Source organism: Microcaecilia unicolor, chromosome 6 (assembly GCF_901765095.1).
Source record: "Microcaecilia unicolor chromosome 6, aMicUni1.1, whole genome shotgun sequence".
Lineage (NCBI taxonomy): Eukaryota > Metazoa > Chordata > Amphibia > Gymnophiona > Siphonopidae > Microcaecilia > Microcaecilia unicolor.
The window spans coordinates 68,638,616-68,782,794 of record NC_044036.1 but is presented as its reverse complement, the minus strand read 5'-3'; the positions used below and the strand labels follow the sequence as shown (position 1 = coordinate 68,782,794).

Below are 144,179 nucleotides of genomic sequence, written 5' to 3'. Positions count from 1 at the left end.
CAGATGCTGTTTGGGCGGCCTGTGTTGGTGCGCCCCCTTCCAGCAGGATTCAAAAGCTTTACCCACAGGGCAACTATAACAGCAAAAAAGCTAATACTCACTGAATGGATTACAAATAAAGAGCCAGCATTGCAACAATGGCATGGCTTGATGATAGATTATATGAGGCTTGAAAAAAGAATGGCAGATTACAAAGGGGACCGGGGATTCACCGAGAAAGATTTCTATAAGATCTGGACCCCATTCTGTCAGACAATTCCCCCAGGAGGCAGAGGGCGCATCCTGAACATGTAAATTGGACAGATGGACATAGAAAGCGTAAACTCTCAAGGGCCTTTCCCTGGGGGTGGGTGGTTAGGGGTGGGAGGTGGGGTGGGGGGGGAGGTAGGGTGGGGGGCTCTATAGGTTAGTTGGAGTTGCAACAAGTGCCTCATGACGAGATTACCAAGCAGTTTGAAGCAGCAGGGACGAACTAGATAGTAGCAAAATTGCAGTATTCCATTATATTTAGCCAAATTTGTGTTTACTTGCAGTGGTAGAAGATCTTTCAGGTAGGAACACAGATGTCTAGGGGCAAATGTACTCATTGTTATGTTATGTGAAATTCAATAAACAAATTTCAAAAATAAAAGCGAAGTATTATAGTTAACCAATAAGAAGTTGGAGAAGTTTGAGTATTATTAAAATCATTAAAATTTAAAAATATTAAAAATCTCAAAGATATTTGAGTGACCGGTGACGATTTTGGGCAAGCTCTTGGCGGCATTGAAATTGTAAGCCAGCCATGCACCCATGCTGAGGTTCTTTCCCTGGAACTCAGAGGGAGAGAGGGAGGTGGGACCCTGGAACTCAGAGGGCAGTGGAGGGGAATGGGGGGGACAGGGGAGGGGAGAATGCACCACCTGTAAAAAAAAAAAAAATTTCAGCACCCCCAATCATTTTGAAAAGTTGGCTCTTATGACTTACACTAGTATTCTGTAAGAGCAAGAGGCTCACAGTCTTTGTAATTTGGGCACCTAAGTTGTAATGCCCAGTTAGAACTGCCCCTAAATTTAGTCATGTGCACTTACACTCTATTACTAGCAAGTGTAAATGTGTACAATTAATACAGCAGTTATGCATGTACATTACAGCATTCTGGGGTCCTTTTATGAAGCTGCAGCAAAAGGGGGGGGGTCTGTGCTGGTGTTGGCGTGTGTTTTTGACGTGTGCCGAGGACCCCTTTTACCACACTGGGTGAAAGGCTAAATTTTACACACAAGTTCAAAAAGGGGGTGCAGAAATGGGAGGGTCATTGTTGGGATGTTCTTAAAATTAACATGTGTAGATATAGAATAAGGAGAAACATACCTAATTTAGGCGTGTACATTTGTACCACATTTCAGTTGGTGTAAATGTCTGAGCCTAAAGTTAGGTTTGATTCCATAACTTTAAGCATTGCTTATAAAATAACGCTACTTTGCTGCCGATTTTTTTGGCACCATATATAGAATTCCCCCCTCCCCCCATGTGCATAAATGTACAGAATACTGATATCATAGCACAGTAGAGAGGTAACAATCTGCAATAAATTGTAGCAGAAAAGAACCAGAAGTAGACCAGCAATCGTAGAAAAGGGCAAATTTCAAACAAAGCACCCGTCCTGACATGGCCACATTCGCCTCAACAGGCTGTGTCAGGGGTGGGGGCTAGAGGAGATTTTTAACCAAAGCTTTCCCCTAAAGTCAAATTCAATCCTTAACAGATGCAGCACTTATCACACAGTTCCCATTACCAGCTGGACATCCCTGATGCAACCTGTTGAGGTGAAACTCGGCCACATTGGGTGCTTTGTTTTAAATTAATTTGCACTTTTCTATGATTGCTGATCTGCTTCTGGTTGTCTCAGAATACTGATATCTGAACCTTCCAATTTCGGACACCCTAAAAATTCTTGGAGTTACCATCGATCGACACCTAATACTCGAGAGCCACGCGAAAAACACACCAAGCCCCTCTTTGTGTTCTTGCTGAAGTGGGACATATGGTGTTGGGGCTGCAGAACCCCTCTTGTTTATGTGAGGGTGGGAGGTGCTGTGTTGGTGCTGTGGAGCCTCTCTTGTTGCTTGGCACGCTTACTGAATCCCCTGTTGTAAATGTCACCACACGCCACTGGGGAGTATGTTGCAATTCACAAGAAACAAAGTAAAGAAATGTATATCTGTTGTGCTTGCCACATGAAGGGCTGTTGTTTGCTATAATGCACGACCAAGTCTTTCTGTATTGGCATCCATTGTGTGGAACTCGTTGCCAAAAACAGAATTAAGGGTAGGTAAGAAATTACTACTACTACTTATCATTTCTATAGCGCTACAAGGCATACGCAGCGCTGTACACCATACACAAAAAAGACAGTCCCTGCTCAAAGAGCTTACAATCTAGATAAGACAGGCAGACAGACAGACAGAACAATTAAGGGAAAGGGAATAAAGAGGTGAGGATAAAAAGGACAGGGCAAGTGAGCAATGGTTAGGAGTCAAAACCAGTGGTAAAGAGGTGGGCTTTAAGTTTGGACTTGAAAACAGCCAAAGAGGGGGCTAAAGAAATTGCTTTTCTTTCAGTGTGGATTGAAAATATGATTATTCGGGCTCATTAGAAAATGTGATCATTGGTAGCTAGCTTGGCTGTTATTACTGTAGAGAACTCGGTTTTTCAGTACGTAGTGTTAAGATTTGGCCTTAATTGTTTTTGATTCTGTGTATATTGGAAGCAATTCTATAAGTGGGTGTCTCTGTTTAGGTGCCCTGATGCCATGTGGTGAGAATCTATTCTCTAATGGCATCTGGGCACCCAGATTCCTTCCGTTATAGGATACTAGCATAACTTGGTATTGGGGCACCTAAAATCCAGGTGTCATCAGTCCATAGAGCTGGTGTAACTGTGGGTGCCCAAATATGGAAAGAGTATGTGTAATTTACAGTATTCTGTAAGATATGTGTGTGTGTAAGTAGCAGCCCAGTCCCTGCCCATGTTTCACCCCTGTGTACACCCCCTTTTCTTTAGGCGTTACACAATTTAGGTGCCCTTACAGAATAAAGCAGTCATTCCCAACCCAGTCCTCAGGGCACACCTAGTCCCATCAGGTTTTCAGGATATTCACAATGAATATTCATGAGTTAGATTTGCATGCAGTTGAGGCAGAGCATGCAAATCTCACTCATGCCTATTCATTGTGGATATCCTGGAAACCTGATGGGACTAGATGTGCTCTGAGGACTGGGTTGGGAATGACTAGAATAGAGCATAGGGGGAATAGTGACATTTACATGCATATGTGCACATATATTTATTTATTTATTTTATTGCATTTGTATCCCATGTTTTCCCACATCTTTGCAGGCTCAATGTGGCTTACAATACATCATGAGTGGTGGTAATATTTTAGAAAGTAGACATATAGTGTTATAGAAGGATCTTGGGCAACATGATAATGAAAAAAACATGATAGTAGTATAGCAAGCAGATATTGTAAGACAGTTCTGTATGTATGTGGAGGAGCTGTGTATATTCACATTGGTTGATCTTTGTGGTATGCCTTGTTAAAGAGATGGGTCTTCAGTAGTTTGCGGAAGGTCGTTAGTTCGTAGATCATTTTTAAGTTGCGCGGCAGTGCGTTCCAAAATTGTGTGCTCAAGTAGGTAAAGTTTGTCGCGTGCATTAATTTGTATTTTAGACCTTTGCAGTTAGGGAAGTGCAGATCAAGGAATGTGCGGGATGATTTTTTGGCATTCCTGGGTGGCAAGTCTATCAAGTCTGACATGTAGGCTGGTGCATCTCAGTCAATGATTTTGTGAACTAGGGAGCAAATTTTGACCGTGATGCGTTCTTTAAGTGGGAGCCAGTGTAATTTTTCTCATAGGGGCTTAGCACTTTCATATTTTGTTTTGGCAAATATGTTTAGCCGCTGTGTTCTGGGCTGTCTGAAGTTTTTTTGATTATCTGCTCTTTACAGCCGGCGTAGAGTGCGTTGCAGTAATCTAGATGACTGAGCACAATAAAAAAGTGTATACAAATACTCAGTGAAAGCAGGCAAAGTGCATCAGTAAAATACAGCTCATTGCAGTGAGACATGCATAAATATTTCCCAGGCAGTAAAAACACATACCTAAAAGGGTTTTATTTTTGACAACACACTTCCCCTTAGTAGAGGAAAAGAATACAGGCAACTTAGAGATTTAACCACACTTGGAATCAGTCATTACATCTAAAGTTTCCACATTACTATCACACAGCAGCAAAAATTAAAATCAGGACTTACAGCCATATCACTCTTCCCCATAGGATTACTATACTTGCTAGCTAAACTTGCTGTCTGTTAAGTTTATATGCACACCAAAGGGGTCAGAGGGCTGTGATCCCTCAACTCTTTTTCCACAATTAAAAAAAAAAAAGTTTGTGGATCGTTATAAACATTCCAAGTACAATTCCTACCGCAGGTTCCCGAATCCCACAGTAAATGCTGATCTTATACAGTGCCTTGATGAATTCCCCCCTTAATATTTAGGGATCAATGTATCAGATTGTTTGAACAGATTATATAAACTTAATTACACCTCACTTATAAAAACTATCAATAGCAACCCTTAATGGGTGGTACAAATTTCATATCTCTTGGACAGGTAGAATTGCAACCAATAGTCTTGGAGGAATTAAAGTTTATGTATCTGCAGATAGTTTGATTTCTCTTAGAATGATAATGGGCCAGATATCTTCTGCTGCTTTGAGTGATACGTTTGCTAGAGTGATGGAGATATGCTTTTGAGTTCTTTTTTTAGGAATAGGAATCAGTGTTTCTTCAGTCTTCAAGTATGAGTGTTTCCTGTTTCCAGAGCCATGGAGAAGTAAAGGAAACAATTTTTGTTATTACATCCTAGGATCCTTCAGATTGGGGCCTGTTTACTATTTATATTTGTTTGCCATGAACGTGCGACACAAAATTTATTTTAACCCTCACAGCTTATGGGTTTTTTTTCAGTGCTAAGACCACTGTTGCTATCTCTGATAAGGTTGCCTAAGTGATCCTGGATGCCTAGTCTTTCTTTGTAGCCTGCACTTGAATTAGATTGTGTCTGTGTTCAGTAGAAATGGTCTTAGCATGCAGGAAAGACCTGCAAAAGGGCATGCTAAGGCCACTTTCTACCACAGCTTTGTAAAAGGATGCTATAGAATATTACAGAATGCTCAACGAAAGTAGCAACTGCTTCTTCTGTAACAGTACACAACTGACTCACCGCTCCTCTGAGGAAAGACTCTATTCTACATCCTAGATGACCTTCAAAGATATAGTCTGAGGTGGTCACTGCAATAGGATTGGCTTTAGAATCTGATAATGGGAATATGACTACTTTAGGTCTAGCTCTAGAACCTATTGGCACAGGCAGTTCACTAGATCCTTTCACTTCTACTGTACTTCGGGTTGCCTTGCTGTTGGAGAAACAGACTTAAGTCTCAAAAAAGTGGAGACATGCAGTCTACAAAAGGTAGAGAAGCTCTGATAAGGAGAGAGCTGCAGCTTCAAATTAAGAACTACAGATATACCGCAATTTAAGCATTTATCCATAAGCCCAACCACATTGTATTTATTTCCTGTCCTCCTCCCCTATCTTCCACTGCCTCTGCTTTCTTTTGGCACTCTGGTGGCCCACATTTTCCAAGGAGGCTGCAGTTGTTGGTATTCTTGTATTAAAGCAATCTGTTTAGCTTGGCTGATACTATGATCAACTACAGTGCATTATAAAGCATCCTCTAAGTTCCTATCTACTCATCCTTCTGCTGCTGGCCTTAGATCTCAGGAGAGTCCAGTAGTGTTCCTCCTCTGCTTTAACCCTTTTCATGACTTCCTCTTCCAAGCACTATTATTCGATCAGAGATGACTGGTTGGCATGGCCTATCTTCACTTTCCTCTTGCATTTCCCCCACAACCAACAAGACAAAAAAAAAAAAAGTAAATAGGGAAAGTCAAAAGAAGCTCACCAGAACTTTGACAAAAAAAAAAACAAACAAACTTGAAATGCAAAATCTTGAGCTCCAGTTCTCTAAAGAGGCACCTAAGGTACACAACCTGTCCCTTAGGTTACCCTCCTGCAGTCAATAGCTGCAGCACAGCTCTAAACTTGAACTCTTCCAGAGCCGCTCAAGATGACATCAGTGAAGTGCAGCCTGCTCGCACTAATATTTATTTATTTATTTATTTATTACTTATATCCCACATTTTCCCACTCATGCAGGCGCAATGTGGCTCACAGAGAATTAAATAAGAGTACAAACTTAATAGCTTAGTCAAGCATAAAGAAGTAGGTTGGAGGGAAGAAACTAACAACGTGAACTAGGTAGGGTAAGGGACAAGGGATACTTTAATCAACATGGCAAGTTGAGTGGTAAGTCTTAGCAAAGAGGAATGTCTTTAACAACTTCTTAAAAAGGGCATGATCCTCTTGAGTTTTAAGGTGACGAGGTAATGTGTTCCAGTATTTGGGACTCCAATAACAGAAGGACGAGGCGAAGATTTTCTTATACTTAACTCCCTTACAATTCGGAAAATGGAGGTGGAGATAGGACCGAGCAGCAGGGTTGGCATTTCTAGGCGGAAGGTCGATCAAGGGGAGCATGTAATCCGGGGAGGCCCCATAAATGATTTTATGTGTTAGGGAGCAGATCTTAAAAGCGATGCGCTCCTGTACTGGCAGCCAATGAAGTTTAAATCGCAGGGGTTCAGCATGTGCAAAACGCCTTTCTTTAAGGATGAGCCGCGCCGCAGTGTTCTGAGCCGTTTGGAACGTTTTCAATAAGGAGGCCTGGCAACCCACATAAATACCACTACAATAATCCAGGTGGGATAGGACAAGCCAGTGGACAAGGGTACGGAACAGGTCTCTGGGAAGGAGATATCTGATGCGCCGAAGTCTCCACATGGCCTGGAACATTTTTTTGGAGACTAATTGTACGTGGTCAGCCAGCTGGAGATGTGAATCCAGATGCACTCCTAAAAGTCTCAGGCTTTTGGTAATCGGGAGGGTAGAGCCCAGAACTGGAAGCATTGTGTCGGATACATGAGAGTGCATGGACGATAGGATGAGACAATGAGTTTTTTCCCTGTTTAGCCTGAAGCGGAACACCCTGGCCCAATGTTCTAAAGTGGAGAAACAGGCATCTATGAGGTTGGTAACTTCTGATACTGTGGATTGAAAAGGGATGTAGACTGTAATATCGTCCGCATAGATGAAAGGGTTGAGGTCCAGATTTGCAAGTGCTGTGGCTAAAGGCATCATCATAATATTGAATAGTGTCGGTGATAGGGGAGAACCCTGAGGGACCCCACAGGAGGCATTCCACGATTCCGAAGTATAGGAATTCACCATTACCTGATAGGACCTAGAAGTCAAGAAACCCTTGAACCAATGTAAAACTGGCCCTCCTATACCAAAAGAATCCAGTAGATGGAGCAGGAGTTCATGATCCACCATGTCGAAAGCACTAGACATATCAAATTGTAGCAGAAGAATCTTCCGTCCAACAGAAAGTTCTCGTCTAAAGTTGGATAAGAGGGTGACCAGAACGGTCTCTGTGCTGTAATGGACTCGAAAACCTGATTGCGAATGGTGGAGGATATCAAAATTAGTCAAAAATTCGTTGAGCTGAACATTGACCAGACTCTCCATCAACTTGATAACTAGAGGTATAGAGGCCACTGGGCGATAATTAGAGATGACATCTGGTTTGATCTTTGGATTCTTTGGGATTGGGGTGAGAAGGATGTTTCCATGACCTGACGGGAAAAGTCCTGCGCTTAACATATAATTAAGGTAACCAGTCAGTTCTTCAATATAAGATTTTGGTGCGACTTTTAGGAGATGAGTCGGACATACATCTAATTTGCAGTTTTTATTTATGAACTTTTGTAGAGCAGCATTCACCTTGTCAGGCAACAGGCGATTAAATTTTATCCAAATGCGGTCAGCAGGACAAGCGCCCGAAGGCTCGACCAAGGATGCCAGGAAGCCATCCACTTCAGAGAGGCAGCTGACGGTTGAAGACCGTAGGGTAAGAATTTTCTCCTTGAAGTAAGATCCCAGTTGTGTAGCTGACGGGGGATCAACACTGGAGCGTTCTAGCTTGCGAGTATCTAGAAAGGTGTTTAGTAGCTGATATATCTGTCGTATGTCCCGGCCAGCCGCTTTCATCTTAGTTGAAAGGTAGGTGCGTTTTGCATTTCGGGTAGCGTATTTATACTTGCGGTGACTACTTTTCCAGGCCTCCCTTGCCTGATCAGATTTACATTTTCGCCAAGTTCTTTCCATACGTCGTACCTCGCATTTCAATGCTCTCAATTCTGCTGAGAACCAGGGTGATAATCTACGAATGTACGAGGATTTGAGCCTCAGGGGTGCAATTGTATTCAGCACAGTATTGCAAGTGTGGTCCCAGTCAGTGAGATAAGTGGGCGAAGATGGTTGCATATCCAAGTCGTGATTATAAAGAGACCTCCAGAACAAGTTGGGATTAATGATGCCTCTGGTGTAATATTGGTAAAACCGACGAGGCCGAAGGGGATCTGAGGTTTGCCAACACAGGGTAAACTGTAATTTAAAGTGATCCGACCAAGCCGTTTCCATCCAGCCAGTATCATGAATAGAAAAATACCAGGCAGGAACTTGAATTGCCTTTCTCATCTTCCACCACAAGGTAGCTGGCTCACAGGTTTAGATGTCTTGCTCTCACATAAAGGGACTCCAAATTTGAACTGAGTGGAGGAGTGGCCTAGTGGTTAGGGTGGTGGACTTTGGTCCTGGGGAACTGAGGAACTGAGTTTGATTCCCACTTCAGGCACAGGCAGCTCCTTGTGACTCTGGGCAAGTCACTTAACCCTCCATTGCCCCATGTAAGCTGCATTGAGCCTGCCATGAGTGGGAAAGCACGGGGTACAAATGTAACAAAAAAAAAAATAAACTCTTCAGCTGTCACTCTAGATGGCATCAGCAAAGCACAGTCTGCTTCAGCTAACTCCAGGAAGGAACTCAGGCCATCCCTTTCATCCTGTACCATCAGGTACAACACTGCTGTGTCTGGCCCCAAAGCTTGCACATACCAAAAATAAATGGGCATGAAAGGGTATTCAGATCTTTTTGGCCACACAATCATTTGGTTCATTTAAAGGGGCACAAATTGAAAATGCCTTCAATCGTCACATTTTACCAATGGTTTAAAAATGAATGCAGAATCCCTGAGCCTTTTTTTTCCTTAATTGCAATTGACCTCCATGAAAATCCATGGGAACTTAAAACTTTACTTCACCTCTGAAGAGGAAGTTAAAGTATCAATGCTAAAATCTTTAGCACTGTTTGCTGCATTGAAAGCAATTCTGTACGCAGCAAATTAGCTTGTATTTACCTGCTAATTAAGCCAAGATTAGCACAGCGATTTACTTTGTCTGATGTTAATTTTTGGTGTGCTACAAAACAATGAATTGGAACACACAGAAAATCATCACTAAATCATAAGTAATCACTGCACTGAGAGTGCTACAGTTTATTACATTGGGGCCCTTCTCTAGACTGAAAATCAACAGCAACGATTTCATTTAAAATAAAGCAGTCTGAACAGTGCCCACAAAATAAGTGCAAAATTTTCTTCTTCCAAAAATGTTTAAACCCCCTTGTAGTAGTAATAAAGACAGAGACACTTAGGAAAGAACACAAACATGGAAATAATCTTCTTGGGTATTAAAGATACTTTAGCATTTTGTCTTCAAGAACCTACTTTTATTCTAAGATAATTGGAATATCACCCTGTGGAGTAAATTGTCTCCTAGAGCCAGGGTCCCCAACCTTTCTTGGGTGCATGGATGCCTTTTCAACATCCAAATGGACCCCCATCCTGTTCCCATCAGTTTTGCTCCCCTCTCCTCTCTGTCACCAACAGTCCCTCCTTCCCTCACCAACATCTCTCTCCTGGAATACCTATGCCTTGATAGTCACTGCCACAGTACACCCAGCACCTCTCCCACCACACTCTTGCTCAGTCCTACCACAACCCATCCATATCCAATCCCCTCCCCCCCCCCCCACATATCCCATCCTTCATTCTCTTGCTCACCCCAACCCTTTCCACTACAATTCTCCCCAGCCTATCACTCTCTTCCCAGTAGTATCTCACCTGCTCATATAGTCAAATTACCTGTCTTTTACACCCAGCCCTTCCTCCCCAGCATTATCCCTCCAGCACGTCTCCCCCACCCCCAAGCTGCCAAACTCTTTATTTCGTAGTACAAAAAACAGAAGAAACCAGTCTTCGCAAGAAAAACAATAGAGAAAAACAAAACAGCGAAGATGACTAACAGGAACAAAAATTAAAAATTAAAAACAAGAATATATCAAATTTGTATTTAAAAATATGAATACATAAAAAAGTAAAAAACATAAAAAGGACAACACTTGTTTGTAAAAATTAAAACACTTTATTAGCCAAAGGATAGCAGGGAGAAAGGGACTCGACACAGCTGTGTTTCGGCCATACACGCGTGCGTCAGGAGTCTATACAAATCAAAACATATAAATAACATGAAATGAATAAGAGCATATAAATATAAAGAGACATTACAAATATTTAAAACATTCGCCTATTGCAAGAGATGTTATCAGGTTAACATAAAACCAAACATAATGATCAAATATTAACTAAACTGTCCTATTACAAATCAGAAATAGTCCTACTTCTAGAAAAGTGCATAATATAGGAGTAAAATAGGAATAATATATGGATAACAAAAACAAAAAATTTTTTTGAATAATATTCTATTAACCGTACACAAGCTTATATAAATATCTCTGATAATTATCAAGCACAATGGGCAGTAAACAATGCACAATAAATAATTTAAGAACTGATAAAAATTGAATCAATGTTCAATAACAATACCTGATAGGAAATTAAGTATTGTTTTTTTAAAAAACAAATTTTTCATAAATTAATTTTTATATGAGCAGTATTTAATATCACATATTAAAAGAACAGAAATATAAAGAAAAACTGAAAAACTAACAACTTGTGTGATGTTAGCAATATATGAAAACTATATATAAGAAATATATAGAAAAAATAAATACATAACAAATTTTTACCTTCTCACCGTGTGTTGATTTTTAATTCTATCCAATTGTAGAGGAAATATGTGTGTCTATAAAAGATTATACCATAATAAAAATTGTAAAAACCTAATGAATTAGTATGGAAATACAAATACTTAAATGAGATGAAATATTAAAGAGATGGTCATGTGATACTTGAAAGGACTTCCTTTTAAGATTAGAATGATAAAAACATATTGTCAAGTGTGTATAAAAGATTTCCCAGTGTGGTAGTAAGAATCGTTATAGCCAACCTGGCTGACTTCCTTTGAAAATTATAATGAATTTATTATAACTAAGCTGGGTATCCTCCTTTGGAAATCATAATGGATTTACTGAAAATTAAAATTTACCTACTATAGATAGCAAACGGCACTTTTCTTGTGTTAAAAAACCTAATAAAAACATTGCCGTTTATAATCGCTGATCTTCCCTTCTCACTGATATGTTAGCGCTAGATAATGCTCAGTGCACTGTTATGCAGAAAGAGCTCGAGACAGCAAAACATAAGCTAGTATCTGAAAATATCTTTGGAAAAATATCGTTACGTGCAACTGCATATCTATATATTCCAAAAAGAACTATTAATGTCATTATATATAAAGGATAAGTGTCACTGATATTCCCATATGTCGTTTAAAAATTAAAGATATGAATTTTCCACCCCAGTTATATAGAAAGCTATGCCAACTCATAATGAAAAGACAAACAGCCGAAAATTGCCATACACTATCCTTACCTCTTTTTATACTTATTTATTTATTTATTGCATTTGTATCCCACATTTTCCCACCTCTTTGCAGGCTCAATGTGGCTTACAATACATCATGGACAATGGAAATGAGATGAGAATAGACATTTGGTGTTACAGAAGGATTTTGGGTTGCAGGTAATGGAATACATGATAGTAATATAACAGAAGGCATTATTAACATTTCTGGATATATGTGGGCATTTCACATGTTTTGATCTTTGTGGTATATCTTGTCGAAGAGATGAGTCTTTAGTAGTTTACGGAAGTTGGTCAGTTCATAGGTCGCTTTTAGGTTGCGTGGCAATGTGTTCCAGAATTGCGTGCATATAGGAAAAGGTTGATGCGTGCATAAATTTGTATTTTAGACCTTTACAGTTGGGGAAATGAAGATTCAGGAATGTGCGAGATGATGTTTTAGCATTCCTGGGTGATAGGTCTATCAGGTCTGACATGTAGGCTGGGGCATTGCCACGGATGATTTTAAATGTACTAGGGTACATATTTTGAACGTGATGCATTCTTTAAGTGGGAGCCAGTGTAGCTTCTCTTGTAGGGGCTTTGCACTTTCATATTTTGATTTTCCAAATACGAGTCTGGCTGCCGTGTTCTGGGATATTTGGAGCTTTTTTTAGTATTGCTCCATGCAGCCAGCGTAGAGTGAGTTGCAGTAGTCTAGATGACTGAGTACTAATGATTGTACCAGATTACGGAAGACGGTCCTTGGGAAGAATGGTCTTACTCTTTTTAATTTCCACACTGAGTGGAACATCTTTTTGGTTGTGTTTTTCGCGTGATTCTCAAGTGTTAGGTGCCGATCAATGGTAACTCCAAGAATTTTCAGAGTTTCCGAAATTGGTAGATTTAGTTTTGGTGTGTTGATGGTGGTAAATTTGCTCAAGTTGTATTGAGAGGTGAGTATTAGGCATTGGGTTTTTTCTGAGTTGAGTTTTAATTGAAAGGCATCTGCCCAGGAGTGCAAGATATGTAGACTTTGGTTGATGTCATTGGAAATTTCTTTTAGGTCTTGTTTGAATGAGATGTAGATTGTTACATCATCAGCGTAAATGTATGGGTTGAGGTTTTGGTTTGATAGTAGTTTGGCCAAGGGTGTCATCATTAGGTTGAATATAGTCGGCGAGAGGGGAGATCCCTGTGGAACTCCACATTCAGGTGCCCATGTGGCTGATGTAATCGAATTTGATGTCACTTGATATGAGCGTGTGGTTAGGAATCCTTTAAACCAATTAAGAACGTTGCCTCCGATACCGAAGTATTCAAGGATGTGTAGGATTCCATGATCAACCATGTCGAAGATGCTTGACATGTCGAATTATAAAAGTAAAATATTCTTGCCGGTTGCAATTGTTTGTTTGAATTTTGTCATGAGCGTAACTAGTACTGTTTCAGTACTGTGATTAGAACAAAATCCTGACTGGGAGTCGTGTAGTATTGAGAACTTGTTTAGATAGGCTGCGAGTTGTTTGGTTACCATCCCTTCTGTTATTTTGGTTATTAAGGGAATGGATGCTACTGTTCTATAGTTGGTTAATTCACTCGCGTTTTTCTTTGCATCTTTGGGTATGGGGGTGAGCAGAACGTTTCCTTTCTCCTTTGGGAAGAGTCCATTTTGTAGAATAAAATTCACATGTTTCGTTAGATCTGTTATAAAGTGTTGGGGGGGGGGGCGATTTCATAAGGTTATTTGGGCATATATCTAGTTTGCAATGAGATTTGGTGAATCTTTTAAGCGTTTGGGAGATGAGATCTTCCGATAGTATCTCCAATTCAGTCCAGATCCTATCTGCTGGGTATACTCCAGGGTCTGGGTCGAGACAGTCTAGGAGTGTAGCGTATTCAATGGGGCTGACAGGTATTTTAAGTCGCAGTTGTACTATTTTCTCTTTGAAGTACTTCGCGAGGTTTTCAGCTCCTAGTGTGTCTTTGCTGTTGTTCGTGACTGGTGTGGTGTCTAGTAGTTTATTCACAAGTTGGAAGAGTTTGTGTGTGTGTCCTTGTAATTTGGTCCAATTTCAGTTTTGTAGTATAGTCTTTTGGTTTGTTTTATGGTGTATTTATATTTTCTTCAGAGTTGTTTCCAAGCATTAAGTGTGGGATCGTCTTTCTTTTTATTCCATGCATGTTCTAATTTCCTAACTTGTGTTTTGAGTTTTTTCAGTTCTTCGTTGAACCATGGTATCGAGTTCTTTCTGTGCGAGGTTCTAGTTTGAGTTGGGCGATGTTGTCTAATATTGTTCTGCATCTATCGTCCCAATCTAGGAGGAATTTGGTTGTGTCTGCCTTTGTTGTCCATCTGTTATAGTAGATCTGTTGCCAGAATATTACCGGGTCTATTTTTCCTCTTGTGGTGTAGGTTTTTCGTTCTTGTTTTTTGATTGTGGTTTTCGTTCGCCATTGGGGGGAGATGTATGCTCTGTAGTGGTCTGACCACGGTGTGGGTATCCATTTTGTATCTGCTAGTATAAGGTTTAGGTCTGGATCAAATTTATATGCGATAATGTCTAGTGTGTGTTGGTTGTGCATTTGGTACGTGAAGATCCCATAATTGTAGGAACTCATTGCATTCTTGGGTGCTTGTTGAGGTAGGATCGTCCAAGTGCAGGTTAATGTCACCTATTATGATAAGGTTTGAAGTAGAGATACATGTGTTCGAGATGAAGTCCATGAGGTGTGTTTGAGTGTCTTGCCAGTTGCCTGGCAGCCTGTAGAGTAGGATTGCATTAAGGTGTTCCTGCAGGTTTGGGTGATTGATTCTTACCGATGCAATTTCAAGTTGAGGTAGGATGGATTCAGCTGTGGTTGTGATAGTGAACTCCTCTTTTCCTGTTTCTTGTCCAGTGGGTAATTTTGTATCCTGGTGGGCATAAAGGTAAAATTATGTATCATACCTGATAATTTTCTTTCCATTAATCATAGCTGATCAATCCATAGATTGGTGGGTTGTGTCCATCTACCAGCAGGTGGAGATAGAGAGCAATCCTTTTGCCTCCCTATATGTGGTCATGTGCTGCCGGAAACTCCTCAGTATGTCGATATCCAAGCTCCATCCACAGGACTCAGCACTTAGAGAATTACAACCACGAAGGGACACTCTGCCCAGCTCACCACCGCCGAAACGGGGGAGGGGAATTAACCCAGCTCATCCCCACACGAGTGGGGGAGGGGAATCCGTCCAGCTCATCCCCGCGGAGCGGGGGAGGGACACCACACCCACCGATGCGGGGGGATCTGGCTTATCCTGCAACCGCAGGAGGAGCTGACTGACCCTAACACCGCCGAAGCGGGAGGGGTACAAAACTGCCCTACTGCCGCACGAAGCGGGAGGGAGCGCCGGCAGAATTTAAGTCTCAATCCAGCCCCGTAAAACGGAGGGGAGAGGAATGCAGCAGCTCACTGTAACACAAATTCGTCTCAACTCTTGAAGAATTCATTGAAAAACTTGAACACGAAGTCCTCCTGAACAGGAACTGAAGACTAAACTTGAACCTGAAATGCAACCAGAATATAACCAATACAGATATCTGGGAGGGACTATGGATTGATCAGCTATGATTAATGGAAAGAAAATTATCAGGTATGATACATAATTTTACCTTCCATATCATCATGCTGATCAATCCATAGACTGGTGGGATGTACCAAAGCAGTACTCACCCAGGGTGGGACATTGAAATCCCTGACCGCAACACTGAAGCTCCAAACCGGGCCTCCGCCCGAGCAGCCACAGTCAAGCGGTAATGCCTAGAGAAGGTATGGGCCGAGGCCCAAGTTGCCGCCTTGCAAATCTCTTCCAAGGAGACGGACCCGGCCTCTGCCATTGAGGCCGCCTGAGCTCTAGTGGAGTGAGCCTTCAGCTGGATAGGCGGCACCTTCCCCGCGGCCACATAAGCCGCTGCAATGGCTTCCTTGACCCATCTTGCCACTGTAGGCTTAGCAGCCTGCAGACCCTTACGAGGACCTGCAAACAGGACAAACAGATGATCCGATTTCCGGAAATCATTGGTCACTTCCAAGTATCTGATGATGACACGTCTCACATCCAGATATTTGAGAGCAGAGTATTCCTCTGGGTAGTCCTCCCTACGAAAGGAAGGGAGACAGAGCTGCTGATTCACATGGAAGCGAGAAACAATCTTGGGCAGGAAGGAAGGCACTGTGCGAATAGTCACTCCTGCCTCAGTGAACTGCAGAAAAGGCTCTCGACATGAGAGTGCCTGGAGCTCGGAAACTCTTCTGGCTGAAGTGATAGCCACCAAAAAGACTGCTTTCAACGTCAGGTCTTTCAGAGATGCCCTCGACAAGGGTTCAAAAGGCGGCTTCTGCAATGCTCTTAGCACCAGGTTGAGATTCCACGCAGGCACCACTGAGTGCAGAGGAGGGTGCAGGTGATTAACTCCCTTGAGAAAACGCACCACATCTGGCTGCGAAGCCAGGGAAACACCCTTCAGGCGGCCCCTGAAGCAAGCCAGAGCCGCTACCTGGACTTTAACGGAACTGAGCAACAGGCCTTTCTCCAGACCTTCTTGCAGGAACGCCAACACTGAAGAAATTGGAGCAGTGAAGGGAGAAAGTGAGCCTGCTTCACACCACGCTGCAAAGATACGCCAAACCCTGGCGTAAGCAGTAGAAGTAGAGCGCTTCCTCGCTCTCAGCATAGTGGCGATGACCTTGTCTGAGAAGCCCTTCTTTCTCAGACGCTGCCGCTCAATAGCCAGGCCATAAGACCAAAGGGGGAGGGATCCTCCATCACCACGGGACCCTGATGCAACAGGCCCTGCTGCACTGGCAGCCGCAGAGGATCTTTGACTGAGAGCCTGATCAAGTCCGCATACCAGGGACGTCTGGGCCAATCCGGACCCACAAGGATTATCCGGCCCGGATGCTTTGCCACCCGGTCTAGCACCCTGCCCAACATGGGCCAGGGCGGGAACACATAGAGAAGCTCTTGTGTCGGCCACTGTTGGAGAAGAGCATCTACTCCCAGGGATCGAGGGTCCCGTCCTCTGCTGAAAAAGCGCGGCACTTGGCAATTGGCCGATGACGCCATCAGATCTAGGCTCGGCTGGCCCCAGCGCTTCGTGATGTCCAAGAACGCCTGAGCAGACAGCTGCCACTCTCCGGGCTCCAAGGTATGGCGACTGAGAAAGTCCGCCTTGACATTCATGACTCCGGCAATGTGGGCCGCTGACAGCTGTTCCAGGTTCGCTTCCGCCCACTGGCATAGATTCATGGCCTCCTTGGCTAGAGGGGCGCTCTTGGTACCTCCCTGGCGGTTGACATAGGCCACAGCCGTGGCATTGTCCGACAGGACCCGTACTGGCTTCAACGCCAGTACCGGGATGAACTCCAATGCTGCTTGGGGGAGAAGTTCCTTTTGAAGGAAGAGGGGGCAGAGGAGCCTGACTTGCCCGGGCGGTACCGACGGGCTTCCTGAAACCGTCCTCTGGAGATACCGGGGCGAGCACTGGCCAGAGCCCTGACCTCTGGTAACCTCTTGCCCTTAGACGTGCCGAGATCGGTCACGATTTTGTCCAGCTCGACCCCCAAAGAGCAGCTTGCCTTTAAAAGGCAACTTAGCCAGGCGGGACTTAGAGGCGTGGTCCGCAGACCAATGTTTCAGCCAAAGCCAGCGCCGCGCAGAGACTGTCTGAGCCATGCCTTTAGCCGAGGCTCTCAAGACATCATACAGTAAGTCTGCCAAATAAGCCAAGCCCGATTCCAGGGCCGGCCAGTCAGCCCTCAAGGAAGGATCCGAGGGGGAAGCCCGCTGCACCATCGTCAGGCACGCCCTGGCCACATAGGAGCCGCAAACTGAGGCCTGCAAACTTAAGGCAGCCGCCTCGAAGGACGACCTTAAAGCCGCTTCCAATCTTCTGTCTTGGGCGTCCTTTAGGGCCGTGCCACCTTCCACCGGCAACGCCGTTTTCTTAGTCACCGCAGTGATTAAAGAATCCACAGTAGGCCAAATAAAGGCCTCACGCTCACTTTCAGGCAAAGGATAGAGGCGGGACATAGCCCTAGCCACTTTGAGGCTCGCTTCCAGGACATCCCATTGAGCCGAAATTAAGGTGTGCATGGCATCATGCACGTGGAAGGTTCTAGGCGGGCGCTTAGTCCCCAGCATAATGGCGGAGCCAACAGGGACTGAGGGAGAGACGTCCTCCGGAGAGGAAATCTTCAAAATGCTCATGGCCTGCATTAACAGGTTGGGCAAATCCTCTGAGCGAAAGATCCGTGCTGCAGAGGGTTCATCCGCTCCATCCGAGCGGGAATCCGTGTCCTCCAAGGAATCCCCAAAGGACCGTTGGGAGAACTCAGATACGCTGCCCTCATCTACATCAGAGGAGACAAAGTCCTCTAAGCCCTGGGAATCCACCCGAGGGCGTTTACTTCCGGGGGCCTCAACCCCTTTGTCGGACAAGGGAGAAGGGGCAGCGTTTTGCATAAGGAAGGCCTGATGAAGCAGCAAAATAAACTCGGGGGAGAAACCCCCCAGACTGTGTATTTCAGCAGCCTGGGCCACAGCCCTAGACGCACCCTCAACCGGTGCTCGCAAGAGCGGGGGAGAAACATGCTGCGCATCCAAGATGGCGTCCGGCGCGACACTCCGCGAAGGAGCCGCGCGGGAAGAACGGCGCTTAACTTTAGCCGCTTTTTTGCCGTCGCCTAAATCAAGGGCAGCCATGGCATGAATGTCTCCCAGCTCAAGGGCGGCCCAAGAAGAAGCCGTCCGAGCAGAGTGGCCGGCCAAGATGGCGGAGGCGAGCAGCGGGGGATGGGCGTTTATGGCGGGAAAAACCGCCGCGCCGGAGGAAGACCCGGGACACTGACCAGCCTCCAAACTGACACCCAACAAGGGCGAATCAGACTTTAAAACCCCCGCATCCCCGCTAGAAGCGCACACGCGGTCCGGGGAGCGATTCTTCGCGCCCTCTCCCTCCGACGTCATAGGCCACGTGGAGATCAATCGGGGAACCCCCTGCCCGCTATAAAAAGGTAAAAATTACCTGCTTCTTGCTCCGAGCTGTAACGACCTGGTGTCCCAGTGAGTAGCTGCAATAAACGTTTAAATAAACGTCGAAATAAACGCCCTTAAGGACGTTCAAAATTTTTTTTTTTTAACGGAGCCAGCGGGAGGGGGGAGAAAAGGAGGGACCTGGCGCCACCAGGTTTGCACTTGCTCAAGAAGAGCCCTCAACCCCAGGCACTCAACAAAACCTAAAAATTAGGCTTGGAGGCCTAGCCAGAGCTGCTGCTGTGTGTGACCACCACCTGCTGAGATAGAGAACATACTGGGGAGTTTCCGGCAGCACATGACCACATATAGGGAGGCAAAAGGATTGCTCTCTATCTCCACCTGCTGGTAGATGGACACAACCCACCAGTCTATGGATTGATCAGCATGATGATATGGAATCTAGGATTATGGGATCCTTAAGGTCATGGATCCAGGTTTCAGTGATGAATGTGGTGATCCAGTCTGTTATAATCTCTGTTTTGTTTACTACTGGCCTGGCGTTTGCGTATCCCAGTTTGATTGGTTTGGTCTGGGCCGTAGATGTGTTAATTTTTATTAGTTGCCTGTTTTCTTGGTATTTGGTTTTGTTGTTTCCTTTCTTCCCTTTCTGTTGGTTATTTCCATATGTATTTGTTTTTCCTTTTAGTTGGTTGTTATTCTTTTGGTCTGGTGAGTTGTAGATGGGTTGTCTATGGGATTTATGTATTGTGGGTAGGTTGTTGTTTAAGTTGGGAGTGCTCCATGCGTGGTAGATTACTATAGCGTTTAATAATACTTAAAACAGAGTCAAGCAGAAAAGATCGGAGCAGCGTCTCGTCTCTATAAAATCAAACAGAGCTAGTATTTTCAATGGGTTTTAAAGTCTCCCGCCAAAAGTAAACCAAAATTCATGACGTCATTTCTGAATGCTAATTAATTGTTGAGGATGGAATCAATAATTGAATTAGACTTCATTGCCAAATCGGCCATTTACCTAACAATTAGCCACTTAAATTTGATGAATTGAGAGCATTAAGCAGACAGAAAAATACCAGACTCTGATTCCAGATCGTTAAATACATAGAAAGAGGCAAACTGTCTGTCTAAAGCTGAGAAGTGCCGATAGATAAAATGAAACAGCATGGTCTCTAATCTGTTGATAGAAAACTAAAGTACTAGAGAAAGAAGGTAAATGTACAAACGCACTGGACAATAGGAGCAAGGGTTTGTGGGATTAAAAAGATATATATATTAAAATAAATTTTGAGTACGAAAAACAAAGTTATGGAAACTTAATATTTGTGGCCATGTTTTCCATAAATTCTAAGCTGAAGTAACCAAGAAAAGTAATTTTAAATTTCATGAAAAGTGAAGTATATGTATTGCAGAGCTAACAAAAAAATATATAACTGAATATTTGTGGCCAAAATCTTCATAAAATATAATTTGAGTTGACAGGAAAAATAATTTTAAATTCCATAAAAAATAAAATATGGAGAATGTATTTATGATATAATGGAATAATCTTGCCATAATAAATTGATCTTTTTAGGAAATATTTATATTCTAGAACTAGTCAAAAAGACAATATTATAACTACAAATATAAAACAACCAATGGGGATACTGAAATGAAAAAAACTGTGAATGAAAAAATATAGTCCAGATTTATGATATTCAATCAATCTTCTTAAGACATATATAAGCCTTCATTTGAATATGAATATCAAAATTAACCAATATGTATGTATATGAATCCACTGAAGATTGTGGTGAGTCTTAACATATACTGCGCATATAAAGACATAGAAAAAACATATGTGTACATCAAAAATATATAAACAATAATACATATATGCATAAATGAAAAACATTGTTTTAATATATCACTAATAAAATTTAGGAACAATTTGAATAATTCTGTATCTTATTATCACATTGCATATATCATTGGTTATTGTTCAAAAGGTAATTCTTGTGTCAGATTACCGAAGCGACCAACAAATTTCATCCTTATTCATAATCAATTTTAGCATCTATTGCACATATATAAAAAAATGTCTATTTAACAATTATTAAAACCTATTTGTGAAAGACAATCATCTTGAGTACATTTAGTATAGGAGTTCAAACTTTATTTCTCCACAGCCCTTTCACACCAGTCTCTCTTCCCCTTTGAGCCAGCAGTTTACTTTGTGCCCATAGTCCTGCAAGTGAACTTTTAAAGGTAAATTCCCTGCAGTGTTTCCGTTTAATGGTGGACCACAAAAAAGGGTAATTAAATTAAAAATTGAATATATAAAGGTAGATTATAATCACAGTTCTTGACCCAAATCCCTGAGTTTATAGATTGTAATTTGAAGCTTCAGCATACTGGTCACGCTGCTTCCCACATTTACAAATACCTTCTCAGCAAATCCCGCACTAAATGTACAGGATTACGTGGACGTTGGGAGGAAGATATACAGCACCCTATATCCAATAAACTATGGGAACAGTTTTGGAAGTCCCTTCTTCAGATGCTCTCACTCTTCTACTACTACACAGTCTTTGTATTTCTTTATGCATAGATCTCTATGGACGCCACATAAGCTACATGTTATTTCTCCCTCTAATTCTAATGTATGCTGGTCTTGCCACTCTCCAGTGGGTAATATAAAGCATCTTATATTTGACTGTTTGTGTCTTCGTAAATACTGGCTAGAAATATGGTCACAACTGGTAGACATCTTTTACTTTCCTGGCTCAATCACTTATAAATTTGAGATTATTAGGGTTCAGTGCTATAGAAGTTTGCTGACTCATAGTGAAGGGTCTCTTCTTAGCACCATGGTATCTTTAGCATTGAAAGTAATTTTGTCGCATTGGAAATCCTTGCACCAAGCCACCTACCAGGAATGGTGGAATTTAGTGCTCCAAATCTACAAATACCAATCACACCTTGCAAAGACATCTTCTCGCTTTGCTGCATACAGGGAGAAATGGCTACCACTTGTATCATATTTCAGCAATGTACAGCAATAAGCATTCAATTAGATGTATTGTATGGCCTATGCCTGTTTCATACTTTGATCTATACCCTCCAGCCCCCCCCCCCCCCCCCCACTTTCCTCCTTTTTCTCTTTTCTTAACTTAATTTTAACCCTAGATATGGATAGTTACTTCTTACATATGAGCTCTGGTATTGCCTTACTTTGTAAAATGTTACTTGTTGTTATGTTGTGAGCTCTTGATTGTATTTGTCTCGAAAATCAATAAAAGAAATTAAACTCATTAAAAAAAATTCAATATATATTAAAAACACCAATCTCCATAAACCTAAAAATATTTGATAAAAAAAATGTATTCTCATAAGTTTGAAATGACTGGCACTATACAGTGTCACAAGCATTCTCTAATCAGTGCACATCCGTTTTTGTGTTCAAAATTGAGATTCAGTGAAATTAATATAAATCAATAAAAGATTGCATAACATTCCTCAAAAATATAGTACTTATCTGGTATTGATGAGCCCCAGTAAACTACAATATTACAACAGATGACTTCCAACTACAGTTTAACTTCAGTAAGAGTATCCCTAACATAGGCAATGTTTCGCTCCAGCTGCCTCAGGGAGACCATCCATCTGGCTAAATCATACCTTTGAGATTGACTGTCCACAATGAAATGATGGTGATTATAGCACAGTGTGGAGTGGTGTGATAAACACAATCTGAACTTTAAGTGGACTACCTCTTCCAGAAAAGAAAGTTGATGTCAGCAGTCTATTTGCACAATGAGAGTTCATGTTTCATCAAAAAGAGTAACTAATGCAGGGAACAGTTCATCAAACTTTGCACTGCATGGTGCTTGCAGCCCTGAACTGATTACAAACTGACATGATATAGTGTCACCTTAGCAGTAGTAACTGTTACCAGTAGGCTAAGTTAAATTGAGCACATTATGGTGCTTTCCATTAGTAACTAGAATGGGCTGGTGTGCGCTTTTAAATAGTGGCAGTTACAGCATTTCATTTCTTTGTGGCATAGGGGGATAAGTAGTTTGTGATATCATTTTGGAGAGGGGGAGTCAAGACTTTTATGATGAAAAGTGACCCGGGGAGGGGGGGGGGGGGGGGGGAGTCAACTTTAGCACAAAAATCATATGGCATTTGTGGACTAGCTCCTACTCCCCACCCCATTTCTTCATAATACTCATTCAACTGCCTTCAAAGCTCTCCACACCAATATACACACTCGAGGCTACTGCCCTTCAAAGCCCATTCTTGAGTGATTTATGTTCTATATTTTCTTCCTTCTCTCTCATCCTCCAGCCATCACTCAGTGCAGGTTTTCTCCTATTCAGCCACACAGAATGAAACCAGAAATAATCCTCTGTTATATGCTCTGGGGGCAGAGAGCAGAGCCTCTTGGGACAGGTAGTCTAGGAGCCTGGAGGATGGGTAGAGCAATTAGTGCTGTGGAACCAGAGAGGGGGCACTGGTAGGAGAGAATCTTCACTAGTACACATTTGATGTTCTGTTTTCTGTACAGAAAAAGTATTACCTTTGTGTATTATGGAAGTCCTAAGAGGAGGCACCAGGAATAAAGGATTGTATTCTCTATTTGTTATAACCACAATAAGAGACTGGTTTTGGGGAAATGCTGGTAATAAATAAAAATAAAACAAAACATCACCTTTTTTATTGAACTTATTAGCTTTCGAAGGTAACCCTTCTTCAGATCAGAAATAAGCAAACGTTGACTATTTATTCTCACAAGTGGGGTATCCCTAGCATCCAGGCCCACAGAAAACAACATTGGTCAACTGGGCTTCGTAACGAGGATATAACTCAGTTCAACTGGAAACTATATACAAACTGAGAGTGCAGCCTGGAACAGAATAAAATGGGCCGGGGTGGAGCTGGATTCTAGACCCCAAACAGATTCTGTAACACTGTCTGCCCAGAAGGTCGCATCTAGTACCCTGCTCAAGGTAGTAATGAGATGTGAATGTGTGGACTAAAGACCACGTCACAGCCTTGCAAATTTCAAAGGAGGCTGACCGCAAGTGGGCTACCAATGCAGCTATGGCTCTGACATTGTGAGCCTTGACATCATCCTAAAGGGTCAGCCCAGTCTGGGCATAAGTGAAAGAAATGAAATCTGCCAGCCAATTAGAGATTGTGTATTTCTCGATGGCAACCCTCCATCCTGTTGGGATCAAATGAAACAAAAAGTTGGGCAGACTGTCTGTGGGGCCGTGTCCACTCCACGTAGTAGGCCAGTGCTCGCTTGCAGTCCAATGAGTGCAAAGTGCTCTCGTCAGGATGGGCATGAGGTCGGGGAAAGAATGTTGGCAAGACTAGTTCAGATGGAACTCCGATACAACCATTGGTAGAAACTTAGGGTGCATACGGTGGACTACTCTCTTATGATGAAACTTAGTATAAAGAGCATCCACTCCTAAAGCCTGAAGCTCACTAACCCTACAAGCTGAAGTACCAACCACCAAGAAAATGACATTCCAGGTCAAGTACTTCAGATGGCAGGAACTCAGTGGCTCAAAAGGAACTTTCATCAGATGAATGAGAATAACACTGAGGTCCCATAACACAGGTGGAGGTTTGAGAGGGGGCTTTAATAAAAGCAAACCTCACATGAAGCGAACAACTAGAGGATATCCAGAGATGGGCTTACCCTGTACACGCTGATAAACTCTTAACTGCGCTGAGGTGAACTCTTAAAGAGTTGGTCTCGAGACCAGAATCAGAGAACTGTAGAAGGTATTCAAGCAAGGTCTGCGTAGGGCAGGAAAAAGGATCTAGGGCCTTGCCCTCACACCAGACATCAAACCTCCATTTGAAAGAATAACACCTCTTAGAGGAAACTTTCCTAGAAACCAACAAGACCTGGGAGACACCCTTTGGCAAACCCAAAGAAACAAATTCTAAGCTCTCAACATCCAGGCCGTGAAGGCCAGAGATTGAAGTTTGGAATGCAGAAGAGATCCTTTGTTCAGCATGATGAGAGTCTGAAAACGTTCCAATCTCCATGGTTCTTCATAAGATAACTCCAGAAGAAGAGGGAACCAGATATGCCGAGACCAGAAAGGTGCAATCAAGATCATGTTCCCGTGGTCTTGCTCAAGTTTCAGCAAAGAGGAATGGAAGGATATGCATACAGAAGACCTGTCCCCCAACTGAGAAGGAAGGCATCTGACATTAGTCTGTCATGAGCCTGAAGTCTGGAACAGAAACTGAGGGAATTTGTGACTCAGTTGACTGGTGAAGAGATCCACTAAGGGGGTGCCCCACACGCAAAAGATATCACGGGCAACTCCCATGTTGAGTGACCACTTGTGCGGTTACATAACCCTGCTCAGCCTGTTGGCCAGACTAGTTTTGCACACCAGATAAGTGGCCCAAAGAACATGCTGTGCAGGCGAGCCCACCGCCACATCCGCAAGGCCTCCTGATACAGACAGCATGATCCAGTGTCCCAATGCTTGTTGGTGTAATACATTGCAACCTAGTTGTCTGTTTGAATGAGCACAATCTGGTTGGACAACTGATCTCTGAAAGCATCTAGAGCGTTCCAGATCGCCTGGAGCTCCAGAAGATTGATCTGAAAACCTGTTTCCTGAAGGGACCAGGCTCCCTGAGTGTGAAGCCCATCTACATGAGCCCCCCCCCCCCCCCCAACCTAGAAGTGATGCATTCGTCATCAGTACCTTCCGAGGGTCAGGAATTTGGAATGGTAGCCCCAGAGTCAAATTGAATCAAATGGTCCACCAGAGCAGAGAGTGGAAAAGCTCTGGAGACATTTGCATCACATCTGCCAGATTTCAGGTGGCTTGACACCACTGGGAGGCTAAGGTTCATTGTGCAGATGCATATCTCAAGTGAAGGTGTGTCATAGGTGTCACAAACTGTGGAAGCCATGTGGCACAACAACCTCAACATCTGCCGAACCGTGACCTGCTGCGAGGTTCGAACCTGAGAAGCCAGAGTGACTAGAGTGTCTGCTCTCAGTCCTGGGACAAAAGCTCAAACCTGCTGTGTACCGACCAAGGCTCCAATGAATTCCAATTGTTCAGCAGGATGAAGATAGGCCTTGGCGTAGTTCATAATGAAACCTGTAGCTCCAGCACCCGAATAGTCATCCTCAGACTCCTGAGCACCGTACTTCAATATGCTCTTCAACCAATCATCAAGGTGAAGGGAACACATGGACTCCCAGTCTGCGTAGCAATGCTGCAACTACCGCTAGACATTTGGTGAAGACCCTGGAAGCTGATGCGAAGCCAAAGGGCAACTTGTGGTACTGGTAGTGATGCGTTCCCAGTCAAAATTAGAGATACTTACAGTGGGCTGAAAGTATCGGGATGCGAGTGTATGCATCCTTCAAGTCCAGAGAGCATAGCCAATTGTTTTCCTGAATCATGGGTACAAGAGTGCCTAGGGAAACCATCCTGAACTTTTCTTTGACCAGAATTTTGTTCAGGGCCCTCAGGGCTAGGATGAGATGCACCCCCGTCTTCTTTTGCATGAGGGAAGTACCTAGAATAAAATCCCTGCCCTTCCTCCCCTGCTGGAACGGACTTGACCGCTTCAGAAGGGCTGAGAGTTCCTCTGCAAGTACCTGCTCATGCTGAGAGCTGAAGTAATGAGCTCTCGGTGGGCAATTTGGAGGTTTTTGAAGCCAAATGAAGGCATATCCAAGTCGGACTATTTGAAGAACCCACTAGTCAGAGGTTACATAAGTATTGCCATACTGGGACAGACCAAAGGTCATTCAAGTCCAGCATCCAGTTTCCAACAGTGGCCAATCCAGGTCACAAATACCTGGCAAGATCCCAAAAAAGTACAAAATATTTTATGTTGCTTATCCCAGAAATAAGCACTGGATTTTCCCCAAGTCATTTTAATAATGGTCTATGGACTTTTCCTTTAGGAAGCCATCCAAACATTTTTAAAAACCCTGCTAAGCTAACCGCCTTTACCACATTCTCTGGCAACAAATTCCAGAGTTTAATTACACGTTGAGTGAAGAAAAAGTTTCTCTGATTTGTTTTAAATTTACTACTTTGTAGCTTCATTGCATGCCCCCTAGACGTCTACCTGTTCCACTCCACTTATTATTTTATAGACCTCTATCATATCTCCCCTCAGCTGTCTTTTCTCCAAGCTGAAGAGCCCTAGCTGCTTTAGCCTTTCCTCACAGGGAAGTCGTCCCATCTCCTTTTATCATTTTCGTCGCCCTTCTCTGCACCTTTTCTAATTCCACTATATCTTTTTTGAGATGTGGTGATCAGAACTGAACACAATATTCGAGGTTTGGTCGCACCATGGAGCGATACAAAGGCATTATAATGTCCTCATTTTTGTTTTCCATTCCTTTCCTAATATCACCTAACATTCTATTTGCTTTCTTATCCACCGCAGCACACTGAGAAGGTTTCACCGTATTCAATGCTGCGTACGCCTTGTAACGCTATAGAAATGCTAAATAGTAGTAGTAGTATCAATGACGACACCTAGATCCCCTTTCTTGGTCTGTGACTCCCCCAGGATGTATGCTTTTACAGCAGCTATGCTCTGCTGGAGGCAGTCAAAAGCTCATCCCTTCCTTCAACTGGGGAAGCAGCAGGGGCCTTAGGCACATGCTGTTGATGAGAACCAGTGCACTGGGGCTGAACCTGAGCAGGTTGGTGAGAAGAGGTGGCGTACCTATGTCTCTGTGGGTAGTAGGCACCACTTCTAGACTTGCCAAAAGACCTCCTAGATGAGGAGGCGGATGTAGAAGGTGCCCGGTGGGGGAGAGAAGAAATGGTATCTCTGTGTTTTTTTTAATTTGGTCAGCGACATCCTCAACCTTCTCTCCAAAAAGGTTATCCCCCCAGCATGGGGCATCCACCATACTTTGAACAGAAATCTTGGATGTCATCTCAAGAGTGTCGTAGGTGCTCCTCGCCAAGAACTTACGACACACATTCTGATGCATGGCCAACTGTCTAACTGACTCAGCCTGCTCCAGTGGGAGAGAGTTCTCCAAGTCTAACAACTTGCACAAGGAGTCCTGCCAAGTACATGCTTGTAAAGAGCTGGTAAGATTGTATACGGGACACAAGCATGAGGCCTGGAACATCTTCCTCCCAAATGTCCAAGGTCATAGCTTCTCTGCCTGGGAGCGCCGAGGCATAGTTTCTAGAACTCCTGGCTCTCTTGAAAGCAGACTCAAGCACCATGGAATTGTGAGGCAATTGGGGCCTATCAAAACCAGGTGTGCTGTGGATCTGATACATTGTGTCGATCTTCTAGGGCAGGACAAGACTGACAAGAGGGGACTCCCAGTTCCTATCGAGGACTTCCTTGAGCACCTCATGGAGATGCTCAGTCACAGCCTCCCTAGGAGGGGACTCGTAGTCCAGGACCTTGAGCATCTTAGCCCTGGGCTTGTCCTCCACTTCTAAATGAAAATTAATATGTGTTATGATTGTGTTAGAATTCTGCTAGACAGGGGAATGCTTGGAATCACTCCTGATTGGTCCGTCAGGGGCTGAGCTGATGTCAGTCTGATCTACTTAAGCTTACTTTTCCGTACAACCCCTGCTTTGGCATTTTCCCTATCTTGTTGAAGCCTTACCTGCACTCTGAGCTGTTAGCTCTGTGCTCTCGTGTTTGTTACTCCTTTTCTTGCTTGTAGTTTTCTGTTGCTCTGTCTCTGTCTGCCTGCTGCTCTTAATGTGTGTCTAATTACTTCTCTCTACTCTGCACCTGCGATTCCTTGTCTGTTTGACCATGGTGCTGTGTGGTGAGTTCCTACCTCGTCCCGTTCCTGTTTGTTTGTTTAGCTTCTCCTTCCTTCAGAGTTCTCTTTGTGCTGTGGTTGTATTCTGCTCTGCTCTTGTAGCAGAATCGGGACCCTTTGTTTCTCTCAGTGGGGCTGTTTGTTCTTCTTTGTGTTTACGTTAACCCTTGTCTGCAGTGTTCCTGCCTCCGGCAGCTGTATGTTCAGAGCCTGGTTAACCCTTTGACTGCAGTATATTGGCAGCTGAGTGTTTGGAGCAGTCTTTCCCTTGTGACTGTTTTTATTCTTTTTGCTGTACTACCTCCTGTATTACAGAGCACTATCCCTTTCATAGCATAGTAACATAGTAGATGACGGCAGAAAAAGACCTGCATGGTCCATCTAGTCTGCCCAACAAGATAAAGTCATTACTACTACTACTACTACTACTATTTAGCATTTCTATAGCGCTACAAGGCATACGCAGCGCTGTACAAACATAGAAGAAAGACAGTCCCTGCTCAAAGAGCTTACAATCTAATAGACAAAAAATAAATAAAGTAAGCAAATCAAATCAATTAATGTGAACGGGAAGGAAGAGAGGAGGGGGTAGGTGGAGGCGAGTGGTTACAAGTGGTTACGAGTCAAAAGCAATGTCAAAGAGGTGGGTTTTCAGTCTAGATTTAAAGGTGGCCAAGGATGGGGCAAGACGTAGGGGCTCAGGAAGTTTATTCCAGGCGTAGGGTGCAGCGAGACAGAAGGCGCGAAGTCTGGAGTTGGCAGTAGTGGAGAAGGGAACAGATAAGAAGGATTTATCCATGGAGCGGAGTGCACGGGAAGGGGTGTAGGGAAGGACGAGTGTGGAGAGATACTGGGGAGCAGCAGAGTGAGTACATTTATAGGTTAGTAGAAGAAGTTTGAACAGGATGCGAAAACGGATAGGGAGCCAGTGAAGGGTCTTGAGGAGAGGGGTAGTATGAGTAAAGCGACCCTGGCGGAAGATGAGACGGGCAGCAGAGTTTTGAACTGACTGGAGAGGGGAGAGGTGACTAAGTGGGAGGCCAGCAAGAAGCAGATTGCAGTAGTCTAAACGAGAGGTGACAAGGGTGTGGATGAGGGTTTTGGTAGAGTGCTCGGAAAGAAAGGGGCGGATTTTACGGATGTTGTAAAGAAAGAAACGACAGGTCTTGGCGGTCTGCTGGATATGAGCAGAGAAGGAGAGAGAAGAGTCAAAGATGACCCCAAGGTTTCGAGCTGAGGAGACAGGGAGAATGAGAGAGCCATCAACAGAAATAGAAAATGGGGGGAGCGGGGAGGTGGGTTTGGGGGGGAAAATGAGAAGCTCGGTTTTGGTCATATTTAATTTCAGGTGGCGTTGAGACATCCAGGCAGCAATGTCAGACAAGCACGCTGAAACTTTGGTTTGGATGCAAGGTGAGATATCAGGGGTAGAAAGGTAGATTTGGGAGTCATCAGCATAGAGGTGGTAGGAAAAGCCATGGGATGAGATTAATGAACCAAGGGAAGAAGTGTAGATAGAAAAGAGGAGGGGACCAAGAACAGAACCCTGGGGTACGCCGACAGGCAGAGGGATAGAAGTAGAAGAGGATCCACCAGAGTGAACACTAAAGGTGCGGAGGGAGAGGTAGGAAGAGAACCAGGAAAGGACAGAGCCCTGGAATCCAAGTGAGGACAGGGTATCGAGAAGTATGCTGTGATCGACAGTGTCAAAAGCAGCGGAAAGATCAAGAAGAATGAGGATGGAATATTGACCTCTGGATTTAGCCAGTAATAGGTCATTGGAGACTTTAGTAAGCGCAGTTTCGGTTGAGTGGAGAGGGCGAAAACCAGATTGTAATGGGTCAAGAATAGCATGTGAGGAGAGAAAATCAAGGCAGCGGCGGTGAACAGCACGCTCAAGTAATTTGGAGAGAAAAGGAAGGAGGGAGATGGGTCGGTAATTAGAGGGACAAGTAGGGTCAAGTGAAGGCTTCTTAAGGAGAGGTGTGACCACAGCATGTTTAAAGGCAGCAGGGACAGTCGCAGTGGAAAGTGAGAGGTTGAGAATGTGACAGATAAAAGGAATAAGAGTAGGAGAGATGGCATTAAGAAGGTGGGTGGGAATGGGATCAGAGGAACAGGTGGTACATTTTGAGGAAGAAAGGAGAAGTGTAGTTTCCTCAATAGTAACTTCAGGAAAGGAGGAAAGGGAATGAGGGGAAGGAGAGAGAGGGGAACGGACTAGTGGAGGGAGAGCTGGTGAGGTAGAGAAAGCAAGGTTTATCTTTTGAACCTTGTTGTGAAAGAATTCAGCAAGGGTCTGAGGAGATAGTGAAGGGGGAGTTGGGGGAGGGGGCACCTTGAGGAGAGAGTTCAATGTGGTGAAGAGAAGTTGAGGATTAGAGCCAAGAGAGTTGGTCAGTTGGATATAATAATCCTGTTTGGCACGTAAAAGAGCAGATTGGAAGGAGGTCAGCATGAACTTAAAGTGTAAGAAATCAGCAAGGGCCCGAGATTTCCGCCAGAGGCGTTCGGCGGAGCGGGTACAGGAACGTAGGTAGCGGATATTAGAAGTCAGCCAAGGTTGGGGTTTTGTACGCCTTACAGGGCGGGTCATCAAAGGTGCAAGAGTGTCTAAGGCAGAGGATAGAGTATTGTTGTAAGAAGAAACAGCCTCGTTGACAGACGTGGATGGTGCCACAGTAGAGAGGAGGTTTGAAACATGGGAGGATAGAGATGAAGGGTCAATGTCGTGAAGATTCCTAGATAAATTAGATAGGATAGGACGGGACTGGGAGGGAGGAGATTTAAGTGTGAAAGTTATAAGATGGTGATCAGAGAGGGGAAGATCGGAGGCAAGGAAACTAGAGGGTGAACAGTTGGAGGAGAAGATGAGATCAAGACAGTGACCATTTTGATGAGTGGGGGAGGTGGAGCATAGTTGGAGATTAAAGGACGACGTTAAAGCGAGTAACTTGGAAATATAAGAGTTGGAAGGATCATTAGCAGGAATATTAAAGTCACCAAGGATGAGAGAGGGGGAGGAAGGATCATGGAAGAAGGCAAGCCAGGCATCAAAGTCACTGAGAAAGGATGAAAGGGACTTATCAGGGGGACGATAAATGACCGCTATTCGAAGAGGCAGAGGAGAGAAAAGGCGGATAGAGTGGACTTCAAAGGAGGAAAAACAGTGAGATTGAGGTGGAAGAAGGGGTTGAAATCTGGAGGAGGGAGAGAGAAGTAGTCCAACACCGCCCCCACGGCCAGCAGGGCGAGGAGTATGTGAAAATAGATAACCGCCATGGCACAGGGCTGCGACTGAAGCAGAGTCATCAGGGCAGAGCCAGGTTTCTGTTATGGCGAGCAGATGGAGGTGACGCGAGATAAAGAGGTCCTGGATATAGGGGAGTTTGTTACAGATAGAGCGGGCATTCCATAGGGCGCAAGAGAAGGGCAGAGAAGAGGAGGGGAGTAGAGGAATAGAGATGAGGTTAGAGAGGTCACGGTGAGATCTGTAGAGTTTGGATAATAGTTGGTGAGGAGGGCCAGGATTGGGATTGATGTCACCAGCTGAGAGTAAGAGAAGGAGTAAAAGAGAGCGGAGGAGAGTAGGAGAGGTGTGGCCACGAAGGCGTCGAAGGCGAGAGGTATTTAGGTGGAATGAGGAAGGCAAAATGGAGGGAAGAAAGAGACGGAGATTAAAAGCCAAAAAGGAGGAAGAGGGTAGGAGAGAAGGTGAGGTGATGAAGTCAATGGATGGGAAGTGAGTTCCTGTAGCGGAGAGAGGTAGGGTCATATGTGCAATCGTCGAGATAAGGGAACATATGCACTCTCTGTCTGCGTAGCGACGCTGCAACTTCTGCCAGGCATTATGTAAAGACCCTGGGTGCAGACGCCAGACCAAAGGGCAGCACACAATACTGGAAGTGCTGCGCTCCCAGATGAAATCAAAGATACCTCCTGTGAGCTGGAAGTATCAGGATGTGTGTATAAGCATCCTTTAAGCCCAGAGACCATAGCCAATCGTTTTTCTGATTCATAGAAAGAAGGGTGCCCAGGGAAACCATCCTGAACTTTTCTCAAACTAGGAATTTGTTCAGGGCCCTCAGGTCTAGAATGGGACGCATCCCCCATTTTCTTTTCCACAAGAAAGTACCTGGAATAGAACCCCAGCCCTTCTTGCCCTGGTGGAACGGGCTTGACCGCAATGGCACTGAGAAGGGCGGAGAGTTCCCCTGCAAGTACCTGTCTGTGCTGGAAGCTAAAGGACTGAGCTCCCGGTGGGCAATTTGGAGGTCTGGAGATCAAATTGAGGGAGTATCCTAACCGGACTATTTGAAGAACCCACCAGTCGGAGGTTAAGAGAGGCCACCTTTGGTGGAAATATTTTAACCTCCCTCCGACTGGCAAGTCGTCCGGCACGGACACTTTTACAGCGGTTATGCTCAACTGAAGCCAGTCAAAAGCCCGTCCCTTGCTTTTGGTGGAGACCTGCAGGGGCATGCCTTGGCGCACGCTGTTGACGAGAACGAGCGTGCTGGGGATGAGCCTGAGAAGGCTGTCGAGGAGGAGGATTGTACCTACGCTTGTTATAAGCATATGGAGCATTCTTCCTTCCCCGGAAAAACAGTCTACCTGATGAGCTAGTAGCAGAAGGCGTCCGGCGGGAGAGATTGTCCATAGCAGTTTCCCGCTGCGTGATCTAATCAACCACTTGCTCGACTTTCTCACCAAAAATATTATCCCCAAGCAAGGGACATCCGCAATCCGCTGCTGGACTTGACTGTCCAGGTCAGAGGCACGCAGCCATGAGAGTCTGCACATCACTATACCTTGGGCAGCGGTTCTGGATGCAACATCAAAAGAATCGTAAGCACCCCTGGACAGGAATTTACGACACGCCTTCTGCTGCCTGACCACCTCCTGAAAAGGCTTGGCCTGCTCCGGAGGGAGCTTATCAACCAGGTCCGCCAGTTGCTTCACCGTGTTCCTCAAGTGAATGCTCGTGTAGAGCTGGTAGGATTGAATTTTGGCCATGGTGCCGATGTCTGTTAACGCCGAAGAACCAGGGGAAGCTTTCTGTGCTGGGTGTGTGTGTTAGGCTCCGCACTCTGTTTTGCAGACCTTCCCCTTCCCTGTCTGCTGAGGGTCTCTGCCTACAGTATCTTATATTACAGTCCCTCATCTTCTTTGTGTGTGGTGGGCTACAGCTTGACGTGTTTCTGTGTATGCTTCCCTTTCTCATTGATTACCAGCACCGAGGGTGTTGCTGGTGCTCTGGTCCCCCGTGGGGGACCCCTTGTTTAGTCTCTTTCTCCCCTCCTTAAGAATGAGTCTGTTCCAGTTAGGCCGTGAGGCCCGCATGCTTGAATTCTGAGTGAATCGGTTCTCGATAGGCCGTGAGGCCCACCTAATTGCCCTATCTTCCCTTTGCTGGAGGTGCAAGTTGGTTGCTGCGTGTGTGTGCAAGGCTTGGTAGCTGGGGTGGTGTACAGTACCTTTTTGGGTCATCCTAGGTCTTGGCCTAAAAGCTATACTAGGCCTCGGCCTAGGTTCAAGGGCTCACGACCAGCCTGACAATAGACTAAGCCATTTCCTTCACAAAAGAAGGGAACGAAAAGCTCTCCGGAGACTCTCTCCTTTCAAGTGGAGGAAAGCGTTCAAAGGGAATTCCATACGATTTATCAGAGGAAAAGTACCTTGGATCCTCCTCTGACTCCCATGAGCATTCCTTATTGGTATCAGACAAACTCCTCACGGGAATACTGAAACCGAGCCTGCCTCGACTTTGAGGAACCATGTACCGAGAGGGGCGTCGAGGAACTGGCTCCCTCCTCGGCTCCAGCAAAGATTCCTCTACCGACATCGAGGGGATACTGGCATGGGTGGCAGTCAACGCTGCAGCCGCACTGCAGGCTGAGGGCCAAGCGGGGCCACAACGGGTGGTAGGACAGGCGCAAGTACCCCCAGTACCAATGCACACTGTTGCAAAAGGCCATCCAGCAGCTCAGTGAGCAAGGCCCGTAGACGCTCATTGAGGGCTGACACCAGGAAAGACTGGGATGCCAGCTCCAAGACAGGCTGCATAACTGATGGACCGAGATGGGATTCGGGTCTGGCTGCTTGGAAACAGACGCATCGGTACCTCCTGACTAGAGAGGGGAGAGATCCTCGCGGTGCCGAATCCCTTGATGCCCTGAACTCCCGGCACCATGTATCAAGGATTACAGATGCTAATGCTTCCCGGAGCTCAGCGTTGAGACTCTTCATTGCAGACGAGGACGTCATCGAATCCTGTCACCTCAGGGTCGGGTCCGAAACTGGCTGGTCCTGGAGGCCCTGTCCAGCAGCCAACATCGAGACTGGTGGAGAACCACCAGACACACTACTGCTTCCAGTGTCCATGGGTCTCAAAGTGGCCATACGGACTGCTCCCGATGCAGTCTTCGATGCCGCCAACCTCGATGCTGATGTCGAGGACTCTGACCTACCTCCAAAAATCTTCTTGCATCGAGACTCTCTGGACTTCCGTGTCCTCTTCTTCAATCGAAGACAAAGGACAAAGTTGGCAGGGCTATGGTTGGGTCCTAAGCACTGAAGGCACCAAGAATGGTTGTCTTTGCCAGAGATCGTCCAATTGAACCGGGAACAAAAAGAACTAAAGATATACAGGAAGATGGGGACAAAGCTTGAAGAAGGAACAGCGAAAAATCGCCAAAAAAGACGCTGGAAAGGCAATAAAAAAAGCAGCTCTTCCAAATCAGGAGTGAAGAGAAACTACAGATGCAGCTTCTCCTCACCGTGGTAGAGAAATTGCGATAACTGAGCCCTCACGGTGGGCGGGAAGGCACTTGCACATGCGCGGTGCAGTGTGGCTTGTGTTCCACAAAGCTCTGACCGGGCAACGTGGCGCCATATTACTCACTTATGAGAATAAATAGGCCTGCTTGTCCTTGGAGAAAAATATTCTCTCTATGGCTTATTGGAGGAGCAAGCCTGCAATATGTGCAAGTCCAAGAACCCCTGTGGTACTTCTTATAAACTGACTGGATAATTACAACTAACCAAACAGAACAACCACCACACAAAGATTGGTATTTTGAAGTTTATTACTGAAACATCCTGGAAATATTGAGCATGGTACAGTGAACAAGGAAGAGTTTTCTAAAAAAGTTTTATCGATACAAACCAATACATCTGTCACAAATCACTAGCCTTTTATAAAATTTGTACTGCGATATACTGTGTCATTTTCAAAGAGTGTAAAGTTTGAAGTTTTAACTTATGGACCTTACACCACTTTTCAAAGTGAACATACGCACATACCCGCACTTTGAAAATTATCCCAGCAATACTTGCTGCACACATTAACACCTGCTAAAATGTGGGTAGTATTTGGTATTTGAAAATCAAAAGTATGCAAGTACATGAAAACCCGGTCCCCAAGAATGTTTCTGAAGACTGTGGGTTAAAGTATGTACACAAGACTTATGTGTGTACTTTTACTCACACACTGAGCAGGCAACTGAGTGCCCATTTCCATAGTTCCATAGCTTTGCCTGCAAAAACTGCTTAAAATTGTTTCCTTATGTGAAATGCATTAAAAAAAAAAGTCATTCACAACACAGATAAAATCTTACGGACAAAAAAAAAAATGATTGAACAATACAGTAATATATCCATTGTGAACACCAATATACTAGAAAGCATACCTAAAATACAATGAACACATTTTTATTCTCTAATTCAATCTTGCCCAATATAAAAATTTAACTAAAATTTACCAATTTCCAAAACAAATGTAAGACATTTACAAAATTATATAAACAAGTTCTGGCCACAGAACACATGCTGGGTGAAGAGGTACACAATGCATTGAGTTGTTAAAAAGTTTTGAGACTGTGCACAAAGCCACAAGACAAGGTAATTACCAACTTTTCCATGTTGTCTGAAAATATCTTGCATTCATTCTTCAGTAGGTTCCACAGAATAGTCATTTGGATCTGCTGCTTCTTCACCTTCTCCATCATCTCCATCTTCAACACCTTGTCCTTCATATTCAACACCTTCCCCTTCATCATCTCCGTCTTCAACATCTTCCCCTTCCCCACCCTCTTCACCACCTTCCCCTTCCCCACCCTCTTCACCACCCTCATCTTCACCACCCTCGTCTTCACCACCTCCAGTGTGTTCTTCCTGCTGCTCCTGAGGTGCATCTGCAAAAGGATTTTCGCCCTGAAAAAGAGAAATGCCAATATTATAGACATTCTGCAATACTAAAAAGTTTTAGCCTAAAAATTGTTCCAAAATTTAGTCCTGTCACTTATTCTTCTGCCCGTCCCAAAATACCACAAAATACTCAAAACGAAACATCTCATGCCATTGAAAATATGCTTTGAGTAGTACCTCCAAAAAGGCACTGTCAACTTGTCCCATTAGGATCAGAAATGAGGTCACAGAAAAAAGGCCACTCCTCCTCCCTCCACTCTGACCAGGTTCAGCAGTGGCAGTCTGCATGGTATCTATGTCGGTGAATATTTGCAGGCCCTTCCCTTTCCCCCACATGAAATTCCCATTAAACTAGAAACCCATGCAGAGAACTGGAGGTCTGTGAATACACAGTGAAACAGGTCCCTATGTTGACTGTTCCTACTGTGGCCACCTGTTTTGGATACGTGAGGGAAGACTAGGTGGATGAGGGAAGGGGGGCGATTAAAGGTCTGCTGTTTTGTTTTCATCATTATCTGGCAACAAATTAATTTTAAAGTATTAAAATAGGGTGATACTGGATTACAGTTTGGAATGCACCGCCTTAAAGAAAATTCTTTAAATGAACCATTCTGGAGAAAATGGACATTACAGAAGATATCTTCAACATGACACACCAGGGTTGATTGTCCAGATTTCAATAATGTCCCCCTTCCACTAACTCAAGTGTCAAATATATGACCCATGGCTATTTGCAGCCCCTTCATGCAGTAGTCTGGGGCCGTTTTCTTTTACTTCCCTACTTTCACTGGTGGTCAGTGATGGCTAAAAGCCTTCTAAAGATGTAGCAACTATTTTTTTTGTGTGTGTGGCCCTGGTCATGGCAGTAGAAAGGACAACAGAAAGAGAACATCTGATGGCTTTAACCACGATATTCTTGAGATGCTGCTTTGGAAGAAAGGGAACAGGACTGTGGTTGTGCATCGGAAACTGGGGGCAATTCAGTAGCCGAGGCAGAAGCAGCACCTGTCTTTCTTTTCTTCCTCCACCCATCACAGCTTGATAGGATAGTACCAGTGCAATGCTTTGGGCCAGAGATGCATTCTCCTCCTCTCCTGCTTAGGCCCATTCAGGGCCGTGCCGACACGGTAAGCCAGGTAAGCAACGCAGGGGGGCGCCGACCTCTAGAGGGCGCCACTCACTTGCAAAATCTTTTACCTGAAGTTGTGATTCTCCTCTCTCCCCTGCCCTTCCCGCATCAGGAAGTGAAGGTAGCCCAGCAGTGCTGAGACAGACACGCTGCTCTGCTAAAGCTGCTTCAAAGAGTACAACCAGCAGCTATTTATGGCTTTGGTGTGGGAACAACTTTCATTCAGGGTGAGCTTGAACAACATTCAAATTAAAGAGAACAGGTTTGGAGGCAGGTGTGCAAGTGAGACTGGGGAGAAATAAAAAATAAATAGTGTAATTGTTATCTGTAAGTGGTTCAAAGTTTTTGTTTTTTGAGCATGTACACTGAGAGGAGGGCATGACTGCAATGATGTGTACATAATTATCATAGCTATAGCTAAAATCCATTTAATTGGTTGAGGTTCAAAGAGGAAGTTTAGCTGACGTATAGTGTAGAATAGCTGGTAAGTAAAAATCTGATTGCTTTTTTTGTGTGTTTGTTTTTATATAAAACATTCTGCTTGGATAGGGAGAGTTTGTGATATTTGAAAATACATTTTGCTTTAATGAAATTGCTAAACTTTAGAGTCAGAGACTTATCAATGAGGGATACATACAGTGGAAAGGAAGCCCTGGAAACAGAGTTAAGAGGACAGATACCAGCAACAGAATCAGATACTGGGCCAGCATGATCAGAAAAAGAAAGTTACCAGCCAACAAAGGTAGAAAAAAATCGTTTTATTTTCATTTTAGTGTTTGGAATATGTCCACTTTGAGAATTTACATCTGCTATCTTATTTTGCAATGTATAGCAGTCTCCAAGACACTGGGCTCCCAGTGAGCCAGGGAGGTCAGACTGTGTAAATGAGATGAAGAGACCCCCCCCCCCCCCCCCCCCACTGTAACAAAGACAGGAACATGCATAATCAAAGCTTAGGTCTCTGCAGTTACAAGGGCTGGCCATTCCTAATTGTGCTAATAGTTTTTAATAGGCTAAGTCCCACTGAAAAGCCTCTTTATAAAGGCAGTGCTTTCTCTGGAGAGCAGTGTTAAGAAACAGCAGGAATTGTGTTTATTTTTTTAAACTGCTTTCCTGTGTAAGCTAATTTACAGTTTTCTAGTATATGCTTGACATTGAAGGGTGTGGTAGACCCTTTTGTCAGGTCTGGCTGGGCCTGTAGTTTTCAGTCTAAAGGAAAGACAGGTAGCAATGGAGAAACATCTAATGAAGAAGCGAGACGGGGGGGGGGGGGGGGGGGGCACCAACTGATAGTCTGCAGGGGGGCACCAGAGACCCTTGGCACGGCCCTGGGCCCATTGTGCCACACATTGAATTGCTTGAGTGCTGCATGGTTCAAACAGCAATACCCGTTTTGGGCAACACAGGCCAAGACACTGCATCACCTTTGTCTTTTTGGTAAAGAGCAGATAGAAGCAACAGAGATATCCTAAAAGTGGATGTATGGAACGTGCAAGGAAATCAGAGGTGGTGCAACAGGATGGTGGGAGGAAAAAAAAGCAAGAGCGAATGAGAGCAAGACAGGAGGCAATAGTGAAGAAGAGGATCAGAGAAACTGTAGGATGAATGAGGGAAGATGGAGAACGAGAAGATCAGAAGTATCAGGATGGAGGGAGTGACTGCAAGTGAATTGTTCCACCTGATCCCAGACCCTTTTTCTCCTCCCCTCATTTTCTTTACCTCTGCTCACCAATTCCCCATGCTCCCCTTCCTTTGTGTATCTGTTCCCCCTTCACTGCATATCCCTCTGCTCCCCTACCTCAGATCCCTTCTTCCTCAATTCCCCAGAATTTGTATTTTTTTAAACAATCTAACCCGACACTGAAATTAATTTGACACCCCTGCTCTGATGCTCCAAGGTGAGCACTGGAATTTAGTGGAGGGTTTTCCTGGCTACTTACATAACCTATTTTTCTACAGCTTTAAAAAAAAAAATGATATTCAATGTATCCATGCACTAAGTACAGTTGATCAGTCATATCTGTATCTATTTTAATTACTGTAAGAGATATTTACCATATATACTCAAGTATATACTCGTGTATAAATAGAGGACAATTTTAGGACTAAAAATGGCCAAAATCGGTGTGACCCTTGTATAAGTCAAGGCCATACACACCGCCAAAAGGTCTCCTCCAACACACACCTTCTCCCTGCCTCATTCACAACTACCACACAGACCCAGCATACCGTTGCTCCCTCCACACACACAGACCCAGTATGCCCTCTCCATTGCCCCCCACCACCACTTGCCCTCTCTCTCAATGTGCACGGTCAGCACAAACTTTCAATCAGCCAGAACATTTACAGATTTTAAACAATCATTACTACCAGTATTTATTTTTATCACTTCCCAATCTCACTTGCACACCGCCCTCCAAATCTCTTCTCTTTAATTTGAACACTGTACAAGCTCAGCCCAAGTTCTTCCCACACCAGGGACTATAGCACTGGCTCTGTCTGGTAAAACAAGTTCAGTACAGAGTGTGTACCTTACTTCCAATTAAAAAAAAAAAGTGCTACAGCACAGATGAGAATAACTCATAAATAAGATATACAGTAACTAAAAATGCTGCAAATAGCTTATATGTATAACAGCAGATAAAAACAATAAGGTCTAGCCAGTCTACCTAGTAGGGTTGTCAGGGCAGTATATGCTGTGCAGTGTAGGTTACTTTTCCACAAGGTTTCTTATAAGTTAAAAAAAATTCTTTTCTCAGTTCTCTTTAGTTGAAGTGCTCCATCCTTTCTTTCCATCCTCTTGCCTTTTAGGGATCCACTGTGTTTATCCCACTTTTTAAAATTCCAGTGCCATTTTTGCTTCCAGCATATCCTTTAGAAGGGCATTAAAGGCATCCATCCCTCTTTTCCATGAGAAATATTTTGTAAAATTGCTTTTGATACTCTCTCCTTAGTTCTAGTGATTCCCCTTATTTGAAAAGATCTTGCATGTGCTGTAATACTTTTCAAGTATTTAAAGTCTGTATCATATCTCCTAGGTCCCTCCTTTCCTCTAAAGCATACATATTTGGGACCTCCAGTCTCTTCTCATGTCCTCTGATAGAGAGACCTCTTACCATTTTGGTCACTTTCTTCTAGCCACTTTATGTACTTAGTGAGACATGCCCTCCAAAAATAAACACAATACTCCAAGTGAGGCCTTACTGTGTCTTGTAAAGGGGCATCACCATAATCTCCTTGCTGCTGGTTATGCCTCTCTCTATGCAGAACCAGCCTCCTATAAGAGGAGTGAAGTCAGCTCTGTGCTTTTTTCCTGCTGGCAAGGGGACATAACTTACTCATGTGGACTGGCCTGGCATGAACAATAGGAAAGTACAGTGTTTGCTCAGTACATCTTAATTTAGAGAGAATTTTTTAAATATATATACATATACAATTAATGTATATATATTTATATACAAGGTTCTTAAACTCACATGTTGTACTTTTGTTCCTAATTCAATGACAATATTTTAAAAACTCTTCCCAGAGAAGAAATAAGATCAATTCAGCTATATTTGTATTCTGCCATTATTTATGCTGGCCTCAAACAATGAGAGCTTGTCACCATTTTCTCTCCAAAGAACAAAGGTAATTTGGGTAAACTGACTCAGGTTATCATTTACTTGCAGTTCATCTTACCTTACGATACCGCTCATAACGTGCCTTCATAATTGGATTATTCAAAATGCTTGTAGCAGTCGGTATGATCTCCTTTTTTATTTGTTCCTTGTATGCCTAATTTAAAAGCAAACGGCAAACATTATACATGACAAACTGAAAACAGAATTGTTTATGCTTTAAATTGGATGCTCATTGGTCAGATTAAGTTGGATTCTATATATTTTTATGCTGGGGGGGGGATCAAACAAATTAAAACAGCTACACAAAAATATTGCAGCTTATTTATCACAAGCTATGCCAGACAAACTTGATTTGAGTGAGCAGACAAAGCCAAGGAGTCAAACAAAAACAAAATCTAAACTGACTGAAATCACCAACGAAATCAAGTTGAACATCATGGAATCTTTTAAACTAAAACTAAAGAAAAAACACACTGTCTCATCCTCTCATCCCTACACAGCGTGGACAACCCCACTATTATCAACACCCCAAATTACACCCTCCCTATCTCAGACAGCCTGAAAATCCTCAGCGTTACAATGGACCCCAACTTAATACTAGAGAGCCAAGTGACATCCACAACAAAGAAAATGTTCCACTCAATGTGGAAACTCAAACACGTGAAACAATTCTTCCTGAGGGGAACATTTCGCAACCTGATACAATCAATGGTACTAAGCCATGTAGACTACTGCGATGGAATTTATGCGGGATGCAAACAAAAAACCTTAAAGAAACTTCAGGCCGCTCAAAACACGGCAGCTAGGCTTATATTCGGAAAAACGCGATTTGAAAGTGCAAAACCTTCGCGAAAAATACACTGGCTCCCAATCAAAGAACGCATTGCTTTCAAAATCTGCACTCTGGTTCACAAAATTATCTACGGTGAAGCTCCAGGATACAAGACAGACTTGATCGACCTACCAACTAGAAACACATCCGAATCAACAAGAACGTACCTAAATCTGCACAACCCAAGCTGCAAAGGACTCAAAAACAAATCAACTTATGCGTCCAGTTTTTCCTACATAAGCACACAACTGTGGAATGCATTAGCAAAAGCCTTGAAAACTACAAACAACCACCTAAACTTCCAGAAAACACTAAAAACTAACCTGTTTAAAAAGGCATACCCTACCAATCCAACATAAATGCCTGATCTTTGCAACACAACAAAACTAAAGAACGTAATTGACATAACACAACTCTTCCGCTGTACGATTTCTTAGGGTGGCTGTGCCATATGAACTTTATCTTACCACAGCATCATTTTGCATTTGTTTACACCGGAGTCTGTAACGCCTCTCCGGTACTATGTAAGCCACATTGAGCCTGCAAATAGGTGGGAAAATGTGGGATATAAATGTACAAATAGTTTAGCAGAGAGTTTGGCCAAATTAGCTCTACGCTCTTAAAATTTGGTGGTGGGTAATCCTGATTGTCCATTTATATTCCTTGAACCAGTTTGCCTCAGCTGCTTTTGTGGATACCATATCCATACTCAGTTTTAACCACATAATTAAGCCTCTTAGCCATGATTAAGGACATTTATTTAGACTTAAGTTTATTGTCTGGATGTTGCTTCATTAATTGTTGTACTGAGCAATGTGTCCTAGTATTTGGTGGTCCTTGCTGGGTGGGTTTACCCTTGTAGCATAAAGTTTCTCACTTCCACTTTACTTACTGGCCAGATCACCTGCTGATTCCAGACAAATTTTCAAAATTAGTCAACCTTTCCCCAGTATTAAAAGGCCTACAATCTAGGACAGGGGTTCTCAACTCAGTCCTCGGGACACACCAAGACACTGGTTTTCATGATATCCACGATGAATATGCAAGCAGTAGATTGCATACAGTGGAGGCAGTGCATATTCATTGTGGGTATCCTGAAAATCTGACAGGCTTGGAGTGTTCCGAGGAGTGGGTTGAGAATCCCTTGTCTATGTGGAATAGAACTCTTGTGTTATTAGCAAGTTAGCTCTACTGAGATATCCTATGTTGAAACTGATAAAACATTTGCCCACGGTCTACTCCAGAGCTTAGACAACTTATATGATAAAACACACTTCTTGGAGAAGTAGTGATTAAAGTCTCAGAAGGAAGATTGCAACAATTACTGCTGAGCATTCTTACGATACTACAATTAAGTTAAAAAAAAATTGTATCAGCAAAATTATTCTCTAGTGCAGGGGTCCTCAAATCCAGTTCTCAAGGTCCACAACTGAGCCTGGTTTTCAAGATTTCCATAATGAATATGTATGAAATCTATTTGTATTCACTACTTCCACCGCATGCAAATAAAATATACATAATCATTTGGAAATTCTGAAAATCAGGCTGGGTTGTGGACCTCAAGAACTGGATTTGAGGACCCCTGCTCTAGAGAGCTATTTCAGGTTGTGAAGGCCTTAAACATATCAAGGAGATAAGAAGACTGGGCTTTTGCTCTAAATTTTGCTGCTAAGGTGTTAGAACCATACACTTATGTATGAGCTCCCTTCTGTTCAAGTATCTGCCCAATTTAGTAAGTTAGAGCAGGCACTCCCAACTTAGTCCTCAGGACACACCAAGCCAGCCTGGTTTTCAAGATATCCACAATGAATTTGCATGAGATACATATGCACAGATTGGCATACAATGGAGGCAGATGAGTACAGGAGAGTGGCTTTGCTTTCCCAGAGGACAAGCAAGACAGTGTGTTCCCACATATGGGAATCCTTAGCTACAAGCTCACCAAAAACAACAAATAAAGGAGAATAGGGACTTGCAACAGCAAGGCCAACCAGAAACCAATCAACCTAAACTTATATACCAGTCTTGTTGTGTTGGTGCAGCCTGGAACAGAAGGAAAATGGGCCTAGGAGGGTGAAGTTGATTCTGCAGAACTGTCTCATCAAACCAGCTGTCGTGTCTGTTGTGCTGCTCAAGAAAGTAGTGAGATGTGAATGTGTGCACTCAAGTCCACATTGCAGCTCTGCAAATCTCTTCAACGGAGGCTGACCTCAAATGTGGATACCGACATGGCCATAGCTCTCAAGAATCAGTCCAGCCTGGGCATAAGCGAAAGAGATGCAGTCCACCAGCCAAATGAATAAAGGGAATTTTCTGATGGCTGCCTCCATCCTATTTGAGTCCAAAGAAACAAAAAAGCTGGGTGGATATCTATGAGCTTTAGTCTGCGCCAGATAGAAGGCTAAGGCTTATTTGCAGTCCAAGGTGTGCAGTGTGCTTTTTTGCCAGGCTAGACATGAGGCTTTGGGAAAACTGTTAGCAGAACAACTGACTAAGATGGAACTCCGACACCACCTTAGGAAGGAAGTTAGTGTGCATGAGGAGAACTACTCTATTATAATGAAACCTTGTATAAATTGGATCCACTACTAGGGCCTGAAGTGACTGCCCCAAAAACAAGACCTTCTAGGTCAGGTACTTCAGCTAACAGAAGTCAAGTGGCTCAAAGGGAGTTTTCATCAGCTGATTGAGGATGATACTGAAGGTCCCATGACACAGTTGGAGGCTTTCTCAACAGCAAACCTCTCATCAAGCGAAAACTAAAGGCTGTACAGACATGGCCTTACCCTCTACACGATGATGGTAAGCACTAATCAAACTAAGGTGAAGCATTACAGGAGTTGGTTTTTAGACCAGTCTTGGAGGTGTATAAAGTATTCAAGCCAGTTTTGTGTAAGGCCTTCCTCTCACACCAAATGTCAAACCTCCTTCGCTTAAAAGTAACATACTTCTTAGTGAAATCTATCCTGGAAGCCAGCACAACCCTGGAAACACCCTCAAGCAGTTGAAAGAAAGAAAATTCTACGCTCTCAACATCCAAGTCATAAAGGCCAAGGACTGGAGGATGGGATGCAGAACAGATCCCTTATTCTGGGTGATTAGGGTCACAACACAATCCAATCTCCACGGATCTTTGGAGTACAACTTCAGAAGCAGAGGGTACCATATCTGCATTGGCTAGTAAGGCACAATTAAGATCATGGTTCCCCGATCCTGCTTGAGTTTCAGCAAAGTTCCCTATGAGAAGGGTTGGAGGTTACATGTACAGGAGACCCTCTCCAGGAAGACATCTGATGCTGGCCTGTTATGTGACCCAAGACCGGAGCAGTAATGAGGGACCTTGTCGTTTAGGACATTCCTCTTTGCATTTCTTTGACCCTGTGCTGGTCTTGGTTAGTGTGCCAAAGAGGTAGAAAACCAACTAAACAGCTTAGGAATTCTTTAGGACTTGTATTTTACTATGAATTTATCACACTTCATCTAAAATTCATTTACCTTGTTTATGTCTTTGTATACTGAGTGCCTTTTCAAATAAATACGAGGGTAATTTTTATAAGGGGACACCTAGTTTAAAAGGACTCTTATAAAGACATATAGGCACCTAAGTGTCTTTATAAAATACTAATCTAAGCAGCAGGAATCAGGCCTACATTGCACATATGGATACTTACACCTGCTCTCAAACAGCTGTACGTGTCTATGCCTAGATTATTTCAATATGCATATAAATTAACATTTTATAATCTATGCACAATAGTTGCTAACGCCACCTGTACTCTCCCCAAACCTTGTCCCCAAATAGTTTTACCTACTTCGCTTGCTCAGTTGCGATTTGAGACTTTTACAGAGGGGGATTCTAAAATTCTGCTGGGGAGGGAAAAGGCCTAAATTACAAATATATAGAACCAAATTCTATAAATGATGCTGAAAAAGAAATTTGCGCTTACCACTAGTCTATAAACAGCGCTCAAGTTAGGCACTGATTATAGAATAGAACTTAGTACTGGGATCTGCAACTACTTTTAGGCACAAGCATGTACATAATCTGAACCCAGGTATAAACCCTTACCCCTAAATTATTTATTTATGATGATATTTGTATCCCACATTATCCCAAGACAGCTTGAGCTCAATGTAACAAATTAGGCGCGGATCCTCCCTATTCTATATCATCACACATTAAATTGAAGGAACACCCCTGATCCACGTCCACTCCCCCCTTTTTGGAACCGCATGTACATTTAAATTAATGCCAATTAGCATTGTCAATTGATTGTTAGGGCCCAATTATTGGTGCTAATTGGCTCATTATTCAATTCAATTGCACACGCGCAATACAATTTGGGGGAATTATCTGCTTAGCAACTGGAAAAATAGAAGGGGGGCGGCATGTGATGCTAGATATGAAGAAATACAATCAGGCTTCTCTGCTACATCTTCTTCAGAATTGGATACCGGGTACTACTAATTTTACTCCCCTGGTTTTTGAAAAGATCTACTTTTTCCCCTGGCATTTCAATTACTTGTTTCATGCACATGCAGGGACATGCACTCATATTTAAAATGTAGTATCTTGGTGAAGCCCTTACGTGAGCTTTGGAGATTTCTGGTGCCAATGTGGCACCAGGATCCCAACTGTGATGATTTAATTTCAATCTGGGGCAATACTGATTTCCCCATCTAGCTTGGATAGTGCTGTATTTATTAGATGGGCTAAATCAGGCTTTGTATTGGTGAAACATTCTGTAAAGGCATTCACCTAGGAAACATTCGTTCCCTAGATAAAGCGAATGCTACATACCTGTAGAAGGTATTCTCCGAGGACAGCAGGCTGATTGTTCTCACTGATAGGGTGACGTCCACGGCAGCCCCTCCAATCGGAAACTTCACTAGCAAAGTCCTTTGCTAGCCCTCGCGCGCCCGCGCGCATGCGCGGCCGTCTTCCCGCCCGAAACCGGCTCGAGCCGGCCAGTCCAGTATGTAGCAAGACAATACACTTCAAGGGAAGACACAACTCCAAAGGGGAGGCGGGCGGGTTTGTGAGAACAATCAGCCTGCTGTCCTCGGAGAATACCTTCTACAGGTATGTAGCATTCGCTTTCTCCGAGGACAAGCAGGCTGCTTGTTCTCACTGATGGGGTATCCCTAGCCCCCAGGCTCACTCAAAACAACAACATTGGTCAATTGGGCCTCGCAACGGCGAGGACATAACTGAGATTGACCTAAAAAATTTACCAACTAACTGAGAGTGTAGCCTGGAACAGAACAAACAGGGCCCTCGGGGGGTGGAGTTGGATCCTAAAGCCCAAACAGGTTCTGAAGAACTGACTGCCCGAACCGACTGTCACGTCGGGTATCCTGCTGCAGGCAGTAATGAGATGTGAATGTGTGGACAGATGACCACGTCGCAGCTTTGCAAATTTCCTCCATGGTGGCTGACTTCAAGTGGGCTACCGACGCTGCCATGGCTCTAACATTATGAGCCGTGACATGACCCTCAAGAGCCAGCCCAGCCTGGGCGTAAGTGAAGGAAATGCAATCTGCTAGCCAATTGGATATGGTGCGTTTCCCTACAGCCACTCCCCTCTTGTTGGGATCAAAAGAAACAAACAATTGGGCGGACTGTCTGTGGGGCTGTGTCCGCTCCAGATAGAAGGCCAATGCTCTCTTGCAGTCCAATGTGTGCAGCTGACGTTCAGCAGGGCAGGAATGAGGACGGGGAAAGAATGTTGGCAAGACAATTGACTGGTTCAGATGGAACTCCGACACAACCTTTGGCAGAAACTTAGGGTGAGTGCGGAGGACTACTCTGTTGTGATGAAATTTGGTGTAAGGGGCCTGGGCTACCAGGGCCTGAAGCTCACTGACTCTACGAGCCGAGGTAACTGCCACCAAGAAAATGACCTTCCAGGTCAAGTACTTCGGATGGCAGGAATTCAGTGGCTCGAAAGGAGGTTTCATCAGCTGGGTGAGAACGACATTGAGATCCCATGACACTGTAGGAGGCTTGACAGGGGGCTTTGACAAAAGCAAACCTCTCATGAAGCGAACAACTAAAGGCTGTCCTGAGATCGGCTTACCTTCCACTTGGTAATGGTATGCACTGATTGCACTAAGGTGAACCCTTACGGAGTTGGTCTTCAGACCAGACTCAGACAAGTGGAGAAGGTATTCAAGCAGGGTCTGTGTAGGACAAGAGCGAGGATCTAGGGCCTTGCTGTCACACCAGACGGCAAACCTCCTCCAATGAAAGAAGTAACTTCTCTTAGTGGAGTCTTTCCTGGAAGCAAGCAAGATGCGGGAGACACCCTCTGGCAGACCCAAAGAGGCAAAGTCTACGCCCTCAACATCCAGGCCGTGAGAGCCAGGGACTGGAGGTTGGGATGCAGCAGAGCACCTTCGTCCTGCGTGATGAGGGTCGGAAACACTCCAATCTCCACGGTTCTTCGGAGGATAACTCCAGAAGAAGAGGGAACCAGATCTGACGCGGCCAAAAGGGAGCAATCAGAATCATGGTGCCTTGGTCTTGCTTGAGTTTCAACAAAGTCTTCCCCACCAGAGGAATGGGAGGATAAGCATACAGCAGACCTTCCCCCCAATCCAGGAGGAAGGCATCCGACGCCAGTCTGCCGTGGGCCTGAAGCCTGGAACAGAACTGAGGGACCTTGTGGTTCACTTGAGATGCGAAGAGATCCACCAGGGGGGTGCCCCACGCCCGGAAGATCTGTCGCACCACACGGGAATTGAGCGACCACTCGTGAGGTTGCATAATCCTGCTCAACCTGTCGGCCAGACTGTTGTTTACGCCTGCCAGATATGTGGCTTGGAGCACCATGCCTTGACGGCGAGCCCAGAGCCACATGCTGACGGCTTCCTGACACAGGGGGCGAGATCCGGTGCCCCCCTGCTTGTTGACATAGTACATGGCAACCTGATTGTCTGTCTGAATTTGGATAATTTGGTGGGACAGCCGATCTCTGAAAGCCTTCAGAGCGTTCCAGATCGCTCGCAACTCCAGAAGATTGATCTGTAGATCGCTTTCTTGGAGGGACCACCTTCCTTGGGTGTGAAGCCCATCGACATGAGCTCCCCATCCCAGGAGAGACGCATCCGTGGTCAGCACTTTTTGAGGCTGAGGAATTTGGAAGGGACGTCCCAGAGTCAAATTGGAGCAAATCGTCCACCAATACAGGGATTCGAGAAAACTCGTGGACAGGTGGATCACGTCCTCTAGACCCCCGGCGGCCTGATACCACTGGGAGGCTAGGGTCCATTGAGCAGATCTCATGTGAAGGCGGGCCATGGGAGTCACATGAACTGTGGAAGCCATGTGGCCCAGCAATCTCAACATCTGCCGAGCTGTGATCTGCTGGGACGCTCGCACCCGCGAGACGAGGGACAACAAGTTGTTGGCCCTCGCCTCTGGGAGATAGGCGCGAGCCGTCCGAGAATCCAGCAGGGCTCCGATGAATTCGAGTTTCTGCACTGGGAGAAGATGGGACTTTGGGTAATTTATCACAAACCCCAGTAGCTCCAGGAGGCGAATAGTCATCTGCATGGACTGCAGGGCTCCTGCCTCGGATGTGTTCTTCACCAGCCAATCGTCGAGATATGGGAACACGTGCACCCCCAGCCTGCGAAGCGCCGCTGCTACCACAGCTAGGCACTTTGTGAACACCCTGGGCGCAGAGGCGAGCCCAAAGGGTAGCACACAGTACTGGAAGTGGCGTGCGCCCAGCTGAAATCGCAGATACTGTCTGTGAGCTGGCAGTATCGGGATGTGTGTGTAGGCATCCTTCAAGTCCAGAGAGCATAGCCAATCGTTTTGCTGAATCATGGGGAGAAGGGTGCCCAGGGAAAGCATCCTGAACTTTTCTTTTACGAGATATTTGTTCAGGGCCCTTAGGTCTAGGATGGGACGCATCCCCCCTGTTTTCTTTTCCACAAGGAAGTACCTGGAATAGAACCCCAGCCCTTCTTGCCCGGATGGCACGGGCTCGACCGCATTGGCGCTGAGAAGGGCGGAGAGTTCCTCTGCAAGTACCTGCTTGTGCTGGAAGCTGTAGGACTGAGCTCCCGGTGGACAATTTGGAGGTTGAGAGGCCAAATTGAGGGTGTATCCTTGCCGGACTATTTGGAGAACCCACTGATCGGAGGTTATAAGAGGCCACCTTTGGTGAAAAGCTTTCAACCTCCCTCCGACAGGCAGGTCGCCCGGCACTGACACTTGGATGTCGGCTATGCTCTGCTGGAGCCAGTCAAAAGCTCGCCCCTTGCTTTTGCTGGGGAGCCGCGGGGCCTTGCTGATTCGCACGCTGCTGACGAGAGCGAGCGCGCTGGGGCTTAGCCTGGGCCGCAGGCTGTCGGGAAGGAGGATTGTACCTACGCTTGCCAGAAGTATAGGGAACGGTCTTCCTTCCCCCGAAAAATCGTCTACCTGTAGAGGTAGAAGCTGAAGGCTGCCGGCGGGCGAACTTGTCGAATGCGGTGTCCCGCTGGTGGAGAGACTCTACCACCTGCTCGACTTTTTCGCCAAAAATGTTATCCGCACGGCAAGGCAAGTCCGTAATCCGCTGCTGGATTCTATTCTCCAGGTCGGCGGCACGCAGCCATGAGAGCCTGCGCATCACCACACCTTGAGCAGCGGCCCTGGACGCAACATCAAAAGTGTCATAAACTCCTCTGGCCAGGAATTTTCTGCACGCCTTCAGCTGCCTGACCACCTCCTGAAAAGGCTTGGCTTGCTCAGGGGGAAGAGCATCAACCAAGCCCGCCAACTGCCGCACATTATTCCGCATGTGTATGCTCGTGTAGAGCTGGTAAGACTGGATCTTGGACACGAGCATAGAGGAATGGTAGGCCTTCCTCCCAAAGGAGTCTAAGGTTCTAGCGTCCTTGCCCGGGGGCGCCGAAGCATGTTCCCTAGAACTCTTAGCCTTCTTTAGGGCCAAATCCACAACTCCAGAGTCATGAGGCAACTGAGTGCGCATCAGCTCTGGGTCCCCATGGATCCGGTACTGGGACTCGATCTTCTTGGGAATGTGGGGATTAGTTAATGGTTTGGTCCAGTTCGCAAGCAATGTCTTCTTCAGGACATGGTGCAAGGGAACAGTGGACGCTTCCTTAGGTGGAGAAGGATAGTCCAGGAGCTCAAACATTTCAGCCCTGGGCTCGTCCTCCACAACCACCGGGAAGGGGATGGCCGTAGACATCTCCCGGACAAAGGAGGCAAAAGACAGACTCTCGGGAGGAGAAAGCTGTCTCTCAGGAGAGGGAGTGGGATCAGACGGAAGACCCCCAGACTCCTCGTCAGAGAAATATCTGGGATCTTCCTCTTCCTCCCACGAGGCCTCACCCTCGGTGTCAGACACAAGTTCACGGACCTGTGTCTGCAACCTCGCCCTGCTCGACTCCGTGGAACCCCGTCCACGATGGGGGCGTCGAGAGGTAGACTCCCTCGCCCGCATCGGCGAAGCTCCCTCCGCCGACGTAGTCGGGGAGCCTTCCTGGGAGGTGGCCGCGGTCGGTACCGCACGCGGTACCGACGTCGGGGACCTCAACCTGGGCGATGGGCCAGCCGGCGCCACGCTCGACGGTACCGGTGGCGCAAGCACCGCCGGTACCGGAGGGGTAGGGCGCAACAGCTCTCCCAGAATCTCTGGGAGAACGGCCCGGAGGCTCTCGTTTAGAGCGGCTGCAGAGAAAGGCTGAGAGGTCGATGCAGGCGTCGACGTCAGTACCTGTTCCGGGCGTGGAGGCTGTTCCGGGCTGTCCAGAGCGGAGCGCATCGACACCTCCTGAACAGAGGGTGAGCGGTCCTCTCGGTGCCGATGCCTGCTGGGTGCCGAATCCCTCGGCGACCCAGAGCTCTCGGTGCCGACACGGGGAGGAGACCGGTGTCGATGCTTCTTCGATTTCTTCCGAAGCATGTCACCGGAGCTCCCCGGCACCGACGAGGAGGACGTCGAATCCACCCGTCGCTTCCTCGGGGCCGAGACTGAAGAAGGTCGATCTCGGGGGGGCTGTACCGCAGGAGCCCTCAGGGTAGGCGGAGACCCACCCGAGGGCTCACCGCCACCAGCAGGGGAATGGACAGCCCTCACCTGCACTCCACCCGATGCACCACCGTCCGACGACATCAGCAGACGAGGTCCTGGTACCACCGACGTCGATGCAGCTATCCGATGTCTCGGCGCCGATGCAGAGGCCCGATGCCTCGATGCACTCGATGCAGGGGCGGCCGAGGAAGATGGTCTGGACGCTGACGACGTCGATGCACTCGAAGATCCCGGTGCCGATGCCGACGAAGAGCCCGAGAACAACACGTTCCACTGGGCTAGTCTCGCTACCTGAGTCCGCCTTTGAAGCAGGGAACACAGACTGCAGTTCTGAGGGCGGTGCTCGGCCCCCAGACACTGAAGACACGACGAGTGTCGATCAGTGAGCGAGATAACCCGGGCGCACTGGGTGCACTTCTTGAAGCCGCTGGAAGGCTTCGATGTCATGGGCGGAAAAATCACGCCGGCGAAATCAAAAGCCGAAATGGCGAAATTTGAAGCACCAAATTTAGAGGGAGAAAAAATCTCGACCGAGGCCGAAAAGAGGCCTACCCCGACGACGAAAGAAAACTTACCGGGGCAAAAAAGCTGGAAGTACGGGGAGGATTTACACGAAACCCGGCGGGGGGTTTCCGGAGCACTTCCCGACTAGGACAAAGCTTTCCCGAAGGAAAAAAACACGTTCAAACAAATTGGACGCGCGAGGTCGACTTTCCGGGGCTCGACACGGCGAAAACACGACCGTACCGAGTGCGGACAAAAGAAGACTGGCCGGCTCGAGCCGGTTTCGGGCGGGAAGACGGCCGCGCATGCGCGGTGCGCGCGGGCGCGCGAGGGCTAGCAAAGGACTTTGCTAGTGAAGTTTCCGATTGGAGGGGCTGCCGTGGACGTCACCCTATCAGTGAGAACAAGCAGCCTGCTTGTCCTCGGAGAAATGTCTTTACAGAATTACAACAGAAGGTTCACGTTTGGCAAGGGGATCAGTTTGCTTATTTTCAATTAATCCACTACTTCCGTATCCTGGACTGAACAGGTATTTCCACTAGGTTTGGGACTGAACTGGGCAATTTTTTCTTTTTCCTTTTTTTAACCACAAATAGTCCCTATGGACCATCTATATCTCAGCTTCGTCTGGCTCTAAACATGGTTGTTGTTGCTGCTCTTTACTATGCTGAGAAATTGGATAGATAAAGCTCTAGACTTTGCAAACATTGGTAACTTTGTTAAATGTCAAACGTTTGATAGGGAGGATACCCACGATAATACATAGTGCAGAACTGAAGACGTGTTTATTCTGGGTCATTATTAGGTCATATTTTTTTCAAACACAGACTTGTAGGGTTCACCAAGAAAGCTTCCCTTTGTGCCTTAAATGTCATACTGTTCGCAATATTCTGGGTCACGCTTTTTGGACCTGTAACAAAATTAAACACTTGTGGAGATCTATTCTTCAATATTTGGAGTGCTTAAATTGGTTTCAGTCCTCTGGGAATCTTATTTCACCACTCAATTGCTTTTCGAATCTTTGGTAGATTTTATAGGGCACTTTTAAGCAAAAGCTTGTGTAATGGGACAAACTCATTTTGCAATGCTGAGCCCAAGTTACTCCCTCTACTTACTGACACTACTATTTCTATTTAGCACCTACCTAGTTCTCTCTCCCCCCTCTAAAAAAAACCCAATACAATTCCAATCTCATTATGGACAAGCTTGATCAAACTGTTGCTGACTCAAAATTTGAAATCCTTTCCTTGGCCTAATTATCAATAAAACTGTGGTGGCTGAGCCTCGAAGAAGCCAAGAAGATTCCATTCTGGTAGCCTACTACCCAGTGTCTAAGAACGAGAAAGGTGAATTAATAGATGGCACCGTCTGCCCTACTAGTCTGCAGACTTTCCAAAGCACAGCCACCTTGGCCCATGCAAAGGGTAGAATGGTGATTAGGGGGAAGGCTCACTTGAAATGGATTGGCTGGACTTTTACAGTTTAAGAATATTTTGAACACCTTTAACGGCAGGCATATAATCTATATCAGAAAGGAAGGAATTCTACTACCTAAAACAGAAAGCTCTACTCCTAAGTCACTTAATCATTTGTATTTATTTTTGAAGACACTAAGTACTTGAAGCTTTTGAACATTTTTCCTGCTAAGCTATTAATCCAACAATACTCAGAACGCTAACTTCTACCAGAAAACTGTACATGCATAAATACTGGAAAAACTGTACATGCATAAATACTGGAAAAACTGAAGAATGAGTTCAGCAAAAGAGATTACAAAGATCATGGCCACAACAAAAAGAAAAGCATAGTGCATTCCCCTCTCCCAGCCAAAGATATTAAAATACAAAGTAAGGAAGAAAAATACAATGGACTAAAAAAAAAAAAAAAACTAGCTTGATAGTACTAGATCCCCCTATCAATTTAACAAACAGTATATGACATATTTTAGTTCGTTAAAGTCCCTTGAATTTTATAACCAAGCTTTGAAAGATTTACCCATACAGAATTTGTTTTCTAAATTTTGGATTTAGCTCATTCCTTCTAATTGATAGCTCAAGGCAAATTACACCCAAGTGCAGTATTTCTTTTGTCTCCAGAGGTCTTTCAATCTAAGGGCCTGTAGGAGTATTTCCCTGTGTGTTTCACCTTGCGGGCCATGGCCTGTATAATCCTATGACAGCAAAATGGAGGCTGTAAACTCTGACCCGCACATCTCTGTGTCAGCAAGAAACAGCTTTGCAGCTTGTGGAAAATTACAGCAGAAGCTCAACACCAAGGACATGCTGTGGGCAAAGCAGGCCCCCTTATCTCCCTGAGAGGCTGGCTCCAGCAAGGCGGGTGAGAAACAGAAAATGCATACCAAAATGTAACAACTTGAAGGTCAAGAACAACGAACTGTTCTTGCCATGCAGTGAACCGAGGAAGATCCAGATTGGTTCCTGCAGCCACCGGACCAAGAGGTACGGGGAGAGTGGGAACAAAGAAAGGAGTTATTCGGAAGTCTTGGAAGAAGGTGGAGGTGAAAATAAGACCAGTGAGAACTAATAAGGTCCACCAACTGATGAACTGTGTATCTGGAGAAAAGTATCGTGGTTCAGCTGTATCAGCACGGAGTGACCTGTGCCCTCCTTATCTGCTGCAGAGTTCCCTTCCAGCTCTAAGACTCGCTGCTATATCAGCTTGAGTCTGTGAGGTGTCCCGTGCCAGCTCCCAAGAGAGACGACCCTGAGGTCTCAGCCTGGTGAGAAACACGGTGATTCATTTCCTACTAGTCAGGGGCTAGTTAGTGGTATTTACCTGAGCAGAAGGCTGGTGCCATCATACTTGTGATCAGGAGAAGCTGCTAATAACTGTACTACCTCGTAACATAATGTGACTGATCAGTGGTGTAATTTTACCTGGTAACCAATAAGAATTAGTGTTTAGTAGTGTGACGTATGAGTGTAATTTTTATCAGCCAGTAATTTTGTATTCAGCCAAAGCTTTGCAGAGTTCTATTTTGTATACCTTAGCGATATTTTCTTACCTGATACCATAATAAATCTAATATATATATATTCAGCTTGCTTTTCTAGTCGCATTCCTTTCTCACGGAAGAACTGTATAGGCTCTAATCCAAGGTTCCCGCCCCCTAGACCGAGTGCTGAGCAGTCTGTGTGCAGATAGTTTTGTTTGGGAATTTTGGACGCAGATAATTTATTATCTGTGATAACGATCCTACAGGCCCCTTTTACAAAGACGCACTAGTGTTTTTAGCATATGCTAAATTCTAGGGCATCTAAAAACGCTTCTGACCCTTTGTAAAAGACACCCTCAACTTGTATCTGAGACAACAGAGAATGATGTGCTTTTACCAAAGGTGACAAGGGACAACTATAGAATTTGAACCCTAGATACCCCCAGTTACAAATACAAATTATATTCTACAAAATTACCCAAGGGTCCAATGAGGATTGCAAAAGAATGTAACTAAATATCTAGGATATACAATCATAGAAATATATCACAGTAAGCAAATACAAAATTAAGATTCAAGTATTAGTTTACCAAACAGATGAGCTTTCAATTTTTTATTTTTCTTTAAAGAGATATAATCTGATTGTGACCTGATGATATATGGAAGATCATTCCAGACAAAAGCTGCTTGAAAAGTGAAAGACTATTCTAACATTTTGATTTTATTTCTTTAACCTCAGGGAAATGAAGTATAAAATGACAACTCAAGTCATGTTTGTCTGGAATAAAATTATTAAATGAAATAAGGAAGAAGCATGGACCATGCAAAATTAAACAAAAAAAAACAAAAACAAAAAAAAAAGACACAGCTGAGCTTAAATCTAATCCTAGAACGATTAGATTGCAGCCAATCTCATATGGTTTGTAAGATCTGCTTGCTTCTTTGTCTATGTCCAAGGAACTCCCTGTAATCAGGCAAAGCAGAATGCATAGGGGTGGGGTAGTAGCAGGAAGTACCTCCAGCAGCCTGCTGGGCTCAGTGCAGAGCCTCTTGGGACAGATAGTCTGCTGAGACTAGCTCCTGGACTATCTGTCCCAAGAGTCTCAGTTCTGACCCCAGCAGGCTGCTGGAGGTACTTCCTGTTACTACCCCACCACTATGCATTCTGTTTTGCCTGATTACAGGTAGTTCCTTGGACATAGACAAAGCAGATCTTACACACCATATGAGATTGGTTGCAATCTAATCGTTCTAGGAAAATATATTGTCTTACAAATTCCTAGACCCCTGACGCAGGCCGGTAAGCCCGAAACACGACTCGTGTTGGGTCGCTCATTTTATCAATTTGAATAAAGACCTTCTTGTGAACACCATCTGAGAGGTATTTTTTCCTCCACCCTTCTTTGCTTGGCATTTGATCCTCAGTGGAGAGGTTACCTTCTGTTGGAAGTGGCTGTGAGCACCATGCTGTTCTTGGATGCCCAGGTCCACATCCCAACTATTTGCTAATACAGAAGGTACAACCTTGTGCCTCCCTGCTTTGTTATGTAGTACACTGCAACCTGATTGTTTAGATGAGAATAATTTTGTGCATCAGCCAATGTTCCCTCTAAGGTGTACAGGAGTCCTTCATCTACATTTCTGCCAGTGGGAGTGCTAATATCACATTTTCCGTAGCAAGGGAAGGCAAGTTCTGAAGGATTCCAGAGGACCTACCTATCCTTAGCAACTGAAAACCCAATATTGAAGCACCCCCCCTCCCCACTGGCAATAATGCGATTAGAGAATTCTCATACAGCTTAGAAGGAACATTGGCATCAGCTGATCTGACCACATTTAGTGTTTCATACTGCCCCATAGCTCCAGGAGGTTTATGTGCAACTGAGTCTCCTTGGAGGACCGCTGATCCCAATTCTCCCCAGCCCAAGTTGGATACATCCGTTGTCACCATCTTGTGGAGAGGAAGAATTTGGAATGAAGACCCACTGTCAAATTGGGCTGAACTGTCCATCACAACAGGGACGCTTTCAGCGCAGGAGTGATGACAACATCTGCCAGGTTCCCAGTGACTTGTGACCATTCAGAAGCTAGAGTCCACTGGGCCAATCTCAAATGGAAACATGCAATAGGCATCATGTGGATGGTGGAGGCCATGTGGCCTAACAATCTCAACATCTACTCAGCCATGACCTACTCTCTCTGGAGTGCAACGTGGACTAGGGCATCCACACGCTGGTCTGGAAGGAGGGCTCAGGTCTGCACCATGCCTAGCAGGGCTCCTATGAACTCCAATCTTTGAACAGGGAGCACATGGGACTTTGGGTAATTGATAAACCCTAGTAGCTCCAGTGCCCGAACAGTCCTTTCTTTGATGTGCTCTTTACCAGCCAATCGAAGCACATATACCCCCAATCTGTATAGAGACACTGACAACTGCAAGACACTTTGTGAAGACCCTGGAGCAAAGACTAGCCCAAAGGACAGGAAGCAATACTGGTCGTGGTATTTCCCTATTTAAAATATGAGATCTCTCCCGTTACTGGGGTGTATCTGGATGTGGGTATAAGCATCCTTCTTTAAATCCAGAGAGCATTGCAAATCATCTGCTTGAATCACGGGGATTAAGTGCCTAGGAAAACCATCCTGAACTTTTCTTCTGCCAGATATATCTGCTCAGGGCCCTTAAGTCTAGGATGAGACAAAATCCTGTTTTCTTGGTCCAACACACATCATCAGTGTCCCTCAGTGTTGACGAGGACGACATCAAACCCTTGTGTGTCCTTGGAGTCAGATCAACGAAGGCTCGGTGCCAACGGGCACCACTGATGCTCAATCTCAAGGCAGGCAAAGACCAACTGAATGCCAATATGTAACCAGTGTCCGACACAGCTCCGGGGGAGCCATAGAGACAGATGCCTCCAAAGCCAAAGTCAATAGACTGGACTTCTTGGCACCAAAAATATTTTTGACCTGCTCTTTTTGACTCCTAATGTTTTTTTTGACAACTAGAAATAGAGATTACAAAAATAAACATAGTGGTCAGGCCCCAAAAACAACAGGCACCGATGGTGAGTGTGAAGTGACAGTCCTGGCACACCAGAAGCACTTCTTAAAACCAGTGGGAATTTTAAGGGACACGTTGGGGAAAACAGCTGAAGTGAAATCAGAACAACTCAATGGTGACAAAACCAAAAAGCTGAATTAGACATGAGCAGTGAAGAGAACAGGGAGAGCATGTCCTCACTGCTCCGAAGATAAAGCGAGAATGTCTGGTCCAGGGCAGAAGCAGGAAGGTGCACACACATTTGTACTGCAGTATTCCAAAGGCTTCTGGAAGTGCAATCTTCCAAAGGCTGGGAAGTTCTCTGTGCCAGGTACCGTTGGATGACCTTGCCTAAATGTGAGATTGTGTCCTGCTTGTCCTCACAGAATCACTATATAACCAGGGGGACAGATCTAAAAGTGGATCCTCTACAACGTGAAACCATATTTCAGTTAAAAACACTAATCCTGGAGGACTACCGTTAACCAAAACACAATCTGTTGGTGTTTTATTACCAATTGATCTAGCACTTGTGCTACAACAGGGGACAGAGAGAAAGTGGAGTGACTAGTGGATCTTCACTTCATTTGACAGGAATCAATACAGGATTATTAACACAAGATGCAGCATGAAGATGCCTTCTACATTTAATTGGTCTAGTCTATTACAGTTTGTACTGCAACAAACATGACAATAGTACAAAATGTTAATATACAACTTCTAAATGAAGTTAGATTTTGCTTCAAATGTCTAGAAGTTGAGATTATAAATAGGGATTTGCCATGTCAGATTTCATTCTATCAAAGAATTCCCTCCCACCCATCCTAAAATAGAGTAGACTAAAAATGAGTAAACTCAAAATCAACCACACAGATACAAACCACACTGTTCCGTACCTTGCCATATGAATAAGGTTAGACAGGCAAGCTCTACAGATGAAAAAAAAGACAACCACAAATGATTTTATAAAGGTCTCACAAAAAATGTACGACCTGCTCCACTGCATGCTGCCTCGGGATCAGCTGCCTTTGGTATCAACACACAACAGAACAGGTCACCCTAATGCACTGGTCTTCCTCAGAAAAAAATGGAGAGTGATTTTCCCCACCCGAAGGTGACAGCAATATCTCTATGCAGCCATCAGATGGCAGAAAGGACAGATTATTCTTCCATTCAAATCATAACAACATAGCAAATGACGGCAGACAAAGACCTGTGCAGTCCATCCAGTCTGCCCAACAAGATAAACTCATTTTACATTGTATGCGATACTTTATACGTATACCCGAGTTTGATTTGTCCTTGCCATTCCCAGGGCACAGACCGTAGAAGCCTGCCCAGCACTGTTTCTGTACTAGAAGTTCTGAAGTTAACGTCGAAGCCCCTTAAAATTTACACTCCAGCCCATCCATATCTATTCAGTCACAATCAGGGTACAGTCCCACAGAAGTCTGCCCAGCACTGGTTTTGCTTCCCAATTACCGGTGTTGCCACCCCAATCTCTACTAAGATTCCGTGAATCCATTTCTTCTAAACAGGATTCCTTTGTGTTTATCCCACGCATGTTTAAATTCCATTACCGTTTTCATCTCCACAACCTCCCATGGAAGGGCATTCCATGTATCCACCACTATATAACATACATATATTTAAATGCCAACAGTGCACCAGGTAATTTCAACGAACTATAGTGTCGATGGCATTATTAAAGAAAAAGCTTTACATAGTAACATAGTAGATAACAGTCCATCCAGTCTACCCAATAAAATAAACTCATAGCATAAGGTATGATGTGATACTTCATAAAATCTTGATTTGTCCTTGCCATTTTTTGGGCATAGTCCGTACAAGTCTGCCTTGCACTGTTCTTATCCTCCAACTTCTGAAGTTGTCATCAAAGCTCCACTCCAACCCATCCAAATCTGTCCAACCACATGCAGGGCACAAACGGTAGAAGTCTGCCCAGTACTGGCCTTGCTCTCCTGAAGCTGAATCTGTCCAACCACGATCTGAGCATAGACTATAGAAGTCTGCCCAGCACTGGCTTTGCTTCCCAATTACTGGTGTTGCCACCTAATCACCACTAAGCTTCTTTGGATCCATTCCTTCTAACCCGGATTCCCTTGTGTTTATCTCATGCATTTTTGAATTCCGCTACAGATTTCATCTCCATCACCTCCTGCAAGAAAGCACCATCTACCACCCTCTCCAATAAAAGTATTTCCTGCAATCATTCCTGAGTCAGCCTCCCTGCAACCTCAATTCGTGTCCTCTAGTTCTACCACCTTCCCGTCTCTGGAAAAGGTTTGTTTGTAGATTAATACCTTTCAAATATTTGAATGACTGTATCATATCACCCGTTTCTCCTTTCCTCCAGGGTATACATATTCAGGTCATCAAGTCTCTCCTCATATGTCTTGCTAGGCAAATCCCATACCATTTTTATTGCTTTTCTCTGAACCACTTCATATCTTTTTACATCCTTAGCAAGATACGGCCTCCAAAATTGAACACAATACCCAAAGTAGGGCATCACCAATGACTTTGGACAGGGGCGTCGACAATTCCCTTTCTTCTGCTGGTTATACCCCTCTCTATGCAGCCTAGCATCCTTATGGCCATGGCTACCGCCTTGTCACACTGTTTCATTACCCTGAGATCCTCAGACACCATCACCCGTAGGTCTTTCTCCTGAGCTAAGCTCATCACTCTCTCTCTCCTCCTATCTGGTGAAGAACTATCAATCATATCTGTGTGCTAAAATTTATATAGGCTTATTAAAACACAAAATTGTGCAGATCAAGTCATTTCACAAGTGTGTGGTGTGTGTTAATGGCGAGGAGAATAGTTGAGGATACCAAAAACGTATATGTTTATTCACATAAAAAAACAATTGTATGTATAAAATATAAAACGGACCCGACACGGCCGTGTTTCGGCCCTAAGGCCTGCCTCAGGGGTCTTTGCAACCTCGGAAGATGTTTCTCAGAATGTATATTCCAAGGAAAATATCAGGACGATAATCTCTTAAGATCTATGTACTCCTCTCTTCTAAAAAAACATATATATAAGAAATGTGCTAAAAAGCACAACGTTCAAATGATGCTTCTCTCCAGAGAGATGTCTACGAATTTTTCAATAATTTACAATTCGTAGACATCTCTCTGGAGAGAAGCATCATTTGAACGTTGTGCTTTTTAGCACATTTCTTATATATATGTTTTTTTAGAAGAGAGGAGTACATAGATCTTAAGAGATTATCGTCCTGATATTTTCCTTGGAATATACATTCTGAGAAACATCTTCCGAGGTTGCAAAGACCCCTGAGGCCGGCCTTAGGGCCGAAACACGGCCGTGTCAGGTCCGTTTTATATTTTATACATACAATTGTTTTTTTATGTGAATAAACATATACGTTTTTGGTATCCTCAACTATTCTCCTCACTTTTTATCTCACGGTTTCGTGAGGGTTTTCACCTCCTTTTTGCTTTTGTTTTGTGTGTTAATGGCACCATTAACGCAAATGTTTAACTACACCTCAAGAAGAGTAGTCCAAAGGTTTTGCATGAAAAGTACTTTAACAAAACAAACTGCTAACTAAACAATGCAAAGTCTTTTCTCACTAGTGTATCAAGTGGACTTCAAACACACCTTAGCTAACAGGCCCCCAAGTACCCACCACAGCAATATCGCCTCAAAATATGTTCTTAAACTAATTTTCTCACTCTGAAGGGAAAATGCTTGCATGGAACTGGCACAAGAATTTTGAATATATTGGTTTAATAATTGCTGGGTGATGGTCTGCTATGCTTGCTGGGCTGCATGACAATACAAGACCACCACTTTAGGTAATAGACCTTTGCCATTTGTCAGCAAGTTCATTTACCCAAGTTTCAGATGACCAGTATAACTGAATTACTGTTGACTTGTATTAACTGCATCTTCACCTTTATTAGAAAGTTGTCTTCTTAGTACATAGTTCAGTATAAACATGCATACTGAACAAGCAGCTATGCACACACCAAATCATGCACTACTACATGTTTGTTTAGATACTTACCACTTTGCTCTTTGCATGAGCTGATGATTTTAAATGTTGTTGCACAGAACTATACAATGCAGGGATATGCAAACTGCAAGCACTGCAGTGTACCGTTTCCACCTTCATCATATGATCATCTCCAGTAACTCCTGGTAAAGAAATAAGATTAAAAATTCAAGCATTACAAGGGATGAACAGATCACAATGCAGCAACCTATTGAAAATTTCTGTCATCTAGTTTTGTTTATCTGCATCAACATACTATATTCAAACTATAATTTAGAAGAGAACAAGACTTTTTGAGAAGCCCCAGCTAAATAAAGCCTTCCTTGAGAAATTTTAACCAGAGACAGATTCGATTTAGAAAAAAAAATAAGTAACTTCTTATAATAGAACAAATTATATTTAAAACTACACAGCTCTAAGTATATTATTAAAAAAAAATCAAAAGTCTGGTATAAGTTAGCATTTCATTTAGAGAATGACAGCAAAAGCATTACACTAGTAAACAAGCGAGTTCATTTTATAACTCCATAATCTATGTCTCTTTGAAAGTGTTCCTATGTATTTGATGTGTGAGCAGAATGTGGGTATGGGGGCCAGGAGCGAGAGAGAGGCAGATGGGACTGTGTGGTGCTTGGAGAATGGGGACAGTGTACCCTGCTTTCCTTTACAGTCCTCTATTGTTTCTCCACCTACTTTCCCTCCCTCCCTCCAACTTCCTCTAGTGTAGTGTTTTTCATTGGAGACATGATGGCAGCTGACTGGGAGGAGCAGCTGGTGAGAGTTGAAATACATAAGAAAAGGGTTGATGGGTGTGGTGGGGTGGATGAAGAGAGTGTATTGGGAGAAAAGAGCGTTTGGGGAACTCTAGGTTGGGGGAGACATGATGAGCTCAGGTAGACAGTCTGGAAAAACAAACTTTATTTTAAATGTACACACATTTGAGTGCACATAAGATGGACTAGCTATATCATTGGAGGAGGGATCTCCTCCCGATTATCACCCAGGGCTATGGGCACCATATCCAACACTAGTCCCGGCTCTCTCAATCAAGTATTTTAGGCAAAAATAACATCACTGCTCTAGATCCTGTGTTACAGACAATACAGCAAGCAAAGCAGTCAACAGGCAGAAGAGATTTGGGACAGTCAACTGCAGCAGCAAAAAATTGCATGTTTCTGCTTCACCTCCTGCAGTCTTCAGCTAACATTGCCTGGGCTCCCTGTCAACCTTACTGCTCAGTTTCTCCTCTTTGAGAGGGGGGAAGAAACAATGGGTGTCCTGTCTGCTGAACACTTTGAGGTCAATTTTCAAATGGCACTTAGACATCTAGCTCAGCACTGAATATCTGACAGTTTCATTTTCAACAGAAGTGCACATATAAAACTAGGCATGAACATTGGTGCACACCTAGTTTTAGATACACAGAAAAATAGGCATGGGAGTTTAGGCAGGGCCCACTACATCTAGAATACATGTTTGGGCTGGATGTGCCAAAACCAGGTGTAACCTGGAGCATATGGCTCCAATACCTACCCTAGACGTACAGATGCCTAATATCTACATCTATACATCCAGGAGCCCATCAGTATCTTCACTTCCATTCCTCTTCTGCCTTAAGTAGAGGAGTGTGGTAGCCGTGTTAGTCCACTCTTAAGGTTATCAATAGAAATCAAACAAAATAAAACATGGAAAAGAAAATAAGATAATACCTTTTTTATTGGACATAACTTAATACATTTCTTGATTAGCTTATTTCCGATCTGACGAAGAAGGGCAACCTTCAAAAGCTAATCAAGAAATGTATTAAGTTATGTCCAATAAAAAAGGTATCATCTTATTTTCTCTTCTGCCTTAAAAATTGTCGTCATTAAGGCCTATTTTTTTGGGTGGTGGGGGAAGGATTGTGAGAACAAATGCAACCAGTGTTGCCAAGGGAAACAACTGAATTAAGAAGAGAGTAATGTCAGAATCATGGGACTCCTCGTACATGCTCAGGAACCTTCAAAGATTTACTGGATATAACAGGGTGACTGTCCAACCATGGCTCCTTCTAGAGGATGTCACCAAGAAGGATGCAATCATTTCCCTGTTTTTGATGGAGAAAAGCAAAACACAAGAGCTTTTTTGTTAATTTCATAATACACAATAATGAACATGTAGGATAAAGAAGAATTATTGTTACACATTTACATAAAGGTATCTACAAAATGTCTAATACATATTTTACTTGCCTTCCATTATATCTTTTTCCATAATTTTGGCAGCCTCGTTCTGGGCTGTCTGCAACTTGCGTAAGGATGTCTTTTTGTACTTATTCACCATGCATTCCTAAAAAAAAAAGAAAATAAAGATTTATATCTAAATGTTTTAATTATGCCATTTCAACAGTATATTAGTTTACATGCTTTATGATACTATAAAAATATTACTTATCATGGGAATAATTATACACATGACAGGCAATAAACCAACTAATAAACCAAACTGCCCACAAAGGTTCTTGTTGGACCAACAGGTATTGCAACAAATAAACAAAAAAGAGATTGTACTTTAAATAATGAAATATGTTAACTTACATGTAAAAAGTCTATGGCTACTTTGTCAAATTTTGTTTTCTTCTGAATATGATCTAAAGTCTCCCGATGAGATTCACCATCCAAATGAGCTTCAATGTCTTTTTCCTCAAATGTCCGGAATTTACAAAATGAACAAGTGAATGCCATCCTAGAAGAAAGAAAGTTGCTCAATTTATTTGGAAAAGGGAGGCAAATACTTAGCAAAACTGAACATACGGTACCTAAATGAATAGTGTGATAAGTAAGAGGGTGTCCTATAGGGTGTAGGCCACTAGAGGGCGCTAGAAGGTGGTGGCGGTCGCTAGGACCGGGGAGAGCCCTGGGAGGTCCACAGGTGCAGGAGATTATGGGCTGGGTCCTGGGTGGCTAATTAACCACTTTATACCCCACCTGAGTTGTGAAAGGAGGGAAGTGAGCTAGCAGAAGAAGAGAGAGCCCCTGAAAGATACTGGCTAACCTGATGGACTTGGGGGTGGACTGGGTGTCCAAAGGAGATCAGCAGGCTGAAAGTCCTGGGGTAAGAAGTCCCTAAGGCATTAGAGTTTGACTGTGTGTCTAGAACTGTGTGTTCAAAGAGGGACTGTGTGTCCAAGATGAAGAGACTGTGTGTCTAGAACTGTGTGTTCAAAGAGGGACTGTGTGTCCAAGAAGAGAGACTGTGTGTCTAGAACTGTATGTTCAAAGAGGGACTGTGTGTCCAAGAAGAAAAGACTGTGTGTCTAGAACTGTGTGTTCAAAGAGGGACTGTGTGTCCGAAGTACTAAGAGAAGCAGGCTGCAAAGCCTGGGGTTGAGAGTCCCCAAAGTATTGGTGTAGTACTGAGCCCATGTATCTGTGTGGGGAGGCTCAGGGTGAAGACCTATGAAAGTATAAAGTGTTAAGCTAGAAGAAGTGTGCCCGAGGGCTGGAATAAAGAGTTGCCTGAGAAATATGCAGTGGGTGAGACCTGCTTAATTTGCTGAGTGGAAACCAGGTCACCCTGAGTGAGAAGGGGTAGCACACTAATCTGCATATGATTTGCATATTGAGAACCAGGTCACCCTGAGTGAGAAGGGGGATATCACAATAGTTTTCATCAATTTTGCCACTTTGTTGTGACACAACAGTATATATTATCCGGATGTTTAATATATTTTCTGTAACTTTCGGTATCTTCCACTGCCTCAGGTATACACTCAAGACTAATGAGGTCATTTTCAAAGCAGACAGGTGTCTCAAAATGGCCAAAAACATGTACATCTGGTCTAAATCGTGATTTTCAAAAAGACAGAATTTGGACTTTGCCACTGAGTTCATCTAAATAAGGGGCTATGTTTTGGGAAGGACTAGGGAAATCCCAAAATTAGGACATCTTTCAGCGACCATGGAACAGGAAGTCCAAGTTTAAAAAGCAGTACTTTTTATCTAGACCTGTTTCAATCATATCCAACTTTAAAAAAAAAAAATGCTCTGAATGACCAGCTGATACTGGATAGATTAAAGCTTGACCCGTCCTTAATCCTCAGTGGATGCCATTTCCCTCCCACACCCCTAAGAACTGAAACTGAAAGGGGATACCAGGTGCTATGACAGCATAAGGTATTATGTGCATACCCAACACAGCAGCAGCCAGAACTAGCCTAGTGGTCAGTACAATAGACTGTGAATAAAGGGATCTTGGCCCAAATCTCACTCCTCCTAGTAAACTTGTGGTGGAAACTGAGTCTCCAAAACCACCAAATTACCTACTGTACCTAAGAAGAGCCATTTTCCAAATTGACATATCCAATTTATAAACGCCAAACAAATGGACACTAGAACGTCTGTCTGGCATCATTTTGAGAGAAATAGCCACACAGACATCCCTGGAGATTAGAGGGGCAGCTTAGAGGGCTCACAATTCAAAGTACGAGTTATGGTAGGAATTGTACCTGGGTGCCATTGTTTAAAGTCCACTGCACTGACCACTAAGCTGCCCCTCTGATCTCCAGGGATGTCTGTGTGGCTATTTCTCTCAAAATGATGCCAGACAGACGTTCTAGTGTCCACTGGTTTGGCGTTTATAAATTGGACATGTCAATTTGGAAAATGGCTCTTCTTTTTAGACAATTTCTAACATAGTAAGTGACGGCAGATAAAGACCTGAACAGTCCATCCATATGCCCAACAGTCACACCTATTGTCAATTCATGATTAAATAATGAATGTGATATTATATATTTGATCATGGTCCTTCTTCGGTGTTTCTGTGACATAGACCGTAAAAGTCCGCCCAGCTTTGTCCTTAAGTTCCAACTACTGGAGTTGCTGTTAAAGCACACTCCAGGCTATCCGAATCTGTCTTGTCATTTGTGGGACCCAGACCGTAAACGTCTGCCCAACACTGTCCTCGGTTCCAGCCACTGAAGTTGCTGTTGAAGCCCTTTCCAGCCCATCCTAAACTGAACTGCCATAAACAGAGCACAGACCTACAAAGTCTGCTCGGCACCGGACTTATTTTTTCACAGCTGGAACCACTATCCAAGCAGCACTCACACATCCACACACATGCAGCCATTTAAGGATTTTTATACCATCCATTTTCTACACAGAGATCCTCTGTGTTCATCCCAAGCCTTTTTGAAAATTGTCACTGCTTTAGTCTCTACCACCTACCTCCCTTCCTAACATTACTCCTAAGTCTACCACCCCGCAACTTCAGCTCATGTCCTCTAATTTTTACCATTTCCCCTTGTCTGGAAAAGATTTGTTTCTACATTAATACCTTTCGAGTATTTAAATGTCTGTATCATATCTCCCGTCCCTTCTTTTCTCTAGGCTATACATATTCAGGTCTTCCAGTCTCTTCTCATACGTCTCTCAGCACAAGCCCCATATCATTTTTGTGACCTTCCTCTAGACCACTTCTAGTCTTTTTACATCCTTAGCAAGATATGGCCTCCAAAACTGAACACAATACTCCCAAGTGAGGCCTCACCAGCAACTTGTACAAGGGCATCAACACCTCCTTTCTTCTGCTGGTTACACATCTTGATGCAGCCTAGCATCCTTCTGGCTACAGCCACTGCCCTGTCACGCTGTTTTGTTGCTTTAAAATCCATAGACATCACCCCAAGGTCTCTCTCCTTGTCTGTGCATATGAGCCTCTCGCCTCCTAGGACGTACGGCTCCCTTGGATTTCTACTCCCAAAATAAATCACTCTGCACTTCTTTGCATTAAATTTTAAATTGCCAAACATTAGACCATTCTTCTAGCTTTTACAGATCCATTTTTGTGTTTTCCACTCCCTCCAGGGCGTCCAATCTATTACAAATCTTCGTATCATCCACAAAAAAGCAAACCTTACCTTTTAACTCTTTGGCAACATCGCTCACAAATATATTGAACTGAATCAGCCCAAGCACCAATCCTTGAGGAATTCCGCTACTCACTTTTCCTCCTCAGAGTGAATTCCACTGACCACCGCCCTCTGGCATCTGTCAACCAGTTTATAATCCAGGTCACCACTTTGGGTCCTAACTTCAGCCTGTCAAGTTTATTTAAGAACCTCCTATGAGGAACCATTCAAAAGCTTTGCTGAAATACAAGCAGATTACATCTAGCGCACATCCTCAATCCAATTCTCTGGTCGCCCAGTCAGAGAATTCAATCAAATTAACTGGTAACACCACATTGCCTCGGATCTTGTAACCCACTGAATTCCAGGAAATTCACTATCCTTTCCTCCAGCAACACTTTCGCTACTTTCGAAGTGAAGCTTACCGGCCTGCAGTTTCCCACTTCTTCTGTCGCCACTTTTCTGAAGAGGGACCACATATGGTGAGTGGAGGAGTGGCCTAGTGGTTAGGGTGGTGGACTTTGGTCCTGGGGAACTGAGGAACTGAGTTCGATTCCCGGCACAGGCAGCTCTCCTTGTGAACTCTGGGCAAGTCACTTAACCCTCCATTGCCTGCCGCATAGAGCCTGCCATGAGTGGGAAAGTGCGGGGTACAAATGTAACAAAAATAAAAATAAATAAAAATATGCTGTTCTCCAATCCCGTGGAACCAGGATGTGCAAATACGTCCATCTTAGAGCAGTACGACCCAATTCTGACATGGACGGTTTTTTCGAAAACGTCCTCCACACTACCATTTGCAGAACTCTTTGGAACTATATTTTAATTTGTGCAAGTTGTCGTCGAAGCCCACTCCGGTTAGACAGATCTGGATGGACTTGATTAGGCTTCGATGGCAACTGATGTACTTGGGAAAGACTAAGGGTGGGCAGACTTCTCCAATTTGTGCTCCAAAAATGGCAAGGACAGGACAAGATCAAGTATGCATATATCACATCATACCCATAAGCTATGAGTATATCTTGTTGGGCAGACTGGATGGACTATGCAGGTCTTTATCTCTCATCATCTACTACATTACTATGTTACAAGCCCAACAATTTTACAAGCTATGTATATTCAGATACAGTAGAAATTATTCTGTCCCTGAAGGACTTAATCTGAGTAAACTTCCCTTGCTTCTGCCCCTAGAGCGAAGATACTTACCTGTAGCAGGTGTATAATTATGGTACAGCCAGAGACCCCCCCACTGGAATGGTGGCGGGCCCAGTCATAGAGCTCAGGCCATTACAGACCTTGGCTGAGTCAGAAATCTGATGGCTGACATAACTGGGAGCTTACTGGAAAAGTATGGCCTAGTTTGTAGCCCGGATTGAGTAAATAAGCTAAATTAGGAAAAGTTAGGTCAATAGATATGGAAACAAAATGGAGGATTTCAGCACAAAATGGAAGCCGTATCTGTTACAAAGTGGAATTTTCTCTAATGTAAGTTAGGAAAACAAGTTGAGAAATGAGTCATGCCAGGTGCAAAGAAAATAGGGAACTAGCTGTCCAAGAGGGGAGGGAGACTTTCCTGTGAGCAGGATTGTGGTCAGCCATGGTGTGAGAAAGGAAAGGTGTAGCTGGATGCAGGGTCTTGCTTAAGATTTGTGGTCAAGTGAGCTAAAGACAAAACCATGTTAGCAAGATAGAAGCTACTCATTAGCATGAGCCAATCAGTGACAACCATGACATTAGCATAGATCCAATCAGGTATATCTACTGTCATATTATCCATATCCTGAGGGCACCTATAAAAATCAGGGTATTTCCTGGTTTAAGTTAGAGAGAAGGGTTGCCACTCTCTCTCTCTCCCTGACTTTGCCGCTGTAGATACTAGACGTGAGCTACTTTTAACTAAGATTGTAAGCTCTTTGGACAGGAACTGTTTTTTTATGTACGGTGTACAGCACCGCGTGTGCCTTATAACGTTATAGAAATGATCCCTCCGCCTTTGCTTGTTTCTAAGTGGCTTACTGAGACTTTTTATTAATCTACAGGAAACAGATGCTGTCTAAAATAGAAATTTGAACTTGTCTCTGCTAACAAGAATTGAATTCAATTTTTCTTTTTTCTTCCTTCTGTTTTAAACTATATTTGATTTGCCGGTGTCTGATTATAGGGGTTTTTAAGATATATTATTGTATAGAATTCCAGCATTTTTTGTTCTCAAACCCCAAATGGCACAGTTAAATTTCATTTCCGGATTCCATAATACTACAGTGCCTGCCTTATTACTTTTGCAATAGGGTTTAGAATTTGAATGTGTTAAGCTAAAACTACCAGGACCCTCCGGTCTGGCAAATAGAGATTAACCCTTGCATAACATAACTAACTGGTAAATCAGAACTAAAGAAATTCAGGTTGCTATTATTTCAGAGCAATGTTCAGATAAGACTTTTTGCATTACAGAGGCTGCAGTACTAGCTACAATTGCCAACTTCCTTTTTATTGAGAACCGTACCTCTGGGAAACAGATAAAGTAATAACCTTCTCCTCTTTTCCTCTCCTGAAGTATTAATTCTATGAAGACTAATTACACCAGCATGAAGTTTTAATACGAAAACTTAAACTTACAGTTTTTGTTTGATGTATAGTCCTATTTTCAGTCACCATAATATCCAATGCTTGCAGTGAGCAGTAAACTCAAATTAGACACAGGAAACACCGTTATTTCGTGATTTCCTTAGGACCGAATGACAGAGATTAACCCTTGTAGTTCTTATTTTCTCTAAAGTTCATTTTTACAAAAGCTTTGGACTCAGTATATGATACAGGAATTCATTACGTGTTTCAGATTTTTAATAACTAGATGGGTTATTCTATGATTCTGTGTTATCCTTGCTACTCTTTGTTTAGAATTCAATTTACAATGTAGGCTTACAAGCTGTTCCATTTATCATACTGGTCTATATGAACATATCCTACTGGTCAATTTGTGCATTTATTGCATTAATAAAAATTGTTATTATAGCCTTGATTTTTGAATTTTACTAAAATGTTTTAAGAAATGCTCCTACTTGTCTCCTGCTTATAAAGCGGCTCCTCCTCTGTATTTAAAATATACTCCAAATTATGATTAGATTTCTGGGGATATATAAGCTTATTTTTGGCTTTTCCTCTGTATCCTAATATTGCTCCAATAATTCAGGACCCGAATTATGCGAGCATGAGACGGATCAGATTACAATTTAATATAATTTTCATTTTCCAAATTGGCTCTGAACTATTACAGAGGACTATAGGTTATTGTCCTTCTCATTTGACCTATTTAAACCTTGTAAAGGTCACATGAGGAGGCCTCATAGAAATATATAGTTTTTACATTTCTGATATTGGCTTTTCTCTATCTCTCTAAATATCATATTAAAAGCTGTATTTTCCTGGAGCAGTCTCTGACCACAATGTTTCCTCAGACTCTGCTGACTTCCTGTGCCAGCAAAATCTTATCTACAGCGAAAAAATTGTTTTCTACTTGTAACGTGTGATTTTATATATTGAGACTATGCTCCACCTACTGGTGCCCCAAGGAACTAACAGTGCATTCTTTGACTTTTCTTTCTACTGATCCTGTGCTAAGATTTAACTACTAGGCATTACTTGTATATCAGCTCTATTTATTAAGTCCTGTAGGTTGAGTGAAAACTGCTAATCCAATTCCTGATCTACCGCCTCCATTCCAGTTTGGTACTTCTGCTACCACTGACCTCTGGCAAGAAAAAGAAGCGCCACCTCCTCCAATGAGAATTTTTTTGTCCAAATGATGTCATTAATTTAGACCTTCTTGGTTATGCTCTTAAATATTCTATTGTATTAAATATTTTTGCAGGCTGCGCATCTTTTCCAGAACCTACATGGCACTTTACGTATGAGCTCTCTGTTACAACAGACAGCGACCGTGATTTCAAAAGATACTTCCATCACCTGGACTAGTTATGAGTTTTAAATTTCTGCACATTAGTCTTCTGCTTTGACTATGACTATTTCCTAAGCTACCCTTCTTTCTGAATCATCTAACTCGTAAGTCCTGTTGGCCCCCTGCAGCTGAGGGCCCAACCCTTGGTGAATGGTAGTCATCGCAGGTGAAGATTCCATACCTACTGGCGATAGATTGCAACGCATTGCCCGTGCCTTTTGACTATTTTTGTGCACCATATTCCTGACCCTCCATACATCAATAACTTGAACAATCAACATCATCTCAAGGACAACAGGATGATAATCCTCACAAGTGGGTCAGCGATCCGCGTAGGCCCGGGAACCAGCATTTGAAATAGCAAAAAAGTTTGCTAGAGCCTTCTTAGCACGTCTGACTGCGCATGCACCGAATGCTTTCCCACCCACCGAACAGCTAAGCTCCTCAGTTCAATCACAAGTAAAAGAGAAATATAGAGAACACACCTCCAAGGGGAAGTAGGCGGGTTTGTGAAGATTATCAGCCTGCTCTCCTCAGAGAATATCTGCTACAGTTAAGTATCTTTGCTTTACCAGAGGACAAGCAGGCTGTAATAATCCTCACAAGTGGGGAATCCCTAGCATCCAGGCTCACTCAAAACAACAAACATTGGTAAATTGGACCTCGCAACGGCGAGGAACCAATATAGATTTATTTTTGTTACATTTGTACCCCGCGCTTTCCCACTCATGGCAGGCTCAATGCGGCTTACATGGGGCAATGGAGGGTTAAGTGACTTGCCCAGAGTCACAAGGAGCTGCCTGTGCCTGAAGTGGGAATCGAACTCAGTTCCTCATTTCCCCAGGAACAAAGTCCACCACCTTAACCACTAGGCCACTCCTCCACTCCCAAACAATTGATCAATGTTTTACTTTGTCCGCACAATGTAAAAGGCCAATGCTCTCTTGCAGTCCAAGGTGTGCAAGCCACTTCAGCCTTTCCTCATAGGGAGGTCGTCCCATCCCCTTTATCATTTTTGTCGCCCTTCTATGTACCTTTTCTATTCCACTATATCGTTTTTGAGATGTGGAGACCAGAACTGAACACAATATTCGAGGTGCGGTCGCACCATGGAGCAATACAAAGGCATTATAACATCCTCATTTTTTGTTTTCCATTCCTTTCCTAATACCTAAGATTCTATTTACTTTCTTAGCTGCCGCTGCACACTGAGCAGAGGATTTCAACGTATCATCATCAACAACGACACCTAGATCCCTTTCTTGATCAGTGACTCCTAACGTGGAATCTTGCATGACGTAGCTATAATTCGGGTTCCTTCCCACATGCATCACTTTGCATTTGCTCACATTAAACATCATCTGCCATTTAGACGCCCATTCTCTCGGACTCATAAGGTCCTCTTGTAATTTTTCACAATCCTCTTGCAATTTAGCAACTTTGAATAACTTTGTGTCATCAGGAAATTTAATCACCTTACTAGTTACTCCCATCTCTAGATCATTTATAAATATGTTAAAAAGCAGCGGTCCCAGCATAGTCCCCTGTCGAACCCCACTATCTACCCTTCTCCATTGAGAATACCGACCATTCAACCCTACTCTCTGTTTTCTATCTTTTAACCAGTTTTTAATCCACAATAGGACACTACCTCCTATCCCCATGACTCTCCAATTTCCTCTGGAGTCTTTCATGAGGTTTCCCAGTGCTATTCATCTTTTGAGGCTATGGATGGAGATGGTGATGATATAGGCTCTTTTCTTCTTAGTGACTTTGAGGATGATTACATTTAGGAAATGTCAGCTTCGAGATCTCCATGTCATATTTCTCCTCTCCAGTTCTATGAATACTGGATGTGACTGAGGTTCCTTCTCTAGATGCCTGCCTCTCCTTAGTGTGACAAGACAAAAGCAAAAATGATGAACTTTTAGGTATTTCTCTTTGGATTATGAATATAACTTGTCTTTGATCTGCACTTTCAAGGGCTGCAGGGGCTCAGAGCATTCGCTTTTAAGATGCTGCTACAATGTTTTGACAGAGGGGATGAACTGTGCCTTCTTGATCACTTTTGGAAAGGGGAGACGAACCCTGGAGCAGCATCATGAACTGTTCAAGGAAGAAGAGCTATAGATTGCACCAGGGAATTGTTAAAATTCTCTTTGTGTGGATAGACTTCGGCACTGAGGGTAAATACAGAGGGAAATCCTCACAGTGCTCTGGTGAGTCTTAAGACATTCTGTGCCACTTGAGTGTTGAGTGTACCTCACTGAAGATGGAATACCTTGAGAGGAGGTCCTAATATGGTGCACCAATGTCAGTGAATCTCCATACTATGTGACATTGTGAAAGAGGTGGAGTTTCCAGTGCTGAAGGCGAAACATGTCAAAGGGAAGCCCTATTACTATGCAGCTTTGCTGAAGAACGCCATGTGGCTCTGTCAGGAAGTAAAGCTGTTAGGTGAAGCTAGAGGCAGGCTTGCTGGTATTGGGAAGACAACCAGAAGCTTGTTGATTGTTTTAACTCAGGATTTTTTGTGGGCATCTCTCAATGAGAATGTTTTCATGGTTAGTGAGCCCTGTTTTGATCCCTTTATTAGAGTGTCTAAATGGTCTGAATTATGTTTCTCTACCCTGGCATGTCAACCACCACTCAGTGATGTTTTTCCTTTTTTTTTTTTTTTTTTTAAGATCCTTTACCTTCTAGAAATTCATGGGAGCTTATGCCCTCTTAATTTCCTGGCCCTTGGTGATTTGGGGCCCAACAAATACAAATTTTATTATGTGATGGTCCCAGACAGCACACACACAAATTGTGCATGTCTAACAGACATTTTCTTTTTACACTCTGGACATCTTGTAAACCCCAGCAGCTTCTTCATGCCAAATAGAACTGCTGCTAGATCAAACTTTATTTATTTATTTTTAATTAAAGCAAGTTTGAAATAGGACTTGACTCAGCAGACCGATATGGTGATCTGGAGGCACTCTAGGACAGCTGCTAAGCAGGAATTCTTGCACGTGCTCAGAGAGGTTTCTGAGCTCTGAGACAGGGAACTGTCACCTCCTGACAGAGCCGGGCCATCACCCACATGTGTGGTTGTTGTGATCCTGCTTCTCCATGGAAACTTAATTATGTAAGTATCTGCAGCACTTAGGAGTTAACATACCAGCTCTATGGCTAGTTTAAGTGCTCACCCCAAAATATTCAGTACGTATACAGCTGGTCAAGCTAGTATTCTATAAAGAAAAGTATGCTCCCACCAGGTATCCCATTACAGAACTGCCCTCTAAAATGTTTTTAAAAAGATGCCTGAAATGAAACCCAGGTTGACCTGTTGGTCAAAAGCCTTTTTTAAACAGGGGCATGCAAGTCCTTTTTACAGATGTGGTACACTCTAATATTAATATTACAACAAACCTGTATCCATCACCGTATCTTCCACTATTGTTCTCTCTTCTGCGTCTTTGCTTCTCTCTTCTTGCCTCAATTCGGCGTTTTTCTTCATTTTCAACTGTCTTTTCATTCTGTTTAGCTAAACACAAACATATCTGCCATCATTTTAAGGATTGTAAAGCCAAGGCTCCCATCCTTCCTGATATGTACCCTAGGACCCAGATGATCTCTGGCTTTCTTAAAAAGTGAATTATATTTATTTGCTGGTTATGGTGGAGGGAAGGGGTTGGAAAGTTGTGTGTTTAACAGTTTTGCAGATATAGGAAGAGAGGAGGGTGAGGGGAAAAACTGTAAAAGTTTGAGATCAATGTCCAGCACATAGGTCTACTGAATGTAAGTAGAGATAATATATATTTGACATTGCTGTCACAGTCTGTACTTGTGTGTTATTCTTAATAAAAAAAAGTGTTAAATATTAAAAAGTGAATTGTTCACTATGGTTTAGTGAAGGGATCTCCAAATGTTTCATAAAAATAGCTACATAAGACATTTTAAAACCATCAAGATTTTTCTTGAGGGGGGGTCTTCCCTCTTGCTCAGCATATTCTGAGGAAGGAGGAGACCCAGTCCAGCTCTCTTATAATTTGGCAAACCTACCATACCAACTAGCAGGACCGACTCCCTTCCTTCCTCAGCATCTGGTCCTATGCCTCCTACGACTCTTCTGTTCCCCTGCTTCCTCTTGGCATTTCCCCCTCTCTCCCCTTCCCCAAGCATCTTTCTCTGCCTCTTAATCGCTGATATCCAACTTCCCCCAATTCTAATCCCCATTTTCCCCACCTCATCCACTTTCCAAGCACTCATTACATAATAATGCTCAACTCTGTTCGACTCATTATGGTGTTACCAAGGATGCTCCAAGTCCAGAACTCTTGTTGCACAATGCTCCTCCAACATTTTTATTTGTGTCCATGCAGTGACTTGTGCCCATCTGTTTTCATGAGGCCAAAAGGATAGCCAGTGTCTGAACAGTGCAGCTTCTTCTCCTGCAATTTTCTTGTTGGTCTCTTGCCTGCAGGCAAGAAACCAGTGGACTGATGACCCTTCACACTGAGGCACTTGATGTGTAGGTGGAAGTCTTCAGTACAAAGTATTCCAATACACTGGCACTCCCTAAGGTCTCTACAGCTTGCTTTGTGATGGCTACCAAATTCCAAGTAAAGAAAAGCACAAGGTATAGAAAAGAACTGCTCTGTGAGCTGCATCCTGACACTCAGGCCAGTTTGTGGACCCCTGGCCTGGTGTTTCTTGAGAACTCACATTTCAATAAAAACAAAAAAGGTTTACAAGGGAAATATTTGTCAAACAAAATGTCATTATATTTTAACATACTGTACACAAAAACTCATGTCTACTACTACTACTACTACTACTTAGCATTTCTATAGCGCTACAAGGCATACGCAGCGCTGCACAAACATAGAAGAAAGACAGTCCCTGCTCAAAGAGCTTACAATCTAATAGAAAAAAAATAAAGTAAGCAAATCAAATCAATTATTGTGTACAGGAAGGAGGAGGGTAGGTGGAGGCAGGTGGTTACAAGTGGTTACGAGTCAAAAGCAATGTTAAAGAGGTGGGCTTTCAGTCTAGATTTAAAGGTGGACAATGAAGGGGCAAGACGTAGGGGCTCAGGAAGTTTATTCCAGGCGTAGGGTGCAGCGAGACAGAAGGCGCGAAGTCTGGAGTTGGCAGTAGTGGAGAAGGGAACAGATAAGAAGGATTTATCCATGGAGCGCAGTGCACGGGAAGGGGTGTAGGGAAGGACGAGTGTGGAGAGATACTGGGGAGCAGCAGAGTGAGTACATTTATAGGTTAGTAGAAGAAGTTTGAACAGGATGCGAAAACAGATAGGGAGCCAGTGAAGCGACTTGAGGAGAGGGGTAGTATGAGTAAAGCAACAATAAAGCAAAGATAACTTACCTGTAGCAGGTATTCTCCGAGGACAGCAAGCTGATAATCCTCACAAGTGGGTTGGCGATCTGCGCCGGCCTGGGAACCAGCATTTAAAATAGAAAAACTTTTGCTGGAGCCTTCTGAGTGCGCCGCACGTACAACTGCGCATGCGCTGAGTGCCTTCCCGCCCGCCACACACCAAAATTCCTCAGTTAGGTGAAGAGTAAAAAAGAGAGATAGAGAAGACAACTCCAAGAGGAGGTGGGCGGGTTTGTGAGGATTATCAGCCTCCTCGGAGAATACCTGCTACAGGTAAGTATCTTCACTTTCTCCAAGGACAAGCAGGCTGAATAATCCTCAAAAAGTGGGGTATCCCTAGCATCCAGGCTCACTCAAAACAACAATGGTTGGTCAATTGGTCCTCGCAATGGAGAGGACGTAATGTAGATTAACCTGAAACTATATACAACTAGATCAGAGTGCAGCCTGGAACAGAATAAAAAACGGGCCTGGGGGAAAGCGTTTGATTTTAAACCAAACAGATTCTGCAGAACTGACTGCCCAAACCAACTGTCACATGGGGTATCCTGCGCAAGGCAGTAGTGAGATTTGAATGTGTGGACTAAAGACCACGTTGCAGCCTTGCAAATCTCTTCAATGGAGGCTGACTTTAAGTGAGCCACTGACGCAGCCATAGCTGTAAAATTGTAAGCTGTGACATGGCCCTCCAGAGTCAGCCCAACCTTGGCATAAGTGAAGTAAATGCAATCTGCTAGCCAACTGGAAATTGTGCGTTTACCGATGGCGACTCCCCTCCTGTTGGGATCAAAAGCAACAAACAACTCGGCAGACTGACTGAAGGGCTTCATCCGCTCCATGTAAAAGGCCAATGCTTTCTTGCAGTCCAAGGTGTGCGAGTTGCTTTTGCCAGGAGGACGGGGAAAAAATGTTGGCAAGACAAATCAACCGGTTCAGATGGAACTCCGACACCACCTCTGGCAGGAACTTAGGGTGCTTGCGAAGGACTACTCTGTTGTGATGAAACTTAGTATAAGGTGCATCCACTACTAAGGCCTGAAGCTAACTGACCCTATGAGCTGAAGTAACAACCACCAAGAAAATGACCTTCCAGGTCAAGTACATCAGATGGCAGGAATTCAGTGGCTCAAAAGGAGCTCTCATCAGCTGGGTGAGAACGACATTGAGATCCCATGACACTGGGGGAGGTTTGACAGGGGGCTTTGACAAGAGCAAACCTCTCATGAAGCAAACAACTAAAGGCTGTCCCCAGAGATAGGCTTACCTTCTACATGCTAATGATAAGCACTAATTGCACTAAGGTGTTGGTCTTGAGACCAGACTCTGATAAGTGTAGAAGTTATTCAAGCAGGGTCTATGTAGGACAAGAAAGGGGATCAATCGCCTTGCTGTCACACCAGACGGCAAATCTCTTCCATTTAAAAGAGTAACACCTCTTAGTGGAATCTTTTCTGGAAGAAAGCTAATTCTATGCTCTCAACATCCAGGCCATGAGAGCCAGAGACTAGAGGGTGGGGTGTAGAAGCAACCCCTCGTTCTGAGTAATGAGGGTCAGAAAACACTCCAATCTCCACGGTTCTTCAGAGAACAATTCCAGAAGAAGGAGGAACCAAATCTGACGCAGCCAAGACAGCGCAATCAGGATCACGGTTCCATGGGCTTGCTTGGGTTTCAGCAAAGTCTTCCCCACCAGAGGTACAGGAGGTTACGCATACAGAAGACCTGCTCCCCAATGTAGGAGAAAGGCATCTGACGCTAGTCTGTTGTGGGCCTGAAGCCTGCAACAGAACTGAGGGACCTTGTAATTTGGTTGAGTGGCAAAGAGATCCACCGAGGGGGTGACCCACACTCAGAAGATCTCGCATGTCCATATTCAGCGACCACTCGTGAGGTTGCATAACCCTGCTCAGCCTGTTGGCCAGACTGTTATTTACACCCGCCAGATAAGTGGCTTAGAGAAACATGCCGTGACGGCGTGCCCAAAGCCACATCTGGATGGCCTCCTGACGCAGAGGGCAAGATCTGGTGTCCCCCTGCTTGTTGGTGTAGTACACTGCAACCTGATTGTTTGAATCAAGATAACTGAGTTGGACAGACTATCTCTGAAAGCCTTGAGAGCATTTCACATCGCTTGGAGCTCCAGAAGGTTAATCTGAAGATGTTTCCTAGGGGGACCAGGCCCCCCGGGTGTGAAGCCCTTCTACATAAGCTCCCCATCCCAGGAGAGATGCATCCATCGTCAGAACGTTTTGCGGCTGAGGAGTTTGGAATGGACGTCCCATGGTCAAATTGGATCGAATCGTCCACCAGTGAAGAGAATGTAGAAAATCGGTGGATAGAAGGATGACATCTTCTAGATTCCCTGTGGCCTGATACCACAGAGAAGCTAGGGTCCATTGAGCAGATATGTACAGATGTGCCATGACCGTAACATGAACTGTGGAGGCCCTGTGCCCAAAGAGTGTCAACATCTGCCGAGCAGTGACTTGCTGTGACGCTCAAATCTTGGACACTAGGGACAGAAGGTTATCTGCCCATACCGCAGGAAGATAGGCTCGAATCGTTCTCGTGTCGAGCAATGCTCCAATGAACTCCAATTTCTGAACCGGAGTGAGAGGGACCTGGGATCATTTATTACGAACCCTAGTAGTTCCAGCACCTGAACAGTCTTCCGCATGGACTCCCGAGCACTGTCCTCCAAGGTGCTCTTCACCAGCCAATCATCGAGATAAGGGAACACATGCACTCCCAGTCTGTGCAGCGACACTGCAACTACCACTAGGCATTTTGTGAATACTCTGGGAGCTGAAGCTAGGCCAAAGGGCAGCCCCCGGTACTGGAAATACTGCATTCCCAGCCGAAAACGACTTCCCGTGAGCTGAAAGTATCAGGATATGAGTATAAGAGTCCTTTAAGTCCAGAGACCATAGCCAATCGTTTTCCTGAATCATGGGAAGAAGGGTGCCAAAGGAAAGCATCCTCAACTTTTCTCGGACTAGAAATTTGTTCAGGGCCCTTAGGTCTAGGATGGGACACATCCCCCCTGTTTTCTTCTTCACAAGGAAGTATCTGGAATAGAATCCCAGCCCTTCTTCCCACGGTGGAACGGGTTCGATAGCATGGACCATTAGAAGGGTAGAGAGTTCCTCTACAAGTACCTGCCTGTGAGGAGAGCTGAAGGAATGAGCTCTCGGTGTGCAATTTGGAGATTGAGGGTGTATCCTAACTGGACTATTTGAAGAACAACCGATCAGAGGTTATGAGAGGCCACCTATGCTGAAAAATATTAACCTCCCCTCAACCAGCAAGTCATCCGGCACGGATACTTGTACTATGGCTATGCTCACCTTCAGCCAGTCAAAACCCCTGTCCCTAGCTTTTGCTGGGGAGTAGCAGGGGCCTTGGGCACACGCTGTTGACATGAATGAGCGCGCTGGGGCTGAGCCAGAGTAGGCTGGCAAGCAGCGGGAGTGTACCTACGCCTAGGATAGGAATAGGGAGCACTCCGAGGCCAAGCAAAAAACCTCCTAGTAGAGAGGGTGGTAGCAGAAGGCAACCGGCGGGAGAGAGAAGCCTTCCATATCATCAAGCCGATCAATCCATAGACTGGTGGGTTGTGTCCATCTACCAGCAGGTGGAGATAGAGAGCAATCTTTTGCCTCCCTATACGTGGTCATGTGCTGCCGGAAATTCCCCAGTATGTTCTCTATCTAGCACGTGTGTAGTCGCACAGCAGCAGCTCTGGCTAGGTCTCCAAGCCTAATTGTTTAGGTTTTGTTGAGTACCTGGGGTTGAGGGCTCTTCGTGAGCGAGTGCAAACCTGGTGGTGCCAGGTCCCCCCTTTTCTCCCCCCTCCCGCTGGCTCCGTTTAAAAAAAAAAAAAAAAAAAAAAAAAAAAACAGAAAAATAGACGTCCTTGAGAGAAAGACGTCCTTGGTTGCAGCTACTCATTGGGACTCCAAATCGTTGCAGCTCGGAGCGAGAAGCAGGTAATTTTACCTTTTCCTAGTGGGCAGGGGGTTCCCCGGTCTCCACGTGGCTATGGCAAGGGCGCGAAAAGACGCTCCCCTGACCGCGTGCGAACGTCTAGCGGGGGGTTCAAAGGCAGAGACGCCTTTCCAGAATCGGGAGAGTTCCCCGGGTTTTCCTCCAGTGCGGCGGTTTTTCCTGCCTTAGGCGCCCATCCCCCGCTGGCCGCCCTCCCGGTTGTGGCCGGCCACGCTGCTCGGTCGGCTCCTTCTTGGGCCGCCCTTGAGGTGGGAGACGTTAATGGTATGGTCGCCCTTGACTCGGGCGACGGTATAAAGTCAGCGAAATTAAAGCACCATTCATCCTGTGCGGCTCCTTCGCGGAGTGTCGCGGCGGATGCCATTTTAGATGTGCAGCGCGCCTCTCCCCCGCTCTTGGGAGCACAGGTTGAGAGTGCCTCTAGGGCCGTGGCCCAGGCTGCAGAAGTGCACAAACTTGGGGGGGGGGGGGGGGGTGCTTCTTGATCTGGTCAACTAGATCTTCCACCTTCTCTCCGAAAAGATTATCTCCCCCCCCCCCCCACAAGGAACATCCACTATCCTCTGCTGAACCGAATGGTTGAGGTCAGAAACACGCAGCCATGAGAATCTACACATTGCTATATCCTGAGCAAAGATCCTGTATGATACATCAAAAGTGTCGTATGCGCCCCTGGTCAGAAATTTACGACACACCTTCTGCTGCCTGACCAGCTGGTGAAAGGGTTCGGCCAGCTCTGGAGGTAGGGCATCGACAAAAGTAGACAGCTGCTGCACCGAGCTCCGCAAGTGGATGCTCGTGAAGAGCTGGTATGATTGTATACGGGCAGCGAGTATGGCGGCCTGATATATTTTCCTCCCAAAAGAATCCAAGGCCCTAGTTTCTCTGCCTAGGGACGCCAAAGCATAGTCTCTAGTACTCTTGGCTCTTTTGAGGGCGGAATCCACCACCATGGAGTTGTGAGGTAACTGAGACCTCATCAACCCAGGTTCCCCATGGATCCGATATTGGGAATCTGTCTTCTTCAGGATAATGGGGACAGACAGAGTGTCAGGGTTTTTTTTTGTTTTTTTTTGTTACATTTGTACCCCGCGCTTTCCCACTCATGGCAGGCTCAATGAGGCAGAACCGGAATTCGTGAGCCCTTGGGCCACTGCGAGGAGCGGCAGTGGCAGGCAAGACCACCCTGGAACTGGATACACAGAAGAGCAGGATTGGAACTCTGGACTGAAGTAGTACTGAGGCAGGCAACTAGAACAGGCAGAACAGGAACAACTTCACCTGCGCTTGACCACCGTTCCTCCGGAGTTGAGCTCCGGAGTGTGCGTGGCCAGCAGGACTTGCAGGATAAGGCAGAAACTGAAGATCCAGAGGACCTACCCTGGGGCTGGAATACACGAAGGAAGCTAGGCTAAATACTAGACTCGGACTGAAAGCTGCATGCAGCCACTAAGCCAGAAACACCAAGACAGACCAAGGGGACAAGACGTACACAAAGGCTAGGCAGAGACAGGATTCAGGATATACAAGCAAGCTTGGCAGAAACAGGGCTCGGGATATACAAGCAAGCTTGGCAGAAACAGGGCTCGGGATATACAAGCAAGCTAGGCAGAAACAGGGCTCGGGATATACAAGCAAGCTAGGCAGAAACAGGGCTCGGGATATACAAGCAAGCTAGGCAGAGCAGACAGAAGAAGTAACCAGGAACTAGCAGTGTCTTTGGGCAGGCAGCGGACAACAGAATAAACCAGGAGCAGACAGAGTCTTTGGGCAGGCAGCAGGCAGAGGAATAAACCAGGGATAACAGAGTCAGGGCTGAAGCTTCAGCAGCTCCAAACACAGACAGAGAGAAAATGGCTGAAGCTTCAGGCTCCAAACGCAGAGCAAGGCAAAGGAAGGACTAGCAGTCCACAAACACAAAAGGGCAAAAGCCCACACGGAAGGACTAGCAGTCCACAGACACAAAGCAGAAGGGCAGTGCCCACACAGGAGGACTGGCAGTCCACAGACACCAATAGCAGATGGGCAAGAGCCCCAGAGAAAGGCTAAGTAGCAGCGCAACAGTGCACTCACTAACCTCACGACCTTATGGCATAACACTCTTACTTACTATGCAAAGGCCCTGAATGCAAGCACAGCACTTCCTTATGAAGGCTCTCACTGACTATGTCACCTACTGCAGGAGAGGAGCAGGGAACACACTCACACCAAGGAGAGGCTTGGAACACATAGGAAGAACAGGCAGGAGCCATCTTGGAAGCTGGCACAAAACAAGCGGGAGCCATCTTAGATGCTGGCTCCTCAGAGAGGCATAGCCCACACAGGTGAGGTCTAGTGAAGCAATCAGCACACAGAGACAAGACTAACACAGAAACAGACAGAAGCCAGCACAGATGCTGACCCCCAGAAATAAGGTAAGTCCGAGGGTGGTCACGACCAGAGACATGACACAGAGGGGATGCCCAGTTTTGCATAAGGACATCCCTGAGTACCTTACGCAAAGGAGCTGTCACTGCCTCTCTAGGTGGATAGGTGTAGTCCAGGACCTTGAGCATCTCAGCCCTGGGCTCATCCTCCACGTCTACAGAAAATGGAATGGCCTGAGCCATTTCCCACACAAAAGATGAGAAGGAGAGAGTCTGAGGAGACGGTCTCCTTTCAGGATGAGGGGAAGGTTCAGAGGGAATCCCAAAGTACTCATTTGAGGAGAAGTACCTGGGATCTTCCTCTGATTCCCATGAGCGTTCTTCCTCGGTGTCGGAGAGCACTTCCCTCAGGTACTTCCGAGACCGGACCAGCCCCGACGCCGAAGACCCGTGGTCTTGATGGTGATGTCGAGGAGCCGACTCCCGAACACACTGCGGCGAAGCTTAAGTACATAAGTATTGTCACACTGGGACAGACCAAAGGTCCATCAAGCCCAGCATCCTGTTTCTAACAGTAGCCAAGCCATGTCACAAATACCTGGCAAGATCCTGAAAAAAGTTCAATACATTTTATGCTGCTTATCCCAGAAATAGCAGTGGGGAGTTGACCTGGGTGGCAGCCAATACCGGGGGGCTGATGAAAATTTGAAAGTCCTCATAGTATTCCAAAGATACCAGTCATTTCAGACATGTTCTCTAGTTTCTTTAGCCAAACTTATTTCTTCTAGAAGAATCACTGTCAGCTAGCTCCTATACCCTGCTTGGATTAAATATCCAAGATATGGACTCTTACTTCCATTACTACATATGGTAATCAGAGCTTATCTACAGGATTAGCACCTAGGTAATGGGAGCTTATCTACAGGGTTAGTACCTAAGAATTATATGTCAATAGCCTCTCCAGTACTAAAAACACCTTTATCAGACTCTTCCAATCCCCAAAACTATACTATACTGTTACTTCTACACCACAGTAGCCAAAATAAGTTCTATGCAGTTTACATCAACACATCATCACAGTCACACCTGAGGAAAATACATATCTTAACACATCTTGGAAACTATATCTGACGTCATATTTAAAATGTACAGTAATTATATTATTTATTTGTTACATTTGTGCCCCATATTTTCCCACCTATTTGCAGGCTCAATGTGGCTTACATAGTATCGTAAAGGCATTCGCCAATTCGGTTGATAAATACAGGTTATACTGTGGTCTAATGAGGTAAGTGTATATCAGGCACCATGAGGGTCGAAGGGAATGTAGATTGTATATTGTCCATTACAATCATTGGTTATCATTGGTAATAACCATATAATCAGTTCATGGTCAATTACATCAAACGCTGTTGACAGATCAAATTGAATCAGCAGCACTTGAATACCTCTACAAATCCAATATTTTGTTTCAGATACCAGGGCACATAAAGCTGTTTCTGTACTTGTTCGCATGGACCTGCGAGGCAAGCGCTGACAAGGTGTGCACCCTGGCCTGGAGAAGGAAGGCTCAAGCCTCTAAAATATCTAGCAGGGCTGCTATGTACTCCAATCGCTGGATCAGGGCAGGTGGGACAGTTTATGACGAATCCTAGTAGCTTCAACACCCAAATAGTTAGGCGCATGGACCGACACCCCTTCTTGCGACATGCTCTTGACCAGCCAATCGTCCAAACAGGGAAACACATACACTCCCAGTCTGCATAGGGACACTGCTACCACCACTAGAGATTTGGTAAATATCCTGGGAGCTGACAAAACCAAATGACAGAACATGGTGTTTCCCTATGCGAAATCTGAGATACTTCCTGTGACTGGGAAGTATCGAAATGTGGGTGTAAGCGTCTTTTAGGTTTAGAGAGCATAACCAGTCATTTGCCTGAATCATGGGAAGGCGCCTAGGGAAATCATCCTGAACTTTTCTTTGACCAGGAATTTGTTAAGGGCCCTTAGGTCTAGGATAGGACGAAATCCCCCCCCCCCCCCCCGTCTTTTGGGGCACAAGTGGGTACTTGGAATAAAATCCCTTCCCTTCTTCCTCTGGTGGCACAGGCTCGACCGCATAAGTACCTGCTTGTGTTGAGAGCTGAGTGATTATGCTCTCTGTGGACAATTTGGTGGTTTTTTGCCGCCAATGGAGAGCATAACAGACGGACTATTTGAGGAACCCACCGGTCAGAGGTTACAAGAGGCCATCTGTGATGGTAAAAATTCAGCCTCCCCCTCCCCATCGGAAGGCATCCGAGATGGTTACATTTAGTGTGGCTATGCTCTCCTGGAGCCACTCAAAACAAACCTCACCCCCTGCTTTGACTGGGGCACCAGCTGGGACTTCTAAGATCCCTGGGGACATCGGCCCTGGGACAGCTGGGCAGAGTGGCAAGGCGGTGGAAATCTACACCTTTAAAGCTTAATAGGGTCGCCGCCTAGACCCACTGGAAAACCTCCGAGAGGTGGAGGGTACCAAGATAGTGTTTGGATAGTATCTGTGTGTTTCTTCATGAGGTCAGCAACCTCCTCCACTTCGTCTGCACACAAGTTGTCCCCTTCGACATGGGATGTCCGCTAACCTCTCCTAAACAGCCAGTTCCAGATCAGAGACATGCAGCCATGAGAGTCTGCATGTCCTCACCTCCATGGTGGACAGAGTCTGGATGCCACATCAAGAATCTTAAGCCCCTCTGGCTACATATTTCCTACACTCCAGTTGCTTTTTGGCCAGCTGACAAAGCTCAGCAGCTTGCTACTGTGGGAGAGGATCCGCCAGCGAGTATACTGCAGACCAGGGACTGCAAGTACTACTACTACAACAACTACTACAAATCATTTCTATAGCGCTACCAATCGTATGCAGCGCTCGTGTAGAGGCTGGTAGGACTGGATGCAGGCAATGAGTATCAAGGCCTGAAACATTTTCCTCCCAAACGAATCCAGAGTCCTGGCCTCTATATCTGGGGGTACCAAGGCATGAGTCCTAGAGCTCCTAGGTCGCTTGAGGGGGGACTCGACCATCAGACAGAGTGGTGTGGCATTGGGCTCTCTCAAAACCGGGAGTCTTTTGGATATATTACATATCCACCTTGTTTGGTGCCACCTGCACTGAAGGAAAATTCCTAGTTCCTCATCAGTGCACCTCTAAGAATGGGGTGCAATGGTACCGTGACCCCTTTCTTAGGTGGAGACTCATAGTCCAGGACAGCCAGTATCTCTGCCCTGGGCTCTTCCTCCTTTTCTAACTTAAATGGGATGACCAAAGCCATCTCCTTGATAAATCTGGTGAAAGAGAACCTTCAAGTGGAGATTTTCATTTCTCTTGAGGTGGGGAGGGACCAGAGGGAATATCATACGACAACTCCTCTAAGTAATGCAAGTCCTCCTCCAATTCTCGCAAGAGGTCCCAATCAGACTCTTCCTCGTATTCCAAGCGGGTTGTGTCCGTCTGCTAGGCTCAGAAGAACCATGTCCTAGACCCTAAAAGCGCCGACATACAGTCCTAGTCTACAACTCTGGGGAAGCTTCCTCCCCGACATAGACACCGACACCGTTCGAGACACCGGTGCCAAAGGTATCTACACAGATATAAAAGCCTCAGAGAAGCTGGGACTGATCCACTGCTGGCGCAAGCACCATCAATGCCAGAGCAGTTTCTTGCTGCAGCATGTGCGCCAGCAAATCCCTGAGCATGGCTCGGAACCGTTCATTGAAGGAAGACATTGGCAAAGGGCAAGGGAGCCAGTAAAGTGGCAGTCTAAGAAGAAGTCGGTGTCGAAGCAAGAACCTAGTCTTTTGGTTCACACTCTGGCAACTCTTCCAAAGAGGGTGAGTGCTCCTCTCGGTGCCAGCGTTTCTCGGGTATTGGGGATGCCAATGCCCCAGTGCTCCCGGCACTGTGCACTGAAGAGGACTGATACTTGTGCTTCTTGGGCTTCCCCTGATGCTCAGCATCACGGTCCTTCAGTGCCAACAAGGACGACATCGAATCTGTACACGTCCTCAGTGTCAGGTCCAATGCTGACCGGTCCCAGGAACGACTCTCAGCGCACAATGTCGAGAAAGGTGGAGACTGTCTTGATGCCGGTGAACGCTTAGTAGATGTAGAAGCCTTCACAGCCAGCTATCAAGGTCGATGCTTCTGGTGCCTATGCCGATTCACTGGTCTTCTGGGAGCCAAAATGTTTCTCCTGTTGGGCCTGCTGCGCCCTCTGTTTTAAACAGAGAAAAACAGGTATGTTCATGGTTAGGCGCAAGGCACCTGATGCACCATGAGTGCAAGTCAGTTACTGAAATTACCCGATTACATTGGGCGCACCCTCTTGAAGCCACTGGGGGTGTTCTGAGACATCGAAAAAAGGATTGTGGCCAAATTAACTCAATTTTGAACAGAAAAAAAGGGGGCAGTGTTCAATTGGCTCCAAGCTAAAAATGGGTCTAGCCAGTTGCAAAAAGAGGAGGAAAATGGTAAAACTAAACTGAAAAGAAAAGAAAAAAAAAAAAAAAAAAAAAAAAAAAAAAGAGTTCCACAGGAAGGCACTGCAACACTAGAAAAACGTTGTGCTGCGAAGAGAAGACCAACGCATCCTCTCAGCTTCATGGAAAAATGAAGACTGAGGGACCCAAGTTTGCGAATCAGTGATCGTTCCCATCTTAGTAATTCCCTTATTTGTCCTGTTTGTCTTGTCCAAACCAAAGTTTCAGCGTGCTTGTCTGACATTGCTGTCTGGATGTCTCAACGCCACCTGAAATTAAACATGACCAAAACCGAGCTTCTCATTTTTCCCCCCAAACCCACCTCCCCACTCCCTCCGTTTTCTATTTCTGTTGATGGCTCTCTCATTCTCCCTGTCGCCTCAGCTCGAAACCTTGGGGTCATCTTTGACTCTTCTCTCTCCTTCTCTGCTCATATCCAGCAGACCGTCAAGACCTGTCGTTTCTTTCTTTACAACATCCATAAAATCCGCCCCTTTCTTTCCGAGCACTCTACCAAAACCCTCATCCACACTCTTGTCACCTCTCGTTTAGACTACTGCAATCTGCTTCTTGCTGGCCTCCCATTTAGTCACCTCTCTCCTCTCCAATCGGTTCAAAACTCTGCTGCCCGTCTCGTCTTCCGCCAGGGTCGCTTTACTCATACTAACCCTCTCCTCAAGTCGCTTCACTGGCTCCCTATCCGTTTTCGCATCCTGTCCAAACTTCTTTTACTAACCTATAAATGTACTCACTCTGCAGCTCCCCAGTATCTCTCCACACTCGTCCTTCTCTACACCCCTTCCCGTGCATTGCGCTCCATGGATAAATCCTTCTTATCTGTTCCCTTCTCCACTACTGCCAACTCCAGACCGCGCTGCAACCTACGCCTGGAATAAACTTCCTGAGCCCATACGTCTTGCCCCATCCTTGGCCACCTTTAAATCTAGACTGAAAACCCACCTCTTTAACATTGCTTTTGACTCGTAACCACTTGTAACCACTCGCCTCTCCTCCTTCCTGTACACATTAATTGATTTGATTACTTTATTTTTTGTCTATTAGATTGTAAGCTCTTTGAGCAGGGACTGTCTTTCTTCTATGTTTATGCAGCGCTGCATACGCCTTGTAGCGCTATAGAAATGCTAAATAGTAGTAGTAGTAGTAGTAGAATGTAAGCTCTTTCGAGCAGGGACTGTCTCTTCGTGTTCAAGTGCTGCATACATCTAGCAGCACTATAGAAATGATAAGTAGTAGTAGTTCGTCACCCACATGTGAGAATACAAGGGCCTGCTTGTCCTCAGAGAATATTAACTCACAGGAGAACTGGAACTACACAGGCTTTGCCATGCCTGACGGTAAATAGGTAGCTTCCAGAACACCCCTATTTCTCTACCAGATGAAAAGAGGGAAATAAAGGTCGTGGTATGCTATAGTTATCTATTTCTGGCGCAAAGCAGCAATAAAAAGGCTAGTGATCCCACAAAATAGGAGCATTGACAAAGTCTTACTCCATGCACAAAGCATGGGCCACAACTCAGTAAAGAACCTGCTATGGATTTACCTGCAATATATCACCTACCGTTATTTACAGAAATACTGGAAGCAAGTGGTGAAAAAGCATATTGCACTCACCTAGTCAGTGCCTGCCTGTTCCCAAGCTAAATGTATTAGCAGACCCGCATAACTGATAACTTATCTGCAAGTGTGTCACCTCCCTTCGTCTTCTTCTCCCTTCTCGACATAATGGAAACAAATGGAGAGAAAGATGGGAAGGGTGATCACTTCACATCCCCTGACCAAGTCCCAATCCAACAAAGTGCCATGGCAGACAAGGCAGGATGAGAAGAGGCTGCACTAGAGGCTTTTTTTTTTCTCTTCTTCTTCTCTTCTCCCTCTTACACAAACTTTGATTGGTCAGCATTCCAGGAACGTACCTCTGGCCCCCTCCCAAAAGTAGGGAAGGAAGACAATAAGCATTGCAGCCACAACTGCCACAAGGATGGGGGGGGGGGGGGGGGACTTGGCACCACCAGTTTAGCACCCCTGGGTTCTGTGGATCGGCCTCTGTGAATCATAGCCCTCTATTCTACTCTGCTCCCAAAGGGGAAGGGAAATCAGCCCCAAAGGACTGTTGCCTGCAGCATCACCCAGTCTTGGTCTGGGCTCTACTGGGAATCTGGCCTACATAGCTACATCACTAGGCCATAAATTTGCACCATCAGCTGGGAGCCAGTAAAATACTGAGGATCTAGAAGTAGCACCAGTCCCCTATAAAGACAGTCTTAACATCAGCTCTAAGCTTTTTTTTTTTCTCTCTCGCTCCATCTGCTGGTGGGTAGGGGCATAACCCACTTGCCTGGTCTGGATAATAAGGAAATGACTTTTCAATTTGCAATTTGTTTGTAGAAGAATGTAACTTACTATCACAGGCTATGTTATTTAAAATGCTTGTTGATGATATATGGATAAAGCGAAGATACATAACTGTAGCAGATATTCTCCGAGGACAGCAGGCTGATTGTTCTCACTGATGGGTTGACGTCCACAGTGGCTCAGGAACAGCAATTTTCCAGAGTAAAACAAAGCTTTGCCAGAGCCTTCCAGCGCGCAAAGCGCGCGCACCGCACATGCACAGCCATCTTCCCACCCGTCGCGCGAGAGTCCCGCTCAGATCAAAAAGCAATAGCAAGGAGAAGAACAACTCCAAAGGGGAGGCGAGCGGGTTTATGAGAACAATCAGCCTGCTGTCCTCGGAGAATACATGCTACAGGTATTATCTTCGCTTTCTCCGAGGACAAGCAGGCTGCCGACTGTCGCATCGGGTATCCTGCTCAAGGCAGTAGTGAGATGTGAAATGTGTGGATTGATGACCACGTCGCAGCCTTGCAAATCTCTTCTATAGTGGCTGACTTCAAGTGGGCCACCGACGCTGCCATGGCTCTAACACTATGAGCCGTGACATGGCCTTCAAGAGTCAGCCCAGCTTGAGCATAAGTGAAGGAAATGCAATCTGCTAGTCAATTGGAAATGGTGCGTTTCCCGACTGCGACTCCCCGTTGGGATCAAAAGAAACAAACATTTGGGCAGACTGTCTGAAGGGGCTTGTCCGCTCCATGTAGAAGGCCAATGCTCTCTTGAAGTCCAAGGTGTGCAACTGACGTTCAGCAGGGCGGGTATGAGGATGGGGAAAAAATGTTGGCAAGACAACTGACTGGTTCAGATGGAACTCCGACACCACCTTCAGCAAGAACTTAGGGTGTGTGCGGAGGACTACTCTGTTGTGATGAAACTTAAGATAAGGAGCATGCACTACCAAGGCTTGGAGCTCACTGACTCTACGAGCTGAAGTAACAGCCACCAAGAAAATGACCTTCCAGGTCAAGTTCTTCAGATGGCAGGAATTCAGTGGCTCAAAAGGAGGCTTCATCAGCTGGGTGAGAACGACGTTGAGATCCCATGACACTGGTGGAGGTTTGACAGGGGGGCTTTGACAAAAGCAAACCTCTCATGAAGCAAACAACTAAAGGCTGTGCAGAGATAGGCTTACCCTCTCTACATGCTGATGATAAGCACTAATTGCGCTAAGATGAACTCTTACGGAGTTGGTCTTGAGACCAGACTCTGACAAGTGTAGAAGGTATTCAAGCAGGGTCTGTGTAGGACAAAAGCGAGGATCTAGGGCCTTGCTTTCACACCAGACAGCAAACCTCCTCCATTTGAAAAAGTAGCACCTCTTCGTGGAATCTTTCCTGGAAGCAAGCAAAACCCGGGAGACACCCTCAGAGAGACCCAAGGAAGCAAATTCTACGCTCACAACATCCAGGCTGTGAGTTGGAAAACAGTCCAATCTCTACAGTTCCTCGGAGGACAACTCTAGAAGAAGAGGGAACCAAATATGACGCGGACAGAAGGAAGCAATCAGAATCATGGTCCCGTGGTCTTGCGTGAGTTTCAGCAAAGTCTTCCCTACCAGGGGTATGGGAGGATATGCGTACAAAAAGCCCTCCCCCCCAATGAAGGAGAAAGGCATCCGACGCTAGCCTATCATGGGCCTGAAGTCTGGAACAGAACTGAGGGACCTTGTGATTGACCTGAGTGGCAAAAAGATCCACCGAGGGGGTGCCCCACTCTCGGAAGATCTTAGGTGCTGCCCGAGTTGAGCGACCACTTGTGAGGTTGCATTATCCTGCTCAATCTGTCGACCAGACTGTTTATGCCTGCCAGACACGTGGCTTGGAGAAACATGCCGTAACGGCGAGCACAAAACCACATCTGGACGGATTCCCAACACAGGGGGCGAGATCCAGTGCCCCCCTGCTTGTTGATGTAGTACATGGCAACCTGACTGTCTGTCTGATTTTGGATAATTTGATTGGACAGCCGATTTCTGAAAGCCTTTGGAGCGTTCCAGACCGCTCGCAACTCCAGGAGATTGATCTGAAAACCTTTTTCCTGGAGGGACCAAACTCCTTGAGTGTGAAGCCCATCGACATGAGCTCCCCACCCCAGTAGGGATGCATCCGTGGTCAGCACTTTGTGTGGCTGACGAGTTTGAAAGGGTCGTCCCAAGATCAAACTGGATCGAATTGTCCACCACTGATGGGAATTTTGAAAACCGGTGGACAGCAGGATTGCATTCTCTAGATCCCCTGCAGCTTGATACCACTGGGAAGCTAGGGTCCATTGAGCTGATCTCATGTGAAGACGGGCCATGTGAAGTCTCAACATCTGCCGAGCTGTGATCTGCTGAGACGCTCTGGCTATGGAAACTAGAGACAGAAGATTGTCTGCTCTCGCTTCTGGAAGATAGGCATGAGCCGGTCTGTGAGTCCAGCAGAGTTCCTATAAATTCCAGTTTCTGAACAGGGAAAAGATGGGACTTCGGGTAATTTATAACAAACCCGAGTAGCTCCAGCAGTTGATTAGTCATCTGCATGGACTGTAGAGCTCCTGCCTCTGAGGTGTTCTTTACCAGCCAATCATAGTAACATAGTAGATGACGGCAGAAAAAGACCTGCATGGTCCATCTAGTCTGCCCAACAAGATAAAGTCATATGTGCAATCGTCGAGATAAGGGAACATATGCACTCCCAGTCTGTGTAGCGACGCTGCAACTACTGCCAGGCATTATGTAAAGACCCTGGGCGCAGACGCCAGACCAAAGGGCAGCACACAATACTGGAAGTGCTGCGCTCCCAGACGAAATCAAAGATACCTCCTGTGAGCTGGAAGTATCGGGATGTGTGTATAAGCATCCTTTAAGCCCAAAAACCATAGCCAATCGTTTTTCTGATTCATAGAAAGAAGGGTGCCCAGGGAAACCATCCTGAACCTTTCTCAGACTAGGAATTTGTTCAGGGCCCTCAGGTCTAGGATGGGACGCATCCCCCGTTTTCTTTTCCACAAGAAAGTACCTGGCATAGAACCCCAGCCCTTCTTGCCCTGGTAGAACCGGCTTGACCGCACTGGCACTGAGAAGGGCAGAGAGTTCCCCTGCAAGTACCTGCCTGTGCTGGAAGCTAAAGGACCGAGCTCCTGGTGGGCAATTTGGAGGTCTGGAGATCAAATTGAGGGAGTATCCTAACCGGACTATTTGAAGAACCCACCAGTCGGAGGTTATGAGAGGCCACCTTTGGTGGAAAAATTTTAACCTCCCTCCAACTGGCAAGTCGTCCAGCAAGGACACTTTTACAGCGGTTATGCTCAACTGAAGCCAGTCAAAAGCCCGTCCCTTGCTTTTGGTGGAGACCTGCAGGGGCCTGCCTTGGCACACGCTGTTGACGAGAACGAGCGCGCTGGGGATGAGCCTGAGAAGGCTGTCGAGAAGGAGGATTGTACCTATGCTTGTTATAAGCATATGGAGCATTCTTCCTTCCCCGGAAAAACAGTCTACCTGATGAGCTAGTAGCAGAAGGCGTCCGGCGGGAGAGATTGTCCATAGCAGTTTCCCGCTGCATGATCTAATCAACCACTTGCTCGACTTTCTCACCAAAAATATTATCCCCCAGCAAGGGACATCTACAATCCGCTGCTGGACTTGACTGTCCAGGTCAGAGGCACGCAGCCATGAGAGTCTGCACATCAGTATACCTTGGGCAGCGGTTCTGGATGCAACATCAAAAGAATCGTAAGCACCCCTGGACAGGAATTTACAACACACCTTCTGCTGCCTGACCACCTCCTGAAAAGGCTTGGCCTGCTCCGGAGGGAGCTTATCAACCAAGTCCGCCAGTTGCTTCACCGTGTTCCTCAAGTGAATGCTCGTGTAGAGCTGGCAGGATTGAATTATGGCCATGGTGCCGATGTCGACATCAACGCCGAAGAACCAGGCGAAGCTCCAAAAAGACAATCCTGAAGAGCTTTTCTCGACGCCTGTGTCCGCCTTTTAAGGCGGAGGCACAACTTACATGCGTTTGGGCAATGGTCGGGCCCAAGGCCCTGAAGACACCACGCATGGGTATCGGTACCTGAGATCGACCAGTTGCACCGAGTACACTTCTTGAAGCAGCTGGGAGTCCTCAATGACATGGATGGAAAAATAGCGGCGGCGAAGTCAAAATTCGTGATTGTGCCAAAGAAAAGGGCACAAAAATGAGAAAACGCGTATGCGCGACGACAATACGAAAGAAAACTTAAAAAAGAGGCCAAACTAAAATAAAAGATTCTTTTTTTTTTTTTTAAGGCAGGAGAAGCAGAAAAAGAAAAGGGAGAGAATAGCTCTAAAAAAAAAAAATAAAGGCTCTTTTCCTCTGGGCTCGAAGAGAGAGACCAACAAGCAGCGACTCTCCACTGCGGAAAAAGAAAAAACTGAGCCGGACTCTCACGCGACGGGCAGAAAGATGGCCGTGCGTGCGCCAGGTGCGCTGGAAGGCTCTGGCAAAGCTTTGTTTGTTTTACTCTGGAAAATTGCCGTTCCTGGGCCGTCGACCCATCAGTGAGAACAAGCAGCCTGCTTGTCCTCGGAGAACATCCATATATTAACCACAGTAAACTTCAAAAATATTTAAGATTTTATATGACAATTTATCCACCTCCCATTACCCCCCCCCCCCCCCCCACCTTCCCACCCTACCTACCCACCAAGCACCGCTTGACACTACCATCCGGCCACTCTCTCATTACTCACGCTATACACTATATGCTCAGTTTATGAAAAGTTTTTCCATATTGAATGCCATTTACTCTTCAGTTGTTTTCTCTCTGCTAACAACCTCTCCATCTCGCACACATACCTCAACTTGTTGTGCCATTTCGCAATTGGAGGAACCCCCACCTGTTCCCAATGCGCAGCAATAACCACCCTTGCTACACCCACTGCATGCCTCACCAGTGCCTGCTGACAGGGCATTAAGCCTGTTGCCTTTACAGAAAAAGGGAAGACTTCAGGAGTCCAGAGAAATGAGCACCCCACCTATCTCTGCAGTCTGCTGTGTACTGATTTCCAAAATGCTCTAACATTTACACAACTCTACCACACATGCCCCATAGTCCCTCTTTGACCACTACTACTACTATTTTGCATTTCTATAGCGCTGCAAGGCGTACGCAGCGCTGCACAAACATAGAAGAAAGACAGTCCCTGCTCAAAGAGCTTACAATCTTCCAGCATAAACCTCTGGATGCTGGATATATTCGCTGAAGACGGTCTGGAGTAAGATACCATCTAAACAGCATTCTCCTTAAATGAGACATGAGTAGACACACCCACCACCGCACGCTCTATTCTCTGCTCTTATCTGTTTTTTTGTATGGTTTTGTTTTGTTTTGTTTTTTTTTTTGCTGTGTCTGGTTTTGTCTATCATATGTTTTCTACCTTATAGTTAATTTGCCTATTTTTAGCTTAGTGAGGAGGAGGTGGCCTTTTTATTTGCTTGTTATTTATGCTTTCCCATTCAACTCCTTTTTGGGGATTTATCAAGGTGAAGCTAGCAATGTTTACAGAAAACACACAGCTTAGCCTTCCTATGATTTAGTTCAATTTATAATGGCTGGATTGGAAACCTAGAAAATTTTCCAAATCAAAAACTGAAAAATGTAATTTAAAAAAGAAAAACTAGAAAATATAAAAGCTGTTGGTCAATTAAAAAAAAGAAAAAATGAGTACTGCTGCTTTGTTATTTGTAAACTTTTTAAAATCAATACACAACAAACAATATGTTAAGACTGCCAATTAAATATTTCTAATAAACTTTCTAAACAGACTCAGCTACTTACCATTTTTTTTATTAGCACTGTTAGGCTGTAGTTTGGGTTTCTTGCCAAATGTTCCACCAGGTTTACTAAATGGCTGATTCATCTTTCTTTTCAATCCTCTTGCAACACTGGATTGGTTATGATAATCCACAACAATTCCAGGTCTACGCATAGCTCCAAAATCCATTTGCTGAAAACATTTTAAATCCACTATTAGAACATAAAACAAAATAAATTCACACACAAAATGGTCTTGTTTAATGGTTAAAAAAATGTGTGATTTCTCAGTCAAAAGTTATGAATCATTTATAGAAAATGATGAAAACAAAATCTATAAAGTGACAAAGCATCTACATATCAGATTTATATAAATAAAAGCAAAATATTTCAACAAATTGTATATCAGAACATTTAAATACAGCTCAAGATGCTAATCTAAGGATTTCTGTTTGCTTGATTGTATACTAACGGATCAGAAGGAAATGTGAGAAGCTTCCCACTGTGCAATACTCTGGTCTTGCAAAATTAAGATACAGTAAAAACTATTTAATACATAATTGTTCACACTCACATTGGCTTCAATTCTGCAAAATTCCCTAGTTACTTACATGGGTTATTTCACAGCTCCTTTAGCATTATCTTTAGTAAGGGTGTTTTCCTATTCTGTCTTGATGAGGGGGAAAACCAAAAGCATGCAGACACCCCCTAAAGGTTGCAACTGGGTTGACTGCCTCCTTCCTCACCTATCACAATCACCCAAGTCTCCACCAGTCTCCCTCCTGTTCCTTAATCCTGTCCTCACTGTGCTCTCTCTCGCTACACCACTGTCTCTCCAAGCAGCATCCCACTCTCAATCTCCCCAACCTGTCCTCCACTTATCCACAGCAGCTTCCCTCTCACCCTCCTCATTCCCACCAGTTTCTCTATATTAACACCCCTTACACCCCCATTCTCTCTCAAAACTCCAGTCACCTTCTCTTCCCCATGAACTGCTCCAAGCTAATCAGTCAACTCCACTCACCCCCTTCATCTTACTGGCTACAGTCCACAGAGCAGCTATTACTCCTTGGTCCAACAACATGCAACTATCAGTGAAGTAGGGCGGCATAGGGCCTGAACTTGTGCTGGTCTTGCAAGATTCGAGACTACGAAGTTTTAGTAGTTTGTGGGAGGAAGTGATGTTGGCTTCCTGAGTGGGTGCCTCATTTCGGGCTCCAGACATCCCTCCCGATTAAAAGCATTTACCACACAGCATCAGTGATTTTATAATGCTAATTGTATATAATAAGAGCAGTTGTTCCTACATGATGTTCAGAAGTCAAAAGCAGCAGATATTAAGGAAACCCGGCGGCAATTTCGTAAGACCGGATCTGAGGATACCATGCAGCAGTCCTCGCAGCTTACCTCACTAAAGCAGACAAGGACAGGAAATTTGCACAGTGGCTCAGAGGATGACAACTATTCAGAACCGGTGAATTTGAGGAGTCTTAAAGTGCAGCAATGCTTTCGAGACCTGCGGTCAAAGTTAAAGGATATGAGGCGAACTTGCAACTCAAATTGACACCCTGCATAGAACATGCGAGATGTTGGGGAGGAGGGGGCACGTTTTGAGGATAAAGAAGCGCAATTTGAAGAGGTAGTCTCGGATTTGCAAGATAAGTACACCAATCTGGATTTGAGGACTTGCAATTTAAATTGGATGATGTAGAGAACAGAGGAGTCAAAACAATTTGAGATTTCATGGTGTGCTGGAGAATAATAACCAGGAGAATGTCTTGGAGGTGGTTCAAGCTGTGTGTCACCAGCTGCTGGAGCTTAGTTAATCGGCACCACATACTGAGCTAGAGAAGGTGCACAGTGCTCTGCGCACAGCCTAAGACACCTCACCCCAAGATATTATTGTACGCTTCATGCGGCATACCATCAAGGAGATGATACTGCAAAAGGCATGAACTCTTCCTTCAATTCAGTTTCAGGATGCATCAGGGTCTGTTTTTCAAAGACATTTCCGTATTCACCTTGGCTAAGAGACGGGAATTTAAACCTGTTCTGGACCTGCTATGAAAGGAACAGATTCGGTACTGCTGGTTTTTAACACTGGCTCTTAGCTTCCTGCTCCAGGGATCGCTTTGCAGAGTGAAACAACCAGAGGATGCTTACAAAGTTTTAAGGGAGGCTGGCTTAGCTCCTGAAACATCCTGTGGACCCAGAGCAATTTAATCTTCTTCTGTTCCAAGGGCCAAATGCTGGGCCCGTGCTCCCAGTAAGGGGAAGTTCCAGCATCACTCTAATAATGATCAAACCTGAAGTCTTCCCTGTGTAACATACTTTTTTTTTTTTCTCGAGTCAGTTTTGGATACTAATTGTACTGTGGTCCAATTCATAGCCTTTTCTCCCCCCCCCCCCCCCCCCCCCCCCAATTTTAAAATGTTTTGTCTTTGTTGTCTCCTACGTCAAGTACTGACTTATGCATCTGCAACAACTGTTTGCTCTTTGGGTGGAGTGTTCTTTTGAACACTGCCATGTCGTTTATGGGGTTTGTGTGTGAGATACCTTCTCTATATTATTCATTTGCTGGAAGGGAGGTTGGGTACTCCTCAAGGAGTGGGATGGGCTCGCTCTCTCTTTTGGTTTCTCCTTTGCTTCCACCTTCTCATGTTCGGTAAAGACATGGATTGTATAGGAGTGAATGGAGTGTGGATTGGGAGGCAGGAAACTCGTGTGGTTGGGCAGGTTTCTTTTCTTCCTGGTGGGTGGAGTACAGAGTTGTGTTGTATTTTTTCCTCTCTCTTTTTTGGTTTGTCTTGAGAAGGGGAGGTGGATATCTTCACATAGCTCAAAGTGGGGATGGTGTTGGTTGGGGTCATGGTATTGATAGTTTGTGTGTTTGTCATGTCACCTGCTGTCCATCAAGCGCAGCATCCTGTTTCCAACAATGGCCAATCCAGGTCACAAGTACTTGGCAAGATTCCAGAACAGTACAATACATTTTATGCTGCTTATCCTAGAAATAAGCAGTGGATCCCCCCCCCCTCCCAAGTCATTTTAATAATGAATGGCTTATAGAATTTTCTTTTAGGAAGCTTTCCAAACGTTTTTTTAAACCCCACTAAGCTAACTGCTTTTACTACATTCTCCGGCAACAAATTCCAGAGTTTAATTACACGTTGAGTAAAGAAATATTTTCTCTGATTTGTTTGAAATTACTACTTTGTAGCTTCATTGTGTGCCCCCTAGTCCTAGTATTTTTGGAAAGAGTAAACAAGCAATTCATGTCTACCTGTTCCACTCCACTCATTGTTTTATAAACGTCTATCATATCTTCCCTCAGTCGTCTTTTCTCCAAGCTGAAGAGCCCTAGCCGCTTTTACCTTTCCTCATAGGAAAGTCATCCCATCCCCTTTATCATTTTTGTCGCCCTTCTCTGTACCTTTTCTAATTCAACTATATCTTTTTTGAGATGTGGTGATCAGAACTGAACACAATATTCACGGTACGGTCGCACCACAGAGCAATACAAAGGCATTATAAAGCCCTCATTTTTGTTTTCCATTTATTTCCTAATAATACCTAACATTCTATTTGCTTTTTTAGTCGCCTCCGCACACTAAGCAGAGGGTTTCAACATATCATCGATGGCGCCTAGATCCCTTTCCTGATCAGTGACTCCTAATTGGAAACCATGCATTACGTAGCTCTAGTTCGGGTTCCTCTTTACCACATGCATCACTTTGCCACTTGATCACATTAAACATCATTCGCCATTTGGACGCCCACTCTCCCAAGGTCTTCTTGTAATTTTTCACAATCCTCTTGCAATTTCACAACTTTGAATAACTTTATGTCATCAGCAAATTTAATTACCTCACTAGTTATGTCCAACTCTAGATCATTTATAAATATGCTAAAAAGCAGCGGTCTTGGAACAATTAGAAATACCTTATTTTATATATGTGGACAATATTACTTTATTACTCCCAATATCATAGGATTGGCCTACTACTTTCATGAGAATTAGAAATTGTCTTCAACTAATTGAAAAATGGATTGAAGGTAACTAACAAACTTAATTGTTAAAAAAAACTAAATTTTTATGGCTAGGTTCTCATAAAGTTGAATTTCCTATGGCTAGGTTCTCATAATGTTGAATTTCCTCAAGTTTCAAATATATCATCTGACCTATTTGATTTTGATTCTTGCTCTAAAATTTTGGGAGTAAAGTGGATAGTTTACAGTTTTGCTTGCCACTTTAAAACTCATTTGTAAATCTTTTCATCTATAAAAAAATTAAGGACCATTCGAAAGTTCTTTGATAGTCGAAACTATAGATTGCTCGTCCAGGTTTTGGTTTTATTCAGAATAGATTGCTGCAATGTTATTTATGTTGGATGTTCAGGCACTTTGCTGAGAAAGTTCAATTGATTCAAAATGCAGTAGCTCAGTCGGTTTTTTCAGCTTGTAAGTTTGATTCAATAACCCCACTACTAGTTGAGGTACACTGGCTCCTGATTGAGGCCAGGTCCCAATTTAAGATGTATGCATTTATAATTAAGATTTTAAGTGGTTTGGCCCCTTCTAATACGTCTAATTGAGCTCCTACTCTTCACAAGAGCTCTATAGGTAAAACCAGAAATCAGATGTTCTTACTTTTTCCAACAGTCAAGGGGATTAAATTTTGTGGAATATTCTCTTTGTCAATCTATTATCAAGCTGTAACAATATGGAATTCACTGCCAATTGATATTCGTACTGCTACCGATTATATGATTTTTCATAATTCTCTTAAAACTTGGTTTAAGAAGAATCTCTTATAGTTTGAAGAATACTGTTCTTATTCTGTAATTCTTGAACTTATTGTGTCCAATCTTCTTTAATTTTCTAATCCACACTAAACTTGATAGGTTGTTGCAGAATAGAAGACAAGTTTAACATAACATAACTCTCACAGGGTTCTTTTTAGGGACTCTGGGCATGGGGGCTAGAAGTTCCTGACCTATGGAACTATTACAGAGCAGCTCAAGCTAGATCAGCAATTAAATAGTTCCAACATAATGACTATACACTGAGTGCAAATTAAATGGTTCCTACATAATGACTATACACTGAGTGCAAATTGAGCAGATACAGACAGGACCAGTCCCTCTGCATTATATGATTTGGCTTCCTTGGAGAAACAAATTTTATTCAGGACGCTGTTTCTCCAACAATCACTCGTACTTTTCATATTTGGGATTCCTTGAGTTCTGTGGTGGATTTTCAGTTTTCTTGATACATTCCTATTTGTCATAACCCAGAGTTTCCCCCAGGATTGGTTCCTTCAGTTTATAGACTTTGGGATTGAGCAGATGGGGTCAACTTGATGATGATTTTTTTTTTTTTTGTTACATTTGTACCCCGCGCTTTCCCTCTCGTGGCAGGCTCAATGCGGCTTACATGGGGCAATGGAGGGTTAAGTGACTTGCCCAGAGTCACAAGGAGCTGCCTGTGCCTGAAGTGGGAATAGAACTCAGTTCCTCAGGACCAAAGTCCACCACCCTAACCACTAGGCCACTCCTGCACTCATGATAACTTTCCTCTCCTTTCAAGCCTTGTCTTGGGACTATGATCTCCCGCAATCACATTATTATGCCTATCTGCAGATTGTACATTGCAGATTGTGAATTCCAAACACTTTAGGCCACAACTGATGGGTTCCTATACTAGGGTGTCTATGTGGATTTTAGATCCACTACGTTTTTAGTGAGTACGCTCTATGGTTACTTAAAGGATCTTCAGGCTCCTGTTGTGAGTCACAGGAATAAGTGGGAAAAGTATCCAGGGTTAACTTATGCACCAGAAGACTGGGATTCTATGGAGCAATCACTACCAAAAATAGCTATTGCTTCTAACACGCGAGAGAATAATATTAAGATTTTATATCGTTGCTATATGACACCAGACCGTTTTAGTCGCTGGTTTCCTCAATCCTCAGCATTGTGTTAGCGAAAATGTGGAGCTAGAGGCACCATGGAATATATCTTGATGGACCTGCCCAAAGGCAATAGCATTTTGGAAATCACTCTGCTTTCACATAATGTGGATTACTGGACTGAAAGTTGTGATCCTGGTATTCATCTGTTGAACAGGGTGATTCCGGGGTTTCATAAGCAAACTCTTTTGGTTAGACATCTGTTAAATGCAGCTAAACTCACCTTGGCAGCAGCATGGAAAAGTACAGATATCCTTTCATAGCTATATGGAGATCTAGATTAAATTGTTTTTATAAAATGGAGAAACTAGGAAATAAGGCGGGTAGATTGTTGGCCAAAGTGGCACAAACGCAAAGGCCTAAGAAACTGGTATCTTCTATTCTCCCCGGGAGGGGCCCACGGGTTCATAGTATAGAGGGAATCACAGAGGCCTTCCACAAGCATTTCACTGAGATGTACGCTAGGGGTGATAGCCCAGAGGAGCAACTAACCATTGACTATATAGTAGACTCTGGAATGCCCAAATTGACACAGATGGGGCGAGAATTGCTCTCCAGACCAATTCAGGCCCAAGAGATTCAAACGGTGCTCAAAGCCCTCCCCTTGGGTTCAACCCCGGATCCAGACGGATTCTCAGCTGAATACTACAAGATTTTGCCGGCACACTTTTGTGGGCCATTGGTAGATTACTATGAGGCGGTGGTGCAGAGGGGCTCCTTCACTCCTGGAAAAAATGAAGCAATGATAACACTAATCCCCAAGCCGGGTAAACCGGAAGACCGAGTTGAGTCATACCGCCCAATATCACTTATTAACGTAGTTTTAAAAATATTGGTCCGAGTACTGGCAGAACGGTTAGCACCTCAGCTGAAGGAGTTGATAGGGGAACACCAAGTGGGCTTTGTTAGGGGTAGACACTCAGGAATTAATGTGAGGAAGGTCCTTCTGTCAATTGCCCAGAGTCAAGACACAAAGACCAAGATGATGATGGCCAGTCTCGATGCAGAGAAAGCTTTTGATAAAGTTAATTGGGATTATCTGTTTCGAGTGCTAACATATGTTGGGGGGGATGGCTGGTTTCTAAAAGCAGTTAAAACTCTACATGAAGGCCCCTCGGCGAGGATTCTAGTAAACTGGTCAAATCTCCTAAAATTGAAGTACAGGCGGGCACAAGGCAGGGATGCCCGTTATCCCCACTATTGTTTTTAATATACTTGGAGCCATTGTTGCGCACGATAGCAGTGGACCCAGACATAGAAGGGGTTCAGTTCCCGGGGCAGGTTGTGAAGGTACTAGCCTTTGCGGACGACCTATTTCTAACCTTGATAAATCCACAATCATCGTTACCGAGGCTGTTAATGACTATAGAGGAGTTTGGGTTCCACTCAGGGTTCACCTTGAATACCCAGAAATCAGTAGCCCTCCCTATAGGTCCAGAATTAGTAACAGAATGGGAAGGTACGTTTCCACTACAATGGGCGCAGGGAGCGGTAACATACTTGGGGGTCCAAATCCCGGCTGACCTCAAAACACTTTACTCCTTAAATATGGACAAAATGAAGAACAGAGTGGGGAAGACACTTCACAACTGGCAAGCACTTCCCATCTCATTAATGGGACGAGTGGCTCTCTACAACATGATCCTGTTTCCTACATGGATTTACGCTTTCCAAATGCTGCCAATGTATCTGAGCGGGAAAGATGAGAGATGGTTACATAAACAACTCAATAAATATCTGTGGCAAGGCAAACGAGCGCGAATGTCCATCAAACGAGTCATGCTTCCGCAAGATAAAGGAGGACTGGGCCTATTGGATCTGAGACTCTTCTCAACGGCGAGCTCAATGCGGCACCTCTCCGACTGGTTTCGGAACAAGGAATACTTTACAAACACACAGAGACACAATGGTTTCGACACCAACACTTTGCAAGTTGGTTGCACATGCCCTCAGACACCAAAAAGACTGTGGGGGCGGCGGCTCCAATTTTTCGACCTCTGCAACGGACGTGGAGATGGTTGACAAAGCATTATGCACTGACCACGGCGTCCTCACCATTATTACCAATTAGGGGCAACCCAGCATTCCCTGTGGGGGACACATCCAAGATATTCAAGAACTGGGAGGAACATGGAGTTAGATACCTGTTCCATGTGGTGACAGAGCAAGGTACGATAAAGCCATTCGAAGATTTGTGCACGGAATTCAAGCTGGACAAGAAAGATGCATTCGCATTTATGCAATTACGGCACTATATTCAGTCCCTTCCCAGCTCATCGCTTAGCGTGGGAAGCTGGGAGACATACAACATAATGTTGGGTCTGGATGATCAAACACGGATACCACTTAAATGCTTTCACTGCCTTCTTCGGGAACATGTAAAGAAATATGACTATGACAAAGAAGCGAGACAGTGGACAACAGATTTGGGAGTAACTGTTACAGCGGAACAGCTGGAAAATTGTGTACAAAGGACCTATAAATTGACTGAAAATGCATGCTGGCAAGAAACGCAATATAGGTTTATCCTACGCCTTTACGTATCACCACACAGGGCCTATAAAGCGACACTAAGAGACAATGATGACTGTGCAAAATGTGGTTTAGCAAATGCTCATCTAGGCCACATGTTTTGGTCATGCCAAAAGGTACATAAATTCTGGAAAGCCCTGGCAGAGCAGGTGTCAGACATGTGGAAAGTAAAATGGCACCACTCCCCGAGACAATTATTTCATAGATTTACAATACAAAGTCATAAACCGGCTGGCATGGAAACCTTTTTACAGAGGACAGTCTTAATGGGGAAAAAAGGTGATCTTGCAAGTTTGGCTGTCTTCAGAAAGCCCAACGATATCGCAGTGGAGAGCACTTATGATCCACATGTGTTCCCTAGAACGGAGAAGAATTACGGACTTAGCTTCCAAAAAAGGAGATGACTATTGTAAGATATGGGCCCCATTTTGGGAGACTTTGACTGGAACGACAAAAAGTAGAATATTAAACTCTTGAAAATAAGGGAAGGGAGGGATAGGGGAGGGGGGGGGGTAATAGGTCAAGGGAAGGAAGGAGAAGGCGGGATAGAGGGAGGGGGAGGGTAATAAGGGGGGAAAGGGGGGAAAATAAAAAAGGAAAACAGGGGGAACTGTTTTGGTTGTAAGGACTGTTATTTATATTGTATTTTACATGTTTGTTCTAAGTTTCCTTGTGTACCGATGTGAATAAACAAGATTTATAAAAAAATAAAATAAAATGCAGAAACTTACCGTTATTTAGAAACATGGGCAAAAATATGGGGCTCTGTTCACAACTTAAACTTTGTAGGTGAGTAAGACTTATGATTACTTTCTCCATTTTATTTCTTCACCTTCACTGCTTGAGAGGTGATTGACCCATCTCTTATTTTAAGGGTTCTGCTCTCCTCTCCCCTTTTTTCTCCCCCCCCCCCCTCTTCTTTTTGCTTTATCTTTTCAAGTTGATATGTAAAATGTAAAAAAAATATATATGAGGAGTACTTTCATTGTATCATGGAGAGCATATTCTGCTTTGTCCGAGAGTGAGTTTTTATTGTATCTGGTTTCTTGTCGTCTATATTGTAGGTTTGTTCTCCTTTGGAATGATTAATGTAGAGTCCTCTTGTTAAATTAAGATTCAAGACTTCAAGACTAGCACAAGAGTTTGGACACTGCGGTTAAAACTCACAGGAGAGTCTCATAGTGCCAGACCAGGAAGAAACAGCTGTTCTGGTGGTGGCATCTGGGAATGGATAAGGAAATTTGAAATATTACTTCAAATTTGTAGTCACCATGGTAACATAGCAACCAGGATCTGTTAAAAGCAGACTTATTCAGATAATGGAATTGTCTTTTTTGCAGCAAAAGAAATTCCAGATGATTCAGATGACATTTTAGTCCTGTGTGTAAAGCGATACTTACCTGTAGCAGGTATTCTCCGAGAACAGCTGACTGATAATCCTCACAAGTGGGTCGACGATCCGTGCCAGCCCGGGAATCGACATTTGAAATAGTAAAAAAGTTTGCTAGAGCCTTCTTAGTGCGCCACATGTCTGACTGCACAAGCGCTGAGTGCCTTCCAGCCTGCCGCGCAGCTGCGCTCCTCAGTTCAATCACGAGTAAAAGAGAAATAGACAAGACAACTCCAAGGAGAGGTGGGCGGGTTTGTGAGGATTATCAGCCTGCCGTACTCGGAGAATACCTGCTACAGATAAGTATCTTCACTTTCTCAGAGGACACGCAGGCTGTATTATTCTCACAGTTGGGGTATCCCTAGCATCCAGGCTCACCCAAAACAATAAAACATTGATCAACTGGGCCTCGCAACGGCGAGGACTGAACATAGATTAACCTGAAACTATATACAAGTATCAGATAGTGCAGCCTGGAACAGAAGAAAACGGGCCTAGGGGGGTGGAGTTGGATTCTATACCCCAAACAGATTCTGCAGCACCGACTACCCAAACCGACTGTCGAATCAGGTATCCTGCTCAAGGCAGTAGTGTGATGTGAATGTGTGGACTGAAGACCATGTTGCAGCCTTGCAAATCTCTTCAACAGAGGCTGACTTTGTAAGAAACCGACGCAGCCATGGCTCTGTCATTATGAGCCATGACATGGCCCTCCAGAGTCAGCCCAGCTTGGGCATAAGCGAAGGAAATGCAATCAGCTAGCCAACTGGAGATTGTACGTTTTCTGATGGTGACTCCCCTCCTATTGGGATTGAAAGAGACAAATAACTCAGCAGACTGACTGAAGGGCTTCGTCCGCTCCATGTAAAAGACCAATGCTCTCTTACAGTCCAAGGTATGCATGCTGCTTTCGCCAGGGTGCGCATGAAGACAGAGAAAAAATGTTGGCAAGACAATCGACTGGTTCAGATGCAACTTCAAAATCAGCAAAAAAAAAAGGAGATAAAATACCTCACGCACCGTGAGAAGTAGAAAAAAAGTGAGGATATATCAAGGAGGAATACCAACTTTATTAAGGATTTTCAAAAAACGACCCGACACGGCCATGTTTCGGCCCTAAGGCCTGCCTCAGGGGTCTTGATTAATCTCAGGTGTGGCAGTGTGAAAATATTACACCAATGAGAGTATATGTTCGATTACTGAACAATGCAATGCCTCCTTCAATCTCTATATCTCAATAAAAAGTGAAAAGATAAATTCAAAATATCTCTCCTCCATAGCCTGAAGCTAACTGACCCTAAGAGCTGAAGTAACCACCACCAATAAAATGATCTTCCAGGTCAAGTACTTCAGATGGCAGGAATTCAGTGGCTCAAAAGCTTTCATCAGCTGGGTGAGAACGACATTGAGATCCCATGACACTGGAGGAGGTTTGACAGGGGGCTTTAACAAAAGCAAGCCTCTCATGAAGCAAACAACTAAAGGCTGTCCAGAGATAGGCTTACCTTCTACATGCTAATGATAAGCACTAATTGCACTAAGGTGAACCCTTACAAAGTTGGTCTTTAGACCAGACTCTGAGAAGTGGAGGTGTGGCCTAGTGGTTAGAGCACCGGTCTTGGAATCCAGATGTGGCCGGTTCAAATCCCACTGCTGCTCCTTGTGATCTTGGGCAACCCTCCATTGCCTGGGACAGAAAAATATCCAGACTACCTGAATGTAACTCATCTTGAGTTACTACTGAAAAAGGTGTGAGCAAAATCTAAATAAATAAATAAGTGTAGAAGGTGTAGGACAAGAAAGGGGATCTATCGCCTTGCTGTCACACCAGCCGGCAAACCTCCTCCATTTAAAAAGAGTAACACCTCTTAGTGGAGTCTTTCCTGGAAGCAAGCAAGACTCGGGAGACACCCTCTGAAAGACCCAAGGAAGCAAACTCTATGCTCTCAACATCCAGGCCATGAGAGCCAGAGACTGGAGGTTGGGATGTAGAAGCGACCACTCGTTATGTGTGATAAGGGTCGGGAAACACTCCAACATCCACGGTTCATCGGAGGATAATTCCAGAAGAAGAAGAGGGAACTAAATCTGACGCGGCCAGTATGATGCAATCAGGATCATGGTTCCGCAGTCTTGCTTGGGTATCAGCAAAATCTTCCCCACCAGAGGTATGGGAGAATATGCATATAGAAGGCCTACTCCCCAATGTAGGAGAAAGGCATCTGACACTACTCTGTTGTGGGCCTGCAGTCGAACAGAATTGAGGGACCATGTGATTGATTTGAGTGGCGAAAAGATCCACCAAGGTGGTGCCCCACGCTTGGAAGACCTTGTGGGCTAAGCTCATATTCAGCGACCACTCATGTGGTTGCATGACCTTGCTCAGCCTGTCGGCCAGACTGTTGTGTATGCCTGCCAAATAAGTGGCGTGTAGAAACATGCTGTGACGGCGTACCCAGAGCAACATCTAGATGGCTTCCCGACACAGAGGGTGAGATCTGGTGTCCCCCTGCTTGTTGGTGTAGTACATCACAACCTGATTGTGTGTTTGAATTAAGATAATTTGATTGTAAAGCCAATCTCTGAAAGCCCTTAGAGCGTTCCAGATTGCACGGAGCTCCAGGAGGTTGATCTAAAGATCTGTTTCCTGTGGGGACCAGGCTCCCAGAGTATGAAGCCCATCTACATAAGCCCCCCACCCCAGGAGAGATGCATCCATCAGCAACTTTTGCAGCTGAGGAATTTGGAATTGACGTCCCATTGGCCAGAATGGATCAAATCGTCCACCATTGAAGAGAATGTGCAAAGTCGGTGGACACATGGATGACAACTTCTAGATTCCCTGTGGCCTGATACCATTGAGAAGCTAAGGTCCATTGAGCTGATCTTATATGTAGATGTGCCATGGGCGTTGAGGCCATGTGCCCCAGAGTCTCAACAACTGCCGAGCAGTGACTTGCTGAGATGCTCGAACCTTGGACACTAGGGACAGAAGGTTGTCTGCCTGCGACTCGGGATGATAGGCTCAAACTGTTTTTGTGTCGAGCAATGCTCCAATGACTTGGGGTAATTTATTACGAACCCTAGCAGTTCCAGCACCTGAATAGTCATCCGCATGGACTCCCGAGCACTGCCCTCTGAGGTGCTCTTCACCAGCCAATCGTTGAGATAAGGGAGCACATACACTCCCAGTCTGTGTAGTGATGCGGCAACCACTGCCAGGCATTTTGTGAACACTCTGGGAGCTGAACGCCAGACCAAAGGGCAGTACACGGCACTAAAAGTACTGCACTCCTTGCCGAAATCGACGATACGTCCTAGAAGTATCAGGATATGATTGAAAGTGTCCTTTAAGTCCAGAGAGCATAGCCAATCGTTTTCCTGAATCATGGGAAGAAGGGTGCCCAGGGAAAACATCCTCAACTTTTCTCGGACTAGGAATTTGCTCAGGGCCCTTAGGTCTAGGATGGGACAAATCCCCCCTGTTTTCTTCTGCACAAGGAAGTACCTGTAATATAACCCCAGTCCTTCTTCCCCCGGTGGAATGGGTTTGACTGCATGGGCCTTTAGAAGGGTGGAGAGTTCCTCTGCAAGTACCTGCCTGTGCGGAGAGCTGAAGGAATGAGCTCTCGGTGGGCAATTTGGAAGTTTGGATTCCAGATTGAGGGTATATCCTAACCAGACTATTTGAAGAACCCACCAGTCGGAAGTTTTAAGAGGCCACCTTTGGTGAAAAAAACATTAACCTCCCCTGACTGGTAAGTCGTCTGGAATGGATACTTTTATTTTGGCTATGCTTCCCTGGAGCCAGTCAAAAGCCCGCCCCTTGCTTTTGCTGGGGAGCAGTAGGGACCTTGGGCACACAATGTTGACGACAACGAGTGCGATGGGGCTGAGGCTGGGGCTGAGGCTGAGTAGGCTGGCGAGACGCCGGAGTGTACCTACGCCTAGAAAAAGAATAGGGAGCACTCCGAGGCCCACCAAAACACCTCCTAGGTGTGGAGGTGGTAGAAGGCGCCCGGCGGAGAGAGAGAAGCATAGCATCTGTGTGCTTCTTGATCTGGTCAACCAGATCTTCTACCTTCTTTCCGAAAAGATTATCCCCCCGGCAAGGAACATCCACTATCCTCTGCTGGACCAAATGGTCCAGGTCAGAGACACACAGCCATGAGAGCCTGCACATCGCTATACCTTGAGCAGAGATCCAGGATGCTACATCAAAAGTGTCGTATGCGCCCCTGGTCAGAAATTTACGACACACCTTCTGCTAACTGATCAGCTGGCGAAAAGGTCCGGCCTGCTCCAAGGGGAGGGCATTAACCAAACTAGACAGCTGCCGCACCGAGTTCCACACGTGAATGCTCATGAGCAGCTGGTATGTTTGTATACAGGCAGCGAGCATAGCTGCCTGATATATTTTCCTCCTAAAAGAGTCCAAGGTCCTAGCTTCTCTGTCTGGGGGCGCCGAAGCATAGTCCCTAGAACTCTTGGCTCTTTTGAGGGCAGAGTCCACTACCATGGAGTTGTGAGGTAACTGAGACCTCATCAACCCAGGTTCACCGTGGATCTGATACTGGGAATCTGTCTTCTTAGGGATCACGGGACCAGACAGAGGGGATGCCCAGTTTCAAATAAGGACTTCCTTGAGTACCTTATGCAAAGGAGCTGTCACTGCCTCTCTAGGTGGAGAGGTGTAGTCGAGGACCTCGAGCATCTCAGCCCTGGGCTCATCTTCCACGTCTACAGGGAATGGAATGGCCTGAACCATTTCCCGCACAAAAGATGAGAAAGAGGCTCTGAGGAGGAGACAGTCTCCTTTCAGGTAGAAGGGAAGGTTCAGAGGGAATCCCAAAGGACTCATGTGAGGAAAAGTACCTGGGATCTTCCTCTGACTCCCATGAGCGTTCCCCCTCGGTATCGGAGAGCACTTCCTTGAGTGACTTCAGAGACCGGACCTGCCTCAATGCCAAAGACCATTCCCGCCCAGACTGCTGCGACTAAAATAAAATAAAGTTTTTCAGCCCATGTATAAGTTAAGACTATAAGGGGATTTTTTTTTTTTTAAGATAAAAAATAAAGAAAGAACAGAAATAAGCAAAACAAAATCGTGAGAAAGGCACCGAGGCTCTCCCGGGCGACAAAGCAGAACCAGGTAAATTAGCTGCGGCTCCTCATGCGGAAAAAACAGAACTGAGCGCAGTGGGCAGGAAGGCACTCGGCACATGCGCAGTCGGACGTACAGTGCACTGGAAGGCTCCAGCAAACATTTTTGCTGTACTAAATGCCAGTTCCCATGCCGGTACAGATCGCCGACCCAACTGTGAGAATAATACAGCCTGCTTGTTCTCGGAGAATTGCATTTATCTATTTATTTGGGATGATGGGGGTAGCATGTTATGCCTGCTCCAGTTCAATCAAACTCAGTCTCTACTGAAATATGGTGCAATGAGCCTTAATTCTCAACTGTCTGATGACTTCTGTCTTAGTCTTTCCCACATTCCCCCCAACCAACTCACTGAGCCCTGTCATTGAAAAAGTGTCTTTGGTCAAAAGCCATATATCAGGGCTCCTGCTGAACTCTAATCATGGATCTGTCATGCTACAGTTGGACAATAACTAGACTTCCATTCCCTGGGCCGGCTGAGGATGTTACAGAGATAGTGTTCATAGCACCTCTGAAGAGGGGATATGGAGGTAAAATATCAAACCCAGGTCTATTCACAGAACTGTCACTTAGCTAGCCTTTTGTACAAAATTTTCCACATTCCTGAATTTTACTGAATTGCAGCCACTGTTCATACAAATATTCACTTTTGTTGTATTAAAGAATGGTTAAAAAAGGCATAACTGATTTTTTTTCTTACAAATACCATAAATACCTAGTCATTAAAGGTGCAATGCATATTAAATGTTTTCACAGAAAACTATATAGCATAGCTCATGAGGAGAAAGCCTAATAATGCACAACACACTCTCTAGTAAAACTGTCTTCATAAACAAAAACAATTACAAAGAATTGTATGCCAATACAGCAAGAAATACGTTGGCTGCTAACTTTTTTACTCAACATCAACCCTTAAGAATTCCAACCAAAACCTGCCAGCATCTGCTTCAGCTTATCCAGCATGAGGTGCCAACTCTAATGTGCAGCCTCCTCTCTAACTATCCATCCCATTAAGTTTGTTAATTTATTTTGCTTTTCTTTCTTCACAATGGTATAAATTCTGCCAAAGCACCTAGGAGGTCAACATAGCCACTCCTATATCTGAAATCCCTGCTCTGGGGCCCATAATTTGAACCTCTGCCATTCCATTTTAAATTCCCTCCCTCTTTCCTTATACCAGTCTATCTTGTATGTTCTTCCTCCAGCACAGCAACAGGACTGCCGTTCTTTCTAGCTATGGCCTGGAATGCAGCAACAGTAGCCTCTCCCCACAGCAACCTGAAGCCAACTTTATTCCACCTCACAATGCTCTAAAGATTGTTCACAGGATTTTCTAGGGATGCTTAAACCTCATGTTCTACAACCTTGCTCTCTGTGCCTATTAGAACCTTCCCCCAAGCCACCCTAAGACCCCTTCACCCAGGAGACTTAAGAAAAGTGGTGGTGGAAGGAACATTACACTGAGTCAGTGCATGCTCAATCCTTGTAGCAGTCCCGCCACCTCCCTTGAAAGGAGGAGATGGGTTGCTGTACAGACAAACACACACCAGTTCATAGTAGTGTGCACAGTGCAGTGTTCAACGCAGTGGAACTTATACTCTTCAGTCTCAAGAATACACTCGCAATTTGAGCTTGACAGTTGGTGCAGCATAATCCCCAGATTAAAAGTATTTATACATTATCACAATTCTACCACTGCAATCATCTCCTGAAAAAGAATTATTTCCTAAGCATTCTAAAAGGCATCTCCTTTACATGAGAAATTAATTACGCACATCAAGGGTTCTATACTAAAACCATTCATTCAAAGAGAAGTTATGATAGCCATGCATTTAAAAAAAAAGAATCCCTTGTTCTGTTCTAGTTAATCTTTAAAAATGACAGAGGAACCATGTCCTGCAGAAAACAGTCTGAAATCTATCCTCCATAGGTTTTCAAGGCAGAATTTTAAAAAAGTAAACCACTGAGACTAATGCTAAAGTCTTAACATTCAACATGAAGTCACACACAGTTCTGATTTCTAACATTTAGCTGAAGACTGAACTTTGGAAAGCATTTAACACCTACAGTTTGTAATCATACATTGCACCTTTAACCTAATCAGAACTTCAAACGGTTCTATAGAAACTTTTTTTTAGTTTATTACAAAATATTTATCAGCAGCAAAGCTGCTAGCGTTTAAAGAAAATATTACCTTAACCCTTTTTGGATGAAACCTGTAGTTACATTGTCTCCTTTCATATAAAAAAGAGAGAACGCCAAATCTAGCAAATTTAAATTACTATTAATTGATTTTACTTTCAAAGACTGACTGCTTTAAAAGTCACCTTCTAAGGGCTTTGCTCTGATATTCATGCCCATTTGTAAGTCGCTACAACAGTGCATTCCATTTTAAAGTTCTGGTCGTGAAAGAATTCAAAATCAACTAGTGAAAAGAATCTGAAAAGATTCTGTACTTACTCCTCTGCCTCGGCCTCTGCCTGTTGATGATCCTCCAAAAGCATCATAGCTTCTGCTTCCAAACGCACCTTCGGGATAAGCAGGCGTTCCTCTCCCCCGAGAGCCTACAGCTGCAGGCTTCATATGGGGTGAAGAAAAACTGCTGTAGGAAGAGTAACTTTCTCTTCCTCTGTCATCCAAAAACCCAGGTCTCATCTTTGAGCGTGAGTAAGCTGATTCCCAGCTAGACCCACCCTGGTTTCTACCTCCGAAAGAGTCAAGGCTATTCCGGTAGGAGCTGTCAAATCGAGCATCATAACTATCTCCGAAGTGCCTTTGTTCGGGTTCATTAAAAGCATAGCCAGATCTGTACAGATCTCGCCCACCCACAGCAGACCTGGAGTCATAAGACTCATAAGGTCCAAACCTGAAAAGTTGCAGTGAGGGAAAAAAAAAAGTAAGCTTACTAGAATTAAACATTTCAAAACACAGTTATCAGTTGACATTTATCAACTACAATAAAAAAAATGTTAAGGTGAAGTTAAACTAACAGATCTACAACTTTATGCACGTTGATTAGGGCTGGGCAATTCAACCTGTGAACAGAATCAACAGGGTGAAATCTATTTAAAAAAAAAAATTACCAAGAAGCTAAATTAAAGCTCAGTAGGTCTGAACTTTATTTCATTTAAGCTTCAAATACTATTTCTACCATTAAAAACAGAAAACAAACATTTTTCTGTCACTTTTTCAAGCCCAGCCCTAGTCTGAGAAGAACAGCTCACAGGCTATTCAGTAAACTTTCCTAAGTTCATGCCCAAGGCTGACGAACATTTAAATGAAGAACAAGTCAAAAAAACATCCGACTTCTGTAAAATGCAAAAAGATGAATATAAATGCAACTCTAGAAATATACACAGTTTACACCTAGGAAACTGTAAATTACACAGTTCTGGTTTCAATTAGTTTCTATGAGCATATTTTTTAATAACTAGATGGGCTCCATATTAGCCACAATGAAATACACCGATCTTGAAGTTTAACCAAAAATGAAGCAAATATACTGTGCATCTGAACAGTGCCAGCATACTAAAAGATTCCTTGGAAATCTTTTTGGGACGAGTAACAATTTTTATCATTTGTGTTCTGAGATAGGACCATCCTCTCCCAACAAGCTGCAAATAAGAGAGCGAGGAAAAAAGAAAAAAGGCGAGGGACACACCTTACTTTACACATTTCAACAAATTGAACATAGCTTGAATAGGTCTATGGCAATGTTTATTTCCCCATTCTTTAGGGAAGGCACAAATGGTGCTCTTCTGTATAGTGAAATTATGTCTCACAAAGGACTATACCACACAGAGACATCCAAAGTTAAGCAATACATATTTTAACATAAGAACTATAAATATTTATGCTTAGTTATAGGATTTCCAAACCACTCATCTAGCTAAGTTGTTCACTTACAGCAGTGTTTATAGATTACAGTACTGTGACCCCATGAAACTTGGGCAAAAATGCCAGTCTACAGCTGCATGGGTTCTTATTGCCAGGCTCAACTGCAATCCAATAAACTCATGGCAAGTTTAGAATTGCAATTTAGACCAGCTAAAAAGTCAGTTTCTATATAAACCTGAACAAAATGTTTAATGGAAATAAATGCAGATTATTAATGAAAGATGCATTTCTTAGACTTGAGCACAGCAAATGCCCACTAGAATGCTCCTAATTTAAACTTGAGCACTCTTACTGTGGTTATTTTTCATTTTTTTCTCTCTACTGTCACCTTCAATTTTTATCACAGCACAGAATGCAGAATAAGAACCAACACAAGCTAAAAGAAAATCAAAACAACTTCAAGATGTGTCAAAGAGTTCTTTCATTGCTGAAGTGGCTCTCTAAAGGTTCCCCTTAGGGGCAAACAATTGACAATACTGAGCTCTCATTCAGGCATTTGACCACTCCTGATGAAGGCAGACAATTAAGGAGGGGGAAAAGAGGCAAAAATGCCTCATATCTGAAACTCTATAAATCAGGTCATGATTTAGAATCAGGATTAAAAATCTCACCCATGGTCAAATGCCTAAGGAGGGTGTTTAAAATCAGTTTTTCAGCTTATCTTTACTATCAAAGGAACAGCTCCAAATGGTCACCATATTAAACTCAATAATATACTGGTAGAAAAAAACACAGTATATTTCAAATAATGTATAACCAAAATTAATACAAAATATTTTTCCTTTTGTCTTTTCTCCCTAAAAAATACACCAAGTCTTCTCATCTGGAATCTGAAAACAAATGGAAAAGAGCATTTGTATCAAGCAAGATACAGTGTAAGCCAAACAGCATTATAGATTTGGGAAGAAAAAAGCACACAACAGTTCAACAGAACAAGTAATTTGTTATTCATAATACCACAGTTCCAGCTTAGAGCTACTTCTCTCTCCCTTCATTTGATTATCTTACTAATTTGCCTATAGGAATGGAATAAAATGCATGCTTTTTCTCAAAGTTGTACTTGTCATTAAAGCCTGAGCAAGAAGAGCAGTACAATGTTTTTAACAGTGATTTCAACTTTTCAATGTTTTCACACAATCGCAAGTGCTTTTTAAAGCATTCAAACATTTTATTCACTTAAGAACCGAGAGCTATAATATCTAATATGTGTCATAAGAGATTGCAATAGAAGAAATAAGTGACAGATACATTTAATATGCATGCTTGAATTTTGATGGATACCAATTAGTAGTTAAACACAAACTGAACTTTTAATATGTTTTACCTGCTACTTTCTATTCCAAATGATTTGTTCATATAGTCAATGGATCTTTGGGTTCCAAATGCTCCATGGCCATAATCACGAGCCATTGCTGGAAAGAAAATATTTAAACAAAAATTAAAAATTACTAAAATATGATGCATCTCTAAACTGAAAAACCTGTAAAGTTAAATGCAGAATGTCATGAAATAAAGGCAGGGATGTTCATTTTATTTTTAACAGGAAAATATTTATTAATAAAGAAAACATTTCTGAATAAGCATTATGATTTATTTTGGTGGCGAGTGAAGCAGTGTTTATGCCATTTGGAAGGGTCAGGCAACAATGGCAAGCAAGAAACAAGGAACAATGATCATACAGCAGTATATGGGCAGAAGACATTGGGGGGGGGGGGGGGTTGGAAGGTTGATTAAACATTTACATCAAAACACAAATTTCAGGTGAAAAACAGTAAAATCAATTCCTAAACTCTAGTGGGATTCCCAGGGAAAAACATGTTTAAATTGAAAATAAAGGGACCTAAACATGAGCTATGTGTATGGCTGCATGCAAAGGTTGAGGTACCCTTGGTTAAAATTGTATTTCAATTAACCCCGAAGAGGCTCATTTACTAAAGCTTAGCATGCATTAAATACTAAGAAACCCATTTTATACCTATGAACTTCTTAGCATATACCCACAGATTCTATAAAGGTCGCCCAAATGTGGACATGGATCCCTAACTCGCATGGAAACCAATTAGTTAACAAGCTGTTACTTATTAACATTAATTGGCACTAATTAGGATTTGACATGGATCTGTCAGCTGTAACACTGAACGCCTAAATTGTGTCATGCACAACTCAAAATGGGATATGGCCATGGGAAGGGCATGGGTGTTCTAAAACTTTAGGTGCAAAGATACAGCTTTCCAGGGTTCTGCGACCAACTTGAGCACCAGGATTTACACGTTTCACCAGGCTTAAATCTTTGTGCCCAAAGTTGGGTGCAAGAATCAACGCTAAGCGCTATTCTGTAAAGGCCACTTGGTATGAGGCACCATTTATAGAATACAAGTTTAGCGTGGACCTTTCTGGCACCTAACTTTGGGCACCATGTATTAATTGTGTTAGGGTGCGCTAAGCTTTAGTAAAAAGGCCCCTAAATGAACTGAAGCAAACCTTAATGCACAAGGGAAAATTAGGTTCTTACCTTGGTAATTTTCTTTCCTTTAGTCATAGCAGATAAAGCCATTACGTATGGGTTGTGTCCATCAACCAGCAGGGGGAGATAGAGAGCACTCAACTTTTCACAGTGCCACATGGTCAGCTAGCTCCACTGCCTCTTCAGTATTTGAAGCTTCCAAAGCAGTATAACAAACCGCAATGGGAATAACATGAACTTTCCTCACAGCGAACGATGGCCCCATAACAAGGGCATGAACTCAAAAGGAGGGAATGAACACATCCTCCTGGAGGGAATAAACTCGTCCTCCTCTTTGTATTTATGGAGGGAATGGGAAAATTAGGTTCTTACCGTGATAATTTTCTTTCCTTTAGTCATAGCAGATGCAGCCATCACAGATGGGTTGTGTCCCTCAACCAGCAGAGGGAAATAAAGAGCACACTTTTTTCAGTGCCTCATACCAGCTTGCTCCACTGCCTCTCTTCAGTACTTGAAGCTTCCAAAGCAGTATGGCAAACCGCAATGGGAACAACATGAGCTTTCCTCACAGCGAACGATGGCCCTACAACAAAGGGCATTAACTCAGAATGGAAGGAATGAAACATCCTCCCGGAGGGCATAAACTCATCCTCCACTGAGACATAACTGGAGGGAATAAACTCATCCTCCCGGAGGGAATAAACTCATCCTCCAAAACATGAAACTGGAGGGAATTAAGTCATCCTCCTCTAATTGAACAAGAATCCTGAAGACTGTTTTCCGACTTTCTCCCAAGGACGGAATCTCCAGGAAACACGAACAGAACCTGAAATAGATTTACAGCAGATAGCATCAGACACGGAGGGATCATGGCTGCATCTGCTATGACTAAAGGAAAGAAAATTATCACGGTAAGAACCTAATTTTCCCTTCCTTGTCATCAAGCAGATGCAGCCATTACAGATGGGATGTATCAAAGCAATCCCTAGATAGGGTGGGAACAAGCCACACCACGCGCCAGCACTTGCGCTCCAAAATGTGTGTCCCTCCTGGCAGCCATATCCAGCCTGTAATGTCAGGCAAAAGAGAGCTTAGAAGCCCATGTTGCTGCACTACAAATCTCTTGAAGAGAGAGTGCTCCAGTTTCAGCCCAAGAAGAGGAAATTCCTCTAGCGGAATGCGCCTTAAAGGTATCAGGCGGAGGCCGGCCGGCAAGCAAATAAGCTGAAAACAGATTCTTTAAGCCAGCGGGCAATAGTGGCTTTAGACGCTGGAGACCCTCTGCGAGGACCTGATAGCAAAACAAACAGATGATCAGAGGTCCTGAAAGAGTTAGTAACTCGCAAATACTGCAGCAGAGTCCTGCGCACGTCCAACAGGTGCAATTGCCCAAAAGATTCTGGAAACTCCTCCTCGACAAAGGAGGGCAAGAAAATAGGTTGGTTTAGGTGAAACGCTGAAACCACCTTAGGCAAGAAGGAAGGCACGGTCCAAACCGTGACCCCGGACTCTGAAAACTGCAGAAAAGGGTCTCTACAGGACAGCGGCTGGAGCTCTGACACCCGTCTCGCCGAAGTAATGGCCACTAACAAGCTGGTCAAGGTGCCCGCACGGGAGGACGGAGCCGAAGCACCCCTCTAAGAAACCGTGCCACATCTGGATGAGCAGCTAAAGACACTCCTGCAACCTTACCATGAAGGGAGGCCAATGCTGCCACTTGCACCCGCAGGGAATTATAGGCCAAGCCTTTTTGTACACCACCCTGCAAAAAGTCCAGAATCGGCGAGACAGGAGCCCGCATGGGTGTGATCGCTTTTGAAACACACCAAGCCTCAAACTGGCGCCAGATCCTGGCATAAGCCACGGAAGCGGACCGCTTGCGGGCCTGCAGGAGAGTGGAAATAACATTATTGGAATAGCCTTTGCCTCTCAATTGCGCCCTCTCAATAGCCATGCCGTAAGACCAAAACGGCAGGCGTCCTCCGTGGCCACCGGTCCCTGCGACAACAGGTTCGGTACCAGAGGTAAAGGAAAGGGAGCCTCCACCAGCATCTGTCGGAGGTCCGCATACCAAGGCCCCCTGGGCCAATCCGGGGCGATGAGAACCACTTCTACTGGGTGAAGCCGAATCCGCAGGAGCACACGCCCTATGAAGTGCCACGGAAGGAACACATACTAGAAGCCCAGAGGCCAGGGTTGAGCCAAGGCATCCAACCCGGCTGAGCGAGGATCTCTCCATCTGCTGAAAAGCACGGGACTTTGGCATTTGAGCTTGTCGCCACAAGATCCATTACGGACTTGCCCTATTTGGCACATATCTGCAGGAATACTTCGTCTCCCAGTTCCCATTCCGCTGGATCGATTTGATGCCTGCTTAGATAATCGGCTTGCACGTTGCTCTGACCTGCAATGTGAGCTGCCGACAGAAACTGTAGATGGAGCTCGGCCCAGTGGCAAATCTGTTCGGCCTTATCGGTTTATGTAGGCCACTGTTGTCGTGTTGTCCGACATCACTCTGACAGCCAATCCTTTCAGGGTCAATTGAAAGGCCAGAAGCGCCTGAAACACCGCTTTCAACTCCAGGCGGTTGATGGACCACTCCGACTCGTCAGGTGTCCAAAGACCCTGGGCATGCTTCCCCTTGCAATGTGCGCACCAGCCCTTCAGGCTGGCATCTGTCACCACTAGGCACCAATCAGGGAGCGCCAGCGACATTCCTCGCCACAGCATGCTGTCTGAGAGCCACCACTCCATGTTGAGTCGGGCCGCAGGGAGCCAAGAGAGTCTGCATTGATAATCCTGAGATACTGGAGACCATCGTTGAAGCAGGGAATACTGCAGAGGTCTCAGGTGCGCTCTCGCCCAGGGCACCAAATCCAAGGTGACCGTCATCGATCCCAACAGCTGGACAATGTCCCAAGCTCACGGGCGGGGCATCCTCAGGAGCAGACGGACCTGATTCTGAAGCTTGCACCGCCTTTGCTCGGGTAGGAATACATATCCAGAGTCTGTGTTGAACCGTGCCCCCAAATATTCTAGAGATTGCGAGGGGGAAAGGTGACTTTTGGCTACATTGACGACCCAGCCCAGAGATTGCAGTACTGAGACCACTCTGGCTGTAGCTTGATGGCTCTCTGTTGCGGAGTCCTCTCTGATGAGCCAGTCGTCTAGGTACGGGTGAACCCGGATACCTTCTCGCCTGAGAAAAGCAGCTACTACCACCATTACCTTGGAAAGGTTTCGGGGAGCTGTGGCAAGGCCAAAAGGCAGGGCCCGAAACTGGAAATGTTTTCCCATCACCGCAAACCGCAGAAACTTCTGGTGTGGGGGCCAAATTGGAATGTGCAAGTAAGCTTCTTTCAGGTCCAGAGACGTGAGAAACTCTCCTGGCTGTACCGCCGCACTGACGGAGCACAGGGTTTCCATGTGAAAATGCCGCACTCTTAGGGACTTGTTTAATTCTTTTAAGTCCAGAATAGGGCGAAAAGACCCACCTTTTCACGGCACCACAAAGTAAATGGAGTAGCGGCCACAGCCGAAATCGGGGGAAACCGCCCCAATGTGAATCAAGCCTTGTAAGGTCTCCTCTACCGCCGCCCATTTGGCTGCAGTACCGCATCGGGACTCCACAAACATGTCTCTTATCGGGGCATCGAATTCTATTCTGTATCCTTCTCTGATCAGGTCCAAGACCCACTGATCTGAGATAATCTTGGCCCACTCCTCGAGAAAGAGGGAAAGACATCCTCCTATAACAGGAATCGAGGAGGGGGCCGGCACACCCTCATTGAGAGGGTTGCCCTTGAACTCCAGGTCTTGAGCCTGCTGCTGCGGAACGTTTGTCCAAGCTAAAGGAGATCCTCTGCTGAAAACCGCCACTCTCTGAAGGGGAATTTACCCTTCTGCGCTTCTCTTGCGGCCAGCTATCAGGGAAAAACTCCTCAGAGGGCAATCCCAGGCCTGTATCCACCGGAGGGGCAGTAAGGGGGGCCGTAGAAAACCCCTGTGGCTGAGCTCTTTTAAGCATATATGCATTATGAAGCAATAATACAAAGTCAGGGGAGAAAAACTCGCCCTGGGCACCCGGTTCCAGTCCGGGGCTAGTAGCTCTTTGGCCAGCCTCAATTCAAGGGCCCCCTCCGGTCTCCAGACCCTCCGCCTCAGCGGGGGTTGCGCCATGTGGTGCTTTCAAAATGGCGCCCGCTGCCAGCTCCACCCAGCGTGAAGAATCATCGCTCGCCATGCTCGGGCTGGCTCTCACGCCTGAATAGCACGTTTTACAGAGCCCCGCAGCTGATCTGCACTTGCCACACTTGGAACAGCGCTTAACACTCTCTGCAGCCATCGCCGAAAAACGGCGGAAAATTCAAAATGGCGGCTTCACGCCAAAAACGTCCCGATCGCGGGCCCTCCCCGGAGGAGTCAGAAAACACTCTTACCTCACTGGACCGAGTATACAAGCTCCGGTCACGCTGTAGAAACTGAAGAAAACCTCTTGCTTTTTTTTTTCTTTTTTTTAAACACTGTGAGGAAAGTAGAGGAGTGGCCTAGTGGTTAGGGTGGTGGACTTTGGTCCTGGGGAACTGAGTTCGATTCCCGGCACAGGCAGCTCCTTGTGACTCTGGGCAAGTCACTTAACCCTCCATTGCCTGCCGCATAGAGCCTGCCATGAGTGGGAAAGCGCAGGGTACAAATGTAATAAAAAAAAAAAAATAGAGAAAACAGCAAAAGAGGCAATCAAATCAACTCAGGAGGTACAGAACAGTGGGAAAGGCGAACCAATGTGCCTGCATCCACCAAGTATAGAGTGGGAAAGAGCAGGGAAAAGTGAAACTCATGTGCTCACATCCACTGGGGGGATGGGTAAGGCAGGGAAAGGGCTAACCTATGTGCCTTTAAAGTGAAGCTGCTATAGCCTCTAACACCCCAGCTAACAACTGGCAAGCCAGGAGCCACCCCCAGGCAGATTTTTTTAAGGAGCTTGATCAAGCTGCAACCACCCTGCTTGGGGAGATAGAGAATACTGAAGAGGCAGTGGAGCTAGCTGACCATGTGGCACTGTGAAAAGTTGAGTGCTCTCTATCTCCTCCTGCTGGTTGATGGACACAACCCATACGTAATGGCTTCATCTGCTTGATGACAAGGAAACATGAGATCTTTCTGCAACTTTTAATGTATAATTTGTATAAGTGCTTTTTTTTTTAACAGATTCAAAATTAAGTTAATACAGGAGATACAAAAAAGTTGAGCTCTAACGTCTTTCATCTGGCCCTTTTCTTTTCTCACCCCGGTGCTATTAGGAGATTAAAATCCTACCTCCTGACAAGTCTACGGAATTTCTCTCCCTCACCTCCATCAATAAGATTCATCTAACAAGTAAACATTCTCACCCATATCGAAGGAAACACCCTTGACCTTATTTTTCACTATCCTTGTCTTATTTCTCCCCCTACCACTATCACAACCTTGTGAACCTAATAGCCATACTGGGTCAGACCAATGGTCCATCTAGCCCAGTATCCTTTCAAAATCCCCGAAACAGTAGCTTGATTCTATGCTACTGAACCCAGGGATAAGTGGTGGCTTTCCACATCCATCGTAATGGTAGATTATAGACTTTTCCACCAGGAACATGTCTAAACCTTCTTTAAGCCCAGATACCCTAACTGCCGTTACCGCATCCTATGGCAACAAATTCCAGAGCTAAACTATTAGTTGAATAAAAATAAATATCTTCTCCTATTTGTTGTTTTTTTTTTTTTTAAGAAGTATATGAAACTTCACAGTGGTTCCCACACTTGGTCCTGGAGGCACCCCAGGATATCATGAGATATCTGCATACAGTGGAGGAAGTGAATGCAAATTTCTTGATGAATATTAATTGTGCATACCCTGAAAATCAAACTGGCCTGGGATGCCTCCAGGACTAAGTTTGGGAACCACTACCCTAGTCTTTGTACTTTTTGAAAAGAGTAAACAATTGATTCACGTTTACCCGTTCTACTCCACTCAGGATTTTGTAGGTCTCGATTATATCCTCGCCCCCCTCAGCTGCCTGTTTTCCAATCTAAAGAGCCCTAACCTGTTAAGCCTTTCTTCATATGTGAGGAGTTCCATCCCCTTAATCATTTTGGTCACCCTTCTTTGAACTTTATGTTGAGTATTGTAAGACCAGAACTGCACACAATACTCAAGGTGAGGTTGCACCATGGAGCAATACAGAGGCATCATAATATTATTTGCTTTATTTTCTACTCCTTTCCTTATATTTCTTAGCATCTTTTGTATATTGGCCGCCATCACACACTGAGCAGAAGATTTCAACATATTGTCCACAATGACATCTAGCTCTTTTTCTCAGGCAGTGACTCCTAAAGTGGAAACTAGCATCAAATAACCAGGATTTGGATTATTTCTCCACAATGTGCATCACTTTGCATTTGAAAGTCCCAAGAAACAAAAAGGCAGATGATCTGCAAGATCCTATATGAAGCAAAGAAAGAACAAATCACTGAAGAAAGTCCATAAAATTATTTCACAACTCAGATTTAAAAAAAAAAAACCTAAAAGCTCAACAAAGCCGTGTTTCGCCCATGCAAGGGCTGCGTCAGGTCACAAAAATTGTTAAATATACATAAATACATATGTTAGAGGACATACAGTGCCAAGTGCAAGTGAGGACGCATCCTTTGCTGGCTCAGAGCACCCCCACACTAATATATGGAAATTTAAGGTGTTAGTGGATTAAAACCTCTCCATTTTTAACAAATTTGTAGCATAGTAACATAGTAGATGACGGCAGAAAAAGACCTGCACGGTCCATCCAGTCTGCCCAAGAAGATAAATTCATATGTGCTACTTTTTTTATTTGTACTGTCCTCTGCAGTGCACAGACCGTATAAGTCTGGCCAGCCCTATCCCCGCCTCCCAACCACCAACCCCGCCTCCCAACCACCAGCTCTGGCACAGACCGTATAAGTCTCCCTGCCACAATACGAACCACAATATTCTAAATGAGGTCTCACCAGAGTTTATACAGGGGCATCACAACCTTTTTCCTACTGGCCATTTCTCTCCCTATGCACCCAAGCATCCTTAACATAAGAACATATGCGTTGCCATACTGGGCCAGACCAAAGGTCCATCAAGCCCAGTATCCTGTTTCTAACAGTGGCCAATCCAGGTCACAAGTACCTGGTAAGATCCCAGAACAGTAAACAGATTTTATGCAGCTTATTTTAGAAATAAGCAGTGGACCTCCCCAAGATCATCTTAATAATGGCTTATGGGAGTTATGGACTCTTCTTTTAGGAAATTATCCAAATCTTTTTTAAACCCAGCTAAGATAAGATCAGTAATTGGAAATCATTAGGCGGAATGCTTGTTTGCTCGATTGTTACTCGCCTTGACCTCCTGTAACAGCATTTATTTTGTTCGGTATTTTATTTATTTATTGCATTTGTATCCCACATTATCCCACCTCTTTGCAGGCTCAATGTGGCTTACAATACATCATGGGTACTGGAAATAGAAGTGAATATACATTAGGTTTACGGAGGGTTTGTGTTACATGGTGGTGAATTACATGATGGTGTTAAAGCAAAAGACATTATAAGACAGTACTAGAAGTTCAAAAGATTATACAGTTACAAATGTTGATCTTTGTGATATATCTTGTCGAAGAGAGAGCTTTTTAATAGTTTGCGGAAATTGGTCAGTTCATACACAGTTTTCAAGTTACGTGGCTGCGCATTCCAGAGCTGCGTGCTTGTATAGGAAAAGGTAGATGCATGCATTGATTTGTATTTCAAACCCTTACACTTGGGAGGATGAAGAATGAGGGGTGTGCGGGAAGATTTTTTTGCGTTTCTGGGTGGTAGTTCTATTAGATCTGACATGTAGGCTGGGGCGTTACCATGGATGATTTTATGGACTAAAGTGCAAAGTCTGAACGTGATGCGTTCTTTTAGTGGGAGCCAGTGTAGTTTTTCTCGTAAGGGTTTCGCGCTTTCGAATTTGGTGTGCCGAATATTAGTCTGGCTGCCGTATTCTGAGCTGTCTGGAGTTATAAAAGTAATACTAAATCACTGGAAGAATACTACAGGAATAATACTCAACAGATGGTGGAATTTAATATGTGACTTGATCATAGCTGAAAGAAATGATGTTTAGTTAATCATAGGTGCAGAACACATGGACAATTCTTGCAGAGGTCCCAGGGTGATATGGCCAGTCGCACAATGAAAACAGCTTGACAGCGGGCAAGCTTCAGATGAGGTAGTGGCAAGTGCAGGGGTGGCGCTAACCAAGTTTACCAAGTCAGCGCTGACCTTATAGTGAATCTCAAGTGTCCTGAACCCACATCTAGAGCCAACTCTCTACTCAGATTTCGTATTTGGATACTCTGTTGTCCGGAATTGGGAACCCGACTGAGCTCGAGTACTGAATTTCTAATAAGGAAGACATGTGTTCCCTGCAGACGGAGGTGGAGGCCTTACACTCTCAGAATGCCAAATATTATGAATGCAATGAAGAGGTGGAGAACCATTCGCGCAGGGCTAATTACGCATTTTAGGCTTTCCAGAGACCATCCCGGAGGCACATTTGCTGATCACACTGGAGGAGTGGATAGCGGATAATTTCCCCTTTAAGGACAACATGGGGCCCGTGCGGCTGGACCATGCCCACCATTTGGGACGCTGCCACGATGATACAATAAGACCAAGGATTGCAATAGCAAAATTTCAAAGTTATCCACATCGCCTGGAGATACTTAGAAATTATCGGTTACAACAGGATACCTTTAAGTGACTCTGTGCCTATTCAGATTTTCCAGGATTTTTAAGTGGACTTACTAGAAAGCAGACATCGCTTCAATCCCATCCATTCTGTATTGGCAAAGAAAAAATTCAGATTTATGTTCCTATATGCAGCTTTATTGAAAGTGCTTCACAAGGGGGCTTGGCAACAACTTGAGAACGTGGACAAAGCTCATGCATTTCCGGATAGGGAGAGGAACGTCCAGATTGATTGGGGATCTCAGCTTTTATCTCTCTATATAAAACGCACCTCCAACGTTCTAATGAAGCCGGACGGCAGCCTGAAACCGGAAGATGTAGTTGTGTAGATCGTTTTTTCCCCATGAGTGTCTGCCCCGCCCTCACGTCACAACGTGATGACGTTGAGGGCGGAGCATGACTCAGCGAATCGGATCGCCCAAGCCCCTCTGCCCCAGCGCATCACCCAAGCCCCTACCCCCCCCCCCTCGGCGCATCACCCAAGCTCCTACCCCCCCCCCCCCCCCCCCCCGGGCACATCAACCCCCTCGCCACCAGCAACCTTCAATATTAACGCTGTCTGGCCACTGCTGCTTCTCCTGTTGAGCAGCAGCGGCCGGTACAAAAAGAAAAAAGCAAAAAAAAATATTTTAATCCTGAAACGCGCCTCCGTCGACAGCCATCTGGCATTGGCTGTCGTCTCTGCAGCCGCTCTTCCTCTCCCCTGCATGTCACTGCCCCTGGAGAAAGACCCCAGAAGAGCGCAGCGCCCACTCGAATTAGAGGCTGGGCCTGCACACCTTCTTTGTTGAGAACGGAAAGAGGAGGAAAAGGAACCCTCTCTGTCTGTCGACCTCCCCTGCGACCCCCTCGAAAGGACTGAGTCCTTTGGTAGAATCTGTAACGTTGGCCCTGAAAAACTCTGGTTGGGCGAAAACGACGAGCTGAGAAATGACCACGACCAGAACCTCTAGGACAATCCTCCGGCAACCTGGGCACCTTAGCTTCCCCCAGACTATGCACCAGCTTGTCCAACTCTTCACCAAACAAAAAAGAACCCTTAAAGGGAAATTTACTAAGTTTAGACTTAGAGGCCGCATCCGCTGACCAACCACGAAGCCAAAGAGTACGGCGAGCCACAACAGAAAAAACCATAGACTTTGAAGCAGCCCGAAGCAAGTCATAAAGCACATCTGCCAAAAACGCTGAACCCATTTCCAGTTTAGCCACTTCATTATCAATAGCGGAAAGATCATCCAAAGAACGGTCCAAAACCTTCTCAGACCACCGGAAACTAGCCCTCACGACCAAGGAACCACAAATAGCAGCCTGTACTGCCAGAGCCGAAACACCAAAAACATTCTTCAACAAGGATTCAATCCAGCGATCCTGGGGGTCCCGCAAAGCTGTGCCCCCATCTACAGTAACCGCTGAAAGCATCAAATCCACTACGGGAGAGCTTAAGAGAGCTTTGTCTAAGTCAGGAACCGGATGAAGCCTGCCTATGGCCCTAGCAAGCCGAAAAGCAGAATCCAGACGCTCCCACTGAGCCTGAATAATATCCCTAATAACCTGATGCATGGGAAAAGACCTACCGGCACTGCAAATCCCCTTGACCAGCAAATTCACCTTTCTAGGCTCGGCCACAGGGCTATCCTGGTCATCAAAACTGAGAGTAGACAAAACTTGAGAAATAAGCTCCTGAAGGTCATCCTTATGAAAAATTCTTACTACTGAAGGATCCTCCCCCAAAGGAAGAGATTCTTCTCCATCTACTGTCTGGTTAAGATCATCAGAAAAACCCTCTTCAGTGAACCATGACTCCTCTGCCAAAGAAGGCAACTCCTGCTCCAGACCAAAAGAATCCTCCTGCTCTGCCTTCACAGATTGCCTGACCCTCTTTAAAGGCACAGGAGAACCCTCCACAGATCACTTTGCTGGAGGATCAGCAGGAGCCAACTGATGTAACAAGAAGGCTTCGTACATCTGTAACACAAATTCAGGGGGGAAACCAGCTGACCCCTTAGAGAAAACAGGAGCTGGAGCTGTAGACAGAGAAGGCAGAGAGGTCCGGGAAGAGTCCGACATGGCAACATCCAAAATGGTGGACGTTCCCGCCAAAACCGGCATCGAGGGAGAGGGAGACGCGACCCCATTACCGACACCCGAATCGCCCCCCCACCACCACTGATGGCGGCGATTTAGCCGGTCCTGCACCCTGCTCCTGAAAAATTTCCGACGCTGTGCAGAATTTGCAGACGCCGCTTGAGCCGAGACCCCGACACTGACATACGGAGCACCGCCGAAACACCAGGGGCAAATGAACCGGAGCGTCCACCAACATCCGGCGGAGATCCAAAACCACGGACGCCTTGGCCAATCTGGAGCGATGAGAATCACCAGACCTCGATGCTGCCGAATCCGCAATACAACTCGTCCTATCAAGGGCCAAGGAGGGAACACATACAGGAGGCCCGAGGGCCAGGGCTGAGCCAGAGCATCCAACCCTGCCGAGTGAGGATCTCTCCTTCTGCTGAAAAAGCGAGGTACTTTGGCGTTTGCACTTGACGCCATAAGATCCATACCGGGAGTCCCCCATTTGGCACAAATCTGAAGAAAAACTTCTTCTGCCAGTTCCCATTCCGCCGGGTCAATTTGATGCCTGCTGAGAAAATGAGCTTGCACATTGCTCTGACCTGCTATGTGAGCTGCTGACAGAAGCTGCAGGAGGAGTTCGGCCAAGTGGCAAATCTGAGCGGTCTCCACGGCCAGGGCCCTGCACTGAGTGCCGCCCTGACGATTTATGTATGCCACCGCTGTCGTGTTGTCTGACAGAACCCGGACAGCAAGCCCCTTCAGTCTTTTGAAAGGCCATAAGAGCTTGGAATATCGCTCTCAGTTCCAAGCGATTGATGGACCACCCCGCTTCCACAGACCCTGAGCATACCTTCCTTGGCAATGCGCTCCCCAAGCCTAGAAGGTTGGCATCTGTTATCACCAGGCACCAGGAAGGAAGAGCAAGAGGCATTCTTTGGCGCAGCATCCTGTTGGAGAGCCACCACTCCAAACTGAGCCGGGCCACAGGGAGCAACGTTAGTCTGCGTTGATATTCCTGGGACATCAGAGACCATTGTTGAAGCAGATCCAATCTGCAGAGGCCTCATATGCGCTCTCGCCCAAGGCACCACCTCCAAGGTGGCCATCATCGACCCCAGCAGCTGGACAAAGTCCCAAGCTCGCGAGCGAGGCATCCGCAGGAGCAGACAGACCTGATTCTGAAGCTTGCACCGCCTTTGGTCGGGGAGAAAGACCAACCCCGATGCCGTGTTGAACCGGACCCCCAAAGACTCGAGAGACTGAGAGCGGGTCAGGTGACTTTTGGGTATACTGACTACCCAGCCTAGCGCCTGAAGGACCACCACCACTCTGGCTGTGGCAAGACGACTCTCGGTTGCCGAGTCCGCTCTGATGAGCCAGTCGTCGAGATAAGGATGACCTCAGATACTCTCTCCCCTGAGACAGGCAGCTACTAACACCACTACCTTGGAAAAGGTACAGGGAGCTGTGGCTAGGCCGAAGGGGCAAGGCCTGAAACTGGAAATGCTTTCCCAACACTGCAAACCGGAGAAACCGCTGGTGTGGAGGCCAGATAGGAATGTGCAAATAAGCTTCTTTTAGGTCCAGAGACGTGAGAAACTCTCCTGGCTGTACCGCCGCAATGACAGAGCGCAGAGTTTCCATGCAAAAATGTCGTACTCTGAGAGCTTCGTTTACTCTTCGTAAGTCGAGGATTGGCCTGAAAGACCCGCCTTTTCGAGGCATGACAAAATTAATGGAATAGTGGCCGCAGCCGCGTTCGGCGGGAGGCACCGGGATCACCGCTCCAAGGTGCAGCAAAACTTGTAAGGTCTCCTCTACTGCCGCCCGTTTTACGGCAGTGCCGCATCAGGACTCCACAAATGCATCTATCATCGGGGCACCGAATTCCAGTCGGTAACCTTCTCTGATCAGGTCCCGGACCCACTGATCTGAGGTAATCTTGGTCCACTCCTCTAGAAAGAGGAAAAGACGTCTTCCTATTGCAGGCGAGGAGTGGACCGGCGTCCCATCATTGTGGAGGACGTCCCTGAACTCCTGGCCTTGAACCGGCCCCTGCGGAACGTTTCTCCGAGTGAAAGGCGTTCCTCTGCTGAAAACGGGCACATTGAGAAAACCCAGCAGAGCGCCCCGGGCGATACCTTTAAGCTTCACGGAAGCGAGGTCTGGAAGAGGAGGGAAACACAGAACCCTTGGAAGAAGGCCTCAGCCTATCCTCAGGTAACCTCTGGGGGTTATATTCCCCCAGGTCTTTCACAATCTTCTCAAATTCCTCTCCAAATAACAGGAGGCACCGAAAAGGGTAGTCTCACCAGTCTTTGCTTAGAAGCCATGTCAGCCGCCCAATGCCACTGCCAAAGGCGGCGGCAGGCGGACACCACCACAGCCATCTGTTTAGCAGAAGCTCTGACCAGATCATACACAGTGTCAGCCAAAAATGACAGGGCCGACTCCATCCGCGGGGCAACCTCAGAAAGGGGGCCCGCACCATCAGCGGGCTGTTCCACCGCCTGCTGTAGCCAGGAAAGACATGCCCGGGCTGCATAGGACCTGCAAATAGATGCCCTCAAGGCAAGGCCCGCAATTTCAAAGGACCGCTTCAGCGCGGACTCAAGCCGCCGGTCCTGCATGTCTTTCAAAGCGACTCCTCCCGCTACTGGGAGAGTGGTCTTTTTTGTCACCGCCGTGACCAATGCATCCACTTTAGGCATCCCCAAAGGGGCCAAGTGCTCCTCACGCAGAGGGTTAAGCTGACCCATAGGCCTGGCCACTTTCAAAGGCCCATCGGGGTCAGACCATTGAGCAGAAATAAGCTCTTGGATGGAGTAATGCACAGGAAAGGCCCGAGTACACTTCTTAATACTTGCCATCCTTTAGATTAACAGAGGAGGCGTCGCCTTCAGCAGCATCATCAATTGAAGAGGACCTGAAAGGCGTCAGTAATGAGAGCTGGCAGCTCGTCGCGGTGGAAAATTCAGACCACATTGGGATCATCCAAATCCAGTGGCAAACAGGCACCCTCCTCTGAATCATCCGTCCCTGAGGGTCTACCAGATCCCTGACTCTCCACAGCCCAACCACGGGGGGGGGAAAAAAAGGATATGCGCCACTTTCAGACGTGGAACTTACCTGTCTATGTTTAGCGTGTTTCCAACGCTCAAGAAAGGAAATAACCTCTGAAGTCATCCCCGGGGCATCAACACCCTGAGGGAAGCCAGGAGGCAACGCAGTGTCAGACACCTGCAGCACAGCTCTTTTCAGCATAAAAGCCTTATGCATTAAAAGCACAAACTCAGGGGAGAAAAACTCACCCTGACCCTCCGCCTCCGAAGTAGGAGAAACGGATGTAGGAGCTCCTCTGGCAGCCTCTAAACGAGGCGTCCCCCTGCACTCAGACTCCTCCGTAACCACGAGGGCCGAGGCATGCGGCGCTTCCAAAATGGCGCCCGCTGCCAGCTCCATCGAGCGGAAAGAAATATCGCTCAGCATGCTCAAACTAGCGTGAGCATCTAAGGAGCACGTTTTACACAGCCCCACTGCTGATCTGCGTTTACCACAACGGGAGCAGCGCTTAACTCCTTCAGCAGCCATCGTCCGTTTTTTTCACAGGACGGAAATATAGCAATAAAATGGCAGCTTCGCACCAAAACTTACCCCGATCAGAACGGTGTCCGTGGGACCTCCCCGGAGGAGCTGGGCACCACTCTCACCTCAGAAGACCGAGTCAACAAGCTCCGGTCATGCTGCACAGAACCAGGATGACTGGAAAAAGCCTTAGGACAGCCACGCAGTAAAAGCGCGCTCTTTTTTTTTTTTACGCTGTGAGGAAAGTTGGAGGCAGGCAGCAACAGAGGGACTACGGGAGGCAGGGGGAATGGGTAAGGCAGAGAAAGGGCGAACCTATATGCCTTTAAAGTGGGCACCACCAGCCACAACACCCCTGCTCAACTGGCAAAGCACAGGAGCCACCCCAAGGCAGTCTGAAATCCAGGAGCTGATCAAGCTACGTCCACACCTGCTGGGAGATAGAGAAATAACTGAAGGCAGTTGGGGCTAGCCGTCCTACAGGCACTATGGTCTTTCTGTGTTCTCTATCTCCACCTGCTGGTAGGCGGATACAACCCATCAGTTAATGGATTCATCTGCTGCTGATGACAAGGAAAGAGCATATTCAAAAGCATGGATTAATGAGAGAAAGCCAACATGGATTTAGTGAACAGAAATCTTGCTTCACCAATCTACTACATTTCATTGAAGGAGTGAACGAACGTGGATAATGGTGAGCCGGTTGATATTGTATATCTGGATTTTCAAAAGGCATTTGAGAAAGTACCTCATGTAAGATTCCAGAGGAAATTAGAAAGTCATGGGACAGGAGGTAGTATTCTATTGTGGATCAAAAACTGGTTAAAAGACAGAAAAGAGAAAGCAGGGATAAATGGTCAGTAATCTCAATGGAGAAGGGTAGACAGTGGGATTCCCCAGGGATCTGTGCTGGGACTGCTGCTTTTTAACATATTTATAAATGATCTATAGATGGGAGTAACTAGTGAGGTAATCACATTTGCTGATGACACAAAGTTATTCAAAGTTGTTAAATCGCAAAAGGATTATGGAAAATTACAAGAGGACCTTACAAGAATGGGCATCCAAATGGCAGAAAAGGATCTAGGTGCCATCGTTGATGATACGTTTAAACCCTCTACTCTGTATGTGACAGCGGCTAAGAAAGCAAATAGCATGTTAGGTATTATTAGGAAAGGAATGAAAAACAAAAATAAAGACGTTATAATGCCTTTGTATCACTCCATGGTCCGACCGCACCTCAAATAGTGTGCAATTCTGGCCACTGTATCTCAAAAACGATATAGTTAATTAGAAAAGGTACAGAGAAGAGCAACGAAAATGATAAAGGGGATGGGACAACTTCCCTAAGGTTCAGGAATTTTGGGGTCATGTACTTTTGGTATTCAGGGCTCGAGGGGTGGGCATAATGGTTGCTAAGACGCCTAATTTTAAATTTTTGTTTCCTTGTACTCCGCTTTGATGGATACCCTTAAGCAGTTAATCAAATTAAATAAACCTGAATCTACAGCATGTTTATTGGGTTGGCATCCAGGTGACCTAAATGGGAAAAGCAAATCCAATGCTGGTGGCTGGATGCAGCTTGTTGCAAAATTGCTGCCCATTGGAAAAAGATATCAGAAGCCCCGACGGTGCAAGATTGGAGGAGTAGGCTGGGAGCAAAGGGGGACACAGAAACACTGATAGATAAATGAAGGGGAATTTTTAATCCAAAGAAGGAGGAATGGAACCAACTGACCCTGTTACTGGTCATTAGGTGGGGGTCATGGGGAACCATGGGATACAGGGAGGAAAAGCATGGGGGTGGGTTACAGGCTCCTGAAGAAACAATGGCTTCCTCTACTCTTGGATGGGGGGTGTTTACTGGATAGGGAATTTTACTTAGACATTGTTTTGTAGACGTTTGTTCTTATTCCATCATACTGAATGTTTGTACTATTACCTCAATTTGAACTGTACATTCATAAAAGCTAACTACAAAATTCTCAAAAGAAAAAAAAAGAAAAAGAAATACTCTTGTAATATTCCAGCATGCATCCTTCTCATTTAAGAACAAGTATCCTTTTTTTTTTCAATGTTTGAGATCTGCAGTACAGACAACTATATAAAAAGAAAGGTTTGGTGTTTGTCAGAGGTTGTGTGACCATGGATGTCCGGTGTGGTGAAGAAGGCTGTTAAACAGGTGTGGTTTAACCCACAGGAGGCTTTGCTGCAATATAAACCTAAAGTTTATATTGAGGGCACTTTACTTTTTGTGATTAAATATATAATTTTGACTGAATGTTTAGTGAAGAGAATACAACTTCACTTAGAGCTGCTAACTCTACCCCTAGTTTGAAAGATATGAGAATGATCCTTCCCACAAAACTATAATCTGAACAACAGATTGGGAAGATAAGGGTCAACTAAGTATAGCATCGTGAGACATCAAGAATGTGGACATTTTTCTGTGACCTTATGGTTGAATTAACTGAATTTTTTTGAGCTACATTCGGGAAGAATTCCACAACTGCAGGCAGTTTTTGTAAGTTTAAATATGTAGCATAAAGACCAAAGGGGCATCTTAAGGCATATGTGGGGCAGATTTCACAGATATTAAAGACCTGTATGACAGAAAACAGTCATTGTGTGAGAGCTAAAAAAAAAAAAAAAAAGAGAGATGGAACCACTGATGTCTCACTGCCTTGATAAGAAACATACTTTTAATAGGTTTTGCTATACAGTACTAGACAGTTAAATGTTTCAGAAAGAAGGGGGAGATATCAGATGATAATTATGTCAAAAGGAGCATAAATGGATTTCTGCCTTGAATTCTTATCACCCTAATGGGCTTAATGTAGCCCTGGAGTGGGTGGCATGTTTCTGAATGCATTTGAATTTATGTTGTTGAGGAATTGGGGGGGGGGGGGGGGGGGGTTGGTTGGTTTTTTGTAATGCTGCCTATTGGGAGTAGGAGTCATTTCCTGAATCTTTAAACGTTGGCATGTTCTTTTGTGTTGCAGCCATGATGGAAGTCGGTTATAATGATGGAGGCTTGGTTCCCCTAATGCAGCTTTTGATGAAACAGAGAACCCCTGTTGGAATTTGGACTGCACAATTGCACTTTTCCCCACCTCATCCAGCCCCCTTTATGTTCAACTGAAGAACTCTGCCTTTTAGAGCTCTCTCTCCCCATTCCTCAGCATTCACTTCTCTCCCTATCTCCCAGCAAGACCCTTCTTCTGTCCACCCCCAAGATATCCTCACTCTGCCCAAGCAAGCCCCCACCTTACTTTTCTGTGCCCCAATTCCCACAGCACAAACACTATCCATCTTTTGCCAGCCCTCCCCATGGTACACACATCACCCCAATCTACCTTTTTCTAGCACTCCACCCTCTGACACACACACACCTATCCACCTTTCTTCAGCCCCCCCCCCACCCATTACACACACCCCACCCACCTTGCACCAGCCCTTGCCCTCCCATGGCACATACCACCCCACGGCATGCACCTCATCCACCTTGCTTCAACCTCTCCCCAACCCCAATGGCATCCTATGCATGTTGCTGAAGCTTTCCACTCCATTCCCATAGCACCCCCCCCCCCCCCCCCCCCCCCACACACACACTTCCAACCATCTTTTTTTACAGCCCCGTCTCTCCCTGTGTGCACCACTCTAGTGCAGCAAGAGGAGGAGCTGCACATCAGGCTGCTTCCTCCTCCTCTGCCGTCCTGGACCTGATCATTCCTTTGAGCCACATGGGCCTTGGTACAGTCCCGAGGCTTAAAGAAATCACCAGGGACCAAGGCGGAAGAAGGCTGAAGCAGCCCAATGTGAAACTGTGCAGATGCTGGAGTGGTGTGGGTGCAGGGAAGGAGGGCAACAGCAATAAATGGAGAATCTTCCTACATTTTCTTGTTTTGCTTTATTTTACTACTACTACTACTACTAACTAGCATTTCTAAAGCGCTACTAGGGTTACGCAGCGCTGTACAATTTAAACATAGAAGGACAGTCCCTGCTCAAAGAGCTTACAATCTAAAAGACAAGAGAACAATCTAAAGACAAGTGAACAATCTAGAGGACGAGTGAACAGTTAATCTGATAGGGTGGATAGATTGGGGCATTCTATATATCTCGAGCGGTTAGGTGCCGAAGGCAGCATTGAAGAGGTGAGTTTTAAGCACAGATTTGAAGATGGGTAGGGAGGGGGCATGGCGTATGGGTAAAGGAAGATTGTTCCAGGCATAGGGTGAGGCAAGGCAGAATGAGCGGAGCCTGGAGTTGGCAGTGGTGGAGAAGGGTACTGAGAGAAGGGCTTTGTCCTGTGAGCGGAGGTTACGGGCGGGAACATAGGGGGAGATGAGGGTGGAGAGGTAGTGAGGAGCCGCAGACTGAGTGCATTTGTAGGTAAGGAGGAGGAGCTTGAATTGTATGCGATATCTGATCGGAAGCCAATGAAGTGATTTGAGGAGAGGGGTGATATGAGTATATCGGTTTTGGCGGAATATAAGATGTGCCGCAGCGTTCTGAACTGATTGAAGGGGGGATAGATGGATGAGTGGGAGGCCAGTGAGGAGTAAGTTGCAGTAATCAAGGCGAGAGGTAATGAGAGCGTGGACGAGAGTTCTGGTGGTGTGCTCAGAGAGGAAAGGGCGAATTTTGCTGATGTTGAAGAGGAAGAAGCGACAGGTCTTGGCAGTCTGTTGGATATGCGAAGAGAAGGAGAGGGAGGAGTCGAAGATGACTCCGAGGTTGCGGGCAGATGGGACGGGGAGGATGAGGGTGTTATCAACAGAGATAGAGAGTGGAGGAAGAGGAGAAGTGGGTTTAGGAGGAAAGACGAGGAGCTCGGTCTTGGACATGTTCAGCTTCAGGTGGCGGTTGGACATCCATGCCGCAATGTCGGATAAACAGGCCGATACCTTGGCCTGGGTCACCGCGGTGATGTCAGGTGTGGAGAGGTATAGCTGGGTGTCATCAGCATAAAGATGATACTGAAAACCATGAGACGAGATCAGCGAGCCCAGGGAAGAGGTGTAGATTGAGAAGAGAAGGGGTCCAAGGACAGATCCCTGGGGAACTCCAACAGATAGTGGGATGGGAGTGGAGGAAGATCCATGGGAGTGTACCCTGAAGGTGCGGTGGGAGAGATAGGAGGAGAACCAGGAGAGGACAGGGCCTTGGAACCCAAAAGAGGACAGCGTGGCAAGAAGTAAATCATGGTTGACAGTGTCAAACGCGGCGGAAAGATCGAGGAGGATGAGGATGGAGTAGTGACCTCTGGATTTGGCCAGGAGCAGGTCATTGCAAACTTTAGAGAGTGCTGTTTCTGTTGAGTGCAGAGGGCGAAAACCGGATTGAAGTGGATCTAGGATGGCATGAGAGGAGAGAAAATCAAGGCAGCGACTGTGAACGGCGCGTTCAAGTATTTTGGAGAGGAAGGGGAGGAGAGAGATGGGGCAATAGTTGGAGGGGCAGGTAGGGTCAAGTGAAGGTTTTTTGAGGAGAGGTGTGACAACGGCATGCTTGAAGGTGTCAGGGACAGTTGCAGTGGAGAGAGAGAGGTTGAGGATGCGACAGATGGCGGGGGTGACAGTATGGGAGATGGTGTTGAGTAGGTTGGTGGGGATGGGATCAGAGGAACAGGTGGTGCATTTCGAGGAGGAAAGAAGGCGGGAAGTTTCATCCTCGGTGATCTCAGGAAAAGAGGAGAAAGAGACCTGGGTAGGTTGGTTGAGGGAGAGGGTTAAAGGGTGAAGAGGAGGTGGTGGCTTGGTCGTGAACTCAAGGTTGATCTTTTGCACTTTGTCGCGGAAATAGTCGGCCAGTGATTGAGGAGAGAGAGAAGGGGGAGTAGGAGCGTGGGCACTTTTAGGAGGGAGTTAAGGGTGGTGAAGAGACGACGAGGGTTGGAGCTGAGAGAATTGGTCAATTGGGTGTAATAGTCCTGTTTTGCACGGAACAGGGAGGAGTGGAGGGAGGATAGCATGAATTTGTAGTGGAGGAAGTCTGAAAGGGTACGAGATTTCCTCCAGAGGCGCTCAGCGGATCGGGTGCAGGAGCGAAGGTAACGGATGCAAGGAGTCAGCCAGGGCTGGGGATTGGTGCGCTTTGTGGGACGGGAGATGGATGGCGCGAGGGTGTCCAAAGCAGAGGAGAGAGCGGTATTGTAAGCGGAGACCGCTTTGTCGACAGTTTCGGAGGACGTGATGGAGGGGAGGAGATTAGAGATAGTAGATGATAAGGTGGAGGGGTCAATAGCCTGGAGGTTCCTGGAGGTGGTGGTTAAAGTTGGACGGGGTGGAGGGGGGGTGAAGAAGTGTGAATGTGATCAGGTGATGGTCGGAGAGAGGAAGAGCTGAGACGTGGAAATTGGAGGGTGAGCCGGAGGAGGAGAGGACGAGGTCAAGACAATGGCCGTCACGGTGAGTAGGGGTGGTGGAGCACAGCTGGAGGTTGAAGGAGGATGTTAGGGTGAGGAACTTAGAAGCATGGGGGTCGGATAGGTCATCAGCATGTACGTTAAAGTCTCCGAGAATGAGGGACGGAGATGAGGGGTCAAGAAAGACAGAGAGCCAAGCATCAAAGTCGGTAAGGAAGGAAGGGAAGGATTTATCAGGGGGGCGGTAAATGACTGCCACTCTGAGTGGTAGCGGATAGAATAGCCGGATGGAATGGGCTTCAAAGGATGAGAAGCAGTGAGACTGCGGTAGGTGGAGGGGTTGGAAACTACAGGAGGGTGAGAGTAGTAGCCCAACGCCTCCGCCTCTACCATGTAAGATGCTTTCTTTTACAATGTAAGCCGCACTGAGCCTGCTGTATGTGGGAAAGAGCGGGGTACAAATGTAATAAATAAATCTATGCTGCGCTGTAACAGCGGACACCTTACATAGAATTCTGCATAGTATGCGGAAGTGGGGAATTCTGCACAAATTCTACATTGTGCAGTAGCAGAATTCCTCCAGGAATAGGGTTAGGAAATTTGATCATGTCACATCACACCTCAAAGATCCCCACTGGCTCCCTATTAAGTGTTGCATTAGCTTTAAAATTCTGCTATTAGTCTTCAAAATCTTATCTGTTAAGGAACCGTATCTCTCACAACTTTTAATCCCATATTGTCCAACCCGAACATTACGTTCCTCTCAACAAAACCAATTAGTAATTTCCAGTTATCGCATTCTAACTCATGAACACATTAGAGATTTTATCTTTTCTGTGCAAGGACCCTATCTTTGGAATGCAGATGCTGGAGTGGTGTAGGTGCAGGGAAGGAGGGCAACAGCAATAAATGGAGAATCTATGCTGCACTGTCAACAGCACACAGCTTGCACAGAATTCTGCACAGCACGCGGAAGAGGGGAAGTCTGCACAAATTCTACATTGTGCAGTAGCAGAATTCCTTCAGGAATAGGGTTAGGAAATTTGATCATGTCACATCACACCTCAAAGATGCCCACTGGCTCCCTATTAAGTATTGTATTAGCTTTAAAATTCTGCTATTAGTCTTCAAAATCTTATCTGTTAAGGAACCGCATCTCTCACAACTTTTAATCCCATATTGTCCAAACCGAACATTACGTTCCTCTCAACGTAGAGGAGTGTGGTAGCCGTGTTAGTCCACTCTTAAGGTTATCAATAGAAATCAAACAAAATAAAACATGGAAAAGAAAATAAGATGATACCTTTTTTATTGGACATAACTTAATACATTTCTTGATTAGCTTTCGAAGGTTGCCCTTCTTCGTCAGATCGGAAATAATCAAGAAATGTATTAAGTTATGTCCAATAAAAAAGGTATCATCTTATTTTCTTTTCCATGTTTTATTTTGTTTGATTTCTATTGATAACGTTCCTCTCAACAAAACCAATTAGTCATTTCCAGTTATCGCATTCTAACTCATGAACACATTTGAGATTTTATCTTTTCTGTGAAAGGACCCTATCTTTGGAATGCCCTCCCTCTTTCACTCAGGCTCTCATCCACTTTACCTAACATTAAAGCAGAACTCAAGACCCACCTATTCGCAGAGGCTTATTGGTAATCCTTTTCTGCATGTCTGAAGAACCTGGCAGTTCTACAGTAGAGAGCCCTATTGCTTTATCCCACCCCCATTTACTATCTTGATTGTAGTTCTTCCGCAGATCCTACTGTATAATGTCGTTGTTTTCTTTTAACTATCAATTTCTTGCTTTCTCTTAGACTGTAAACCCCTGACAGCTCCCATAGGGCAGGGTAGTAAAAGGTGCTGAATAAACTTGATAACTTGGTATTTGCTTGCATGTAACAGAGGCCAACCAAAACCAAATCTACAGCCGAAATCCCCGTTTCAGCCAGAACGAAAACCGGCCCCACAAGCCAGCTCCCCCCCACCCCTTCTTCATAAGAAAGTTGTCTCATCCTCTTATTTTTGTCAACCTTCTCTGTACTTTTTCTAATTCTGCTATATCTTTATTGAGATGTGGTGACCAGAATTGTACATAGTATTTATTCAAGATTAAGTCACACCACAAAGCAATACAACGGCATTATAATATTCTCATACAAAAGCATAACATTAGAAGAACAGTGCTTACTTATATAATTCCTATAAAAAGTTTATATCAAGTATGTTTTAAACATTTATTCTGACTAGACATATATCCAAAACTTTGGAATGCAGGAGCAGGGCCATATTTAATTCCTGTATGACCTGAAAAATGGCATCCAGGACCACCAAAGTAACCAATTTAGGGATGATATTTAAGCCTGGTTTCTGACAGCTCCATCCTGATGTATTCTTACTACCTGGCGCTTTTAATTTCACTGGCTAGAATCAGAAGTTCAAATTACAAATAGTGTAATGTACTGAAATGTCAGGATACACTTTAAAAATTAACACTGGCTTTTGAATTCTGTGTTACAGTTGTTATTGATAATTTCTTTTCTAAAACCAATAACATTCTTGGACTTAAAAAAAATTAACACTGGACAAAATATCTCCCTTTTCGTTATGGGTGACTTAGCATGTATGAGTTTTTCAAGAATATTCAAACATTACAACATTTATTTTATCCAGCATTAAGATACGCGTTAAAAATATATAAAGTACTTTTTTAACGTTACTCTTTCCTATAAGTTGCTTTAATGTGTCTGGGCCGTGCACAATCCCCATCAAGTTCTATGCCAACCTAACGAAACAGAAGTGCGATTCACCCAGGAGGCCTCATGGATAAAGCTGTGCTCATACCACGGTTAGGCCAATGGTCACTAACCGCGCCACAAAGGGCCGGTGGTCATTCCTCGCTCCCCCTACCTAGCGGATCCGAATAGACGCCATGCGTCTTTATACCACCACGAGCTGCAAAAAGGCCGAACCTCCATTTTCCCGCGGCGGCTATTTTCCTTACCACCACCCTATGAGTTCGATAATAACCTACAAAAGCGGTGGCGTTCAGTGATAAAGGGGAAGAGTCCTCACCTCAGCTGGTGTCGGAGAGCAACACGGAGAATCACCGGCGAATCGCTCCCTCGGCTACATAAAAGGCTGGACGAGCCAACACTTCCGAGTTCCGACTACTGGACAGAGTAGACGAAGGAAGAATGACTCGTGCCCGCCCCCACCACGTGACTGCAGGGACTGAGAGACACCGCGCGCAGCTCTCTTTAGGTAAATTAAAGGCAGAGGAAGGTGGTGATGAGCAAACTAGTAAAACACCAGCAGTTTCGCAGTTTAACTCTAGGCTGGTCTTTCCTAAGGGGGTCGTTTACTAAAGCTTAACTACAGTTATCTGCAATAGGGTCCATGGACCCTGCTGCAGATAACTCCAGCTAAGCTTTAGTAAAAGACCCCCTACATTTCTATCTAATGTGACCCCAAATTACAGAGATCTTTATGCCCGTCTCTTTCTTCATCCACTTCCCTTTGGCCACACTTAAGCAACAGGGGAATGGGTAGAGCATAACTTACTGCCTGTATAATTATGTGGCAGCCCAGGCCTGAGACTTTGGTTCAGGATCTAAAATGATATAAAACTTTACAGGCCTGTGTCTCTGACTTGAACTTCAGAGTTGCTCAATTTGATGGTAACAGTTGCTTTTGTAACTAGTACAAAATGGCTCCTCAGGAAGATATATGGTGGTCAGAAGGGACTGTCCTTCTATGTTAAATTGTACAGCGCTGCGTAACCCTAGTAGCGCTTTAGAAATGTCAAGTAGTAGTAGTAGTAGTCAGAACAGCCAGGTGCAAGAGAATTGCAAACGTTTGTGGTTAAGCAAGCTAAAGATGAGAACATGTTCACGAGATAAAGCTATTCATTAGCATAGCCAATCAGTGCTAACCATGACATAACATAGATCCTATCAGATGTGCTTACTGGCATATTACCCATATCCTGAGTAAACCTATAAATGTTGGCGTACTTCCTGCTTCAAGTTAGAGAGGGGCGGCCACGGCTACTCTCTTTCCATGAGAAACAAATGCAGCACCCCAGAATTGACTAAAACCCAATTGCTTTCCCATGTATACCCTTGAGTGGTGAAATAAATCATAAAAGATTAATACTCAGCACCTGTTTGCAGCTGGAATATTACATTCCTGTAACCAATTGACAATACATGCTACTTGTATATTCTTTGGTGTCTCAGAAATAAAGATGATTTCGTGTAGAAATATCCTGTAATAAGCTTTGGGTAAGTAAGAATAAACTTATAATCTTTAGAACTATACTATCTCTCCTCTTTATTGATATGTTTCTCTTACTGACCTTTAAATGCATCCATAGGCGCCCCGTATAAGAGGCTTGCCCAAATGCAACCTCTTTTGGCGGCGTATTAACTGGATCCATGGGGCTCTGCATGTCGCTGCCTGGCAGATTGCCGGTTCCTG

The 144,179-nt window shown here is 45.0% G+C and overlaps 1 protein-coding gene across 4 annotated transcripts; it reads right to left on the bottom strand.

Moving 5' to 3' along the window:
• Positions 1–35,791: 35,791 nt before the first annotated feature.
• Positions 35,792–142,898, bottom strand: LOC115471647 (DBIRD complex subunit ZNF326-like). Of its 4 annotated transcripts, none has more exons than XM_030205396.1 (10): positions 142,773–142,898; positions 117,725–117,812; positions 114,964–115,369; positions 97,471–97,639; positions 76,394–76,502; positions 65,699–65,846; positions 65,354–65,450; positions 63,135–63,265; positions 41,740–41,835; positions 35,792–36,935 (listed from the first exon to the last, which is right to left on the bottom strand). In XM_030205396.1, the coding sequence occupies exons 2-10, from the start codon at positions 117,808–117,810 to the stop codon at positions 36,666–36,668; spliced, it is 1,512 nt and encodes a 503-aa protein (XP_030061256.1). In that variant the 5' UTR covers positions 117,811–117,812; positions 142,773–142,898; the 3' UTR covers positions 35,792–36,665. The 4 variants fall into 4 exon arrangements, with proteins under 4 accessions (XP_030061256.1, XP_030061254.1, XP_030061257.1 ...); XM_030205394.1 differs by having other exon boundaries at positions 76,388–76,502; positions 142,773–142,897; XM_030205397.1 differs by having other exon boundaries at positions 76,406–76,502; positions 142,773–142,897.
• Positions 142,899–144,179: the final 1,281 nt, after the last annotated feature.

What these genes read in the sequence shown, in the direction of transcription:
- LOC115471647 (XM_030205394.1), bottom strand. Translation starts at nt 117,810, where the DNA reads ATGGCTCGTGATTATGGCCATGGAGCATTTGGAACCCAAAGATCCATT. An exon ending in GCAGAGGCCGAGGCAGAGGA is followed by an intron (nt 97,640 to 114,963) that starts GTAAGTACAGAA and finishes AAATGTTTTCAG; the next exon opens with CAAATGGATTTTGGAGCTAT. An exon ending in CTCATGCAAAGAGCAAAGTG is followed by an intron (nt 41,836 to 63,134) that starts GTAAGTATCTAA and finishes CTTTTAAATTAG; the next exon opens with GCATACAAGGAACAAATAAA.